The sequence below is a fragment of the Hyalella azteca genome, unplaced genomic scaffold, assembly GCF_000764305.2.
Source record: "Hyalella azteca isolate HAZT.00-mixed unplaced genomic scaffold, Hazt_2.0.2 contig12232, whole genome shotgun sequence".
Classification (NCBI taxonomy): domain Eukaryota; kingdom Metazoa; phylum Arthropoda; class Malacostraca; order Amphipoda; family Hyalellidae; genus Hyalella; species Hyalella azteca.
In genome coordinates this window covers 1-117208 of record NW_025942195.1, presented here as the reverse complement: position 1 = coordinate 117208, position 117208 = coordinate 1, and the positions used below count along the sequence as shown (strand labels likewise).

The 117208-nt window shown below is 39.8% G+C and overlaps 5 protein-coding genes across 7 annotated transcripts; 1 reads left to right on the top strand and 4 right to left on the bottom strand.

The window, feature by feature from the left end:
• Positions 1-2239: 2239 nt before the first annotated feature.
• On the top strand, positions 2240-8387 carry LOC108664318 (glyoxylate/hydroxypyruvate reductase A). The gene is made up of 9 exons (XM_018150889.2): positions 2240-2648; positions 2786-2886; positions 3530-3613; positions 3765-3887; positions 4137-4236; positions 4566-4662; positions 5080-5193; positions 6217-6373; positions 6839-8387. Exons 1-9 carry the CDS (start codon positions 2543-2545, stop codon positions 6968-6970), a joined length of 1014 nt encoding a protein of 337 aa, XP_018006378.1. The 5' UTR covers positions 2240-2542; the 3' UTR covers positions 6971-8387.
• A 6440-nt stretch (positions 8388-14827) lies between these two features.
• Positions 14828-46484, bottom strand: LOC108664317 (transcriptional regulator ERG homolog). Of its 3 annotated transcripts, none has more exons than XM_047883201.1 (7): positions 45304-46484; positions 42946-43002; positions 32745-32816; positions 18315-18362; positions 17395-17584; positions 16750-16967; positions 14828-16209 (listed from the first exon to the last, which is right to left on the bottom strand). In XM_047883201.1, exons 1-7 carry the CDS (start codon positions 45398-45400, stop codon positions 16058-16060), a joined length of 834 nt encoding a protein of 277 aa, XP_047739157.1. In that variant the 5' UTR covers positions 45401-46484; the 3' UTR covers positions 14828-16057. The 3 variants fall into 3 exon arrangements, with proteins under 3 accessions (XP_047739157.1, XP_047739158.1, XP_018006373.1); XM_047883202.1 differs by having other exon boundaries at positions 14828-16206; XM_018150884.2 differs by having other exon boundaries at positions 45316-46484.
• Positions 46485-48450: 1966 nt separating this feature from the next.
• LOC108664316 (putative protein TPRXL) lies at positions 48451-92889 on the bottom strand. Its single transcript, XM_018150883.1, has 3 exons — positions 92814-92889; positions 88749-89042; positions 48451-48866 (listed from the first exon to the last, which is right to left on the bottom strand). Exons 1-3 carry the CDS (start codon positions 92887-92889, stop codon positions 48451-48453), a joined length of 786 nt encoding a protein of 261 aa, XP_018006372.1.
• A 2861-nt stretch (positions 92890-95750) lies between these two features.
• LOC125178732 (SET domain-containing protein SmydA-8-like) lies at positions 95751-105102 on the bottom strand. Its single transcript, XM_047883200.1, has 11 exons — positions 104618-105102; positions 102906-102991; positions 101713-101859; positions 100755-101007; positions 100011-100119; positions 99475-99627; positions 98959-99173; positions 98392-98556; positions 97688-97817; positions 97198-97379; positions 95751-96376 (listed from the first exon to the last, which is right to left on the bottom strand). The coding sequence occupies exons 1-11, from the start codon at positions 104648-104650 to the stop codon at positions 96197-96199; spliced, it is 1653 nt and encodes a 550-aa protein (XP_047739156.1). The 5' UTR covers positions 104651-105102; the 3' UTR covers positions 95751-96196.
• Positions 105103-106869: 1767 nt separating this feature from the next.
• LOC108664314 (SET domain-containing protein SmydA-8) lies at positions 106870-113697 on the bottom strand. The gene is made up of 11 exons (XM_018150882.2): positions 113358-113697; positions 112803-112888; positions 112333-112476; positions 111918-112170; positions 111514-111631; positions 111065-111217; positions 110537-110757; positions 109841-110005; positions 109390-109519; positions 108739-108920; positions 106870-108202 (listed from the first exon to the last, which is right to left on the bottom strand). Exons 1-11 carry the CDS (start codon positions 113400-113402, stop codon positions 108041-108043), a joined length of 1659 nt encoding a protein of 552 aa, XP_018006371.2. The 5' UTR covers positions 113403-113697; the 3' UTR covers positions 106870-108040.
• Positions 113698-117208: the final 3511 nt, after the last annotated feature.

The window sequence follows — 117208 nt, the reverse complement described above, 5'->3', positions numbered from 1 at the left end:
GGAGGAGATATCCCTCAAAAAAGAAGAACTGCAGTAATTCGTCACCTTGGACAGTACCTGTTGGGATGCAACATGGTTAACAAACTTTGAAAAATTTCCAGTGTCTAATCCTTTTTGTACTTCCTTCCATACAACATCCACCGGCTGGTGAGAGGCCTTAGAGATTTACTTTGAAATCAGAGTGGCAATATAGTACAAGGAAACCCAGTTGTGCTCAGGCTGGGAGGTGTGATCTGTTCATACCCGAAGTCTTAAAAGCAATTAAAAAAAAAAAATAAGTCCATAGGTCAAACCTCACTCCAGAAGAAAGCGTTAGTTACTTTTGGATGGTTTGTAGTTACTTTTGGATGGTTTGCGGCGTAGGTAACTGTGTAAGCCCGGGGGCGGGGTCGCCTCGAGAGTGCTATCGTGCTAATGGTAATGGGCTGCTAATTTGCTGTCAGTGAATTTTTTTAAACTCTACTAATATGTGCATCTAACCCAGTCCCAGACTCCCAGTGGTTCCCAAAGTAGGTACCCACTACCCAAACTTTTTCAGGCTGGCGCCCCCTTTGGCTCCCTCCCTAGTGAATTTCTAGTGCCCCCCGGGCCCACAGACACACTGTGACATTTAAACATACCCCTCTTTCTTGAAATTTAGTACGCTGCAATTTAAAAAAATAAAGGTTAAACACAAATATGTATTTCACAAATAGAACCCCATTTAGTGAACCAATACGTTTTTCAACTGTTTCAGCTTTAGAAAAAACATCTCAGACAAATTTATGGCCGGACTTGCGGCCGGACTCCAAATTCAGTGTACATCAAATATCACATAATGCCAAAATTATCAGTAAAATCTGTTACCATAAAAGTAATAGTGATCTGGATTCTGGAACAAGAAGAGACACAAAAACATCAGGGAGAAGTGCATGAGTGATGAGAGAATGAATGGCAACACAAAATGCACAGAGCAAAATGACATTCTCTCACAATGCCAGTAATTTGCAGTAAAGTATCCTAGATACTAGCACAATTCATATGTATGATCTTGAATGATATTTTGGACTACGGTTCAACTACCTATATCATGGAATTGAAATTTGAAAATGAACTGGTTTATACAAATATAAAAAATTCACTATTGCTTTGCTGTACAGAATACAGATAGTGGCAATCCAGAAGCTTTTATACTAATCAGTTCATTTTAATTTTTCCATTTACTCAAGATTTAAACCATTATCTTGTGTATGATAATGATTGTAGCTTATCTATAATACTTAGCTTAGCTGGTCTACTTAGTACTTAATACTTATAGAACTCAAAATTTAACTCTAGAAAGAATAAAAAAATACTCTCTGCTTTGCCAAAATGATCAGCAGAAATTGCTCTGCAAAATTATCAATCACTTAAATAAAGCATTCCCATTGGAGGAAGGCACAATTACTGCCCTTCCATTGTACCATACTGGCAGGCTGCATACCCTGTTGTGGAAGTGGATGATGGCTCATGGCAGCTTGTTTCATATCACTCTTGCCAGTAACAGCCAGTTGCCAAAGCCTACTTGTTTAGCTGCACCTTAGAGCATTGTTTCTCCCCTGCCATGAGCGCAGATGTCTATGCCTCTGTGGGGTCACTGGGGGTGACTTTATTGATTGATAGGTACAACTGTACAAGTATATGCATGGACTTCACAGGGTGTTGAAGCATAAATTCCTGTTATCCATCAAAAGATTACTAGAGGCCACTCTCTCAAGCTTGCAAAGGGCAGATGTTGACTTGGCATGTGTAGCAAGTTCTTTTCACAGTAACTTAGTAAGTAATTAACTCCTGGAATAGTCTGCCAGTGTGTCATCGCAGCACCCTTGGTAAACAGCTTCAAGAGCAGGTTTGACAGTTTATGGAAGGACAGACTGGCCCTGTACAGCACTACAGCCTATCAGTCTATGTGCAATGAATATCCAAAAGCTTTGAGCAAATGCTGCAAGCCATGCGTGCACAGTGTTGGTAAAAGTTGTCAGAGTGGTTGAAGACAAGCTTCATCAAACTTACACAATTTGATCATCAGTAGATGGGATGAAGGTAGGGATGATAACTGAGCTAATGTGAGTTGTAATTTCTATCAGCTCATCCCTACTAGTGATGAAAAAATATAACTCAGTTCTCAACTTCTCACTGCAGTGAGTGATAGAGAGCACATTTTCTTGTAGACAAAAATGTGAAGTCACAGACGGACGGACGTACATGGCAAGCACAATAGCACCTTTTATTTCCATAAATGAGAAAATGTGCTAAAAACCCCAAAACAAACCCCTCTTCTGCTCTCCTTGCTGAACTGAAACGTCATTAATGGTTGATAGTTTGAGAAAAAAAATTTTTAATACATCTTTCTGTCAAGATAGGTAGTAACTTTGATATGCTTGCTATGCATATAAGTGAACTTGGCTAGTTAGTTGATTAGCTCAATTCCTAATCATTGGAAATCCCCTGCCTTCCTGCAACTTAGGCCACAGAATCAAATGTGTCAATTGCATTATTTGAGGAACTGCACTACCACTGCAGGATGACTTCAAAACCCAGAATTTTTGTGTTCTCAATAATTCCCAAGCTTGGAGATATTATTCAACAAATGCTCCCACAAGAAAATATTAAGATTGTAAAATTTCAAGGTAATTTATTTATAATTTCTCAGGGAAATTTTTTATTAAACAAATTTAAAACATTGAAAAAAATTATGATTTATTGTTTTCATATCTACAAGACTTGGTATGCATTTTGTTGTAATGTATTGATTTGCCTTTTACAGCTGAAATGAGCCAGAAGTACGGCCATGTCATTTCTGAAGAAGAAATTAATCAGCTAAAGGAGGCTGAAGTTTTATTAGCTGACAGCAATGCATTTGTACAGGTAGGTAAATGAAAATTCATAACATATTATATATAATTAAAAGTTATTGGCTTATAGACAAATAGACAAGTGTATATCATGTTAATAGTAATCCCAACTTCTTAGTTACGGTAATTCACTTGTAACACAAATTGTAGAATTTTAATGTAGAATATTGGAATAGTTGTCACTATTTGTGATGACTATTCTAAACTTCTTGTGTAATTTTTGTAATGAATGTGATTTCATAGAATGATAGCCAACATTGAAAGATTGGATTTGCCACAAAATAATGTTACAAGATAGGCTTAAGGACCATTCAAGTCAACTTGCATAGGCATAGCATCATAGCATTCCATTGCTTCCATTGGCCTTGCTTGTGGCAGAGTATCAAGTAGCTTTATTGCCAGTTGGTGGAAAACAGGGTGAAAGTTTGAAAATTGTACCATTCACCATTTGAGACAGAGTCAAGTGTCAGGCCCATATCTACAAAAAATATAAAATAGGTCCAAGTGTGCTGCAGAAATATCATGAAATCTAAGTGTGCTTAAGAACTATAGTTATAGATACAGTTTTTTAATTACCCCTGCTCTTGAAGCATTTGAATAGTATAAATTTTTCAGTCATCATGGTTGTTATCCATCTTTATAAGAAAATTCTTTAGTTTGCAGATAGATTGCCCCATTTGAAGTGGTTCCAAAGTACATGGGCTGGGGTTGAAGGCCTGATGCAACACTTCCAACACAAGGTACATCTTGCCAAGCCTAGTAGTTCCATCTTGATTTCTCATTAAGTTATTGGAAGCATTATGTACTTAATCTAAAGTCCTGCAATTTAGTCAGTCTCTAAACTTAAGATGAAACGAATTTTTTTTTTCATGAAAAGAGTGTCTTTTTCAGAAAGCCCCACCTTATTTCATGAGCCGCTTGGCCAGTGATTCATTCAGTCAGTTGATGAGTGAGTATGTCGTGGGACAGATCATAGCGCATGAGAGAGGCTGGGGAGAAGCTGCATCTAAGCAAGTGAGTACAAAATGTGAGAAATTTACCTATTTATTTCCTTATTTTTGTACCTTCCCTACAAACAGTTTTGAGCAATGTAGTATGGTGAAGATCAGATTTCTCTAGGAAATGAAGTTGATTAATTCATTATTCATAAAATTGAAAGGTATGCCTTTAATATGTATGCCTTTAATGTCTGAGATAATATATGAGATTTTTTATGAGAAATGTAAATATAAATATCTTGCCTCTTGACTATCTGATCTTCAGGCTAACTGTGTGTGGTACCACAGTGGACGGGTGGCAACTTACAGGAGCCTCAGAGATATAACTGTGGCTTTACTTGGTTTTGGACAAATTGGTCAGGAAAGTAAGCTGGTAATGTATTTTTGGAGTTAACCTTGTTTCAAAAAATTACTTTCTACCATTACCATTAAAACCTAAATATTTTGATCATGCCCTTCACCTACATCATCCATATGAAATAATTACATATCAGCTGCATGACAGATACATATTTACTGAATTTGCTTGAATTACTTGATTACATATCAGATTTCTGCTGCAGCTAAAATCACTGAGCTATCAACATTTTCTAAGAAGGTTGTTTTTCTGTTAAATCTGGATGAAATATTAAAGTGTTGCTCATCGTCTTGTGTTTGTTCTGTGTTTTTCATTGATAGTTGATACATTTTACAGTTGGACGAGCTTTGAAGAGCTTCAAGTGTCATGTGCTGGCGTACTCTCTCACGGCTCACTCTCCTACTGGACTGCATCAATGTGCGGATGCTCATTAGTGCGTTAAACAAAATTGACTGAAATGACATTGCTGATTAGTTAATATATTGTTACAACCCATGCCATGGGAGTTGAATCCATAGAGTTGTGTGCCTCAAAAAGTTTTAATTGTCCATGGATTATTATCAAAAGACAATGCCTGTTTAAGTTGTCATTAGTTTTTGGTTTGAAAATCACCTCTTTATTCTAATTATGTCCCTAGACTTATCTCTAGATTTACATCATGAAAATTTGATCTTTTCTTTTACAAAAATTTTATGAGAAATTGTTCAAAAGCCATATGGCAACTTGATTCATATCTGTGAACTCTTTGAACTCAATGAGCAAGATCTTTTACTTATATTTTGAAAACACGCTAAAAATGTAAATATAATAATTTTGAAGACAATGTACATTATGAGACTTGCATGGGCAGCCATGGTGACAGCCTTGCCACTGTTATGAGTGAAAGTGACTACATCGTCAGCTGCCTGCCTAGCACTCCTCTCACGGCTGGACTGCTCTCTGCAGCTATCCTGCAGCACGCCAAGTCAGTGCTATTGATGACTTGGGATTTGTATATCTCAGTGCACTGGAATGGAATTTGACATAATTCTACAATAAATAATTTTCAACTACTGTAAAATGCTTGAAGACTTCAACTAGCCTCACTTTTGTGCTGCTTTAGTTTATCTTTTAGGCAATTTCAAAATAGTTTTATTTTCATTGTCAAATATAATTTAATCTTCATTTCTGTTTTGCTTATAGCTTCATCATTTTTATAGATTCTTTGCCTAGGCTTTCTTTCATTCTCGTTCTTCATGTGGAAACTTTTGTAAACTTTTCAAGTTTACTTAATGTAAACTTTTCAAGTTTACTTAACATAAACTTTTCAAGTTTACTTAACGTAAACTTTTCAAGTTTAATTAACGTAAACTTTTCAAGTTTACTTAACGTAAACTTTTCAAGTTTACTTAACGTAAACTTTTCATGTTTACTGAACATAAACTTTTCAAGTTTACCTTTCTTATTGTGGTAGTTTGTCAAGTGAACTCAATACCGTTGGCATTAAGTTAAGGTGACTGAACTCCTCAGTTTTTCATGTCAAGGCTTTCATCTCTTACCTACATCTCAGAATCATTGATGCAAATCATTGAATTATCTTGCTATTGTATTTTTCGATTTTCAACATAGCAGTGACTTCTTCCTACTGTATTTATTCATTTAAAAGCGCCTTATGAAATTCTATTTCTGTTTTATTATGTTTTATTATTAGTAAGGGCTGAATATCTCCAAAATAGCTCCGCTCATTTCATTATTGTCTAAAGTTCTCAAGTTTAACCGCAAAAAGTGTGACCATGTTCATGTTTGTAGCGTCAAAATGTTGACGGTTGAATGTCACGGTATATTTAATTAATTATCAAATCAAAATGTCGTTTAATTATAAAGTCAAAATGTCGCAGCATATTTAATTATCATCATTATGATTGAAGTATATGAACTATAATCGTTATGGTTGAAGTGTATGAAATATCCTTGTTATTGTTAATCTATATTGAATTACTATCGCCAGGAATGGCAGTGTGTTGATCAACATTGGCCGCGGCAACGTGGTGTCTGAGGACGACTTACTCGCCGCGCTCGACGCCGGCCCTCTGGCGGGCGCTGTCCTCGACGTCTTCCAGGAGGAGCCTCTGCTGCCCTCGTCACTGCTCTGGACGCATCCTAAGGTCGAGTTCTTGGTCCTAATCGATAATTTTTTATCCTTACATTCGAAAAAAATGCAATGGGGGAAACCTAACTTCAGAATATCAGCATGTGGTGAAATTGAGTAATTCAACGTCTCGATAATCACCTGAAATGGGGAAATGAATTTTACAACGCATTAAGAGTCGCGTTTGCGTGGCAGTGCCAGTGTTTTAAGCTGACAACCTTTTTGCGTTATTGTGAAATATGTATTGATTGAGGCATCTTATAAACGCGGCAGTGATAACTAAATACTATAAAAGATTCAGCATAGATCTCTTTCTCTCGTTATAGAATCATTGTTTTAAGTGCCATGACTACTAACATCTTCACAAAAATTCCTGTGGTACTAAAATTCATGTCATATCTCAGTTTGGACAATATTTTTCTCTTGTTTTCCTTGATGTTGACGAGTTGGAAATAAGAACGTTGTTTGTTTAAATGCGCAGGTTGTGGTCACGCCGCACTGCGCAGGCGTGAGCCGAGCCAGCGATGTCGCCAAAGCGTTTGTCCAGAACTACGGACGCTTCGCCGCGGGTGAAAAGCCTCAGTTTCTGCTCGACTTTTATAGAGGATATTGAACTATACGCTGAGCTAATGACAGATGCTGGAGATGCATTGAATGTCTCAAGAAAGTTGTCGTTTAGTTCGTATTCATTAAATCATTATACCATCACTTCTGACTGAAGATTGGCAGAGCTGCAGTGGTGCAGTGGCGAGAGACTGAGAGTTCACTAAGAGACAAGTTCTTCAAGTCGCAAGTTGTCACTAAGACAAGTTCTGAGAATATCAGCTCATGGCCAACTTAGTTATTCGTGCAGTTCTGATTGATAAATGAGTACCTGGCTTGTCCAGGGTGTTAAATGCAAACCAAAATGGTTCTGGCGGGTCAGCGAGCCAACGATGGTCGTAGACCCATCCACTTTTTCAATACAGCTGACTATTTCAATACAGCCTTGACTACTGACGCCGGCCTTGACTGACGCCTTGAAAAACTGACCTATCACCCCCTCTCTAGTCGTCAGGACCAGTATGAGCAATTACAACGGCAACAACTGAAGATTAGCCTCACGCGTACTCAAGAGGAACCTGAAGTGATGACATGTTTTACACAAAAAAGAACGAACACCAAAGAAACTTCTGTCCAAATTCACGCGAGCGAATCTGAGATGATAGGTGAGCTAGAATTCAAAAAGAAGCTCACGAAGCAATTTAAGTGCTGCCGATCTTATGGGTCATATTATTTGACCGCCTGATCTCTGATGCTTTCGACGCTACACATCAACTTCTCGCTAGTTAAAATACATTATGGAAGTGCTTACCAACAAGAGATCTTAACGACTCTAAATGTGAGCTAATTTCATCATTAGAACGAAAACAAGTTCTAAGTGCTTCACCGTTTTCTGTGCCCTATGTTGGTGGCCACGAGACGAACAATGTGACGTTTGCACGAAAATTGCTGTTCAACTTACTGGGTCAAATAGGCGACGGTTTCTGAAGGGCTGTAGTAACTATGTTGCCACTTCTAGTCAATTCTAGATCCCCGAAAATTATCAGGAAATTGCCTTTCGTAATTATTCTTGTATTGCAGAAAGACCGAAGATGTTTTCATGGCTTAGTGCACTAATTTGAGAAGTCGATAATTCTTGTACACTTGGAAATGAAATGGCCAGAATAATTGAAACCGATTTGTAGACGTTATAATCATAATGTTGGAGTTCTTTATAATGAAGTCCTTTATTTCCCAGTTTTATGGAAGTAAACTTTTGGATATTTTTTTCGAGTTTATAGAGAAATTATCTTGAACTAAATCTTTTTGCTTCCGAAGCACACCCCATTTGCCGATTCTGTTGATTTTTTGTTTGAAAGCTTATTTACTGTAGTAGCGTGGGTGACAAGCATGCCAGACGATGTGATAAGAGAGCACTTGAAGTGTCTGTTTATGCGTTGTAAATAATGTTTTCATTATCAGGAATTTATATGAATGCTTTATGATGACACGAAGTTTTAATGATTCCTTAATATGCTGGACAAAATGAAACATTAAAAAGGGAAATGACTCCTGGGCGAAGAGTCTCAACCTCTCACTGTTCATTCATTTGATAAGCTTATTGCTCATATTATTCCTACTTAAAATTTCAATGAAAATCGTCGGTGTAGTATTACAGTGCAAATACTTGACGTAAGTCTACGGTATCTTCACCGCGCTGATGGGAAATTTATCTGTGGATTCTGCGGCCACCTGAAGGCCGTTCGTCTACAGCCGCCATGGAAGGCTCACCGACATGACGTTTTTTAATAAAGGTATCCGACTCCGCTGTCTTGGTGATAATGAACTTTTAACCCCCAAAAATTGGGAGAAAAAGCATTGCACTAATGTTATTTGAACTTTCAACGAGCTTCGTTTTTCTTTATTTCTAATTCCTACTTTTTTGTAGTGTAGATGAATCTAGATTGTTTAGGTAAATTGTGACGCTTTTACCCAGATAATTCTAACCTCTTATTGACGTGCAGCCAAAGCAACGGATAACGTGTGTTATGAATGACAATCAAACACGAGACCTGACAATATGATAGGGTAAGTTGGATCAGGCGGGGGTTACATAAGCTTAGTCTACTGTAGGCTAGGTTTGGTTAGCTAAAGTTGAGTTGGGTTTGTTTGAGCCGGAGGTCGCGCACATAAATGTGCTGCAAATTACAGAGTATGTCGGGTGAGGTTACACGGCAAGAAGCAAAATTTCATATTTGAAATAATAAAAACACTAAAGCGAATTGTCTGTTCAGTTAGTGAGATACGAGTGTATTTAGTTGCAAAAATAAGTTCTTGTTTATTTTCGACCTTGGCCAATGAAGTACAGTTCCAACAGATGAGATGAAATTGTTACAACACAAACTAATTTGAACATGAGTTATTTCCTCAATTCATTCGTAAGTTTTGATGCCGGGTTTAGTTGAATTTATGCCGAGTAATTATGTTATTGGAATATTACTGATATCAATCGGCATCACAACGTTCAAGTCCAGTGCTGCCGTCGTCGGTCTCTACATCTTGGCCGCACACACGATGACCGAGAAATAAGACATTTTTTTTTGAGAAAAATATTCTAGAAAAATGCTTCTAGCAAGCCTTTTGCAGATATCTTGAGATGGCCACATTTTGAAGATTCCTATCCTGCTTACGAATGCGCGTCTCTCAATAAATGTATACTGCTTACGTTCCTATTCTCTGTACATGCTGTATTTTCTAGGTCCTTAAGGCCTTTTCTCTTGCTATCTATCTCAGTTAGGCCTTCTGGCGCATACATTCGTTCATCTGGACTCTTATCGGATGCGTCCTGCCAGCAGCTTTGTCCCGAAGTGCCTTACCATCCAGTGCTGGACTCGCTTGTTAGTCACACTGTTACTGCAGGTCTCAGTTGTTAGTCCCACTGTTACCGCGGGTCTCAGTAGTGAGTTAGGTTGTAATGTGGGCTGGTGCGTGGCATCTCCCTCCTTGTCGCTAACGTGCCCATGGCGGATGTCTAATGTAAGCTACATACTTCTGTTACGAGTGCCTACGCTTCCGTGATGGTTTACCAGCTTATTGTTGTCTCTGAGGCGCTTCTTTTACGCCCGATTCTGTATGTTTATCATTTCAGTCTCCTACGTCATGTGCTGAATGCCGGTTAAAGTTATTATTTCCTATGTTGACACGGATGTGCGATGCGATCCATGCATAATTTGTATTCGTGGTAACGCTGATATTGTTACGGAAAACCAACACTTTTAATCGGCCTCCTACTTTGAGGCAAAAAATTCCCATTGTAACTTGCATTTTCTCAGAAATCTTAACGTTTTACCTCCCTATTATAAATAATTTAAAGCACATAATTCAAGCACTTCCTATTTCTTCCACCAGCGCACATTTTGTGCCATCTTTAAACGAGTTCTATGAACCGTGGTCTCTCCGCCTGCTTGCTCTCTCTCACTCCATCCACCGACTCTCTAACTCCCACCCATTATCGGTGGACCAGAAGAACCGATGACATCTCCGGAAAATCTCTCAAAGGAGCCGCTGGCTCGAAAGCTCTTACAACTCTTCCCATTGGCTCTTATATTTGCCCGCTTCAAAGATAAGCCACTTCCTATTGGCTCGACAAAGGATCATAGGTTCCCTCAGGCCCCCTCAGATAGCTGACCAAACTTGCCTTATCTTAAATGAGCTTCAGACTCAGACTCTTCTTCATTGAACTCGCAAATACTGCACTGAAACTTTTGTTGGATTAAAAAATTAACGTATGTCTTACAATGACTGTTCCGTGAGGTTCTCCGGTGAGTTTTTCGACCGACGTCAAGCGTGCAGCATATAATGGAATCGCTTACGCATTTTTTCAATGACTGTTGAATCAAAATTAATTTCGATTAATTCAACCCCACGATATTTCGAGACAGACTGCAGGTTTTTCGACAAACTCCGCGGCTTTTGCTCTCAATATTTAATTTACTAGGCATGAGAAATCTGGTGCACTACAACGACGCTCTCAGGATAACGAAACTGCATTCCTTTTTGAATGCCCAGAAAACAATTATCATGGAACTTACATTTCTTCTTTCAAGGTAAACAGTATTATTCAAGTATCTAACAAAATTACTCATAGTTTCCCTGCAAATAAATGTAGATATATTTTTTTTCCGAAACCAGAGATAACACAGCCACATTAATTAGCAGCACATGTAAGTATAAACACAAGAAACTGGTATCACAGCTTCAACAGCTGCTGCAGCAGAAGCAATTTCAGCTACCTTTGCTGCTCAACTGCCATTGCTGCAACAGAAGCAATTTCAACTGCCATTGCTGCTACAGAAGCAATTTCAACTGCCATTGCTGCAGCAGAAGCAATTTCAGCTACCTTTGCTGCTATAGAAGCAATTTCAACTGCCATTGCTGCAACAGAAGCAATTTCAACTGCCATTGCTGCAACAGAAGCAATTTCAGCTGCCTTTGCTGCTACAGAAGCAATTTCAACTGCCATCGCTGCAACAGAAGCAATTTCAACTGCCTTTGCTGCTACAGAGGCAGTTTCAAATGCCATTGCTGCAACAAAAGCAATTTCAACTGCCATAGCTGCAACAGCAGCAATTTCAACTGTCATAGCTGCAACAGTAGCAATTTCAACCGCCATTGCTGCAGCGAAAGCAATTTCAACTGCCATTGCTGCACCAGAAACAATTTCAACTGCCATTGCTGCAACAGAAGCGATTTCAACTGCTATTACTGCAACAGAAGAACAGCATTGCTGCAACAGCAGCAGTTGAAATTGCTGCAACAGCAGCAATTTCAACTGCCATTGCTGCAACAACAGTTATTTCAACTGCCATTGCTGCAACAGTAGCAATTTCAACTGCCATTGCTGCAACAACAGTAATTTCAACTGCCATTGCTGCAACAGAAGTAATTTCAACTGTAATTGCTGCTACAGTAGCAATTTCAAGTGCCATTGCTGCAACAGTAGCAATTTCAACTGCCATTGCTGCAACAGTATGTGCCATTGCTGCAACAGTAGCAATTTCAACTGTCATTGCTGCAACAGTAGCAATTTCAAGTGCCATTGCTGCAACAGTAGCAATTTCAACTGCCGTCCATGCAACAGGATAAACAAGAGCAGCAACTCCAAACGCTCAGCTAGAGGCAGAGTATATCAATATCGCCCTCCAAAATGATCCGCGCTTCCTGCTCTTCGATTGGTCCACTGAGCCGAGGTTTCTGAGCTGCCATTGGCTAATGGCTTGTAACATCTTTAATCAGCACATTTGCCATTAATGGTTCTAAATGAGCACAGTGTTCCTAGAGGCCTCTCATAACACACCTGTAGGCTAACAAGATTATTTGCTTTAATGGATTTTAAAAATTTTGATAGAGAAATTTTCTTGTGTGGAGACAAACTTTTTAATTTTTCGCAACAGCGAATATTATTCAGGCCAATCTAGTCACCAATTTCTTTATTCATTGCTCTTTGTCTATGTAAATGAATATTAATGGCCTCTGTTACATCACTCGTTACTGAGATAAATTCTTCTTCAAAGATATTTTTATTATTTTGCTGATCACAGGCTACTTTGTATTTGCCTTTATATATTTTTAAACGTTTGTATTAAGCCACGTGGCACAAAGTTTTCCACGGGCGATCCTGATAACAACGATACATGTAGGGAATATTTTATATGTACAACATGTCTCTTTATCTTAATACGAAATCTTTCAAAATCAATTAGATAACAATGGAGACAATGCTTGGAGCACTGAACATATTTTTAATTTAATGATAACTGGAAACATATCGTATATCAAAAGCTAATGTTAATATTCGATCCTTTTCCCTGCCGCTCGCCTATCATAAGTTGGACAACTCGCTGCTCTCCACAACCCGAATTATTTGACCAACGTCGCGATTGTTTTGCCCGCCAAGGCTTAGTGTCCGAGTCAATGGACTTAGTGATCACTTTTGCCATTGGCCTGTCGAAGGGGACAAAATTCCTAAAATTGTAAAAAGAAGGACGTGCTATTGGTGGCAGTACTGAGCCACTTGGCCAATCCCAAGCAGCCCGTGAAAGAGGCAAGTCAGTCTCTCATTGGATCAATAGCCGAAGCTTCCTGCCCTCGCTTTCCCCTCTCTTTCCACTACTTCTTTTTCTTCTATTTACTGTATAAACTCATTTTTTGGCGCTTGAAAAATGTTACGGATTTAAGTTTCCTAATATTTTATACCTAAATTTGTTGAAGTTTATGATCTTTAAGTTTGTAATCCTTATCTCCCGAATCATGACCTCAATCTCCTGAAGATATTTGTATTCATCATTAACAAGGATCTCTATTTTATGAGGCTGATGCACACAACGGCCTGCAGCATCAAACCTGCTCTCGTTGCCGAGTAGGAGTAAGGGAAAGGATCAGACGTGAGCAAATGTCTGTACAATGTTTATAGTAAAGGCTAACGTCAACTCAACAATGACCTTACAATTAAGGTAAAGAAGAACAACTCGCAGGTATTGCGTTGGTGAGTATATGACCAAGTCAACGTCAAATAAAAGGACTAGTTAGACTATTTACTAGAAAATGATTGGAATGGATATATTGAAAATGTTCATGATGGAATGTTCGTGCTTGCGTGAGAAATTGAAGCAGTTTTAATTCTTATAATAAAAATAGGAAAGAAGTTGTCAGCAAAAGTTTTGAAAAAAGAAACGCGTTTCAAATTTAAATCGAGGAATGGGTCGTTCATTCCCAATGAAAAGAAGTTTGAATCTCTTAAAACCCTTAAATCAATATTGTCGCGAGTGAACGTCTAGTTAGTCATTCAATGGCCTTCTGACTTTGTCAATATTTTTTACGCATAATAAATATGGTTATTCGAAGTCGCCTTTCTGCTTATTTGTGTGTTGAAAAATTGCATCCTAAAACAGTCGTTTCTTCTTGTTCAGAAGGCTTCTAGAAATAACAATAGGGTCACATACAAATGTTGCTGCAATGATAACATTTTAAATTGAACTTAGAATATCGGTAATGCCCTTAATTCACATTTTTTATTTTCAAAAGATAGCATGAATACCAGTTGCAACTTGTGGCTTGTATATTTTACAAAATGCGAACATATTTGAATTGTAGAAAAAAATTAAAATTCAATCAAGAAGGTGCAGCCAACGAGAACCAAGGAAAGAGACCAGGGATGTAGATGCAGACACTCGCGAACTGAGTGAAGAGACCAAAGAGAAGGTGCAGACATTCAAGTGCTGAAGGAAGAGATCAAGGAGAAGCTGCATGCACTCCGGAACTGAGGGAAGAGACCAAGGATGAAGATGCAGACACTCGGGAACTGAAAAAAATAAAACAAGGAAGTAGGTGCAGACACTCGAGAACTGAGGGAAGAGATAAAGGAAGAAGGTGCAGACACTAGGGGACTGAGGGAAAAGACAAAGGAAGAAGGTGCAGACACTAGGGGACTGAGGGAAGAGACAAAGGAAGAAGGTGCAGACACTAGGGGACTGAGGGAAGAGACAAAGGAAGAAGCTGCAGACATTCCGGAACTGAGGGAGGAGATCTATGCAGATTGTTGACTGCGATTGACGGTGCTTTATGAATGGTATTTGAATGACTTTATGGTAATGATGAGATTCATGAAACTTATAAGCAACGAAATTCCTCACTTAACTTATCGAATGAATGAAAACATAAATAATATCACATCAAATTGCTATCACAAATAAATATTTGCAATGTCTTCTGCAATGAAATAAGATAATCAGCATTGTTATCTTGCTGGATATATACATTTATACAAATTGTATTATATTTCTCATACCTTGATATTAAATTAATTCTCGTATTTGTTCTGCCTAAACAAACGATGTGTTGTCTCCTTAATTTCAAATTTGGTCGGGATTCTCGCCTTTAAAATTTATGAAGTGTACAAATCAATGTGAATTTATATGATTTAATTTTCAATAATAAACATTCCCATTAGGCGTTCGAATATGATCATTTGAAGCTAAGTATGTTTATTATTATCATTGTGCTTTAAATGAGAATCAATCAAAAGAATTACTTTTTCTATTAATCACGACAGTACGTATCATATTAATCTTGTTAGCTTGTTACGTTTTGAGAAGAAACTGAAATTGAGAGATCATTGCGAGGAGAAATTGAATTTCAACATAAAATTCATGATCGTTTGTTAGATTATTTCATGTTCTCGAGCGTTATATTACAAAACTACAAGAATACCTCGTTTCATTGTACAGTGACTAGCTTTCATTTCTCGCCTTGTAACTGATACGAAAGGTTTATCCTTAGCTTTACATGTTGCAAAATATACGTCGCCATTAGTATCATATGTACAGCAGTTGAGAGTCATCACAGATTCCACAACCGTTAAAGGGTTGAGTTTTTTTTCAGCCATAAATTTATTACGTCACCTAACAATTGGCTACGGAACTGATTGCGCGAAATATTCACCACTGTTCCGTAGTCGGTTGTATCTTCACTTTACACGTGATTAGCAGAAAAAATTATAATAACATGTCAATAAAATCCAAAAATAAGATTCACATAGTCTCCGAATATTTAGCAACTGTTTCATTGGAAACCCAAGCAATGAAAATGTCTGCACATATACAAATTTTCCATCTGATTTGAATTATCCGTTTATTATCCGGAGTCGTCTGTAGGTACATTAAATTTTGATACATTAATAAAAGGAATAAAATAATTCGATCTAATCGGAATGAGAGACGTCCGAAAACCAAAGAGTCAAACTTACGGTACATATTGACTTAGTTGCTCGCTCGTCAAGACTAAAGCATGACACATTAGTTCATAATTGATTAGTTTTCCAATTAGAATGAGTGTGCGTGGGTGAGGCAACCCACCACTCATCCAGTCAGTGAGGCTCTTCAACCAGGTTAGACACCCCGACGGCGCCCCCATGCTGCTGGAACGTCGACGGCCAGTCCGGAAGACCCGATTGAAGACCTGAACTCAGCACCGGTACGCCTGGGGGCGGCGGCCCCGATAAAGAGACGCTGGAGGCGTTGGGTGCTCCCGTAGGAGGAGAAGAGTGGTGGTGGTCGCGGGAGGTGGCGTGGCTTGTAGGACTTGAGGAACACCAGTTTGAATTGATGCCCAGTAGGCTCTGTCATGCGTAGTGTGGGTACGCCGAAGAGATGTGCGAAGTCATGTGGCTTGGATGGTGAGCCATGGTGTGGCCGGAGGCAGCAGCAATGTTCGTGTAAATGTTTGCCCCCGGATTACTCCAGTACGAGGATGGTGACGGGAAAATCGTGGCTGCTGGACATAATATCGCAAACGAGCTTTATTTTTTTCTACGTAAAGATCTAGATAAATTTCATTACTTCAATGGTTCATGGGTTGTGTCAAGGAAAAATTGTTCGTATAATAAATAAGCTTAATATAATTTTACATGTTCACGACTTTCTCATTTCGTAACAGGTTGGAAAAATATTTAATCTTGATAATTGATGACACTTGATGATGATTAGAGACAACGAAGCTCGAGATTATGAGTTGCTGTACAAATAAAGGTCAATATACCAAATATCTTTGACAGCAAAGCAGTTTTATCGTTCCAGTGTTTGTCTAACCTGAAACCCAAAACTCGCCTCATAATTTTTCCGTATTTTGATTCACTGTGAGCAATGATGTTGAAGCAAGAACGATGTCTTGCTAGTTATTCCTGATCACCGTCAAGTATCATCACCTCATTCTTGAACTTATTGCCAGTTATCTCGTCTATGGCATACATAGATATCCAGTTGTTAAAAACATTTAAAAAACGAGTGTTTGTTAACTAAAAGGTGTTGTACTCACAATATCCAGCTGCTGAAGACGGTATGGACGCGTGAGAACTCATGAAGTTGAGTTTGGTCGTGGGATGGTAAGAGGTCATGAACAAGTCGCTCTGGTACTTGTATGCCGTGGGGTCGGTGCCCGCCGGCTGTGTGGCGGCCGCCAGGCCTTGGAAGTCGAACTTGTAAGCGTACCTCTTGCCGTGTACTTTGGTCATAATGTTCTTATCGTAGTAGTATCTAGGGAGGAAATATGGGGTAATTAATCAGTACTGGATAGACAATGATCAATTGGGGAAATATTGTATATAGGCAGATAGAAAAAGATTCCGAAATAAGGAAGTGGCTACTAAAGAAGAAATTTGAAATTATTAGAATTATCTGAAAAAATAAAGAATGTTAGGGGGTCACATTCTCTCCTAAGTTTTAAATTTATTATGTAGATGTAGGTGAATAGTTTACATTTTAGGTGCACCATTGCCTTGTAAATAGCTTGCTGTTCGCCCAAGAGCTCCAGCTAGAGCGACTGCTGGACCTTCATTCACCTTCATTCCGCAAACGCAGCAGATTGACTGCTGACCCGTTACTAATTAATACGTTAACCATTAAAAGTCATCATTATTATAATATAATAACAGGCCGTCATCACATTATAATCATTATTCACCTTAGAGCTCTAGAGAGTTTGTCGTAGTTCATGTTTGGCTTGGACTTGCGCTCGCCCCAGCGCCGCGCCACCTCGTCAGGGTCCGTGAGTTTGAACTCGCCGTTGGTGCCCTCCCATGTGATGCAGTTTGCGTTGGTCGAGTCGGAGAGCAGCTCGAGCAGGAACTGCCACAGCTGGATCTGTCCTGAGCCTGGGGGTGAGGTAGAACATGATCGCGAACATGAACACGCGTGTTTATGGCGACGAACTTAATCACGAACATGAATATGAATGAGCTTGATTATAAACAAGACTGTCTATGAGCTTGATTATGAACAAGACTGTGAACATGACAACGAGCTTGACTATGAACATGAATACAGACTTGACTCGGAACATGACTACGAGCTCGACAATAAACATAATTATGAACTTGACATCGAACATGAATACGAACTTGACTTTGAACATGATGACGAGCTCGACTATGAAAATGACTATGAACATGACAGCGAACATGAATACGAATTCGATTATGAACATGACTGAACACAAATATCTGAGTTTAAAGTAATTAATGAGTGTTGGAGTCATGATGATTTTGATTTTTTCAATTTGATAAAATTAGCTGTTTGAGAGTTAAAAAAGAACGGTTATTATGTACTGTTAGTATATTTCTATAATTATTGCTTGAAATAATGTGTTTACTATAGGTTTTGTATTTACATATTTTCACAAACATAAGGACTGACGCAATGAGTTCGAGAAACTCATTGCGGCGTGAGTTTGTCGTAGTATAGGACGCTGTAGTAACATTCCACGTATTTATACTAGTGTTAATACACGAACAATTTATTATAATATGTGAACACTTTATTATTAGTAGTGTATTTGTGTCAAACAATGTTCGACGACGAAAAAAAATTGAACGTACGACGTACCTGAGCTCGCTAGTCTGCTGCTGGTCGGACCGAACATCTGATAAGGGTCTGGAACAATTTAAAGATAACAGCAATCAGTTATGGAAGCGCGGCAAATATTGTTTGGAAGTCAAAGTCAAGCTCTAATTAAAAACAAACAGAGAACAGGCTTATAATTTCGTCCAATTGCTTCAGCGCATAATTTAATTTCTTGACTGCTTGACTTTAGTGGGAATTTTTTCATGATTGAAAAAATAAATGAGTTAAATTAAACTTCACGGCGATGGAGTTAGGTAAAAGTTGCCCAAACTATTAAAAATGTCTTTGAATGAGTGGACCATGATTATATTGTATACAAAATTGATAACTGTTCCTTCATCTAAAATATTTGATACACACTTGTCCTACAATATTTTTCTTACTTGCATTATACATCGTCTCATGTTACAATGCACAAAACATGAAGTGTCGCCATGGCTACATCGCACGCTGTGGAAACTACAATGTGGCGATCGCTTGCTATTCTTTTTGACGTCGCTGGATCCAAAAGTGACTATTTTTTCGGTTTTGTCTCGCTGCACAATAAAGGACAGGATTTTGGCGACACTTTCTGGATCAAATTCAGCGTAAAATGGGCTCTTGCATTCATAGCGATCGGGCAGGACGAGATATGCTGGAGAGAGGACGCGTCGCAGGCGAATATTGTGTCTTCAGAAGGAGAGATATTGTTCTTTCTTTGACATCAAATCATGTACTTTATATAAAATACGTGAAATCATACAGAGCATAACCTCACATCAGCAGCATAAAGTTCTTTTTATAGTTCGTCACATGTAAATAAAAACTAAAAATAATTCATCGCAGTGTTATATGCAATTTTATAAATTGTGTTTCCTTTTTTTTACACCGTGCCTAAATGCCCTTGACATGTACGCGATCTCGAGGAGCAGAGTGAGCATAGGTAAGTTTAACTTACATGTGAAATACAATCTGACTGAATTGATTAGCAAGCAACAGGAAGGTTATTTTTGATTGAAATTCATATTTGCAATTTCTACTAGTAGTTATAAGTCAAGTCACTCATGCTGTCATATTTACATGGAGTTCAAAGTTTTTGAATCTAAACGTCCCCACCATTCCTGAGCAGCGATTGAAATGCCAACAGTACATCCGTACAAATCCAATAAAAATGTTAAGCAGACCCGTGGTTGAATTTTTGTGGTTGTATTTGAAATTCGTCTTCCTCCGCAGACCAGTGCCACGGGCTTGGTCTTGCTCAAACAACCTGCTCAGCGAGCTTTGAAAATGGCTTTTGCCGCGACGCCACTTCTCTCGCATGGCTGGGCTCAAGGCGCTGCTCAAACTCAGTTGTTGCCTTAAAAAACTTCCAATGGCAGTTCACCTCAACGACCTCTTCGCCTCAGCCTACAAGGGAGCTGCACGGGCGTGGAAGACTAAACGCGGTACGAGTCTTAGAAACCCATGTTCTGCGAAGCCTCGACGGGCAATAGAACACTAGTCATGCGTAGCATTCACGGGCCTTAGGAACCCGTGTTGTACGAACTTTCACTGACCTAAAAAACCCGGGTTTTGCGAAGCAACACGTATAGTCATCGTACGAGAAGAGAAACTACGCGAGCCTTCTAATGCGTGACGGCAGTGCTGCGCGAAACCTTTATATGACTTGAAGGTCAGATTTTGCTCGGTTCTTCGAATCGGGCTGAATGACCGAACTGTCCGGTAACTCGAGGCCTCAATTGGGACTGGAAGTCTATACTTCTGGAAACTCGTGGCCTGATCACAGGCCTGCAAGAAACACGTAACTTCAAATGAGCCTCAAGACGGTACTTCTGGAAACACGTGGTATCAAATGGGTTTGGAATACCGCAATGCTGGAAACACATGGCCTCTTCGGCGCATTAATGACGACCGGATGTTCTAGTTGCAACAATTTTGTCTTCGCATGAGGTAAGCCGCTGAAATTCATGAGAAATCGCTTGCGAAAATTGCATGGTCAGTGTATTTCGGAGGTAAGTTACTTCAGCAGGATCTTGTGTATTAAAGGAATTCTTCAAAAAATGTATGTACAATGCGTCGTCATTTGAGTTCGCGAGAGCAAGATCTAATCAAAGTTATGAAGGAAGTTTGAAGTCCAATACCCTGCATGGAGTTTCGTTTTGAGGCGCTCGGAAGTTTTATTATCTCTGGCAACTGCGAAGTAAAATGGTAGAGTCGATAAGAGACCACTTCTGTTGCCTGGAGGGGCACCTCAAAACACCGAACTTCAAACTTGCCTGTTTGCTTTCGTGGAAATTTCAAACGAGTTCGTGAAAAAAAGTGCTAAAAGACAAGCTCTTTTTGTGGCGGCGACGCGAGGAAAGACTGATTTTGCTCGAGTGAGGGCGATGAAGACTTTGATGTCTACGAGCTTCCAAGGCATCAATTGCAAAAGCAAATTGTAAATATAGAAAATCTGAAACTGAAGTTTAGCTTTGACGAAAAAATTAAATGGCAAGTGCAAGTTTTTGATGATTATAACAGAAATTTTTTGCCGTGTGAGAATTTAAATTAAAATTGTACTCGGAATCGGAAATTAGTTTAGCAGAAAAATTGACTGATAAGCAAGGAATGAGAGAAAAAAATAATAAGCTAGTTGAAAAGTTGGATAAGAATATGAAGTATTACGACAATAATTCAAAAACATCCATTTATGAAACATATGACACCCCAAACCAGCCAAGATTTTAGGCATTGAAACAAGTTTCGTCATTACAGTTTTCTTGAAAATTTTCTGTTTTAAGTATAAAACGATAGTATTCTTCATGAAACATATAATATAAAAGAACGGAAATTGACCTTAAGATGAACCCCAAAACCAGATTGAATACAATATCAGACATTTTATCATTACATGCTTTCAAATGTCTTTTACATTTATTTTTGCGTGTTGACGCCATGAATATGCGGCTAAGCGGGCATATATCCATGATACCTACCGTGTCGGGAATCCACCTGGACCTGACATTTGATTTTAGTGGTGGAAATTTGAGTCATACAAAACACGTCCTGGATAAAAAAGAGTGGAGCATATTATAATTTGCACTAAACTGTAATAACATTCCTGTTAAAAGAATAAAACTTAGTTTAGGGAGCTTGAGCTGAATAGTGATAAAATTTTGGGGTGTCGCAGAGCAAGGCTGGATACCCAACTTTAAATTTCAACTCCTTATGATGTAAATGGTTAATGCTTTGTAGAAAAGAAATGCTCCACAGCGTAAATGCGGTAATAATGATGAAATGCTCTAGAGAGCGTAAATGCGTTAGCAGTGAAAAAATGCGCCTGAGGGTAAATGCTTTAGTAGAAGAGAAATTCTCTAGAGCGTAAATACGTTAGCAGTGAAGAAATGCTCTAGGGCGTAAATGCTTTAGTTGTGGAGAAATGCTCAAGGCCAGAATTGTGTTAATGTAAAGCTGCGGAAACATTCTCCTTTGAGTTTCGACGTCTCAAAGTGGCTTGGAACTGCAGCTTCGCTGGAGACCTGCTCAAAGACGGAGGGATTCCTTGCAGACTATAGCTCATGATTTGCATGGTTGCTTGCGCGACGTGTACACAGCCAAAGGGAGCAGGAAGACGTCTTTTTTACGGCTCCGGTAAGTTCTTTCTGGCTCCTTCACCCGTGAGCGCGAGATGCTCGCCGCGTCAGAACCCTTCAAGCGAGCACAGAACCCTGACTGCCGCTTTGATATTTCGAAATTGTTCGCTTCTACCAGCCAGGTTTTAGGCATTGAGACAAGTTGCATCATTTTAGTTTGCTGGAAAATTTGCTGTTGAAAGTAGAAAACAATCGCATTTTTGATAAATTGAAATGTTGTTGTTTTTTAAAGATATTCTTTTTTATTAGAATATTTAAATATCGAATTGAACTCCACTTAGGTATATGAAGTCCAGTCTAATAACAGGGACTAATAAGTATTTGCATTATGTAAAGAATTGTGGAGGAGAATATATCATCTAATCCATAATTCAACTTCATTGGAATGATGCATACAGAAATGACCTTCCAAGAGCGGTAGCGACAATTTTTTTTGTGATCGTATGACTAAAACTTAACGCATACATTCTTTCTACTTTTGAATCGTAATTAAAATGAATAAGTTGAATTTGACCCCATTCGGTCTACCAGCCTCTGTTCAGATTACCGAATAATTTCAACCCGCTGGTACACCACCCAGTCGCTTCACTGCTCGTAAGGATCATCGAAATTCTTACACGTACGGAAAAAAGTATTTGAAGCTCGCATGCCTGCCCTGAATGTACAGCCCCGCAATATGAATGCTGGAGTCCCCCCGAGGCGGGGAGGAAGGGGCGAGTCCGACACGCGCCTGTTAATGCAGTCCGCCATCCGCAAGGAAAAGCGAAAAATAAAGCAACGAAACAACGCATGTTTAATGGAAGCTCCGTCTTATAATGCGCTCGCTTGGAAACAAAAGTGCGGTCTCCAGACGCGTGGCAACAAAGCTCTAAGAGTCCCTGAATGTCACTTGATCACGTGTCGCTGTTACTCGATTTATTTTAAAGGATTATATGATAGCCATACTATTATACAGATATTTTAATCGGATTGATCCTGACAACACATAAAGTTGCTTTTAGGTAATGTCATTGAATACGCTCTAGAATATTAGACACACTCGGCTTGGTTGTGAGGATGTCAGGCCGCAAGCAAAATTAGTATTTTTTTTTGCTTGCACTTCACAGCATTGCAGTGTGTTCCGAACAACCGAGATTGAAATATTATCATCAGCGAAAATCTAATATCCAAGCTGGGATTATAAGGGTAATGAGAATGATGAATTAAATTCAGACAAGTACAACATATGATTTGTACGCACGGTGCACAAATTCGTATGCTCTTACAATTGAAGGGATTACAAGTGAATATTCCACACTAAAGATCTCATTCTTTTGAGAAAATCTATGTAAGCTTGGTCGACTTAAGTCCTTACTTGACGAGACTTGCAGAGGCAGAGGCAGGCTGGCTGGCAGACTGAGCATTATTTTATTAGGTCCATGCATAGTTCAAGTGACGACGAATTGAAGAAGTAGGGGTAGGCATTCATTTTATTAAGTCTACTATTTTATGAGAGCGTAAGTGATGACGACTTACAGAGGTAGAGGGAGGTATGCCGGCGGAGAGACTGTCATTTTATTAAGTCTATGAAGAGTGAGCGCGAGTGTTGACAGCGGCAAGGAGAGAATTGGAGGCGCCGTGACATGGATGCCGTCAATAGGAAGTCGTGCAGCCTTTAGGCAAACACGTCGGCGGGGCTGAGAGCTCTGCATTATATCGAGTGCTGATGCTGCACTGGGCAAATGCATGAGCACGACGCCACGGAGTTGGAATGATGCGTAGACTTGCGCAATGCGCTCGAATCTATTGCGCTTGCAGCCGTTTTGACCAAAGACACACTAACGTTTGTCTTCGCTCCTTGAAATAATCTATATAAATTCTTGTAAATTCTTGCTACAACCTGGCTGCATTGACAGATCACATCAAGCAGAAGGACAATTAAAAAAACTGGAGGAAAAAGACACAAATGCCATTTCAAATGAAACTTATGGTGAGGTTAGGATAAAACAATAATCCAGCATCTTGAGCGCTGACGCATCAAGCCTCAGCTGTGATCGCATCAGGTTTTAAGCGTGATCCATGCCATATCCACCTAACAAGAGTAAGTATAACACTCCAGTTCCTAACATACTCTGGCGTAACACAACTAAATCAGTGACGAAAGAGCCAAGTTTGAGGTCGGGGTGGAAGACAGGAGAAGTGAGGAAGCCTAACCCTCGCGTACCGCCCCAGTCTGAGCGGCGGCCTAATGCACGCGGAGGCGTCGCCGGAAACTGGCAAATTGCCGCCGTAGACTAGGGAGAGCCAAGCAAAATATGAAGGCTTCAATTACAGAGAAAGCAATGAAAGGGGAGAATGAGGTAGGGTGATGATAGCTCTGATAACGAGCCTGATCAATGGGGCCTCGTGATCAACGCATGGACGCGTTCAATTGTACAGCATGAGTAAGCATTATTGTTCAACATAAGGAGAGCAAAGTGAACCAATGAATGTAAGGTTCATGAGAGTAAGATTAGAGATGGTTACGTACAATATTCATTTCAGAGCAATTTTTTCAAAACTTATGGGACTGAAAATAATATAATTTCCAAGCAGCAATAAAGGCGGTTCTTCCTTTCATAAAAAAAATCTGCCGGAAAATAAAATAATTGCATTTTTTCTAAAACTAACAATGAAAGTGACGAAAGAATTATAGCAAAATTTACGTTTCATACTTTCGTTGAATTTAAAATAAACCACTAGAGGTTCAGAACCTAAAAAATAACCAGAAATTTATGTTGATGTTTGACTTAAGCAAAGACTTAAAGACTTGTATAACGTCGGACGCGTTATACAAGCAATAAATTCTCCTTACCATACACGGGGCTAAGATTGGCCCTTATTTAGCGATTTGTTACAGTTTCTGCAGTTCCAAATATCATGAGCTATCATTCTATCAATTTTCATTGTATCTTACTGAGTAATCAAACTTAATAAAAATAAATTACAATCATATGGAGAACTCTCAATCACTTTGTAATATTTTCATGATTTGCGAAATGATTGGTCCAAAGTTGCCTTTATTTAGGGAAACTTTGTCCCATACTTTAAACCGTTGTATGTGAAACCTTCGTTTAATATTGGTTGGGTAATAATTATATGCGATAGAATTACCACCAAATATTGAATTTGTTTGTTAATTTATTCTCTCTTTAAAAAAATGAAAGAAAAAGGTAAGGAATGTTAACGAATAGAACAAACTTTTTTAATTGAAAAACATTGCATTGTAATTCATAAAGTCATTTTACATCTCGCACATATGTACTATTCTTATACATGGAGCTAGTTATTCATGAAAATATTTTGTCTTCTGACAAACTGCGTCTGTTGTAGGTCGAGCAATCTTGTTGGTCTGGCCAGCACCAAAACTTAAGCCTTTTTCCATGCATTAAATTTAACCCTTTCACAACAGACGGACTTCTCTATGCCGAGCTACTATAGGTACGAATAGCATTGGCGACGGTTAATGTATACGAGGTTAAAGGGTTGAGGTCCTTCCTCAGGTAAGCTGATATTTTTTGTAGGGTATTTCTGACCATTGTATTTAACAATCACTACCTTATGACATCAAAGTCTTCCTGTTTCAAGTAGAGTTATATTTCTTCGTCGTTATCATAGAACTGTGAACAGGTATGACTGTTTCTACCTATAATATTTCTCGCAGATCAGAAAAAGTTTCGCTTTTTCCTTCAAACTCTAATATCATCTCAATATTATCTTCATCTTGAGAAGATTTGCGCCATTTTTGTTTTCTTCTTTTAAATTTTTAGGATATTCACATGCTTTCTTTATGTGCTTTTGCCAAAGTAACCCCGATTCTGGGCGAAAGTTGTCCTTAAATTGTAAAATAATATTCTTTGGTAAATAACAAAGGTAACAGCGTTAATGAACCAACAATGCTTGGAATAATAGGATGTATAATAATACTATTGTACAATGACCTATGAATAACTTTTCAATAATTTGTATTCAGAAATAAAACTTTGGAGTTAACAACCTTTATTAAGATGAAGCAGCCAGCGGAGCCGTCTATCCCGTGATGCATAACTATTATTCGATAGTTCGTCACATTATAGCCTAAACACTGCAGCCCTGCAAATCTCTGAATTCGGGTCAATGTTACACTTAAAGGACCAATCTTACCCTAGCTGACGGTAAAAATTTAAATCATCTAATGAAGTTCGATTTGAATTTACTGAAGAAATGAATGTGCAAGAGGATCCGAAACGGAGACGGTAAATACATACAGATGCAAGCTAACTGATTAATTACATATACAGATGAATTACCTTCACATGACTTATCTACCGTGGGTAAACACCAAATGCAATTTTCCTCACCTCAGCTTCTGAAGAAGAGAATAATTTCGTTTATACGAAAAGCTGTAAATTATCCCGTTATCCTGAGAAATTTCACGCGGATTGGTGTAAATATCCTCAAATAATTCGGTACAGAAATTTATTATGGCGAGGCAAAGGCCATTAGATTTTGAGTCATATTGTTGTTTCAGGAAGCTCGTGAAGTTTTTATTAGAGTACAATAAATAAGAGAGACAGAAAGAGAAATATAAGGAAACTGCAAAAATGCGTCGGAAAATGTAGCTTTTGAATCTTTATTTGCAGCGCAAGTGAAAGTTTGCAGCGCCGACAGCAGTGGAAGAAATGCAGCGCTGCCACAGCCTGCAATATCCGCGCCTCGGGCCCGGGGGTGGGACTGTGGTGAGGGTTGTGGTGGTGTTGAGGGTGGTGAGTTGTGGTGGTGATGAGGGTGGTGAGTTGTGGTGGTATCGGGAGTAGTGAGTTGTGGTATCTCGAATTGTGAGTTGGGGCATCGGGAGTGGTGAGTAGTGAGTAGTAAGTGTAGTGGAGCGCCAAGATTTATGATAGCTGCAGGAGAGTGCTATGTTGGAATCAAGAATGAAAGTGGTGAATTTTGTGGTGGCTTTGATAGTGATGAGTACCGGGATGATTTTAAAGGTAATGAGTTTAAAGGGGCTAAGGTGTCAACTGGCTGACTATTTTATAAATGCCATTTTATACATAAAACTTTAAATAAAGTTATGTTGTAATTTTTATAAAAAGCCCAGCCGTGCAATAGCTTAAAGTGCAAATAATACCTTGACACTGTATATATCGTGATTGCAAAACTGAAATTTTTTAATGTATTTACGCTCGGTGTTTACAACGCAAAACAGACATAACATCCTACGCTTTAAAATATTTAATGTATATAAAGATCCAGAGTTCATCAAATAAGTAAAAAGTGGAGCTTGAATTTAATTTGAAGAATTTTCTGGAATATTGATTTATTTTTTGTGAAGTTACATCAAAATTTTATGTAGAAAAGATAAATATTTCAAGCCTGCTGAAAAATTACTAAGAGCGCGATCTCGCGTGTGACGTTGACGAGAAAGATCGCAATCATTTATGGCAGAAAAAACTCCGTCGCTGCTTGATAATTTTTTATTATTGTTTGCTAAGAAAATATTAGTAAGACCGTAGAAAATACAGGCGCAATCGGCACGCGCGTTCATATAAGAGAGGCGCACGTGGCAATGGGTTTTATAAACGTTACACCAGTGCAATTTTATCTCACTGCTAAAAGTTTTTATGCGAAAATTAGTACCATTATGTCATTTGTTTCAAGATAAAAATTTATTTCAAAGTAAATAAAAGATACCCGGGAACTTATAACCATAAGACCTTTATCCTGGTTGATGAGTAGGAAAATGAGTGTACACAAGAATTGAAGGAACATTTTTCGTGGAAATTCTGCGTTATATTATTATGAACATTTCACGTTTTAATCTTATGTACATTATTAGTTTAATAATCATCAACATTTTGAGTTTAATGTCATCATGAATATTTTATGTTCTGTCATCATAAACATTTGCGTTTAATCATACTGGCAATGATTCTAGTTCATTAATTCAGTCTGTATTTATTGTCATCAGCAACTATGTTAATTATGTTATCGAGCAACGTTATAGGAACGCCAAGCAGTTTTTCAAACGGATTCTTGTGCGCTGTTAACGCAAGTAATGAATTGTAGCGATACATTCATTCATGAACCATGCGTGATTAACGGCATTCTGAACGGCATGATCAATGGTATGGTCAAACTTCGAAATGACCTGTTCGCATCGGTGTTATTGCTACGGGAGCCGCGACAAGAAGCTGCAAAGATAGTGACATACTGTAAGAAAACACACAAATATTCATTGTTCGCAGCGCAATATTAGGTCTGGATGATCGCATTCGCCGGCCCCGATACTGCTTTTGCCGGCCCCGGCGCTGCCTTCTCGCCCCTTCATTTCCTGGCACGAGATAAGTAATCGAGTACGAGAAAGAAATAAACTGGAGACAACAAAATGCTTGCGTACAAAAATAAAGTATGAACTGCTCACGAGTAAGGAAGCCAATGTATAAAACGAAGTTAATAGAGCAAGTAAAGTATAATAAGAAATGAGAGCCGAAGAGTAACAGGCAATTACGCGCAACAAATAAGCAGACGTAAAGGGAGTAAAAGATGGGAATGGCACTGCATTGAAGACGGTGTTGAACACTTCACGAAGTCTCCTGCGTAACAGGCTTTCCTACTTTACTATATTAACGATTATCTTACATACTGACATTCAACTTCTTGCCTGCGTCACAAGATAGCCTACTTCACAATGTCGCCCACCTCACAATGTCGCCCACCTCACAATGTCGCCCACCTCACAATGTCGCCCACCTCACAATGTCGCCCACATCACAATGACTTCACAATGACGCCCACATCACAATGTCGCCCACCTCACAATGTCGCCCACCTCACAATGTCGCCCACCTCACAATGTCGCCCACCTCACAATGTCATCCTCCGCAGCCTGGAAATCGTCTCGTACAATCGTCCACTGCCGCCCAGGGCTTGTCGCCCTCGCCTCGCAGGGAAATGATCAATAATCGACTCATAAAAAATCTTCGAGTTCGAATAAAAGCGGAAATGAAGCTGGGCTTCTTCCCCATTGAAATTCGAAGATGAGGAGCGAGTGCCGCGGGGTCACTTGTGTGTGTGTGGGATTGTGGCTGCCGCAACTGCTCGCGGGATGTTTCTGGGCTTACATGCTTATACATCACTTCATTTATTGTTATCGAATTTATTGATGAATGATTACAGAGTTTGGCGAGTCGAGATACTCGAGCTATCGAGGTGAGTCACGCTACTCCAGCTGGAGTAGCTTGACTTACATGATAGCTGAAGTAGCTTGACTTACATGATAGCTGAAGTAGCTTGACTTACATGATAGCTGAAGTAGCTTGACTTGCATGATAGCTGGAGTAGCTTGACTTACCCTGATAGCTGAAGTAGCTTGACTTACCCTGATAGCTGAAGTAGCTTGACTTACCCTGATAGCTGAAGTAGCTTGACTTACCCTGATAGCTGAAGTAGCTTGACTTACCCTGATAGCTGGAGTAGCGTGACTTACCCTGATAGCTGGAGTAGCTTGACTTACCCTGATAGCTGGAGTAGCTTGACTTACCCTGATAGCTGGAGTAGCTTGACTTACTTTGAAATCCACTGGCCTGCTTATAGGGATCCTGCTTGTTTACGTATTGCTTATCTATGTATTGCTTACATATTGATTGCTTATTATATTTAATACTTTTTTATTTATAGGGATTTTCTTTGATGGCGAGTGATAATCCCGGCTAAGGCCGTATTTGTAATCACCAATAATCCTATTCACGCTCTGATAATTATGGCTTGGATTTAATATGATTCATTTTGAGTGTTCTGGCTTGGAAAATATCTATGTTTATTCTACTCGATCTTCTCTCTACCAGGCAAACCTAACCCAAAAATGTCGAGAACAGATTTGGAGATGTTGATTCCAGGGAAACCTGATCTTGATAACAAACCCTGTCTTTGGTTCCCTGGTTCAGTCATGATCACGGCCATGAGCTTTCAAGTAGCGCTCATGGCTGCCACGAGATCTTTGTTCATGTGGTGCGCTTAGCCACGTGCGCCAGTTCCTCGTAATTGATAGTTTGTTCTGGTCATGCCGGAATGTGTGAGCTGAGAGCAGTTCATGTTACCCATGACGGCCGGAACGGAGGGAGTGTGTCGGGCGCACGAGCGTTCCGTGGGAATGGCTCATCTAGCTTTCAAACTCACTCAAGATTGCCAACTGATGTTCTCCCTCAAGATTACTTATTGATGTATCTTTTCTCTAGCAAAATAACATGAAAGCGTAATAAACGGTATCGGTGCCAATAAAATTTGGTTTAACGGTCAGAAGGGATAGAGGTGAAAAAAATTTTAAAGAGAACAGGAACAATATTTGTGGTTTGATCGTCATTTTGGTATTTGTTGTTTGTACGATCTTTTGTTTCTGTAATAACAAAAAGGTACCCTACTATAAAGTTTAATTCTACCACTGTCAATATGGTAACAAAAATGAGACATTTGTTGGACAACGTCTGTCTTCAGCATTCAATTTCAGCTTTCATCCACACTTTATATCATATCAAAGTCTGTTCGGTATTTAAAACACAGCAGCGAAATTATAAAGGCAAGATGTCAAATATACCTCATACATCTTAACAAGACACACAATTATATCGTCAATTTTTTCGTGACTTATAGCTTTTTCGGAATCCATCATTACGAAACCTGTTCGTCAATCCCACCACGAAGCGAAGGTTCACAATCGGCGCATAGCGAACAATAATCCGCGTGGACGGAGGCGGCCGCTGATGACAGAGATCGCTATGAGGGCTGGTGGCCACCAGGGCTTTGATCCTCGGTGATCCTGTTACTGAGCAACAACGACGCGCAATTGCCCACCGATTGATATAATGAGCCCAACGAGACTGGTGAGGCTGGTGGGGCCCACACCCTAGCTTTTGAGCGACGTGGCCCCACAACGCGAGTCAATGGAAAACTCGTCACTGTAAATTTCTGAAAGTTGGGAATGGGAATTTTGTGTGTCTAGACTAGACATTTTTGTTTACGTCAACGTCGGTTCTGCAATGTGCGTTATGAATTAATGTACCAGCAGCACAATGAGAAGCGAATGGAGCCTGTGCGTTTGAGGGTCAAAAGCATAAAAAATTTACCACTGAAATATAATATATTGTTATTATAATTTAAGTGAGGTTGTTCAACCTCTGGTCTCATGTTACTCAATGTTACAATTCTGTATGATGTAACAGATTTGAAGGCTTTTAATATTATAAACTTTTATTAAAAATAAGATGAAGACATGAAACAGGTCATTGTTCAAAAGGACAATGCAGAGAGTTGAGTCGATTTGAAGGTCAAATGAACACAATGATTATTGCAGTAATTGAGTTTGGAAGGGCCATTGAAGGGCGACTTGTTTGCCAACTGTCACGCTCGCGTCAAGTGCACCAAAAAAGCTCCTTTCATTTGTTCGCTGCCAGGGACTACTTGTATTCACGGCTGCCAAATTGATATTTGAAATTATTTCTGAAGTTCTGCACCCTTCCTAACGCACAGCTGCAAATCATTTCACCCATTTCCTCGGTTAGATAAACGCGAGCTTCGCAACTCAACTTTCGCAGAGCTTCATTCTGGGATGCGGTGCGAACTTTTCACCAACCATTGCATAGTATTGAGACAAAGCGTATGATTAAGTATGTGAAATTGTTGCCGTAACGCCAACTTGCATAAATAAATTTATATATATATTTGTATATATGTAAGTACATCATAGCGATATTGTTTAAATTTAAATATTTGCAATTTGTTTCTATTGAATCAATAAATAGTTAAAGAGTTTAAGATTTATTTTCCTAGCACAACCTCTAGTGATTCGGGTAAACTCAACCATCGAGGAATTGTTTGCCGTTAAATGATTTTTGTGGCGCTGTGAACAAAAAAAATACTTTTAAAATCATGAAGCATTCAGAAAACTTTTTCCGTCAAATGCATTTTCAAAGCATAAATAATGAAAGCCTGTATTCAATGTAGAATAACTGAATAAATAGGCTAAGCTAAAACTTGCACTCTTTCAGGTAATTCACACACCATGGAAGTAAGCAGAATAAGCTAATAATACCCACTGTTAGGGAGTCAAATTTGAGGAAGTTGACCACAGAATCAAGGCCGAATCATTCGCATAATTCAATCCTGGAAATATGTTTCTTCCTGACTGTGATGGACGCTCGATCATGTTGATTACGAAAAACCATTATTTTTCTATCTCCCTCGTAAGTTAATTATCCTTTTCTTTTTATCGTCCTACTTTCCCCTATACTTCCTTCCCTCCCTTTACTTCCCCTCCCCCTAATGAGGGAAAGAGAGGCTCCAACGAGGGCAATCACGGCCAATGGGGCGACTCAGACGCTCAAGCTTTTGCCTGAAGTAATCGTCGGCGTCAGGAACTAGGAAGCCTAAAACCTGCTCCTCCGCGTGCAGACTTTGCTGGCGTCAGGAACTAGGAAGCCTGAAACCTGTTCCTCTACGTACAGACTTTGCTGGCGTCAGGAACTAGGAAGCCTGAAACCTGCTCCTCCGCGTGCAAACTTTGCTGATAATTAATAAATTAATGCAAATAAATCTGCGTGCATTCAGAATACATATTTTTACGCCGACTAGCCATTTGCATACCAAGTTATCAAAGTGACTCAAAAACGACGCAACGGTATATGTCAATATTCGGTGCAGCTGTAAGCACAATGACACACGTCACACGAATACGTAATTGAAAGGTAAGATGCTGAATATATACGTGAATCGCAGTAGGTAGTGGTAGGTGATTACTCACCAGGCTGTCGTAGGTGGGGGCTGTGGGCGTCGAGAGAAGACTTGGACATGGCGAGTCCATTGTGGCCGTAGCCTGTGAACGAGCAACAACATTATTTATTTAGTCATTCAAAAATTGCAAGAAAATTTCAATTACTATCCAGTACACGTTGCAAGAAAATTTGGATTAGGACGTCAGTTATGCGGCAAAATAGATCTAACTTCTGGAGCTGATCAGGGCAATGTAAAATTGAATGCCATATTTAGAGTATGCTTCATCCGACTAGCTACTGTTCTTTAATAGACTCAAAACTTTCAAGATTTTTCAAGTACAATTGATGTTGTACGAGTATTAAAGTCATGAGATCGTATTTGTGGTGGGCGAAATCTAAATATGGAGAAGGATAACATATAAATGTCGCATTATCATTAGTACCGCAAGCCCATGTCTAATGAACGCTTCGACTTACTTGAAAAATGTATCTCATAAATTTTATGAACATTTTCTGCGTAATTTCATTCGTTCTTTTCTAATTTAGGATAGACGGAATTATTTTTTGATCAACTTCAATTTCTGTTTCTTGAGTGCGTATATGTACAATCGAGTTGCTGAATACGATGCAGTGCAGCGCTTACACCAGGCGAGATCTTCAGCCGGTAATTATCGTATGAAGATTTTTCTAAGTCACGGACTTCGTTAAGACCCTGGGACGTACGTCTTGTGCAAATTAGTGCGGGGGAAGTTAGTACGACGACTGCTACACGAACTGCAGGCAGCGCTCCAGGCTGCGTAATGCTGCGACCAGCCTACAGTTCGGTGAACATCGCTTGCGGGAGGAACATTACTCGAGAATATTTGACGACAAGCGCACCATTGTTCCTAAATTTTATAAGAGTTAATGAATAGGCAATGAGTGAGAACTGAGCTTATGTAGCGCGTAAGATGAATGCGATTCTGTACATGATTTTTGAAGCAGAAGTTTTAAGGCCGAAATAGTTGCAAAAATTTTGCGCAGAATTATTACTTACTTATACCAAATAATTTTTTCACGTACTCAAATTCATTCACTGTCGCCCTTCATACATTTATATTGTGGATAAGTCTATCGATGTAGTAATGTTAGAGTCGGTCTATGATAGATTTAGGCCTGACTGACACTCGAGTTCAGTTCTGCATTGATCATTGAAACGCTCGCTATTCAGCGGCTGCGACGAGTGCATCTTGCGTTCCTGTTCTAGATAATTTCAGGCGCTTTGACTGCCAGCAAACTTTTAGAGCGGCAGTCTTCACACGCTGCTGACTCCTTACAAAAGCGTCTGCTCGACCGACGTCAAATTAGCGATCGTCAGAGAGCGACATCGGCCGAGCTCAGGCGCTCACTAAATCGAGCAGAAACGGAATCTCGAGACTAGAATATTTCTAATTTGGCGTGAGCTCTTCAGAGAAGTCTGATATCTTACAACCGATATTGTACTTGGTGAATTTTCTGGATTTGCAAATTCACGTTCATGAACACCGATATTATCAAAGCCCGAAATGACGTCAATGACGTCATGGTACAACATTAATTCACCGCATCTATATGCGCATTTTCATTCACCGCATTCATAGACAATTTAGTTCACCGCATACATAGACACATATATTATTAACCGCACCTATTGTACCATATTCATTCACCGCATACATGGTACCACGTTCATTTACCGCATCCATGCATGGGACTATATTTATATTCACCGTATCTATGGTGCCATATTCATTCACCGCATCCATGCATGGGACTATATTTATATTCACCGTATATATGGTGCCATATTCGTTCAACGCATTCATGCATGGGACTATATATTCACCGTATATATATATCCCTGGTACCACATTCATTCACCGCATACATTCACGGGACGATATTCATTCACCGCATCCATGATACCATATTCATTCGCCGCATCCATGATACCATATTCATTCACCGCATCCATGGGACTACATTTATTTCCACACTCAATGCCGCATTATAAGAAACTCCATTGTGGGATTTAGCGTCGAAATTCATCAGTTTCTTTTTTGGCTCGTAAGAAGTCGAGCCATTGTCGAGGTGCGCTCGGCTATGCGCTGACAAATGACAATCGTAACTTATGCTTCGACTGAGTATTCTGAATAGCTCGGACGTGGCGACGGAGACGGAACAACCAACGAGAAACTTGTGACAAATTTCATTTTTCATCGCGACTCATACGAGCCGGTAGATGTTGTGGTAGAAAAGATATTCCTCGTTGCTCATGCTCACTCCAGGAATAAAATCAGGTTGGAAAACACATGGAATTAAATTTTTAACCGATATTTTTGAAAAAATGCTAAAATTCGCATGTTCTGTCATCATATCATGGGTCATGGAATTATCATATCAATATTTGACTGCAAAGGGAATTCAGGTTCACTACTTAACTGGTCAAACAAAATGAATTAGAAGGTGTACAAACAAAAATGAATTGGAAGGCAGCAAGGAATTTTGAATCAGGTAACGAGCTTAGCGATAGGAGGATTCCACAGGTCCAGTCTAACACAGAGGGACTCAATAACTAAATCGTCGTATTTGCTTTTTAAGGGAGAATTCTTTGGAGTTCGGTCAGCGTGAAAGCCTTCCGGGCTGGTAAATGTGAAAGTCTTCTCCTTTTCAGCTGAGTAACTTGACACACTTTGAAGCGATTGCAAGGAGCGAACCTCATCGTGAAATACATGCTGACTGAATTAGGTGATTGCAAGGAATCTTCTTTTATAAGGTCAAGTCCCGCGAAGTGAGATGAGCAAACTTCTTCAGGAAAATTCTCGCTTTTTACAGCAAGGTGAGCAAGCCTGGAGGGTAGGTTGATTGCACCTTTCATTACATCAAAGTTATATTAAAACTCTTCTCTGGTGAAATGCAAGAGGCCATTTAAAAGAAAACATAACAAAAGTAAGTGGGTTTTTGAAGATTTTTTTTCAGAATATTTTGAAAACAATGTAACTTTGATTGACTGATATAAAGCCATCCTCTTGGCGTGGAGTTAATGGACTTGAGGTCCACACGTCTTCCCCTCTCTTGGTCGCAGGAGCCGCTCGGTCAACAGAGGCGGCGACTCGAGTCGCTTTTTTTGTCAGTTCTTCGGGCCTAAACTTCGACGATAGGTGCAATTTTCAGCACCTTGAAAAGAGTGAAGTTTTCTTCGAAAAAAATCTTTTAAAGATTCTATAAGATGCCCAATAAAAAAAAATCCGTGCTAGTGTTGCGAAATTACTAAAATGAATTATACAGGTTTTCATTACTTTATTACGTTTTTATTATTTCAATTCTAACTTATACTTGTCTTAGTCGAATTTTTAATGTCTAACTCAAATCCTTTTCTTCCTCCGATTATTAACAATAACTTGCCCACGTTTCCTATTGATGAACACTTTAGAACTATTATTTATTCTAAAGCCAATTAGCAGTTGGCATGTGTGCATCTTGGTATTGTGGAAAGATCACCTTCTTCGGCACCCAAACTTATGTTCACATGTATGCTTGTCCGTAAATTGATCACTTCAAGTCGCTATTTACTCCGTTCTCAAGCAGCTGATTTTCAATCTTTAAATACCTTATTTCAACTACTCGAACTGTTGCCCATGTTTTTCATCGGAATTTTTGATCTACAAACTTTTTATCGCAGCTCTTGCATTGGTTGACAATCAAGTATAAGCGAACTCCTCCTCCCCAGAAGAACTCGTGTCATTTTAGCCACCGAGACCAGGCAATTCTGCTGAATAATGCAGACCTCGAAGTTGCTCGACCTGCGCTTGTGGAATACAAAACGAAACACCGACGCCACGCCGAGATCGCGGGCGTGTTTGTCTCGTAACACGTCCAGCTCATATCAGGTACACTTTTCATTCTATTGTGGCGTGACATACAGCAACGGTACTTTGTTGTACGTGATGCGTTGCTACGTGACGTGAGAAGTTACGTGCGTTAAGACATACCTTGTGCTATGCAGCGGCGTTCGTTAAGGTACTAAATTACGGTAATCGTTGCGATAGAGAGTGGTGTTTATTAAGGTATGTTATTAAGGTATGTTACGGTACGTTACGATACACTTTGCGGTAGAGAGCGGTGGTTGTTAATGCATGTTACGGTACGTTTCGATACATTATGTATGTAACTGTGCGTTACGGAGCGGTGTTTGCTAAGGTAGGTTCCGGTACGTTCTCGCACACGTTGTTTCGTAGAGGGACGTTTTTTAGCGCATTTTCTCATTTATGGAAAAAATGCACTATTGTGCTCGCCTTGCCCGTCTGTCTGTCCGTCTGTCCGTCCGTCCGTCCTTGACCTCAAGTTTTCGTCGACGAGAAAATGCGCTCTCTGTCACTCACTGCAGTGAGTACTGATTTATATTTTTTATAATAATTTAGGGTACGTCACGAAACATGTTGCACGTCTGATCGACGTACGTATTGGTATGTTACGTTGCGTTACGATATCCACTGCATTACGGATCGACGTTTGTTAAGGTATGTTACGTTACATTACGGCATACGTTACATTTGTAAAGGTAGGTCGCGATGCCGATGTGGCATGGCAGGCCTAGGGCCCAAACTGGCAATCAATAGCGACGATTTGTATCGACCGCCGCAACCCAAAACTGGGCGGGACCGAAGCACGCGAGCCGGAATCTCAGCCGCTCTCTTAAAAGTCTGGCAGTTATTTATTTTGTCATTTATATTAGGTTCAGTCAGTATTTCAGTACTGTTTGGTATGAGGAAGTCTAATTTTAGCTCGTTGCTCTGTATTCTTCTGTCTGAATAATTTAGAAGCACGTCCGAAAAATGCAGGATACTCGCTTCCAAATACTTTTTTGAAGACGCAAAGAGATCATAAATTGAGATTTCAGAATATCAATTCTACAACAATATTAAATTTTAGCTAGAAAAATTCTGGAGATGGAAGATAAAATAGGTGAACGAAGCTTAGTTACTAATTGTCACTTAGCTCTGAACACAAATTATGTCCCCATTGTCATGGTTCCATATCTCTAATAGCTAAGATCGTATTATGGATTATATGTAAAATTTACATTGCGAAATAGCTGACCGTTGTTTATTTGAAAAAAAAAAATCATTCCTCTCTTGATCATAACAAAATTCAGCAAAGCCATCAAAATAAAAAAAAATCACTCAACTAAGATTCAATGTCAGATTTTTTTTTTGCTCTACGAAGTTTGTTTCCATTTTAGATCATGATAATTTCAAGAGAAAAATAAGCTTAAATTTCAGGATTTGGTGTGACTGTATAGATAGATTTATACATTCAAGGGACGTGAATGTATAAATCTTATACACAGTGAATATCCACATAGGCCAACTTACAAGAGACCACGCAGACCTGCCGTTATACCATCAAGTATTTTTACGGGGATTATTGCGCCGGATATGAGGAGCTCTGTTTTATCGGCAGCATGAAAACTTGTGATGGCGCGCCGCAGTTTTGGACAACGTCGGATCGAACTTATACTTTTCTGCCGTTCATCACAATATTATGATCATAATATTATGAAATTCCATGTAAAGTTTGCGACAGGAAATTAATTATAATGAACTTTATCATAAAGTGTTTCAGCAGCTTATACAATATTATTTTACTCATTTTCCATAAAAATTTTTATTATAATAAAAAATAAGTGGATTTGTAAATCAATCAACAAATGAAAAAAATTGTCAGAGTAGCTGAGAAAAAAACGCAATGCTCAAAGACGAGTGGTGTGGTCTCTTGTAGTGAAGAACTTCACTCACTAAAATTATTAGAAATATTTGTATAAAATATATTTATGAGATTTGGTGTGAGAATGAACACCGATAATCAATAATAAAATATAAATTTATTTCACGTGAATTACAACTTCAAGCAAACAACTTTTAATTTTGTCATTGAAAATAAGTCACGGGGAAAAATTATAGTGTCGCAAGCCAGACTCCCGAATTTTGATTCACTTATGACTCCAGCTTTTAATTCATTTTTATTTAATATTTTCTATTACTTTTTCAGACGAATTGTCATCGCGAGAATAAAATCGAGTGAGGATTTGTTATAATGAGAGTATGTTTTCTTTCCTTTCAGATGAAAATAAAAATACTTGGGGCCATATTGTTCTAATAGTGACACTCTTTCTAGCCCAACAAACGAGCAGAGGTGAAACGGAGCTCCAATACGCTCTATAAAACGTGTCTAACTGTATTAGGATCACCCACTTAATGAGACAAAGTGCATCGCTATTGGTACAATGTCTCATTCTTTACTCTCAGTGCATGAGTGTTCTCTATCCCTTGTGTGACAAGGGATAGAGAACAGGGGTATATCAGCTATCCATAGGTTGAATATCCACTATACATAGGGTGAATATCTACTATGTATAGGTTGAATATCCACTATACATAGGGTGAATATCCGCTATGTATAGGGCGAATATCCACTATGTATAGGGTGAATATCCACTATACATAGGGTGAATATCCACTATGCATAGGGTGACTATCCACTATGCATAGGGTGAATATCCAATATGCATAGGGTTACTATCCACTATGCATAGGGTTGAATATCCACTATACATAGGGTGAATATCCACTATACATAGGGTGAATATCCACTATGCATAGGGTGAATATCCACTATCCCTATTGCGGGTATCTGCCATCCAGGGAGTAGCCGAAGCTCATTAGCACTCCATGGGGCCGATGGAGTGTTACGCTTGATTTCGGTAACTAGGCTGATAATTTGTATTGTATTCCATTACTGCTACTTGTACGTACTGCATTATATTTTTAACAAATTTATAGTATATTACATTACTACGGATGTCTACTGTATCATCTTATTGCAGATTTTCAATGTTTCACCTTATTACTAATTTGTACTGCATTACCATTTCGCCAATTTATAATAATTAACACTACTACTGATTGGTAATGTATTACCTCTCAATCAATAATTGTTCTGCATTAACCCTTTCACCAGTTTGTAATACATCACCTTATTAGTACTTAGTAATGGTAGGTTGGTACGTAGCTACTACTATAGTAATATTGCTACTGTATTAGCTATATTGACATTAAACTTATTTGAAAAAACCTAAAAGCAAGTATGTAGCTATTTCTATATTTTATAAAGCTAAAAACCATCCTAATAATATGAATAATGGTTTTTACTGGTAAATAATTCCACAGAATTTAATCCCATTTACTAAACCCGTAATTTTCATCTATTTGATTTATATAAGGGTGATCTGAGCGTTGTGTCGTCAGCAACGCTGTTTAATGAGGGCTGAACACCCCTCGTTTAACCGCGACTAATGCGGACTCTTGATTTAAGGCAGCGCGACCCTCGGCATGACCAAACATCAAAAGCCAAAACGATGTTCCCTCAAGAGCGACCAAATCACGAGGTCTTCAGACGACCGTTCCAGGAGCGCCACTAAAAAGCCTCAACCAATGGAGCTTTAGTCACGGTATGCCACCGAAGGACATGATAGTCAGGGGATCTGCTGTAATCGATGGAATGTTATCACTCGAGCATTGAAATGACAAGTTAAAAGGTTCATATAGGAGGAGTCTTGTACAGTCACGTGATGCATGCCGCACAAATAAGAGACTTGTTTTGAGCAATTTAAACTTGTAAGCAATATATTTCTTCGGAGACATAACTACTTATACATTTTACGCCAAATCAATGCGTGAAAAGTACAAGTTTTATCGCGCAAAGAATCGAGGAACTTCATTTTATTATAGGCTATTTTTTTCTTTCTGTGAAGGTTATTCAATTTGAAATTTACTATGAGAAATGTGAAAGAGCATAAAAATTTTTCTCATAGTTTTATGTCAATTATTTTAGAAAATAGAAGAGGAATTCGGACCACTTTGTAAAATGGGCACGAACTCCTTAAGATATTGTTGTTTTAGGCTCTATTTCATATAAGGTAATGCCAAATTTACTTTCATTATTCGTTTTCACACACATCTTCTCATCTAAAATGCTATAAAAAGTAATTTCGGTAGTAAAATGCTATAGAAAATAATTTATATTTTCCGACGATACCCTGAACACCTAATTACAGAGGACCGTATTGTCTCATCAGACGTCTACATATAACAAGGTTGAGCAAAACCGCATCTTTCGGCCGCCCTAGGTTCGCCTGCTCGATATCACCGCTGCTCTCATCAGCGAACAAAAGCTCGTCTGGCAACAAGGCATCATTGCTGTCTTTGTGAGGGGAGATTCCTAAGAGTAGCCACCGAGGTGGCAAACGTCGTTACACGCCACACAAAGATATCGTTCTGATAGCCACACGCCTCACTCCTCAAGATCATCTGCGCTCCCTGGATATACCTTCACGCTACGCTGGAAAATCTCGATGGGTTCGTCTTGACGTTTAATGAGCTGGATTTGGTCTCGGCTGTCGCGGGGCGATAAGTAGACTTCTTCTTTCGTGATGGCTAATGAGACGCATTTTGCGTGAGTTGTCGCAATATGGCGAATTCTCTGTAGGCTTATTCCGAGTTAATATTTGAATTAATGGTAGGTGATTATTAGAATTGACTTGGGTCTACAATTAAACTGAAAAATAATATCAAATTTAAGCTCTTCAATGACTATAAAAGAAAGACAGAGGTTGACGTGCAAAATGACGTGGCGTTGGCGAGGTGTATAAACAATGTAATTTATTTTTTGTGCAAGACGTGAAAGCGATATAATTAGATAATTTAACGTATATAAATAAGCATTATATGTGAGTAATATGCACGAATTTATGGCTAATGACAAGGCTCAGAAGTGGATGAGGGAATACCAGAGAGGATTTCAGGCTCGCCGTCACGGTCGAGTCAGGCGTTCCCCTTTAAAGCCACTCATTGGTCTTCCCACACCCTTCCCCAACCCTCCTTACACACTCTTCCCCTTCCCTTTCCCTTTCCCTTCCCCCACTCACTTCCCTCCTTCCTTCTCTACTGCTTTATCCGCACTTCCTAATCATCATCGTGATTGATTATAGTTCTGTTATAAAATAAATACATTGATCCACTCGTGTCTGAAACTGACCAAATACTGTTACCCGCACCACAGCTTTGCACTGTCAACACAGCTTTTATTCCGTCCGTACAAATTCCGCGCACCACAGCTTTGCACTGTCACCACAGCTTTTATTCCGTTCGTCCGCATTCCTCACAACGCATAGAGAAGTAAATGAAATACGGAGACTTAACCCCGTCGAGTTGCTACAAAATTTATAAATCATCCAGTGCAATCTTTTCTTCGAAGTTTTCGATAAGAAATCTAATTCCCTTACATTTTAGCTTAGATAACCTGAAATATCAAGTAATACAGTTATTTAAAAATTTAATGTAGATCAGCATGGACCTTACTCATGAACTAAGCTCGAAAAATCTATTTGTTGTAAAAACGCTTCACTAAAAAACGGGATAATAAAAGCAAAAAGAAATTGATGTGATGAGTGAACATTTTAGTTTATTGTTATACTTGTTGTAAAAGAATTACACTGGAATAGTGGACTGCTATTGACTGGATCTCTAGAGACGTCGATTTAACGAATAAATTTTCGTTCATTCGATTCCTTTTGCTTCGAAATTTGAAATTATGAAGTTAACCACATTATAATTGAGGAACTAACTTCACAAGCTTCATATGAGTGCCGCTTTCACCTTGGAGAATACAGCGCCCAAATTTCATTGTTAATTACAAAAACATAAAACTTGCGTGTGAATGTCATTCAAATAAGAATAGAACTGAGGCAGGATACGAGCGTCCATCTATTAGCGACACTGTACTATCAAAACTTGCTTAAAGTACGTGTATCAGCTTATGCGCACGTAGCGGCATAGGTATACGTAGCGGCATAAGTGTACGTAGCGGCATAGAAATCTCCCGACGATCTCTTTCGATCTCCCGACGCCAGCAAGAAATTTGGTTCGACTCATTGAAAAAACGAACAAGAAGATTGTTAATAAATAGCGGCATAAGTATATGTAGCGGCATAAGTATAGGTAGCGGCATAAGTATAAGTAGCGGCATAAGTATACATAGCAGCCGTTTTCTCGTTAGTGATTGTTGGGTTTAGCTTGATGAGTCGGCAGTGTTTAACGGACTAAGTAAAAAACTCGTAAATATAATTGATAATTCTACATGGTGAGAACCAACCTTGTGACTGTGGTGCAGGCGACGCAGGCGACCCCCACGCAGACTTGTAACTCGGATCTGTTGAAAGGAATACGTGGCTCAGTGAACTCGTCTCAGTGAACTCGTCTGAGGGAACTCGTCTGAGTGAACAAGACATCGAAGTTTGCACAACGCTGTCACCATCGTCTGAGGGTCAATTAAGTGCAGCAATGATGACGATGTGTGAATTCCATATAGTATTAAGTTAAAAGCTAATACCTTACACAGATAGGGCAATATGGGGCAGCGCGCCCAACACTTTTTTTAAACTAAATTTTTGATAAAGTTTTAATTGATACGAGGTGGTTCTTTGTTTTATTTAAAGGTACAGCTAATGAGGAATGTATGATGTGGATTAGACGCCAATAGAGTTATTCAATTTTTAATGAAACACTATTTTGTAGAAAGTGTCAAAATGGGCCCATTGCCCCACCCCTGAGGCAATGGGCCCATGGCCTTGGGGCAAGGCGCCCACCCTTGGTCCCTTTACCACAATTGCATATTTTCTGTTTAAAAATGATAGAATAACACTTTACAGTTTAAAATAAGAAAAATGTGATAAAAAATATGACATTCATTCATTTATTAACAACTCAAAAAATCATATCCTTAACTTGAAAAAATATACTTTTGCCTAAAAATCTACCACTGACGTGAAGAAAAATATTTCATTGACATAAAAATATATATCCTTGACTTGAAAAATATATCCATGTGATAAAAAATTCGTCCTTGACATGAAAAAAATGTATCCTTGACTAGAAAATGTATCTATATACTAGGGACGAACGCATAAAAAGAGGGAGAGCATCTTTATACTTGAAGAACGAACCGATTTTGAAGTTATTCACCAATATCACCTGCAGATTTACATTCGGAAGATATTTATTGATTAAATCTTTCAATTCCCTAGCCATAGTCTCAGATGCTTTACCGAAGTAGGGAAAAGAACAATAAATCAGGTTCCTACTGTCACAATCGGAAACAACTTCATTATATTGCCTTGACATGAATTTCTTAATTTGACTATAAATCAGTTGCGATGGAAACCCATTTAAAGAAAAAATGCTGCGCAAAAACTATGCACACTGAATTTGAGTTTTTGCGCAGCATTTTTTCTTTAAATGGGTTTCCATCGCAACTGATTTATAGTCAAATTAAGAAATTCATGTCAAGGCAATATAATGAAGTTGTTTCCGATTGTGACAGTAGGAACTGACGATGGAGCTGGACTCCGAAACGTTTTCATTCTTAAGAAATGGTTAATATTCTGGCTGTTTTCTTTGCTTTTAAATTCCGAATTAATTTCATTTGTGGTAATAATATTGATGAAAATAAACTCTAAGTGCACATAATACAATAAAAACAAACAGATGAAATAAAAACCGACAGATGTAAGGAACACTATCACATGCAGTGGACACAAACTTATGCAATGAACACAAACAGCTGCAATGAACACTAACACATGTAAAGAATATAAACAGATGCAATGAACACAAAATGTTGCAGCACATTAACACGTAACTATAGAAGGATACATTTCCAACATATTCAAATATTAAGACCGCATCTATCATATCCACCGTATATTAGCACCATATCCACCATATTAGCCCTATGTCCAACGCATTAGCACCCCACATTCCTCTCATCATAAGCAAGTGACATGTGACCGAATAAATGTGATGCGCAAGTATATTCCTGTGGGGATTTTCCTTGAATGGATGATATTAACGCATGGCTTGAAAATATTGCATCAGTGGATAATATTGCATCAGTGGATAATATTGCATCAGTGGATAACATGACATCAGTGGATAATATTGCATTAGTGGATAATATTGCGTCAGTGGATAATATTGTGTCAGTGGATAATATTGCATCAGCGCGCAGTGTATAATGTAGCATAAGTGGTTAATATTGCAGTGGTTAAACAGTCATGTTGTTTTTTTAATCTATCTGGTATGATGGTAAAAATGAAGTTTGTCAAAGCGTATATTCGAGCTCAAGAAACAGGCACAGGTTAATACAAGATCGCATTAATGTGATAAGAGTTTAAATGATTTGAATGTAGGTAAACAACAAAACTTGCTGTATAGGCGGCCTTTCGACACTGCATGCAGCTCTGCCAAGATACGGAAAGCTATTAGCTAGCATGCATATTGCTAAAAAGCATTGCGCAGTGCTATTCTACTAAATAAATCAATTAATATACTGCACAGTAAATAAAATCACACAAAATTACAAGCAATAATTCAACTCAAGAGCAGCAATTCATTAATTATACTTGTCATTTAAACGTCACGACATATAAAATAAAGCAGCGCAGGTCACAACCTATGTAGTTACCGGTGAAGAGCATCGAGAAGTTGCTGAGCGGGCCCGTCCGAGGCAGGTAGTCCGGCGTCGACGCCTTCAGGTCTAGCATCGTCATGGTCGCGGTTACCAGGACGGTATCACTATTACCGAGGCGATGTCACTGTTACCGGGGCAATGTCTCTGCTACCGGGGCACTGTCACAAATAACGGGGTGATTTCACTTATACCGGGACAATGTCACTGTTAACGGGGCGATGTCACAAATAACGGGCGATAACACTGTTACCGGAACGATATCACGAATACAGGGAAGATATTACGGTTACCGGAACAACGCCAAGATCACTGATGCAATCTCACAGTTACCGGGGCGATGGCTTTCTGGTGCTAACGCCTAACGCGTACACTTGGCCGGGAAGTCTAGGGTCTGGATCACGCTTGTTACAACTGAATGCTAATCGATGTGGATGTCACGATAGAATGGGTAATATTGGTAGGTAGAAATACGTACGCTACTTTACGTGTATGAGTCCCGAAGAAAGCGTTAATATATGCATAAAAATCAATTTAAGAAATCCATGTGATGCAATCACGATCGGTAAACACATTTTTCTTGGAAAATTATCTTGAAGTGTCGCTAGACTTCTAATCTTACAGAGTCGGGCATTTTTTTCATAGTGAATCTCATCACAAAAGATTATTCCCTCAGGCACGACAAAAATGTATCAAATAAACAAGAGGTCATTGCTGAATTAATTTCATATGGAGGAAATATTCCAGCATTTAAGGTTTATCGAAAAGCAGTATTTTTCTGTCTTGTTCACTGAATATTTTTCTACAACAATCTAAGTGTTGGGCACATTTCTGCCTCGATACATTTCCAGTTCCATGATAAATTTCATTCAATATGCACAAACCATTTTAACTGAAGACTTGGGACCGAATAGTTCAAAATAACCTTTATTGCACCTGCTTCTCTGCACTGGAATGGCTGGAGGTTTGTTCAGCTCATTGTGCGCTCGTGGGTCTCCAAGAAATGAAAGCAAAATCAGGGACTGTGTCACTGGCAAGTCACTTGACGCGTCGTCACAAGGGAGAGGCGACCTACGAAGGCAATTGAATTTGAGAGGATACAGAAAGGATGCAGTACTCCCGGTTCGGATACGGGAAGGATATGAGGATAGACTGTGCGCGTTGTCCTGAGGTTGGCTGGAGAATGAGCACACTTCCGCCATGCTACTCCATATCAAGTTGCTGAGGGAATTTCGGTTGCAAGTTATACTATTTGAAGATAATTTCTTTGTGACCAAGAGACACAAAGCTCCATGTAAACCATAAATTCAAGTATCAAATCGATGCATACAGCATAAAACTTATAATATAATTCTTCGTAATTAATCAAAAATAGGCAATAAAAAGAGGAATAATCGTAGAGATGGCAATGCTTGAGGCAAGGCGACCGGACGGCGGGGCGGGAAAGGTCTTCCGTAGCCAATAGACGACAGGATTTGCGGTCCAGGGAGGGACTGCCACCCTCACTTTAGACTGGGCTCCTCTTACCCTCACCCTGCCATTTTGCACTCCGAACTTGCCCTTCTTTCTGCCGCTGAACTTTGCTAGAAACTTAACCGAGATCAAGTAATCAAAACGAAATGATGAATGAGATGAAGTAAAAGTCTCATTTTCTGAGTAAGAGTTCGATGAACTCCGAGGTATCGTAAGGCTGGCGCTGGGACAGTCATTGCTGCGGCGTAGCGGCGCTGGAGGGGTTCGAGACCGCGCGAGTATCTACGCTCTCAGTAAATCAGTGGTCGAGTTCCTTGGCTGCAGATACTTAAACTTCGGCGTTTTGAGGGGGCGATCAATGGGGGGAGGGAGTATGTCGCCCTCGAGGTCGGGGAGGAGAGGGAGAGACCGAACACTAAAATGAAAGGCGAGGGGATTTTGAGGGAAGAAGCAGGATCGCAAAAGAGGAGAATAATAATTAACTGATCAATGTTCTCATGCTGCAAATTTACGGTAAGATAGTCATAAATAAAGATGTTCGTCAGAATATATGAGCGTACTGAGAATTAATCGATGCTTTTTGCTCTTGATTCACAACGATTATATGTTTGAGGATTATTTAAGACATTTTGGAAAAATGTCATTGCAATTTTTTTAAATGCTTAGATAGATCAAATAAATTATATTCGCGAGTAAAGAAAGCGCTAAAGCTTAGTCTAAAAACTTGATTAGCCGATAAATATGAATAATAAAGAAGTTAAATTTTTACAAACAAAACGGTAAAAGCAGTGAACAAGAGAACGCACAGAAAACGAATATTTATACGAGGCTCTTGAATGAAATCCCATTCATCGTCAACGAAGCAGGTAAAGTGCAGGATATTATTGTCATCTTGAAGCACGAATGAATTGCCAGTTAAAACTTATTTATAAATTGAGAAATAATAATCGATCATTTTGACTACAGGACTGAATTTTGTGCTCTTTTATTATTTAGAAACGAAAACAGATCAATCAATGATACATGCAGACCGCATCATCAACTGACGGGCGAAACCTCGGCCATGCCTGTACTTGTTATTTTTAGCGCATTTTCTCATTTATGGAAAAAATGCACTATTTTATGCTCGCCATGTCTGTCCGTCCGTCTGTCTGCCTGTCTGTCCGTCTGTCCGTGACCTCAAGTTTTCGTCGACGAGAAAATGCGCTCTCTGTCACTCACTGCAGTGAGTATCAGGTGGCATAATTTAATCAGGTGGCATAATTTAATCAGGTGGCATAATTTAATCAGGTAGCATAATTTAATCAGGTGGCATAATTTAATCAGGTAGCATAATTTAATCAGGTGGCATAATTTAATCAGGTAGCATAATTTAATCAGGTGGCAATCCTTCAACTCGCATGAGTAAATTAGGTTGCAATATTTTGACGGCTTGATTTCATATGTCCAAAATGCGTCCAGAATCTAAATAACGCTTGTAGCTTTCTCTCACGGAAAATTACATTACCACAACATTAAAAATTAAATTTTGGGAAATGTCATCTCGTATCACCAAATCATTAACACGAAATTGAAAAATCACTTCCTTGGAAAATTGAGAATACTTTCGCTTATGCGATTCCTTTGGAATTTCGTGAGCTGGTGGCGCGAGGCGCGGCGTCACGGTCGACGCGTCTGCCCAGCCTCCCATGACGCGGACAAAAGGCGGCCACCCGCGCCACCCTGGGTGGTGGCAGCGCTGCCATCAAGGCGAGGGATGCCGAGGGAAGGACTGCTGAGGGAAGGAATTCCGAGGGAAGGACAGCCGAGGGAAGGACTGCTGAGGGAAGGACTGCTGAGGGAAGTACTGCCGAGGGAAGGACTGCTGAGGGAAGGACTGCTGAGGGAAAGACTGCTGAGGGAAGGACTGCTGAGGGAAGTACTGCCGAGGGAAGGACTGCCGAGGGAAGGACTGCTGAGGGAAGGACTGCCGAGGGAAGGACTGCTGAGGGTAGGACTGCTGAGGGAGGGAAGGACTGCCGAGGGAAGGACTGCTGAGGGAAGGACTGCCGAGGGAAGGACTGCCGAGGGAATGCCTGCCGAGGGAAAGACGGCCAAGGCAAGAACCAGCAAAATGAAGACTGACGAAGGAAAAATTTCGGAGGGCATAATTGCCGCGGTAGAATTTTACAGCTAAAAACTGTTAGGAAAAGAACTGTTGATGGAAGACTGTATAATGGGGAGAACTGCCCAGAACAAATACCTCTGAAGAAATAACTACAGTTCAATGTATCTTCTAGCGGAGGACTGCCGGTAGCAGATCTAAAGATTATCCCTCTGATCCCTCAGAACGCGTTAGTCCCTCTGTAGCTCGACAATTAGCATCAATTGTACTCTCCCCATTGAAAGCCGAGGCCGAACCAGCGTCGGCTAATCACCGTCCACCAGCGGCCACTCGCCATGTATCGGATCTTCTGGAATCACGTTTCCTGTAAATTTCTTGTGCATTTTGTGAGTGGAAAATATCTGTACGCGAAACGTGGAGATCGAGAAGGCCGAAACTCGAAAACTTAGTTTCACTAGAATGGATTATGAATTTGTCCTCGAATGATGCTGTTTTGTTTAATATTTAGTTTTATTAAGGGTTTGATTCATTGTATTATATCTATAGTATTTATTTTTCTTATCAATTTATAACGAGTATTAGACTGCATTCTTTGATCTAAACTTGAATGACGGCTGCTGGAAGAATATTTGTGTACGACGTAACTAAATTACGAGTTTAATTGTGGGCAATGCATAAATGTTTTCAACGCTCATGCGATAAAGTAAATTCCTAGATATTATAAAATTTCTGCAACTTTTCGTATTACTTGTCACATATCACGGAAAGAAGTGGTAATCACGGAGCGCATTCCCTTTATGTAATGTTCATCCATGGCTTCATGACAACGATAGAGAATGAATAGTTTAGACATGATATGAATGAGTAGTTTAGATCACCCTATTTAGAGTTAATGTAATAGAGCCTTGGAGCAGTCCTGCACAACTATGCCACCACTCATGCACTGCCATCAGGGTGTGGTTGTGCACTGCCATGCAGCAGTCTTGCACCACTCTGCCACCACTCTTGCACTGCCAGCAGAGTGTGGTAGTGCACTGCCATACAGCAGTCTTGCACCACTCTGCCACCACTCTTGCACTGCCATCAGGGTGTGGTTGTGCTGATATCGTGGGTGTGGCCCACAGATTCTGGCCATTCATTCCTACCATCAATAAAACCTTCGTCTCCCGCTCACTTCTCCGATCTCCGTGCTAGCTTAAATTGTCTTCTGTTATGTTAGTTCAACATTACGGTTAATTGCAGTTGAGAATAACAGTTATGTATTAAAGGTATTGGCAGTCATGAATGCCAGTCCTAAATTACAGTTATTGACAGACTAGTACGAGTCATTTATTGTAGTGTCAACTTCTCTTCAACGCTTGATGGACGTTACAATTAGTATCAGTCGTGATTATCAGTTAATCTTTGCAGTTACTGGCATTTATTGATGTCGGTAAGATTCACAGGCTATAACAGCATAGATAAATGATTTTTAAGTTCCTAACAAACTAAGTCAGCGGAAAGGCTTATTCTTCATGACGTATAGGAATATATTTTTTTTAAACCGGCGTCCAGTAAGGACATTATTTGCGGAGTTGACTGACTACAAATTAGCTGGACTGTCAGGCTAAAAACTTCGAGCAGTTCTGAGCAATTTTTCCTCGTCTGATATGAAGTCATTTCAATTTAAATTAGAGAGGATTTGATGCCGTTATAATTCGATGTCGAATGAATTTCGAATCGTGACGATTTGAAAACAATATAATTTAAATTCTCGTAAGAATTCGAAATAACTCGAATTTAATCATCAGTGCCTTGAGCTTCAACTTCCTGGTACATCAAAAGCCCTGTTTCCAGTTAATTTTTGAGATTAGGATGTAATAGGTAATACAATGCAATATAAATAATATCTATTATGATATAATATATTTGATAGTAATATGAATATAATAAGCTAATATACATAATATTAAATTCCCAAGAATTAAGTACAAGCAACTCTTATTACAACTTTGACATCGACAATAACGAGAAGAAACTTTTAGGGATTGATAAAATAATGGATTAATGAAATATTGAATTCATATCCAGTAACGAAAATCCACAAAATTAGCTCCATCTCTGTCGTTCTCTGCACTGTCTACCAGCTCCTGGCCACTCACACAAACACAGTGCTAAGGAGAGCTCATGGTGGCTGTATTATACACAATGCATTATTCATACAGCTTGACTCCTGATGAACCCAAACAGAGTCTTCTCCCCTGGCAGCGCCCAACCCTCGTTCATTTATAACTGCTTTTTGCCTCCCAGTCGCGCCGTCCAAAAGTCGATCGCTGAGCGTGTGAAAGAACGCGCTACCTCGCTGCCGCCGCTCGCTGAAATGCGCACGGCGGCCTACATGTGCCAAGTGCTGTGTGCTGTGGTGCTGTGGTGCTGAGGTGCTGTGGTGCTGTGGTGCTGTGGTGCTAAGGTGCTGTGGTGCTGTGGTGCTGTGGTGCTGTGGTGCTGTGTGCTGTGGTGCTGTGGTGCTGTGGTGCTGTGTGCTGTGATGTTGAGTGCTGTGGTGCCGTGTGTTGTGATGCTGAGGGCTGTGTTCTGTACGTGTTACTGTGTTTTGTGTTATTGTTTGCTGTGGTGCTGTGCCCCTGTGCTGTGGTGCTGTGTGTTGTGCCTCTGCGCTGCGGTACTGGGAATCTGTGCTGTGGTGCTGTGTCTGTGCACTCTGGTGCCATTCCACTGTGCTGTGCTGCTGGGCCTCTGCGCTGTGGTGCAGGATGAAGAAAAATAAACGTTAGAATATGTGAATAAGGATTTGATGAATGGAGTGCGGAGGTTCAACGTTAGCGCAGGGTCACAAGGATTACGGGGCGACCAGCCTATCGACTGCCTGGAGACGAAGAACAACGAAGGCGGCGCATCAGCGTGACCTTGGACGCCGACGTAATAAACCCTTCATAAAGTCATAAGGAAGATAGGGAGGTGATGAATGGAGTGGGGGAATGTAGGGGTAGTTTGAGGCAGTAATGTCTTGCCAAAAGCGCTGAGAGGAGGGGAGTTCACCCTTGCAACATTCAAGAGACAACTGGACAAGTGGTTGAGAAAGATCCCGGACTGTCCAGTAATGGGAAACTACCATCAGCAAGTGACAAGCAACAGCATCTTGCATCAGCGTGCCCAAAGGAGGGGCAGATAGACGGAACACGTCCAACGTTACATCCGACGACGACTCGGAGACGGAGGACGACAAAGGCGGCGCATCAGCGTGACCGGGGACTAGGAAGTCCCGAACTCATCATAAGGGAGGATGAATAGATTGTGGAGAGAAAAAGAGGTGATAATGGGGTGTGGGGAGGCAGAGAGTGATGATAAAGTGTGGGGAGGCAGGGGTGATGAATGAAGTGTGGGGAGGCAGGGGTGATGAATGAAGTGTGGGGAGGCAGAGGGTGATGAATGAAGTGTGGGGAGGCAGGGGTGATGAATGAATTTTGGGGAGGCAGAGGGTGATGAATGAAGTGTGGGAGGCAGAGGGTGATGAATGAAGTGTGGGGAGGCAGAGGGTGATGAATGAAGTGTGGGGAGGCAGGGGTGATGAATGAATTTTGGGGAGGCAGAGGGTGATGAATGAAGTGTGGGAGGCAGAGGGTGATGAATGAAGTGTGGGGAGGCAGAGGGTGATGAATGAAGTGTGGGGAGGCAGGGGTGATGAATGAATTTTGGGGAGGCAGAGGGTGATGAATGAAGTGTGGGAGGCAGAGGGTGATGAATGAAGTGTGGGGAGGCAGAGGGTGATGAATGAAGTGTGGGGAGGCAGGGGTGATGAATGAATTTTGGGGAGGCAGAGGGTGATGAATGAAGTGTGGGAGGCAGAGGGTGATGAATGAAGTGTGGGGAGGCAGAGGGTGATGAATGAAGTGTGGGGAGGCAGGGGTGATGAATGAATTTTGGGGAGGCAGAGGGTGATGAATGAAGTGTGGGAGGCAGAGGGTGATGAATGAAGTGTGGGGAGGCAGAGGGTGATGAATGAAGTGTGGGGAGGCAGGGGTGATGAATGAATTTTGGGGAGGCAGAGGGTGATGAATGAAGTGTGGGAGGCAGAGGGTGATGAATGAAGTGTGGGGAGGCAGAGGGTGATGAATGAAGTGTGGGGAGGCAGGGGTGATGAATGAATTTTGGGGAGGCAGAGGGTGATGAATGAAGTGTGGGAGGCAGAGGGTGATGAATGAAGTGTGGGGAGGCAGAGGGTGATGAATGAAGTGTGGGGAGGCAGGGGTGATGAATGAATTTTGGGGAGGCAGAGGGTGATGAATGAAGTGTGGGAGGCAGAGGGTGATGAATGAAGTGTGGGGAGGCAGAGGGTGATGAATGAAGTGTGGGGAGGCAGGGGTGATGAATGAATTTTGGGGAGGCAGAGGGTGATGAATGAAGTGTGGGAGGCAGAGGGTGATGAATGAAGTGTGGGGAGGCAGAGGGTGATGAATGAAGTGTGGGGAGGCAGGGGTGATGAATGAATTTTGGGGAGGCAGAGGGTGATGAATGAAGTGTGGGAGGCAGAGGGTGATGAATGAAGTGTGGGGAGGCAGAGGGTGATGAATGAAGTGTGGGGAGGCAGGGGTGATGAATGAATTTTGGGGAGGCAGAGGGTGATGAATGAAGTGTGGGAGGCAGAGGGTGATGAATGAAGTGTGGGGAGGCAGAGGGTGATGAATGAAGTGTGGGGAGGCAGGGGTGATGAATGAATTTTGGGGAGGCAGAGGGTGATGAATGAAGTGTGGGAGGNGGTATTGTACTGGTATTGTACTGGTATTGTACTGGTATTGTACTGGTATTGTACTGGTATTGTACTGGTACTGTACTGGTATTGTACTGGTATTGTACTGGTATTGAACTGGTATCTGCCGTTACGAATTACTTGGGCCCGACCATTAGGTGTTACCGGGATCTTGGTCGCCGCATATAACTGGTGTGCTGGCTACTACATTAAGGCTTCATTACTCCAAATACTTTATTGCAAACAAAAGCCTACTGCCTCACTGACGATTCAGTGAGGCCGTAGACGCTCTGAATCGCAGGCGCCTGTCCTCTGAAGTCATCCAAGTCACTCCTCCGATTGCTTACTTTTGTCCGAACAATTCGTGATCAGCGGCGCAGTGCAGCTTCTCACGCTGCGCCGCTGCCGCCCGTCGTTTACGGCAGAGGCTAACGATGAGAAAACTTCTCAATGGAGCGAAGGACGCGACGATAGTACGCATACCGGCGTACGGTGAGTGAGGGGGACATGTGGGGTATCAGAGGGGTGGGGGACATGCACATGACGCATCCGAGGGAAGAGACACGCTCATGACGTATCCGAGGGAAGAGACACGCTCATGACGTATCCGAGGGAAGAGACACGCTCATGACGTATCCGAGGGAAGAGACACGCTCATGACGTATCCGAGGGAAGAGACACGCTCATGACGTGTCCGACGGAAGAGATGCGCTCAGGATGTATACGAAGGAAGAATTAGGAACACCATGTGTCGTAGGGAAGAGACGCACACACACGACGTGTCCGAGGTTAGAGATAGGTTTACGGGCATCACGGAAAGGTTCTAGTGGCAGGAGGACATAATTCAGCCGATGGTAGAGGGTAAGCGAGGGTGTGTCAAGGCTCGAGGGCTATCATGAGTGATGGCACAATCATTGAGTCAGTGACACAAGCCACTGCCATACGCCACTTGTGTCGTGACACAAGCCTCCGACACACGCCACTTGTGTCATAACGTCCCAGGAATTTGCCCAGCCGATCAGCCATGGGAAATTTTCTGTGCTGTGAATACAAGGAATAGGCCTAGATTGCCCCACTGACTCATGACTTCGTTGAGTGTGATCAGTAAACTGTCGGTATGATGTGTTGATCCGAGGTCTGATGAGTGAATCCTAGGACTGATGGTGGATCAAATGTCTGGTAAATTCTTAGTTTAATTGGTAAGTCCGTTTATCCGCGATGGGTGAAGCACGGTTAGATGCCTGGAGCAGAAAATGGTTTAAGAAACATATATTGGAAACGCAAACCAAGGATGACATCGTTACCTGTGTCCTGACACGAGGAAGATCCGATAATGGACAAGCGAAGCCAAGTGGCTAAGCAGGTTTTTCTTGATAAATGCAGTGCATCTTTTGTCAAAGGTTTAAGCGGCTTTCTCGTAATATAAAAATGAACTAAATACGACCCATTGTAGAACTCCTGATCGATATCACATACTGCAATAACTTATTTAAATATGCAAACTTGGTGCCACACAACTTAAACTTTTAAGGAGTTAATTAGAAGTAATTTAAATTATTTAAGTCCATTTATATGGACTCAAATAGGTATAAAATATTTTACATTAAAATTTCTAGTTGATGCATGATTGATCGGTCTGTTTTGTTTTGGACAGGCTTGATCTATAGTCTAATGTCAGCCCCTGACTGATCTTCTCGATCTTCGAGGATAATCTAAACGCTCTTTCTTTTATCAAAAACTCATGAGATCTCATAACCTGCACGCACCGCAACCTGATCTCTGCGATCATGACATGACCCACGGATCCCACGATCTGCTGGCAACACTGACTTTTCTCGAATATCTAATGATCTACTCGTCCCATATTGCTCGATCTCGACAATTTTCATATGTTCACCGATCTCTCTCAAATGAACCGAAGAACTAAAGATCTTCAGCCAGAGATTCCGGAAGTCTATGATCATCAAATGGTTTGAAGATCTTGTGATCTACCGACCGCGTGGCCCCGCTTTATGATCCACCGAAGGCCAGGAGATCTCGCGATCTGCAGATCTTGCCCTAGGTCATCGAGCGGCGTCGGATGGGCGCGTTAATTGCTGCGGTCGCCGTCGTTTGCGCGACGACTTAATTCTGTCAACACGGCGGCGGCCGGTGGCCATTAGGCCGGACGATGGTCAATAATCGTTAAGGTGGCGGCCATACAGCAGCGCTTGTCTTAAGGTCATTAATGACGGCCACACAGCAGCGCTTGTCTTAAGGTCATTAATGACGGCCACACAGCAGCGCTTGTCTTAAGGTCATTAATGACGTCCACGCAGCAGCGCTTGTCTTAAGGTCATTAATGACCACACAGCAGCAGCGGCGGTCAAATGTCGATTGAGTTTCTATACAATTAGTTTACGAATCGTATTAATTCAGGCTCAGATATAATTACAATTTATGTAATTTGTCGTATTGTCTATTCCCGTTGTATAGCAAGCTACGCTTCATCCCACGATATAGCCCTATACCTTTCCTGCACGCCTCGATCTATGCCTATTGCTTCCCCTCTGAACATTCCCTTCATTCCTTCTTCTCAATTTGTGACCTTTTGCCATCTTCATCCACCAGTTATTGTCCATCTTTTCCCTCTCAATTCATGCCAGCATCTTTTGGTGAGGGCTCTCTTCCCTTCTCTCAACTTCCCTTACCCTCAGTCATTCGGTCGTCATTGCCCGTCGCTCGTCTTACGCCGGCCACGTGACCTGACGACGTTGCGCGCACGTCTTTTGTGCGTCACAGCCATCAGGTCTGACGTCAGTCGTGACTGTGATGAGCGTAGGGTCAGTCATGGCGGCTGTGGTCATCACAGGCTATCGTGACTGTGATGAGCGTAGGGTCAGTCATGGCGGCTGTGGTCATCACAGGCTATCGTGACTGTGATGAGTGTAGGGTCAGTCATGGCTGCTGTGGTCATCACAGGCTATCGTGACTGTGATGAGCGCAGGGTCAGTCATGGCGGCTGTGGTCATCACAGGCAGTCATGACTGTGATGTTTGAAGATTTAATTACAACTTTTATTGGCATTATTGCCAATTAATTGCGTCGAGTCCAACGAGGAAAGTATTAACAAATCTCGGCCCTAGAGATGCATATGCGAACAACAGTATAAGGAATCTTTACGTTAAATATCTATTTCTTAAATCATCTATTAATTAATCGTCGGTGAGAAGCTGCTCGATTATATTACTTTAATATTTTCAATTGAATTTTATAAGTCCTTTTTAATTTTGGTTAGGTATGAGTACAAACTTTACTTTAATCTTTGCAGAACCTTCAATATTCTTCACATTCACTGAATCTATCAAATCTAAAAATCGGAATAAAATGTTTATAAAAGATGATTCTAGGCTGCAGCAAAACTTGTGTTTATCTCTTTTATTCATGTAGTCTGGAAAGCTCTTTTAAAGTTCGAATCCTTTGTCACTTTGAGTTCGAATCATTTTAAAAAAAATTTCTTATTCCTTAATAATGATTCGGGCACAAATTGTGAAGCCATCAATAATGTTACACACATTTCGCTCAATTCATCTTTGTGCTCCAAGCCCTAAATTTAAAATAACGTTTGATTTTCTAATAATATAACTGCATGGTATGATGCTGCAGGTATAAATTTGATATAGTATGGGGAGCTCGACCAAGCACACCACAAAATCGCTGAAAAAATACCATACGAATTTACACACAATTTTGTCGCTTTCAGAAGCCCTTACTCTGTTTTCCTGCAGCGAACACAAAATTAAATTGAAGGATTGAGGGTTTGTCGCCATGGGGTTGGGGTGACAACAGCCTGTCAACTCCGGTGTAGGTCCCGCCTTACCAGTTAATCCTTGTGTCAACAGCGCTAATACGGCCTCTAATCCCCTCGAGTGTGTGAGGGGAGTCAAGGGCAACCCCATGGCGGGCTCATCGGTCTAGTTATATGCTTGGAGTGTCGTAGTGAAAATTTAAAACAATTTTATGATTACTAGGAATTTAAAAGCAAAGAAAACGCCAAGCTATTTCAGAATATCGATATCAAAAACGTTTCGGAGTGCAGCTCCATCATTTGCTCGACAAACTAAAAATGAATACAATCATTATTTATTTATTTTATTATTATTCATCCTTCCAAGAAAAGTATACTCGTTACGCATCGTATGTTCATCATGATGCATATGTATCACATGTAGGTAATTTATAGTCTTTGCCTACGAAATTGAACATTGAACAGAATCCGTTGCCAGAATGAACTGGAATTCTCGCTTGATAAATTGACACAAACAGAACAGGTAGTCGATCTTAGGTGGGTAAGTTGCTTACTTTGCTCGTGATTTTGTCCTGAAGTTTGCCAAATTGAATAAAAATGAATATTGGATGCGTATGCAATTAGAAAGATTTGTAGTTGATATAAAGCTACAAATAACTTAAACACACCACATTACCAAACATTCGAAGGAACAAGTTTCTATAATTCCGTTTAGGTTGACATCGTCATGTCGCATAGCTTTGGAGAGCTTCCATCTCATCAGTGGACACGGTTGAAATTTCTTAATCATGTATTTTTATTATATTTTAGCGCATTGACCCGGCGCTTAAGGTATTCATAATTACTGCAATATAGAAATTCCGTTATTCTGTTCTTCCTAAATTCTCTCATTCCGAAATCCATCGCCTCAAATTCGGCATTTACTACATAATTCCGACGCTAATGAACGTTATTCAAATTTAAGAATGCAGCCTGCTAATCAACATTTAGCCCCGAAATCCATTAAGCTTCTAGTTTAAACTTCAAAGCAAATTTAAATGTTTAACTTTTTAATGATAATTCAAAAATTAAAATCTTATTTTATATTCACATTTTGGCCTTTCTCCTCCCAGTATTTAAATCAAACCACGCGGAGTCAATTGTCAGGTCCATGAATGAGGTCTTGGCAAGGGAGGAATAAGTTTTAAGGATTATGTACTTGTTTGCCGAACAAGTATGTACATAAAGAATATAAGGAGTACTTAATTGTATTCCGTCAGAATCATTGGCAGTTTCATAAAATAAATACTACTGATTGATTTAAATATTCATATTTAAATCAATGTTTCCTTGTTTGAGCGCTGACAGATCTAGCCGGATTATTTACGATATTATCGAGTAGTGATATTTTATTACAAGTATGAGTATGCTAAGGCTTTGCGAGGAGAGCAGGGTTGGATAAAGATTGAAATTTGCTTTCTAAATTGGAGTAAAATATAATTTTAAATATACGCATATGCATTCTTTACATTTTACGAGGTTTGAGACAACGTATTTCAATAATTTGTTCTTGCCAACGTACGCCAGGCTGACTTGATGATGTGCAATACGAAACATTCCCTCGATGTTTAAGAACGCAAGGGCACAAACCAATGTCCTGATGCTAGCTTGCATCTACTCCTAACCTCAAACATATTGTCGCGAATGCTGTTTTTATGTATCCATTTTACGTTCAGTCTCATTATCGTGTCAATTAAATTAAATGAACATTATATTAATAGAACAACACTGTACGATACTTGAATATGTTCGGTTGTGTATGAGACACAATATGAGACACGTATGCGTGTATGTGTATATACATACTCACGCATGTGTTAGTGTACAAACTGTACATGTGTACTCACATACAAGAGAGTGACATGATCTGTTTCATTAAGCCATCACGGAGCCGGGAGCTGGCGGCTATTACAACACCAGGGCTCAACAGCAAACACGTCCATGACAGGTCGCTCGTCAACCCTTTTGTTGACGCGCCGTCTGGTGCTAATGCTGCGCCGTGCTGCGCTAATGCTGCGCCGTGGCCACTGCGCTAATGCTGCGCCGTGCTGCGCTAATGCTACGCCGTGCTGCGCTAATGCTGCGCCGTGCTGCTGCGCTAATGCTGCGCCGCAGCCACTGCGCTAATGCTGCGCCGCGGTCACTGCACTAATGCTACGCCGTGCTGCGCTAATGCTACGCCGTGCTGCGCTAATGCTGCGCCGCAGCCACTGCGCTAATGCTACGCCGGGGCCACTGCACTAATGCTACGCCGTGCTGCGCTAATGCTACGCCGTGCTGCGCTAATGCTGCGCCGCAGCCACTGCGCTAATGCTGCGCCGCAGCCACTGCGCTAATGCTGCGCCGCAGCCACTGCGCTAATGCTGCGCCGCGGTCACTGCGCTAATGCTGCGCCGTGGCCACTGCACTAATGCTGCGCCGTGCTGCGCTAATGCTGCGCCGCAGCCACTGCGCTAATGTTGCGCCGCGGCAACTGATCTCGCTTATTGGACTATTCTTCCACTCTGAGGCACCGAACATTTTGCTCTGATATCATATTTATGAGACTCTCTAATTGCATTGTAGAAGCGTGGCTCCATTGAAATGTACGTTCATCTCATTGCGAGACCTGCATGATTGGCCATACAATTGTATATTTGAGATCCAAGTATTATATATAAGATGTAAGAGGCCTTTTACTTTTGCGTCCGAGGCTATCAATTTGTATATATGCTATATGAAGCTGTTGACTTGCATAAGAGATTTCCGAGGCCAACAACTTACTTATAAAATGTGTTAATCCAATCGTTCTGTGTGAGGCCACCCACTCTCATATTCTAAGTGCATGTGATTCGTTACATCTGCACTCAACATCGCACAGGTAAAAGTTCTGTTTGAAAATACTGTAGACCCGCACGACAAACATTCGATAGGCACGCATCAGACAAGCGATATCGATGCTAGAGTGCTGTTATCAAGCACTGACGATATTTAATGATAATCGCAACATTTTTTACGTTCGATTCCACTTCCGTATTTTTATTGCATGCAAATAACGAGCCATGAAAAAGCTAGGATGATGAGCTGCGTGAAGATCAAAGAGGCTAATAACTGCGCAGGACCCTTTTAAATCTCAAGGATTATTTCAATTTTTTTTAATTGCGAAAAAATACTCGAACAGAAAAAAAACTCATTTTCCTGTCATCTAGAAACTCTTCTGCCAACCTTATCTCACACTTTTCTTTATCCAGGTTCAGTTCTTGCGCCTCGTGTGTTTTTTTCTCAGGAAATATATTTGCATTCTCGCTGGAAGTCTTTCTTCATGTAATCTTTCCTTCAGACGGCGACTCCTGAAGGAACAAAAGGCGTGTATGTTCCTGCCCGAGATATACGGTGGGTAGCTTCTATTGAAATGCTGCTCACAATCACAGCCATTCACGTGACAAACATGGCTCCTGCTTTATTAACGAATTTCAAATTGTGACGGGTAACCTGACAATACCTTCTGCCAATAAAATTTTAATATATTTCTAAATATCCTATAGAGAATTTTAGACTCCGCAAAAACAGAGGATGATCCGTGGCTTCACGCCCAATTAATTAATCGAAGAAAACATCTACATTACTACTAGATTTTCTTAACATGAAAGCACAATATTTAATGTGTCAATGTTGAAAAATATGTAATGTGTCAATATGTAATTGTCAATTCTCCTCGTTTACGGCATGAATTACCTGTATTCAAAGTTTTTTCTGCGTTCTAAAATATTATTCTCAGCGTTCCCAACGTACAGTGCACGATCTTGCAACAGTTCAAAGTTACCGCGACAAATTTTACGCGGCACCACAAACTACTATTTCAAAAAGCCATTTAACTCGATTGCTATCGCCCAAATTGTCAACAAAACTCCGACTATAAAACGGACTGCTATCGCAAAAGTTTTGCAGCGTCGACCAAATTGGAAAGGCGACTTCGAACGCGATAACCGCCTGAGCTTCTCATGTCCTCTGCATTCTGAACACGGGAGCCGCTGCTTTATTGCAACCCAAATATAAATTCGTATGAATAACTTTATACAAAAAAATTAATTTATTTATGACATATCTTATCAACTTTAATTAATAATCAAAGCCGATAACAACTTAGATACAGTGGAATAGAGAATAAATAGATAAAAATAGATACAGTGGCTAATAAGTTTAAAAAATAATCGCAAATGCATGGCAAACTTTAAAAGAACATTTCAGTTAAAAATTATACAGACAGGTAAACTAATACTCACTCCTTTAGGCATTTGTCTTTGTCTGGAATATGCGCCGCAGTTGTGTTACCAGCTCGTGCTCGGCTGATTCCTGCTATTCACTTTAAAACTTCTGCAGATCGTACTCTTTGAAGTGTCCAACTTGAATGGCCAGTCGAAAAATGTTAAGATTCTATGCAATCTTGAATTAAATGCTTCAGTGATGCTTTGAACATTTTTCGAAGAGATATTTCAAATCGAAAAAGAATCTCAAGCGATTTCTCACTATGTTTTGGTTTAACAGCTAATTTTACAGAAATTTTCCAATATCTCTTCGAGCGCTTATGAGCTTCATTTCGATGACGAATAGCTTTTAACATCACCAACACCATTCGGCAGTGCGGCGCTGTAAGCTTTTCAAATACCATTCGGTGTTGGAGCGCTAGAAGCTTTTATAATACCATATTCTAATACAGATGAGTTCCCGCTGATGTTTGAATTCTTAAAAATTTTAAACTCGTTTTTTTCTGTCCTACAAGCAAATGCAGAATCTCAATACTAAGACATGTATCAACCTGAACAAATTAACACTCCTTTTTTTTTCGTATATTCTCTTTGTTGCAGCCGTTTATCCTGTCTTCAGACCTACTCATTCGTTTCTTGATGTCTACTCACTCCTTTCGATCTTGAAGCTTACTTTTTCATTTCCTGAGACCTACTTTTTTCTTTATTAAGACATAGTTTTTCCTTTCCTGATACCTATTACCTACTCTTTTCTTTCTTGAGACCTACTATTTCATTCCCTGAGACCAGCTCAATCCTTTCTCGAGACCTACTCTTTTCTTTCCTCAGACCTACTGTATCCTATACCTAATGAGACCCACTATAGTATCCTATAATGAGACCTACCATTTCCTTTCCTGAGAATTAATCTGTCCTTTCTGGAGGCATGCGTTTTGTTTTCTTGAGACTCACGCTCTCCGTGCTTGGGGGCCGCTCACCTTCAATTTTCTTTAGTTTTCACGCGGGGGCCACTGAGGCATATGCAAACATGGCCCCGTTCTTAACCCTCTTTAGTTTTATTCTTATCTTCTTCTCTCACGATAACGCTAATTTCACCGTACACCTGTCGTCACTCGTCTTCGCCCACTCTAAGCTTTGGATCCAATAAAGATCTTTCTGTGAACACTCACTTTTCCCTGCGCTACCCTTCATGCTACAACACACATTCCCACTTACAATCTTCATGCTGCTCTAACGCTAACCTTTTTCATCACAAACCTTGCCAACCACACTCTTCTTCTCCCTCTTTAACCCCTGCGGCAACTCACGCCCTCTCTTCAATTCGCCCCTTCAAAGGCCCCTCTCGAGTGGCCCTTCACGGCTACTCGGCGTTTCCAAGACTCTTCAAAATTTCTGTTCATTTTGAAGCATTTGGGCGGTGAGCAACAAGTTTAAGACGGCCATAAAATCGACCCATTAACCTGCCTCTGGCCGTTGTTTGGAGCCTCTTTCAATGCGCCCAAGGATAAAATTGCGGCATTGTCGTGCCTAGAAAATATGCGAGGCACTTATTGGTAAAAAATAATGCCAGTGAGGCGCACTCTCGCTGGTCTCGTGCATGGAAGAAAATTGTGGTAGGGCAATCACAGCGATTTGGGGATTTTTTATCGTAGTTTTAAATGTCTCTAAAGTCTTGGACTTAAAGTGATTTGATTTTTAGATATAAGCGTTTAGTAAATAAATATACTAAAAACTTAATAGCAAAGAAAACTCCACAAAAATTCATAGTATCTTTAAAGAAAACGTATCGTTGAAGCTTGGTACCTGTTTTGAACTGTCTCACGACTAATAAGTATACTGTAGACAATTCTTATACGTTTGTGGACCGCTTAAAGGATTTTACCAACGTTCAGGACCTAACTATGGCCTCTTTTGATGTGGAAAATTTATTTACTAATGTGCCTCTTCATGAAACCATAGATATATGCCTGAAATCTTTGTTTAAGGATGTAAATGACCTCGTTATAGGTTTGAAACGTAATTTTTTTAAATCTCTTTTGGAATTATCTGTTTTAAACTCTTTTTTCATATTTGCTAACAAGTTGTACCGACAGATTGACGGTTTGGGCATGGGTCTTCCGCTCGGCCCAACCTTTGCGAATATTTTTATGTGTTTTCACGAGGTTTCCTGGCTGTCCAATTGCCCTCTTGATTTTAAGCCAATATTCTACAACAGATACGTTGATGACACTTTTTTACTTTTTAAGCATCCTTATCTGGTGTTTACCCAAATAAAGAAATTCATGTCCAAGCGGTACCATGAGGTTGCTCCCGAGCGCGACAATAGGGATGTTGTTTATTGCTCTCTTCCAAATTTCGGCCCTGCATCCGAAACTATGTCAAGAGAGCTAAAACTTTTGTTTTCTAAGTATTTCGCAAATGTTAATCTTCGTGTCATATTGGTCAACCATTTTAAAATCGGTTCTTTTTTTAGGTAAAAAGATACTCTCCCTGTGCATATGCGAGCGTCCCTAGTTTATAAATATAGTTGTGCACGATGTGCATCTGCGTACGTCGGAATGACGTATCGCAATCTTTATTCTCGGGTCGCAGAACATAGGGGCAGGAGTTGTAGAACTGGTAACTTACTGTCGCGCCCACCTCATTCGGCTGTGCGGGTTCACGCCGAGCAGTGCGATGTTCCAGTTTCTGGCAGTGACTTCAAAGTTTTAGCTTCCAGTTCCGGTGTTTCTGATTTGCGCATTTTAGAATCATTGTATATTTTTAAACATAGGCCTAGTTTGAATTTAGCTTTTAGCTCTTACCCGCTTGAAATTGTAAATAGGTAGGTTTTGCAGCTTAGGATTTTGGTTGTATTCTTGACTGTACTAATCATTGATTTATCTGTGTTCTAGAATTTTCTAACTGACGATGGAGCTGGACTCCGATACGTTTTCTTTAAAGATACTATGAATTTTTGTGGAGTTTTCTTTGCTATTAAGTTTTTAGTGAATTTGCGATTCAATGAATTTTTGTGGAGTTTTCTTTGCTATTAAGTTTTTAGTGAATTTGCGATTCAAGCAAACGAGTGATATTATTACGTAAATAAATATGTTGTCAATTAAGAATAAACCAGTTTTGGAATTGTAGGAATGTTTTAAATGTTTTAGAGAGTATTGGAAGAGATTGCGGATAGGACAATTTATCAGTAGGAACGTAATCTCGGAAGCAGCATCTTATGGTTCGTGAAGCTTGTCCTAGTAGACTGAAAACTAATCGCTGCCCGTTTGCCAAGCCTTGATCGTAAACAAGTGCTACAGTTCCCACGTTTGAAGAGTGTAATGTGATGTCTCGCGCAATAAAGTATTTTACTGTAACCGTGGTTTAATGAACACTGAACCCGCCATTGTACCTAAGACAACGGGATATATTTTACGGTTTCCACGTGACTGTGACAAGAAGTGTGCAGCATGAAGAATGTTTCTGTGAATTGAGCAGGCGCAGAATCCAATCACTTTGTTTGAAGTAGGCGGTGAAATTGAGAGCTAATACATGAACATATAATTATCATGGCTGCGTCACGCAGTTGCGGATCTATAAATGTAATAAATAATAAAGAATGTCTTAAGTTATTGGGACACTTCAATTGCCAGCAGCGCGTATAAGTACCGGGAGCCGTGATCAAAAAGTTGTTATCGATATAGTAATACCAATTTTACCGAATTGAAATCTTCAATCGTTTCAGATTAATGACACATGACGAGTAAGTTGCTGATTATACCATCATGTAGATTTAGCCTAACGCATCTATCGCAAGGAACACACGTACAAAATCGAGTTGGTGGCGAACCAAATACACTCCTTTTGTTCAGTAGAGCACAGTAGAGTGAATATTTCTATCGTGGTTTTCTACATGAACAATAGTATGCAAATGACTAAAGAATTTAAGGCGGTGTTCAAATTCACTCATTTTCATGAACGTCTTAGAAATTTCTTGAGAAATAAGCCGGTGTTAGATTAAAAAGCGGTCAATAGTCGAGGTGGGGTTGACCTGTCATTTTAGGCGCGTCTCGTGCAGGCCTTCTGTCATAAATGCGCGAGCCTGCGGCGCTCTAAAAGCTTTCTCTAAAGTCCTTTGTGTGCGGGCGAGGCCCTCAAACAACCTACAAACGCTGGCCAAACAAACGACCCTCAGCACCACATCGGCTCCGTCAACAACCAAATTGGTGTTAAGCGTCGACTTAAAACATCCTTATAACGCATCGATTGTGGCTGCTGGTGGTTGCCGGGGTGTTGCCAGGTGGTGCAGCACTTTTTGGGCAGAGGGCACGCGCTCGCTGGCAGGTGGTATACGCACGTATCTCAGCAGGTGGTACGCACGTATCTCAGCAGGTGGTACACACGTATCTCAGCAGGTGGTACACACGTATCTCAGCAGGTGGTACACACGTATCTCAGCAGGTGTCTCACCCTATGTTGATAAGGTGGAGGTGTAGTTGGATGTTATGGACCTGACCTAACAGACCAGTCGTGTTCACATTAGTGAGTGAGAAACAGATTACTTGTGATAAACTTTCTTCATAACGTTTAACCTGATAAATAAAATGAAAATAATAATTATATTTTGATAGTAGTACAATATGCGTAAGAAGTGCTCATTCGTTTACTTTTGAACGTAAAGTTATAGGTGCCGAACGAACAGCCGAACTTTGCAAACCTAATTTCGATAATGGCTTCAATGCAGGAGATTCCCTTGCATCTTGTCCATCATGGCCACGGTTCTCAGTGCCTTCAATTAAATTGATCAGACTAATCAGGCGCAGTTAGCAGTCACTAGTGCGTTACTAATGCAATCCTGCGATGCACATGGTGGCTAACTGAAGCCTTGTCTTCTCGAGTTTCTCGTAGATTGAAACATTCAAGTTGCTATTCATAAATTTAAAAGGGAATTAATTTTCAAGTTGGTTGGCAGTATGAGAACTTTTGGGAAAATTATAACACTGAACTTATAATAATTAATACACAAGTTCGAGATCTGTAAGAACTAAATTTAAAATCAAATGGCATTTAAATTGATTCTGATATGACAACTTTTGCGTGTTTTAAGAAGAAATATCTATTTTACAGTCCGCTGACACTCTGTTCCGAGAGATTCTACTTGCATCATTGCATGTAAGGGAATGTCCATTGGTTTTTCATGTCATATGTTATCCGTATTAAGTTCTACGTACTGGATCCATTGACAGCTTGACTTTCTTTATTTCTGACAGTCTTTGAGCACTGACTTTCGTAAACTTGCTGACAGTCAATGAAAAATTCATTGTTTCCTGCTCTTTCGGATGATTATGGATGTATTTATTTATTTATTTATGGATGTATTTATTTATTTATTTTTTAAATCAGTACAAACTCGTGCTTATTCTAGCACGCAACACGCTTGAAGAAAGCATGGACCAGTAGAGGTTTAGTAAAGGCAAATGTGTGTTATAAGTTATAACAGCCGACAACGTGAGAATCGGCGGGCTACAAAAATCTAACAGATATGAACATTGAAGGTTCTGTTTAAAAATTTTTTATTGGCGCGCGAATATTTCAAACGAAACTTTCAAAGATTAGATGATTTTAAGTTAGGTAAGATTTAATTTCTTTTAATACAAAAACAAAATGACGTAAAAATTTGTAATAAGTCATCGCCGTATAGCTAATAGCTAGTCATTTTCTGAATTTCAAGCAGATGCATTTATAATTAAATGAGTTGCGGTTGGGGCAGTTGCTCAGGCGAGCTCGGAGTGGCGATTCTGTGCAAAATGAACGCATCTTTTTTAAAGAATGTGCAATGTAATTAAAGTGACTAGTTCAACATATGGTAATTGCATAAAATCTCTTGACGTAACTTACAATAAACATATTATTCCGTAGTTAGTAAAACATCATGTTTTCTCCCAGCGTGATGTTTCAATTTCATCTCTGCATTTGTTATATTTTCAGAATTTTTGAACTCTTCGCGTCATTGCATTACATTACATGGAGCTATTTTCAAAACCAACGCTGTCCATTCATATATTTAATACAACATGAAATCTAAGTTTCGGTACCTTATATTTCTCCTTACTGCTAACAAAATTATTGATTCGTTGGTCTTCCTCTCACATGCATCGGAATTTTAATCGCTATTTTAGTTATCCCTGGAATTTGGTTTTCTTCATTCGTTTTCTTTTTGTCGCGGTAGGCCAGTCGGGCTTGTGGCGCCATCTAGTGACAACACACAACCTAACAAAACCTCCGTGTATATATAAGATTATTATTATTATTTGGTTCGCGCGACAATTGTATAGTATTTTTAAGTGTGGTCGTGAAGCTCTCAGTAGGTTTAGATACAAAAAATAAACGCAAGCTATTCGTTGATCTTGAATTGAATTAGTGGAAATATTACGTATATTGCATTTGAAATTTATGAGAATGGTTTGTGGTTTGAATATAAATACTTAATTGAATTAGGGAAATGATCTGCTTATGCTCGACCTTGCATCAATGCACATTTTCGTAGCACGGGTACTATTTATTATCGTATCAACAAAACAATGAATATTGTCTTATGACAGCTTTATTATTGCTACTAGCAAGAACGTCTACCGTGGTCTGTTTATATTGTTATATCATAAAATCATTTCGATCAGAAATACTGTTTCTAGAATTACTGCTCGTTCCTGGCGCGTGAAAGTATAACTGCAAAAATTTACCGATATAGTTTGAGTTGCATTGTAATGTCATTCTTAAAAACTCATTATTATTAAACCTCCGTCTATTGGTAAGGATTTATGTTTCATAGATACAATAAAGAAAACTGGTTTCGCTACTCTGTCGAAAAATTGGTCGGCTCTTTAATCTATTTTCACTCGATATTACTAGGTACTCGTATTCGTTATTCTTATCTCACTTCCTAGTTTATACGATTTCCCTTGTTGTTTCCCCTCGTTCATCATATTTCCCTCCAATTCTCCTTTATTTCACCCTATTTCCGCTTCGTTTCTCCGTCGTCAATCCAATTTCCGTCGCGTTTTCCATCGTTGGTTAGCCTCCACGTTACTTTCTCTTCCGATTATTCGATTCCTAGCGTGTTTTTGTCGGTAATTTTATTTTTCTGCTTTTCCATCGTTTGATCTATTTACTTCCCTAACGCTCCATACAGTTTATCAGATGTTCTCATCGTCTTATTTCGTTTATTAAATATATATCGCTCACACCTCTCTCAACTATTTTTTTCATGAACTTGCTTTCTACTTTAACTCGGCAGCCCCCGAACGCACTCCGAGTCCATTTTTCAAGAGGGTCACGGGTCCGGAGATGGCACTTCACCCAAACGCCGATTCTCACTCCGCCAAATTGAAAAAATCAGGCTTCTAAAAACGGTTCATACCTGCATGGCCCATGCCAAATTTTAGTTTCTTAACCTTTTTGCGGGCGAGAATATTAACATGAAAAAAATTCAAATATCCGTGACTATTATAAGAAAGCATCTTATACATACTCGTGCGTATTTCTCAACATTTTGAGTATTGAAGACTAATTAGCAGTTGAAGAATCTAGTAAATTCCGTCAATACAAAAAATTATATATTTTAACTTTTAACATTCAAAGTAAAGTCTAACTATATAAGTTTTATTTAATTATTTGTCAAGTTGTTGAAGTTAATCGAACAGATTTTGCAACTTCTGTCTTAAAAAAATGCGGTAAGAGCTTCAATTCCATTGTCTGAATAAAATCTTTCATTTAAATGCTCATATTTTAAGTCTTGGTCATAGTTGGGGGCGATGGCATGTATGGTACAATTGTCTGATGATTGATGAGTGGCAGAGGCATGTTTATGCAGCATCAAGCATTAATCGGGGCCGTTGTTAGTCTCTAATGCTGGAGGTTTTAAGAGAACATCTATGGTAACATGCTTACAAAAAGGTTATAGTTTGCTACGTCCAGGATAACTATTTCATTTAATTATAAGCTGTGAGCAAGGAAAAAACATTTGTCCGCTTTTTACCGTCAACATTTGCAATACTTTCTAATTCGTTGGTTTCTGGTCTTGAGTTCATTTGGTTTCTTGGGTTACATATACGTATGAGATACGAGTATACGGTTGAATGAGAGCTCAGTGTTTATTGAGGAGAATGACTGTCGATAATTCTATTTTGTTTCTTTCAATAAAAGTTTTTTACATATATACTACAGGTTTTTTTTAACTAATTTAAACTGAAATTTTGTGGGATTTACGTCATTTGTTCTCTTACTTAAAGCTAATTGCGATATCGTTAATGCAGAATCCGATCGCTATACTATTTTATTCGAAGCAAGCAAATAGACCCGCCAATCATTAAAAAATTAGCCATAACAATAACTTGTCTAATGAATAGGATTAATTAAGTTGCAACTATGTGTTAGTTCGTGAATTATTAGCGTGGGAGCCTGTGTTTTGAAGTCGTAATACATGACATCGTAAATACAGCATAGCATTACGACAACGAATAAAATGAAAGACGTTATCTAAATGACGATAGTTAAAATAATAATACTTTTTATAACACGACTGTACGATTTATCCATCATCATTCAGATCTAATTACCCACCAACATTCAAACAAACCAAACCATCCTCATTCAGAACAAACCACCCATCTTCATTCAAATATTTCGATCCATCATCGTTCCGAACTAACGACAAATTCTCATTCTGATTTTCCGAACCATCCTCATTCCGATCTAACGAATCATCCTCATTCAGAACTAACGACCCATCATCATTCTGAACTATAGCGACCCATTCTCATTCAGAACGAACGATCCAAACTCATTCAGATTTATCGACCCATCATAATTCAGTTACAATGACCCATCATGCATTCATTTCTAACGAAACATCTTTATTAAAGTTTAACGAACACCCATCATTAAGATTTGTAAGTACAGTTCCTATATCCCAGTAAGGCAAGCCCCATTCGAATGATAACTTGCAATCTCTCTCAGAATTTCTTAGGATCTAGCCCCGGGCGAAAAAATTCTTAGCAGTTTACCAATATTTTCATTTATTCAGCTAACGATTTTTTCCAGATTTCTGAAAAAGATTTTGCTCCAAAACTTTTGGTAAGCGATAACATGCGCTCAACGGCTGTCTAGATCCTCGGCAAAGTTGAGAAAAGTTGCGCAAACTTTAATGAAGTTCGATCGCTTAAAAAACTCGAGTCCTGAATTGCGGCAGCGCATGAAGCATGAACGCTTTCGAGGAAAGATCCATCTGAAGAAAATTTCAAAGATCTGGTTTCAAGCTTTCCCGCAACCAGTGACAGCTACGAAATTGTTGCGAAAATTGTAAAAGAACGCTAAAATTTAATTTCATGTAATAAGGATTCATGTACCTAGCCTTCTTGCTCGCTGACCACTTACGATTAATAACTGTACCTGGAAATGTGACTTGAATTATATTGGTATTCTGACTACCTGGATCTTCCGAAACCCGATGCAGACTGAAATTACAGCCACTCGTCAAGCTGTGCATGAAGCTACAGAGGTAAAGGGACTTCATGCATGTGGTGACACAGACACACACTATAGTCACGATGTTCTACAACGCCAGGCACTGGATCTCACACCAAGAATGCACTGCATGCGGCCATTTCCGCAGTAATCAACTGGCCGCTATCCCCCTCGCTATCTGCTTCTCGGGCCGATATTTTTAACCGCATGTGCCGCCCTTGAGCGTCGCACATCACGCCCATCGAAAAAGACGCATTTTTCTTCTAAAAGTCGTTGTGGAAGATGCGATGAGGTAGGTATATCATGTTCCTGATAACTGCGTGGTGCACGCATGGAAACAGTTACGGACCAACTTTAGGCTGCACTACACGTTACATATTAAGTACGTGAACCTTCAATTTGATCAACTTTATCTACATAAAATGACGAACGCTGCAAGATCGACGACAGTGTGGGAAGAATTCTGATAAAAAAAAAGAGTTTTATGAACACAATTCGTGAATTTAAAAAAAATAATATTAAAATTTGACAGGAATGCGATCGCATACATGGTGAATCAGTCAAATAAATCTTAATAACAGGATTTTTTATCTCCTATGAAGTATTTTTAATGTTAAATTACTAAAGTACGTGAAAGTAGCATAAATTAAATATGTTATTCAACATGGTGCTAATTGGTACTAACATGTAAGCGCTTGGGTGTAAGATCATGCCGCTTGCTGCCCTCTTGCTTAGATCTATTCTATTTTGATGGAAAATATTGTATTTTAACTATCAAACCAATGTCTTGCAAGGGACACAAAGTGTGTAGACATGACGCGATAATATTTTTATTAGGAATTATGTGATTTTTTGGATTTTCATATTTTCATGTCATTTTTCAATCGGACTGGGTAAGTCAAGGTTCTACAGGAAGAAAAATTTTGAGAGATCGTTTTGTTGTGGAAAGTTGGAGGGAAGCTTCGGGTTTGAGTTTCAAGCCTCAAAGCACAAACTTAGAAAAATATATAACTCAGTATATATACTCACTGCAGTGAGAGACAAAGAGCGCATTTTCTCGTCGACGAAGACTTGAAGTCACGGACGGACAGACGGACGGACGGACGGACATGGTGAGCACAATAGCGCCTTTTTTCCATAAATGAGAAAATACGCTAAAGAGGCAGAAACTCGACGTGTTGTCACCCAAAAGTGATTGTAAATTCTATTCAACTGTTTTTAGCGCATTTTCTCTTTTATGGAAAAAATGCACTATTGTGCTCGCCATGTCCGTCTGTCCATCCGTGACTTCAAGTGTTCGTCGACGAGGAAATGCGCATTCTGTCACTCACTGCAGTGAGTACTGAATTATATTTTTTTATGGACATTGGTGAAATATAGTGTTTTTTTAGTAAGATTAAACCTAAGCGAAGTTACAAATGATAAGCAAAATCATTGCGTCCCAGGCCCCGACAACATAACCGTCTCTTACATGCAGGCTGCTAAGAATCCATATTTTCCTTTTTTCCAAGCGTTTTTTCAGAGAGCTATTCCAAGATCCGCTGCAAATGACGCTCCTCTTACCTTAACTGCCCGGCGGATCCTTGAATAAGATCCTCAATGACTTCTATGAACAGAAAAATACTTCCATTAGCTACAAGACTTTTACTTAAGACAACCTCACGAGCTTCCGATGTTATGTCTGCACTCGGACTCTAGCAAGAAATTATTCCTTTGGTGAGTTCAACTCGGATTTCTGCTTTCAGGCTTCAAGTTTAAAAATTCCCTGGTCGTTTTAATGAGCCCATCACCTTCTCAATCGGCGCCAAGGATAGGCAATGAATATTTAGTGCATATATACGGAACGCTGGTTGCAAATTCTTGTTTTTAAACACGCACAATCAAATTATTTCATATTCCATTGCCTCTTTATTTCCTGTTCACACTTAGCTCATCGTAATACAATCGTTGACAACTACCTCTTCTCCAAAATATATTCGCACGTAGGGTATAACAAATTTTCTCCCATTGCTTATTTATTTTCTTCTAACGAATTTCTTATCTATCGAATAATCTCTTTTAATGCCAATAATATAATGAAAACTGTGCGTAATACTTTATCTTGAACTCCATTGAGTACAAGACTGGTCGATTCGCCGGCAATGTGCACGAGTCCAGCGGTCGGTCCATCAGGTGATAGTCGTCACGCGACGGCGCAGTGCTGCGTCGTGGAGAGCAGGCTGCTACTTGGACCATGTGTGCTGTCTCTTCTAACGGTGGGTCAATTTAGGTGATGAATTTATAAATAACAATGTTTTTGTCCAGTGAACTTTATCACCTCTTCTGTGGTCAAAATGCTGGGTTAGCGCATAGGCTTTGTAGTCAAAGTGGTACATGGGTTTGTAGTGACCGGCTCGTGTACTTCTTCAGAAGTTTGATCTAAGTGCAGATTTTTATATGAAAGATTACTTCAAAAGAGAAGCGTATAAGCAGTACAATTGGTCGAACATGTCTGTATTAGATACGTTTTTAGTGAAAGTGTTTAGTTTTACGGTTTGTACAGAAATTATATCCGTAGTGACGGATACTTTTAGTTACACAGCTTGTATTGGAGCAGTCATTAGCGCAGTGCTTGCCCTGAACTGTCTCAACTGAGAAGGGGCTGTTTGATAAAGGTCTTCTCCATGTGAGGAAAGCGTGTAGATTATGCCGCCCTATATAGTCATCTAGTTGAGGAGGGAACTTGTAGATTGTACATACCAATTCTTCTGAATGAAGATACGTGTAGATTTTGCAGACCTTGTCTTCTGGATGAAGATGCGTGTAGATTGTGCAGACCTTGTCTTTTGGATGAAGATACGTGTAGATTGTGCAGACCCTGTCTTTTGGATGAAGATACGTGTAGATTGTTTTCTATTCTATTCTATTCTATTCTATTCTATTCTATTCTATTCTATTCTATTCTATTCTATTCTATTCTATTCTATTCTATTCTATTCTATTCTATCTTTCTGGATGAGGATACGTGTAGACTGTGCAGACCTTGTCTTCTGGATGAGTCTACGCCAGCAATGGGCGGGAAATCCTTAACTGCCTAAGCGAAGACACCGATTCGCTGGCTGAGCAGGAGCCTTGCTTGTGATGTTTATTGCACGCGTCACATGCTGATTTGTGAGCACAAGATGAGCGTTGGTGCTGCAGCTTCAGCCATTTATTCTGACTTATTTCGTGACTAAATTGATAACAGCGTAAATGCATTCGTAGTTAATGCGTTCCTGTGAGGAAGTCCAAACAGTTGAATAATTAGAGATAATATATCTACATTAATATAACAGGACATTTTACGAGTTGAGGGACATTCTGACGGATATGGCACTCTCTTGGCCGAGTCTGGCCAGAATAAGGAACCGAGGATTTACTTGGAGCGACGATAAGTTATATTATGTGATTATTCTTTGGATGTTCTGCTGCTGCATCCTCCCTTATTCTGCTTCAAATTAGACGAGAAAAGCTCCAATGTACGAATAACTTCTTGATTTTTTTGGTATTTTTTTATGGCTTTAGTTGATACATTATTACTCCTCAATAGCCTTAAACATTTTGTCATTTTCAATTTCATCAACAATTATCACTGCATTCCTCCTTGTCCATCATATAATGAATCACACCTACCTTAGAAAACTTGCCGGTAAGCCAGCAATTTGAATGTGATTCGTTATTTATCTCATAACGATATATATTACCAATATTTAGTCCTCAGTGTAAAATGAGATATAATTGTTCATTTTTTGCCGCAAGTATTAACATTTAGCTTCCCTTGTTCCGTAAGCAGGTCAAGCAGTATGTGTCCATTTCACGACACTTCCTGTATGAAGCCTCGACTCATTGATTTGTCATAAGTTGAAACTGAAATTGACCAAAAAAACTTATTTTCTTTGCAAATTTAGTGTACGCTTTCTTATTAGACATCTACTCATTCCAAACCTTATTTATCCTGCACAACTCTCACTACTCATTAACCTTCTCCCTCATCTCCCCTATTTCCGTTCCCCTCACCCTCACCCCTGAGGGGACCGAGGGCGATCCAGGCGCACGATGCGATCGAACGCAACCCAAAGCGTCAACTTTGGAAAGTATTTTTTTTCTCGTTGATTGTGTCTGGCGCGCCTCCCTGCCTCGCTTACCGGAAGTGAACGTCTCTTCCTCAGCGCGGGGACTCATCCCTCCATCCCTCCCTCACATCCTCCATCCCTCCCTCACATCCCTCCCTCCATCCCTCACATCCCTCCATGACCCTCCCTCACACCCCTCCATCCCTCCCTCACATCCCTCCATGACCCTCCCTCACATCCCTCCATCGCTCCATGACCCTCCTTTACATCCCTCCATGTCCCTCCCTCACATCCCTCCATGTCCCTCCCTCACATCCCTCCATCCCTCCCTCACATCCCTCCATGACCTTCCCTTACATCCCTCCATGTCCCTCCCTCACATCCCTCCATGTTCCTCCCTCACATCCCTCCATCCCTCTATGCCCTCCCTCACATCCCTCCATGTCCCTCCCTCACATCCCTCCATGACCCTCCCTCACATCCCTCCATGTCCCTCCCTCGCATCCCTCCCTCACATCCCTCCATGACCCTCCCTCACATCCCTCAATCCCTCCCTCACATCCCTCCATGAACTTCCCTCACATCCCTCCATGACCCTCCTCACATCCCTCCATGTCCCTCCCTCACATCCCTCCATGACCTTCCCTCACATCCCTCCATGTCCCTCCCTCACATCCCTCCATGACCCTCCCTCACATCCCTCCATGACCCTCCTCACATCCCTCCCTCACATCCCTCCATGTCCCTCCCTCACATCCCTCCATGAACTTCCCCCACATCCCTCCATGACCTTCCCTCACATCGCTCCCTCACATCCCTCCATGTCCCTCCCTCACATCCCTCCATGTCCCTCCCTCACATCCCTCCATGAACTTCCCTCACATCCCTCCATGACCCACCCTCACATCCCTCCATGACCCACCCTCACATCCCTCCATGAACTTCCCTCACATCCCTCCATGACCCTCCCTCACATCCCTCCATGACCCTCCCTCACATTCCTCCATCCCTCCCTCACATCCTTCCATGACCCTCCCTCACATCCCTCCATGACCCTCCCTCACATCCCTCCATGTCCTTCCCTCACATCCCTCCATGACCCTCCCTCACATCCCTCCATGACCCTCCCTCACATCCCTTCATGTCCTTCCCTCACATCCCTCCATGTCGCTCCCTCATATCCATCCATCCCTCCCTCACATCCCTCCATGACCCTCCCTCACATCCCTCCTTCTCTTCCTCACATCCCTCCATGTCCCTCCCTCACATCCCTCCATCCCTCCCTCACATCCCTCCATGTCCCTCCCTCACATCCCTCCATGTCCCTTCCTAACATCCCTCCATGTCCCTCCCTCACATCCCTCCTTCCCTTCCTCACATCCCTCCATGTCCCTCCCTCACATCCCTCCATCAGTCCCTCACATCCCTCCATGTCCCTCCCTCACATCCCTCCATGACCTTCCTTATGACCTTATGACCTTATGATGAGTTTAGGACGTCGCAGTCCACGGTCACGCTGATGCGCCGCCTTCGTCGTCCTCCGTCTCCGAGTCGTCGTCGGATGTAACGTTGGACGTGTTCCGTCTATTAGCCCTCATTTGGGCACGCTGATGCATTCCCTCACATCCCTCCATGACCCTCCCTCACATCCCTCCATGACCTTCCCTCACATCCCTCCATGACCCTCCCTCACATCCCTCCATGACCTTCCCTCACATCCCTCCATGACCCTCCCTCTCATCCCTCCATGACCTTCCCTCACATCCCTCCATGACCCTCCCTCACATCCCTCCATGACCCTCCTTCACATCCCTCTATGACCCTTTTTCACATCCCTCCATCCCTCCCTCACATCCCTCCATGACCTTCCCTCACATCCCTCCATGACCTTCCCTCACATCCCTCCATGACCTTCCCTCACATCCCTCCATGACCCTCAACCACAGCCCCTCTTTTCACTCACACTCTCTCAGTATACCACAACTCTCTCACTATTTAGTTCATGACCTCCTTTCTCTTTCTCTCCTCTTCTCTGTAGCCATGGCCTTATATTTCTCTCTACCGCGGATTTCTTTCTTCGCCCCCCACCGTCGCGGTCACAGCGAAGAATCATGACAATTCAGAGGGTAAGCGAGGTATTCAAGGCCGAGAATTTTTTTAATGATAATGAATTGATAACAGTCGTCTGAAAAAACTTCATCAGTGACATGAACGCCACTGGTGTAAAAAGAAGGAATAGTGTAGGTGAGAATATTCAACACGTGATTTAAGTATAACAAAAGTATTTCAACATAAATTAGTTTAGGAACACTTCCAAATTTATATTATCTATTCAAATAACGAGTAAGAACACCAAATCAATTAGATTTTTTACATGCATTAAAATTAAATTTTGGTTGTACTCATTAAGTCTTTCCTTCTATGGCTTCTCTACCGTATACGTCATGCTCGTTATTAATGTGCTTGATAATTATTTCTACAGTTATCACGAAGAAAATGTATTCCAAATCCATTTGTCTACTAATCTGTACAGGCTTCATAATGTAGTTCAAGTAACCTGTGAGAGCATTAATATTTGCTCTTCCAAAAAATACATTTGTAGTTTGCAACCGCCTACAATAAGAGAGTCTTGCTACAAATCACAAGCAGATTATGGCCGCTGATTCTTCCCCCCAAAAAATGCTATTATTTTGTGCACGTCTGAGCGTCCGGAGGAAGCTCCTATAGTAACTGCTGGCGCGTCCCAGAGTCTAGGAGATGTTTGCTCTCCCTTGCGATGTAGCCGAAAGCTGCTCCAAATGTTCCATTGCACACAAATGGAGTGATAACGATCCTGCTGACGGCTCCCAGATGCTAAAAAACGATTGGCTGATCTGAGCACAAGGCGAGCAGAAGTAACGGCTTTCCAAGCAATGGGCAAGACTGTTTAGCTCCGCTTCGACGAGTGTCTTCCTACAGATCTATGGAGCTTGCAGCAGCTCGATGCTCGGCACAAAGACATCGTTTTTGCTCGTCCCGAAGTTGCGTTCCTGCCAGCTTGATTACTTTAAAGGCTTCTAATATATTTTCCTTCGTTTAATACCGGCAGGGACAAAGTTTTCATCCTCACAGCAATATTTTGCACTGATGGAGCAATATTGTAAAATGTATATTATAATTTTCCATCATTCATACCAGAGAATGTATAGTAATTTGTAAATTGAAGCTTCATTCTTTCAAAAATGGAGGAAGAAAAGGATAGCTTCGAAGTAATATAAAATGTTTGGAATTCTTGCCAAATGCTGTTGCCGATTGTGATCACAACGAGTCTTCCAGCGCAATTTCCTTCTGTTGAATTGATTTATCATCTCCATTTCCATCTGCACTGCAAGCACAGTTACTTCGTACAGATTAGCCCAGTTAATTCAAACTCAAATTTCTCACGTTGCTTGCCCGCATATATAATTAATATATTTCTCATCGCATACAATTACTATAAATAATTTAATTTGCTATTTTAGCTAAACTCGCTTAATTTACTTTTCATATATACAACGTTATCGCGCTACAACGAATCTAGAACCAATTATTCATTTCAGGTGGTTCAAAAGGTTCATTTTTGTCAAAATATTTACAAATCTAGCCTATCCATCTATTCCATATAATGTGAGAGTAATTTGTATATTATTTTCGGCATGAAACTGTTATCCGTAATCTGCTGCAAAACTCCGGGGTGACGGTGCATCATTTTCTATTGCTTCCTCAGCGCGTTAGAAGACGGAACCCTTTTATTCAGAAGAAAAACCTCTCATGCTGCAACCATCAAGTTCTTTGGCATCAAGTTGCGCCCATGCTAAATAATTCAGTAAATATACGTTCCTGAACTACAAACTATTTTTAACAATCTCAATGGCAGTTGATTTTTACCCTGTTTTTTTTTTTTTCTATCGATTGAGAGCCTGTGGAAATATATTCCCCAACTTATAGTTAATATTTTATTTTAGTTTGTTGTTGATATATTTTTCTCTTAAGTGCATTTGTAATCGTATATAGTTTAAATTATTCCAATGCTATAGATTGATTGAAACGTTTAAAGATTTTCACAAGAGGCCTACATGATTTATATTCTTGTTATAATGAGCATATATACTTTTTATCTACTTAAAAAATATCTCCGAAACAAATCTCTTCATTATCATCAAGCTGCGTTTACCTAATAAATTTAAGTGAATCTCTCTCTTAAGCACTTTACGGCCTGGATTTCTCCCGCCGTAGCAAGTATCGTAATTTTCCATATGGATGTTGACGGGGCGTCGTGGTGAGTAATGGAGAGGACCTCTGCTGCAGGGGCGCTGCCCTTTGTGTGAGCGCGACGGTGTGTGCTGGACTGATCACATCGCTCCCCTCCAACAGCCAACAAAAACGTCCTCTTTCGGCAATTTCGTTCAGCATATCTATGGGCAATATATGGCAATAACAGTTGCGTAATATCTGCTATATTATTTCATTTGGTATATTGTAAAACATCTTCCTATCATATAGGTAGGATTACCTGTTTAACTGCGGTATTTACAAGCTGACCTGTTCGCCGAAAAGTGTTATTTCGGTGTTGCGCTACTAGCTTATCATCATGCATTAGTTTATTATAACTAATAGTATTATAGTATTGACTTCATTATAAATTTTCAAAAGCCACGAAGAAAGCATGATGAAAAACGAAGTGGGGGCAATCCAGTTATGTTAAGAGTTTGTTATTATAAAGTTACGCGAAGTGTTCATAACAATATCCCCTGACCAAACCCTGCATGAGCTTCCCATGGAAGTGCGCACGCGGCAAGTGCGTCGAGGGCGGCCGCCACAATACAACGACACCGACCATCACCAGCATCCCTTACATGTGAGCTGACGAAGCTATTGTGTTGTGCTACAATACAGATACTCTACAATGCGCTGTCACCATACAGATACTCTACAGTGCGCTGTCACTATACAGATACTCTACAATGCGCTGTCACTATACAGATACTCTACAATGCGCTGTCACTATACAGCTACTCTATAATACACTGTCACTATGCAGATACTTTACAATAAACTGTCACTATACAGCTACTCTTTATATACAATGCGCTGCTTGCCTGTGCCTTCACTGTGGAATGCTGCCACGCTTCTCAGCGAATGACAATTAGCTGGTATTGTTGGAGAGCTGCTGCCTGGGACGCGATTAAATCTTTAGACGAGATGAGAAGATGAAGCTCGCGAATGAGTATTAGTTCAATATTTCCTGTTACTGATGAATCTTAATTTGTATTCGTGTGAAAACGCCTTTATATTTTCATCAAGAATGTGAGTTTGCAGGCCGCTGAATTTTGATACATATTTTTCATCAACTCATCGCAAGCCATCCATCATTAGCATGTTACGAGCTCTTACTTGTGATTTCGTTCGAGTCGTAGTTGCATCAGTAAATGTCGTACCAACTGCACCAATAAAAGCAACAAGCAGAACTGCATCAGCATACTCATTGTCAAAATTAATGTAAGGCATCAAACAGCAATATCAGTTATAGAATTATTTGCATTATCAACCCCCAAAAAATCTTACCGCAAACTAAAACCACATTAAAAAAATCAACAGCATTGGCAATAAAGAAACAGCTAGTATCAGCTAAATGCATCACTCGTCTCAACAGGTAATAGCGGCAATATTTCTTCATTTTACACCAACGTATTTTCCATCAGCATCAGCAAAACAATTAACCTAATGTATTTTAACGAGCTCCAACATGACTTCAACAGCCGGAACAACAGCACCAGTCGAACCGAAATCAGTAACAGCAACTATAAGGCGGCAACGTCAACAAGGAGCAGCACCTGCACTGAAACACAGCACTAATAAGAGCAGCACCAGCAGCAGCTAACAGCACCAGCAGCAGCTATCAGCACCAGCTGTCCCGGCAGCAGCTAGCAGCACTAGCAGCACCAGCAGCACTAGCAGCACCAGCAGCAGCTAACAGCACCAGCAGCAGCTATCAGCACCAGCTGTCCCGGCAGCAGCTAGCAGCACTAGCAGCACCAGCAGCAGCTAACAGCACCAGCAGCAGCTAACAGCACCAGCAGCAGCTATCAGCACCAGCAGCAGCTAACAGCACCACCAGCAGCTATCAGCACCAGCAGTCCCGGCAGCACCATCGACTGGTAGGCTGCTGTTCCTTCCGGTAAATTGAAGACGACTGACGCGGAGGGCGCGTGCACAAAAAGCTGGTCGAGACAATGGCGCTGCCTAATTTACTGCAGTCATCACTGCGCTCTCTACTTTATTCTTCCTGTTCTAATGTATGCGAGAAATATTTAATCCTTCAAAGAAATAATATTTACCGACAGCAAACTCGAATGTTATTACGGTGATAGTAAGTTCAGAGTCTACTGTAGAGTATTAAATTATTCAGGTATCCTGATCAGCATGTGTCTTCATCCACCTCGCTGAGACTAAACCCATGCACATAAGCGAGTAAATCTAAATTGTTTCTTCAAGAAAATATCTGTGTCAACTTTTACAAGCACAAAATTCACACAAATAAGTCATCGGGACTCACTTGTATCAGTGAGTGCATCTCTGCGTCCGCTTTTACGAGGCTCGCGCCGGAGCTTTGAAGACATTAAGACCACGCGACCGCTGATCTAAGGCAGTTAAGTGAAACACTGAACGTAGGGCTAAGCCGCCCTATACGCGCTTCCTCATGTCGAGGGAAGGCCAATTAATGAGTGAGGGTTCGAGGGGCTTGAGGGTTCTAGCATCCAGTCAATGCTGAGTGAAATAGACGTGTTGTTCTATCATCCAGTCAATGCTGAGTGAAATAGACGTGTTGTTCTATCATCCAGTCAATGCTGACTAGATCAATCGCATTACCAACAACAACTGGTATTTGAAAACTTACACAGTCGGTTTTGTAGTTAACCATAACTTGTTGTTATAATATGATTTGTTTGATTGCCTCAGGCGTACGGCCCTCAGTAAGCTTCTTTTACACACTCCACAAGCCATGACTCGGCACTGTATCCAGCTCTCGGTGCCGAAAGGATGTTTTATAATCCAAACTTTCGATTATTGCCAAACTTTTCTATACTGGCCGTTGGGTCAAAGTTGTATTGAATGTTTGAAGACAATATCGGTTAAAATTCTTGTTTAATCTTTACAATTAAGGCCCGCTTCTAATATTTATAAAAATGTTGCAGTCTTTTTTGCAAAAAAATTTTGCAGTCTTTATTCACAATTAAAGTCCCGTGCTTACAGTTCTGGTCTCATGCATGCAAATGAGATTACATATTCATAGATAAGGCTCTGTTTAAACAACTCAGGTCACTTGTTTACAACTTAGGACACGTGTAAGCAATTCAGGCCCCATGCATGCAAATCTGATCCCATGTTTGCTATCTAAGTCTCGTGGATAGTATTATGGTGACGTGTATACAATTTGCGGCTGGTGTATACAATTTAGGGTCCGTACTTTGAATTCAGAACGCCTGTTTACCATTCAAATCCCATGTTTGCCATTCAGTTCTGATATTTACTACTCACGTCCGGTGTTTATCATCCAGGTCCGGTGTTTACAATTCATGTCCGGTGTTTAAAATTCAGGACCGGTGTTTACCTTTCAGGACCGGTGTTTACAATTCAGGTCCGGTGTTTAAAATTCAGGACCGGTGTTTACCTTTCAGGTCTGATGTTTACAATTCAGGTCCGGTGTTTAAAATTCAGGACCGGTGTTTACCTTTCAGGTCTGATGTTTACAATTCAGGCCCGGTGTTTACAATTCAGGACCGGTGTTTTTAATTCAGGTCCTGGTTTACCATTCATATCCGGTGTTTACAATTCAGGTCCGGTGTTTACAATTCAGGACCGGTGTTTACCATTCAGGTCGGATGTTTACAATTCAGGACCGTTGTTTACCATACAGATCCGGTGTTTACAATTCAGATCCGGTGTTTACAACTCAGGTCCGGTGTTTACAACTCAGGTCCAGTGTTTATCATTCAGAATTCATCTCCTGTGTTAGCAATTCATGTGTACGGTTAAGTTTTAAAGCTGGCCTTGCCAATATCAAACTCGGTATCCGGAGTTACGATCACCGTAGCAGTTACATTACTTGCGTCTCTTAATACTGTTCATTCCAGAGTATGAAGCCAATGAAGTCTTACAGCCTCCCGAAAATTTTGTACGTAAAAATCATTTCGGAATTCTTATTTGAATGCTAATCATAATTTTGGTGAATTCGTGATTTACATTAGCTTCCAGTCTTAAAGCATCACGTTCTGCTTACCGCCTAAAAATCGTAGCAGAAAATTTCTCAAGCAAATAACTTTTTTAGTGGGATGTTTACACCCTCTGAAAAATATTTAATTTCGCCAGAATGCAATTTTTTGATTTGTTCATATGTATCCCAATAGCATACCTATATCATTGCCTTTCTCATTCAGCCATAAAAATATTTAAAACATAATAGCGATATAGAAGCTATCAATAAAAGAGATCAATAGTACGAGGTACCGCTACATCTTTCGTAGCTCGAATCTCTTTGAAGGCTAAGGCGGAATAATTGAGACACGAGGCTTCGTTCTTTGACGATACGCGGCTCCTCTATCTTCATTTCACATTTTTGCTTCGAAAGTTATGACTGGGAAAATTGAAAGAACCCATAATTCACTGTTGAAGTAGCTCTTAATTGTGCATTATTGGGAGTATTTATATAATGAATAAGGGCGAGTTATATCATGATAGCTCATCTCATTAATTTGATTTGTGGTATCTGTGAACTCAGAATTGATACGAGTTGATATACCTACAAATCATCAAAAAAGTATTAAGTCATAATAATTGTACTCAATAATAATACCGTATATAAGCAGGCTAACCGGCAATGTGCTCGAGACAGCTTCACTTGGTAACAGGTTGGCCCCGTCAATTGCCATGAAATCAGAGCGTTCGGTCCTTGGATCTCTTTACGGAGCATTCTTCCTTTCAACGCACATCAATCAAATAAGGTCGACCACGAGTTCCAAGATTTGATTCACTCAACTATTTTTAAATAAAAATATGAAGAACACGCGAAATTTTAGCGGCTTTATGAGGCATTCTTCAAATTCTAGAAACAACGCAGGAATGCAGACAGAAATTGCCGGAGCGCCCTGCTAATCAAATGAATCAATGTGATGGAGGTGTCTTAGATTTTAATCCATTGGTTGCTTGAACAATAGTTAAGTTGTAAATAAGTCAACTGTCTTCTGAGTTATAAGTATAGGCGGCATTATGTGTGCTGAAATGCATTTAGGACGTTTCATGATCTAGATCCGTTCCGGTTGCTGTTCAGCAACGTAGCCGTGATATAGTGATGATCTATATCATTTTTAGTCGCCGATGAGGTTTCAAGATATTTGTTCCCATGCATGGCGACTAATTTCCTAGTCAATAGTAAATTCGGAATGAGTGGATTTATGCGCTGATAATCTTCTCCATAAACTCAGTTCTTGATTATTCTTACTTACATTATGAGTCCGCTTAAATTGCAAGCTCACTAAGAATTTTCTTGCTTTTAAATTCTTAAGTATTCTTATATAATATATTTTCTGCCGAAACGGAAGCGCTTCGCTGGAAAGCCAATCGTTGATGATGCATGGTCGTGACTTGAATTATCTTGAGTCACATGATGTACAACACAAAACAACCATGTTTTAGCTTCATTATGATCATATAATTCGATGAAAGTCGTACATTTATCATCAGTTCTAAGGCCGTTATGCCGCCTATTTGTGCTCATTTCTTCTTGTGATATCGGAAGCAGGCTGCGTAACATGAAACTAATTTTGTGGTTTGTATCATTTTTGTCACTCCGACTCAGCGGCTGAGTTTCCAACTTGAGACAAGTGAACCTCCGACAAAAACCACCGCAGTCCTCGACAAAACCGCGTGTCTAATAAATAAGCCTAATGATCTAAGTTTCTATTCATCAAGCACTTAAAGTACCGCACCCCGGATTTTTTCTTGCCAAACTTGGGTGAGTTTTGAGTCTAAATGGAAGAAGAGGCCATTTTTATCATCATTTGAGGTGGGTTTTTGCGGGCCACGCGACCCTCGCTCGTATTTGGCTCTTGGCACGAGATCAAAAGCTCAGGCAGCGCGCGGGCGTCTCAAGCATCGTCCTCCGCGGCAGTTTCCGCAACGATGCTCCACTCTCGTGTACTGAGAAAAAATTGGCAACAAAATACCTGGATAAATGCACGCACTTGTACGTTTTTTTAGAAGCAGACGATAAAATTTATGGCATTGATGAAAATTTTCAATTCCTATTTTATTTCCTTTACACATATTGTCAATTACCTGCTTTCCAATAATAATTTCATACGCACAACGTAGCTCTCTAGTTTGTACATATGTTCGATTACATGCATTCCTCTTATGAAATGATCAATTGCTTTATCTTTCTTGTAGTTTTCGCAATTTTTCGTTCACATTTTAGAATTTTGAAAAAGAAAGATTACAAATTCAGAATTCATCGTATCAGAGGACTCATGCACTCCAACCAATGACAATAAGGCTGAAACATACTGTTGACTATTGAAAGCCCTTCTATTAGATTTTAACATTCCGAAACTTTTAAAGTTAGCATTTAATTGCAGAAATACGTGTCCGAGAATCACGTTTTTTGCGTTTAGACTTTTTAAAATTCTTTCTATTCGATTAGCTGGAAAATAATTGAGACAGTACTCACTGCAGTGAGTGACAGAGCGCGCATTTTCTCAGACAGACAGACGGACGGACGGAATGACGGACAGACGTACGGACATGACGAGCACAATAGCACCTTTTTTTCCATAAATGAGAAAATGCGCTAAAAATAAGAAAAAAATAAAAAATTGTGCAGAATCTGCATTCTGGCAATTTATTTAATAGGGTTTTAGAATGAAGAAGGTTTTGTAGTTATTAAACGCGATGGGATTATTTTGGAGATCGTTATCACATTGCATTATATTCTAGGTTCAAAATACAATAGGATATGCAGGTATAATTTGGTCAGGCTGGAAAACTTTGCGAAGACAGGTTTCAGGCTGAAAACTGTATGCTGCTGGAAATGAAATTTTCGAAGCTGTTCTTCGGAGAAGATAATATTTTTTATCAAAAAATTTTTTGCCTTAGAAAAATAATCGCTTAATTTAGCTCTTCTTTTATAAATAAATTTTCTGTACGAACGACATTCCTCATCGAGAATTTCATAAAAAAAATCTTTAATCATATCCTGCCAGAAACTTGGTAGCAGTTTCAACGAGAACTTATGGCGACATGCCATTAGAATCTGGTTTTGTCAACAATATTTAGACCGCTTGTATTTAATAATGCCTCTGACGCAGCTTGTTATTTCAAAAGCAAATATCATTTAGCAAATTAACATTGCCCAAAAACGCTAACTGGCTCTGAAGCAAGGCATGAGAGCTGGGCGACATCGAGTCGTGGGGTTGTTACTGAAGTAACGCTTTGCGGTCGAATATCTTTTAGTAACTCTCAGGTAACAAAAATGAGTGACTGGATTAACTCTCATGTCACACAAATGAGTGATACCAAGTAACCCACTAGTTACCAGAATGAGTGACGTGAGTTAATGTCATCATGAGTGATCTTTCATGGTAACCTGGCTAAGTATCAACAAATATTTTGATCTCAAAAAGTAATACAGTTTACCGTAGCAATCCTAACAATCATAACGGGTTTTTACAGGTTTATTTTAATGCAGGTTGCTTAAAAAATCCGGGCGTCTCGCAAGGATTCAAGGGTTCGTTGTTTCTTCACTAATAAAATAAGTATCAAATCATTCATTCATAATTTCAATTGTCGAAACCTATCATTTAATTGCAAGGGGCGACTCGCTGTACAACTTGAAATGCACGTTAAGTGTACGCTAAAATTACTACTACTTTTTCCTAAATTAGAAACTGTTATTTAAGTTTAAGTATTAAAATTATTGAACATTCCAGGGTGATACTAACACGTATTTCTTCATCTGCCTTAAGGAAAATATTAATATGACGTTTTCTGCCTAAAAATTCAAAGTGCTGCTGGGTCAGATATTTATCTAAAAATGAATTTGTTCCATAAATGCGGTTGATTTGTTTAGTAAATCGCAAGATATCTAAATTGTGTAAATACAGGACTGTTTTCCTTTCTATTCTACCTTTATTCTAGATATTTTTGATGTTGCAGTACGCGCGTTGCTAAAATGTAGTTACTAGACTAAAACATTACGTCAATTGATGCGCCCACGTACGCGATGGCGATTACAGAGATCACTAAACATCTATAATTATTTTCCACGCTGCTTTACGCTTATTATAATATAATAGTTCTAATGTTTTGCTAAGTTTCTTGTACACAATAGAAACAAAAATGTCTTGCGCCTAGAAGTTGAACAAGTTCTACCCAAGCCAATAATGACCAGACTCGAAGATTTCTAATCATTGTTCCTATTCACGAAGACCAAAGCAAGACATTCTATGGGAAATGAGTTGCAATAAAGTCGATATTTTATCAGTCGTTGAAATCACAAAAAGATTGGGAAGCGAACATAACGGAGAAACCCCCATAAAAAATTTCACCGCTTCTGCGACCACAAACAAAGATTCGGTATTCAAAGCTTCTGCTATTTTTTTATTCTTCGGCGCAGTTTGTCTTAGGGGAAAATTTTTGAAAGTGATTGCCTGGAACTTGTGAAGAGAATGGGCACATAAAGTGGTTCTCGTGACCGCAATAGGATTAATGGACGCCATAAAAACACTTTACGAGATTCCATTCACTGCCTCATCCAAAAATACCGGAATGATTCAAGTGAGGGAAACTTTAGGAATTTCTGCGGGAAAAATACCTCAGAGGTACCTTTCCAATGGCCCTTTTGGTAAACAACCTGAAAATGAGGGCGGGATTTGACCCCTGCACTAGCTTGTCACATCACTTGACCCTCATTTAACCCTCACTTGACTCTCGAAAGCTCTTGTCTAAACCAATCAAATGATAGTGTTTGACAGAAGGCTAAGCCTTTTGCAGCTCAGAACCAATAAGGAGCTAGCAATCCAAATTCCAGACTCCAGTCAGGCCAATACCGTGCCAGAATCCCAGTCATTTACCTCACTTCCCTCACCGCGCCGCGAGTCTCGACCAATCCCCTCGCGTGGATGCATCAGGAACAGACCAATGCGAGTTCACGAAAGGCTCGCCGAGGTCCGAGATTAATGAGTGTCTGCTATCAGATAAGATTGTCTGAAATTAATAGTAAACATGCCATTATATCGGCGCGCTGCAGCTCCATTATTGTTTCTGGCTCTTGAAACGTTTTGCCGGCGACTGCTTCTGGCGTACTGCAATGCTACTGCGTCGAGTGACGACTTCTTGCAAGCAACATATAACACCTACGTGGCAGTCAGACCTGCGTCGGTGGCAGTCAGACCTGCGTCGGTGCTAGTCAAACCTGCGTTGGTGGCAGTCAGACCTGCGTTGGTGGCAGTCAAACCTGCGTTGGTGGCAGTCAAACCTGCGTTGGTGGCAGTCAGACCTGCGTTGGTGGCTGCCAAACCTGCGTTGGTGGCAGTCAGACCTGCGTTGGTGGCTGCCAAACCTGCGTTGGTGGCAGTCAGACCTGCGGTGGTGGCAGTCAGACCTGCGCTGGTGGCAGTCAAACCTGCGCTGGTGGCAGTCAGACCTGCGGTGGTGGCAGTCAGACCTGCGGTGGTGGCAGTCAGACCAATAATATCATCTTAATGTTTCTCTGATAAAAAATAATTCTTCTCGCCATGAATACTGATTAACAAAATACTTGAAATATTATTTACATGAACATATCAGCATATGTGTTATAGACGTTCCCGTGAACTCTAACGCATAAAATTGAATCTTCCTGATCACGATTCGCGAAGAAAATTAAAAAAAGAAAAACTTGTCATCGATTTAATTTCTCAAATTTATTAATTAACATAATTAGAAATTTTTTAGAACACATCTTCTTCACGCTATTCTACTAAATGATTAGTTATCATTATTTAATTATATTATGCAGTGTCATGAAAATTCGCCAGAAAATATCTATACGAGAATCATAGGCAGCAAAACAAACAAATGTATGGTTGCAGCTCTGGGAAATGTATTGAACATAAGTACTGAAAGAACTTGCAATGAAGTATGCCTACCAAACGTCCACGTGTCTGAACACTAGAACAGTAAATTTATGAGCGAAGAAAGGGCCAAAAAGTTCATTATAATTCAATTGAAAACATTTCGTACATCAGAATTATCATCAGTTTGAACTTCATTGATGCAATTATAACCAACAAAAAGCATGATTAATTTAAATGGAGGAGATTAAAACACTAAATGACCTGATAAACTTTACAAATGATGTGAAGTATATTTGATTGACTATTTTGATTGGATAAAAACTATGTAATCCTTATTACAAATGGGTTTCAACTTGTATGGCACCAGAATGTAAATAAGTGCTATAGTAAAGTCATCATCAGAGTTGAAGGTTTTCATGAGAAGTTAACTCTACGGAAAGTCAACTCAGGGTTCGAGTTACTCGGACGCATGCTGAAGTCTGGTGACGCTTGCATTAGTTTATAAAAAAGGTCTTTAGAAATCTTGATACAGTGAATTTTCGCGACACAATAGCATTGGTTAGCTTTGAGAACGCAAGTTGTTGTGGAGAAGCTGAAGTGATTTTAAATCTACCGTCCGTTGAAAAGATCTGATCAAAAGGCCAGTCTAGTCAAGAAAAGTACAAGAATCGGCGACAGGCCTATCCAGGCCTATTCTTTAATGCCGAAGATACTATACTATTATACTATACTATACTAAGTGAGTGCACACTCCACGCTTCTCTTACGCGCATTTTCTCATTTATGAAAAAATGCACTATTGTGCTCGCCATGTCCGTCTGTCTGTCCGTCTGTCTGTCCGTCCGTGATTTCTAGTTTTCGTCGACGAGAATATGCGCTCTCTGTCAGTCACTGCAGTGAGTACTGAGTTATATTTTCTGCCCTATTGTTTAATTAAATAACTATATGCCAGCAATGATTTCTAACAAAGCTGTTGAAAATTTGAATCGATTTATTTCTCGAAAAGTTTTGTTCTTCGAAAAAAACTTTAGACCAGTTAAAAAAAAAACAAGTGAGTTATTCATACAAGATGGCTGTACGGTTTGTTTAACACCGTTGAACTTGGGTACTTAATTTGAATTGAACATTAAATTGGAATGTTTGACTGCTTTTAACTCATACTTCCGCTCCAGGAGGTCAAGTCAAGAATATAACGAGCTCAGTGATTGTTTTGGGGTGGGTTTTACAATATATACGGGACTAGCTAAAGTCCAGGGTTTGGTTATACACTATAAATGTGACTATGTATCCTGATCACTCGGTATCAGTAATACTCTGCTACACCTTCATTACCAACATGAGCACTGTGAAGGACTTCAAAAACATCTAACGAAGCTACTTATGGGAATACTGAGTAACGCATGTTACTCAGCGCTGACTGCGCATTACTATGCACACGCACGTTACTCAGCGCTGACTGCGCATTACTATGCACACCCACGTTACTCAGCGCTGACTGCGCATTACTATGCACATGAGGACGAACCGTGCATCCTGTAGCCGCTATGAGGCGTCCTGCTAATTATCCTTACAATAGAAGACCAGCTCCATGTCTCCTCCTCTGCAGGCGCTTTAGAAATCCCCTTCCATTTTATTAGGCCGAGCTTCCGAACGCCGCGTTTCATCTTCGTTAGGAGCAAAAATGTCATCTGAATTAAGGTTTTGGTCTCTAAAAATTCTGCATTAAATCCAAATTATGATTTCGGTTCCAAAGGCTACTTTTCCGTGTCTTAAAAATAAATAATCTTCATCAATAACGAACAATAGATCAACGATCCTGATAATAAGTTAAGCAAGATTATCTACACGCTTATCTCAAGGTCGTCTTTATTAAAAACCATCAGCTTAAACCAATAAAATCTTTAATGCGCTCGGGGGGGATTCTGATAAAGTATATAAAATATTGAAATTCGTAATCGTCGTTCATTTCCAGGTATGTCATAAGAAATTAAATTTTATTTGATGGCAGCGTCAGCGCATAACAAATTTTCCTGCAAAAAAATCAAATCAATTTTATAAAGTCTTTTAACAGGAATTAATCATAAAATAGATATTGCTTAAATATTTGTGCGGAAATTCAAACCATAAACGGTTTGCACATTTGTACACTAAATTGCATAGTTATTTAGAACTAGTGGACACCAGATCCACATTACAAAAAGTAACGTGATTCAACACTAGCATGGGCTCGATAAGGCAGCGTAACGCCTTTAACGTTTCCTGTTGTTCCGAAAAATTTGCCCTGTAAGCTCGCCATTGCCTGCAATGGCCTGCCATTTTTGGCGGCTGCGTCGGCATTTGCGTGGAATTTTAGAGCAGACGTCGCTGTGAAGCTTAACAATCACTTTCTTTAAATTCTAGCAGCTTATTTGACTGCCTGGTAATTGTGCCGACATATGAGATCAGGCATGTGACCTGGCATGTTGGTGAATCAAGCTATGCTATCAGCATGTGACCTGGCATGTTGGTGAATCAAGCTATGCTATCAGCATGTGACCTGGCATGTTGGTGAATCAAGCTATGCTATCAGTGCAAGTAAATGCAAGCAATCAAAGAACTTTTGTTAACAACTAACTAATTTACAGGATGATTTCAATTTAAATGGCCTTTATATTCGTACACTATTGTCAACTTAGTGTCACTTAAAACTATACTTAATCTTAATGAATTAAAATTTAACTTTATCTGCATGCCAATGTTCAATATTGAAAAAATTAAACACGCGACCTCAAAGTTGTGTACAAATTTGCCATCGAAAAAACAAAACACGCAATCTTAACTTTTGCATCGAAAAGATCGTCAGCTTCGAAAGTTTTCATACAACTGCGTTTTCTGGAGCCTCGGTATCGCTGTTTCTATTGCCGCGTTTGTGTGACCGCAATTGGAGTTTTTTCCGAGGCGTGAGGGCAAGAGGGTAGCGAAGGGGCACCTCGGCAGGTCCTCATTTCCGAATCACATTTTAACAAATGACTTCTCATGAAATACGGCGCCTGGGCCCATAAAGCTGAGCGCATCGTTCACTTTTATGCTCAGCTGTTGCGAGCCCCAAACGCAACTCCACTTCCAGTCTGCTCACTCCCAGTCCCGGCTCATACCACGGGACTGCGACTGGTTCACTTCCACTCCCAGTTCATACCGCGGGGCTGCGACTGGTTCACTCCCACTCCCAGCTCATACCGCGGGGCTGTGACTGGTTCACTCCCACTCCCAGCTCATACCGCGGGGCTGCGACTGGTTCACTCCCACTCCCAGCTCATACCGCGGGGCTGCGACTGGTTCACTCCCACTCCCAGCTCATACCATGGGACTGCGACTGGTTCACTTCCATTTCCAGCTCATACCATGGGACTGCGACTGGTTCACTTCCATTTCCAGCTCATACCAGGCAGCTAGAAGCCTGGAACCTATCTTTCTCATCTCTGTTATATTTTAGCGATCAAGAGTATAATTCGGTTAACTTATTATATTACTGAACAAAACAGATGAACAGTGAAGCAAGAAATAAATCCCCTCCTGCTACTATGTTTTAAATTGCTTGTATCAACCCTGGTTTGATTGTGGCAATCTTGCCTTCAATCGTGCGCTTGGTCAATGGACTTATGCTGTAAAAATTGAGTCATAATTATTGATATTCTATATGTATTTGACTGTCGCTAGAATCATTTAAATGTTAGTTCGAAAAAATTAGCATTTTTGTTGCCGAAGGAGCTGCATTGAAAAGTATTTTTGTAACATGACTTTTTTCATGTTAATGATTTTTCTCGTCCAAATTATTTATTGAAGCGTAGACGTTAAAAACTACATTTATTTCAATGTTGATCAAAGCCATATTCTCCTGTAATTAGGACACTTATTGCTTATAAATTAATAATATATTAATTTTTTTGCCAAAAACAAAACTTTCAGTACAAATGGAAATTTCACAACCTCAACGTTTCAGATGCCGTTCACTACTTTCCCCATAAGCCTAAGATGTTCATGTTTTCCCGAGTGTTGGGGAGCGAGTTTGTTGTTAAGCCCCATTCACATTCACATAGCCCATTCACATTCACGGAGCCCATTTGGTTTGGGACAAACAAGTCATTCCGTTTGGTAAGCGGCGAGGTTTCGTAGCATTTCGCTTCCACGACATTTCTTAGCAGCATAACTGCAGCTAACGGACCAGCGCTACATGACGCTCTGTGAGGCGCATACTGAATAACTCCAGGCTCCAATGCACACGAAATGAGTTCACGAAGATCCCTAGTTTTTGTAAAATTTGTCTCCTAACTTTGCATAAATAATACGCATAAAAAATATAACTCGGTACTCACTGCAATGAGTGACAGAGAGCGCATTTTCACGTCTTTCAAGTCGCCAAAAACGTGAAGTCAGACAGACGGACAGACGGACGGGAGGACGGTCATGGCGAGCACAATAGCGCCTTTTTTCCATAAATGATAAAATGCGCTAAGAAGAAATAAGAATACGCTCATTACTCGTATACACGAAACACAATATGCAAATCAGTCTTCTAATTTTTTCAAGACCTCTCACGGAATAAAATTTTCCCCAGAACTCTAGGCTCCTGTTACCATAATTTATTGGCTGGGAGGCAGGGACTGAACTTCGTGCCGAAGGTTAGACATTTCCAGTTACACATCTCCCTCACTCTATGCAGAGCGCTGCAGTTTCACTCGCTTGCTTCCAGAGATCATGGTGCTCTGAAACTGAACAGTGATGCTCCATCTGGCAATCATGATTTCGATGGTGTTGCCAGTATTAGTGCAGCACTATTTTAGTGCTTGATCTTGATTCTCACGCAATTATCTCTACTTTAATTGACAGCTCCGCGATGATCGTTTTCGGATCCCTAAATGTGCATTCCAAGCTCCTTTAAAATTTGATCTTGATTGGATAACAAATTCATAATTTCACAATTACTCACCCCGGCTTCTTATAACATCACTTTATTTTCATGTTATTCCTTTTGTATCTGAGCATTCACCATCATATGAAAGATGGAATATATGTTCAAATCCACAAAGTTATGTATGCGAACTAACGTATTACTGTAGTAAGCTGATATATATAACTGCGTATTATGACATCGAGACTCTCATGATTACTGACAAGCGTTCATGAGATTGCAGCAGAGTTGCTTATAAAAAGTCATGAATAGGTAGAGAATATAGGTAGAGAATATAGGTAGAGAATATAGGTAGAGAATATAGGCAGAGAATATAGGTAGAGAATATAGGCAGAGAATATAGGCAGAGAATATAGGCAGAGAATATAGGTAGAGAATATATATAGGTAGAGAATATAGGTAGAGAATATAGGTAGAGAATTGCCACCGGCCAGATAACAGACCAAGTGAATCATGAAAGGAAATGAGCATCATTCCTTAATTCACATTGGAATTAAAATTTATTAATTTCCTAAGTTAAAGCCAGGTTAGCCCGTCATTGACAGGGAAACACAATTCCTGAAATTCAATTATATTGTTCTTCTAAATTATCTCATGGAATCCATCACAAATCCCGTCATCGCGAATCCAGTTATTAATTTTTATAATTAACATTAATCTCTCCCATTAGTTTCTCAGCTTGAAATTCAATTTAAACATATTTTTATTTCGGTAAAAAATGTATACGTGAAGTTAATTATCATTTTTACATTTTCGACGCACTCTCATCAATTCACGCACGACTATAAATATAGTCTGGGATCCCGTCACGGTTAAGTATTGCGTAATATTGTGTATGCGCGGTCGAATGGCCCTAGTTCTTTCGAGGCACATGCCGTCAGGCATTCAAAATCGTACAAATCTATCTTAAATTGAATGAATGTAATCTACAATAATTTTTCTGTCTAGAAATGATATACTGGATTATTCTGTATTCGAATCATATTCCTACGCTGCTTTGGAAAATTATTGCTGAAATGTATATTTATTCAACAACATTCTAGCATCAATTATCGACCAAATCATTTTACCCCACTGATCCAAGCATGGAAATGTCTATTAAATATCTTCTTGGGTCTGTTGGGTCTTATTTTGCCTGCTTAGATATTTCCTACAATGTTTCAGACAGGCATTTAAATTTTACTAGGTATATGTCAAACAACCTAACTCAAATACAAAAGTACCCCCATAATAAGGGAAGTTCCAGTAGAAAATGTTTCATATGGGTAACCATTTTAAGTTCTAGAAAAGATATCTGTATGCCTTTGCTGTTTCTACTTCTAACTTTTTAAGTGTAATGTGTAAGGATAAGCAATCACACATTATTTCGATAAAGAGTAAAAAATCTATTATGCACCATTCTCGATTTAAAAAGAACTTTACACTGATAAATCATAATAATATTATTTATGTAAATTTAACTGCAGTTTTTTCCGAAGAAAATTTTCCTAAATAATTGAAGTATTCAGTATATATCAATTACTACTGGAAGACATTGACTAAGCCGTTGAGGCCCGAGTTAACTTTTCAAATATCCACTTTTCAGTTATTGATCTAATTATACATTTAATTTTGTGAAAGTCCCCAGCATTACTGTGCCACCAAGAATTGAAGATAAGAAATAATATCTGCATGGCATTAAATATTCAAAATAGAGGAAATATACGAAAGATCAATATTCTATTATAACAACCAAGTGCACACACAAAAAAACGGTACATTGTGGACTCCTCGAACTGAACTGGCCCCTTAATTTCCCGTCGATGTTTTTGAAACTCAGTAGCTCTCAACTTTCTTCAGCAACGCCTCCAAAGAAAGGTCCTCGATACAGCAGTCGCTGTCACTTTCTTCGTCATGGTTTATCTGATATCGAGATTCTGACAGAAAATTGTTCTCCGGTAGCTGCTTCACTGTGCAGATCCACTGTTCTAACTCTCCAGCAGACTGTCTTGCGATCTGTAACAAATTATTGCAATTTATGTTGAATATAAATCGGCTGCAAAATATGCTTTTTCATCACATAGCATATCGGTAGAAGAAGTGTATTCTTGTCATCTCGACAGTCACTAGGACACTACAAATATTTAATTTTTTAGGCTTTACAAAGTTTTGTTTAAAAATGTAAATGTCACTTATAAGTTAAGTTGATTTGGATCTCATAAAGGATGCGCAACAGTCGGTCACACGTGAGCCTTATGAAGTGACTATGTCGTTACTGCAAAGCGCATTCGCTTGTGAAATGTGTTTGAACTTTTTCATTGATTGTACGCGACGATAAGAATTTACAAGTAAAATGATTTCTTTGTTTTTTTATACATGATATGATTCCAAAGTACTTATTGGAAATGTTGTCCAGAATCAAAGCTGGATTTGGTCATGTAACATATGCTTACTTTGAAACGCATTTGAAATTTAAATAGCTAAAAAATCCTAAAAAATCGAATGATTACCATACAAATTATTTTATCCACATGCATTGAATTGAATAGAATTAAAAAATAATAATAGCTCGAAATGTTATCCTGCAGGTTCGTGTACGGATTTGAGGAATTCGCTAAATTGGCATAATTTAATATTCCTTCCTTTTTCTGCACGTAAAGAAATGAATTGCACGTAAAGAAAGAAATTAAGAGATTTATTATTATTAACATGAATTAGGTTCAGTGTCAATTAATGACCAAATAACTTCTAAAATGCTTCAACTTAAAGAGACTGATCCACTGGTACGTTGATAGCTAATCTCTTAACAGTGATGATAACCACAGGTGCCACCTCACCTGACAAAGCTGCCCCTCGTGAGTCGATGCAGGTTCAAACTGCAGACAATAGGATGTGTCACGCAGCAGCTGCAGCACGTCTTGCAGCTGCCGTACAAACTCCCGTCTCGTCAGATGCTGAAGCTGAAATTCCTTGTTTGCTTTCATGAGCAGCGGTGCGTGCAGCTCATACTTCGTGAGGCCTGAAAAATATTTTAGATTGTTAAATTAATATAATTTATAATGAGTAATCGAAATCTTTTGAAGCCACGCCGAATTTAGTGGTCTATAAAGGATTAAAACTTTACTTGAAATTTTCCAACAAGTTTACAAATATTTTTTGAATAAGTACACTTCTAGGTGAAATTAATTACAAATATACTATTGAAATCCTAGGCTTATGATAGATGAAAACTTATCCAACTTGAAACTGCCGAAATGAGAATACATCCATGTAGATAATATATCTGGAGAAAAGAATACAAGAGGCCGAAGTTGAACCATGGATTACCTCTGAGTCTGGAAATGCCAGGATCGATGACATCGATCACGGCCAGCACGTGGCGACAACACTCAATTTTCCGGTCCATTTGCTTGTTCGAGAGCTCACTTATGAGGTAGCCTGGGCTCCTGCCGTACAGCTGAACAGATTACACTTTATTCAGATTAACTTTTCAACAATAAATGGCGTTCTTTAGGGCTACAGAAATCGAGAAATTATAACATATTTAGAGCTAAACAAACAAGTGGTCGTTTGAGATGAAACAGATGAATAGGACCTGCACTATGTAAAGATCCTGAATCTATATAATAAACACATTCAATATTTATTAGTATGATTTATATGTACGTGCAACAAAAAAAATACTTATTTGTATTGCTAGGCTTGAAAATTTTCGTTTTTTGAAGGATTCAATCACCTATAGTTAATGGAAACCAAAAAGGTATTCTACAATAGATTAAAATTAAAAAGCATTGCTTTCCAGAATAGTTTAATGAAGTCCTTCACAAATCGGGAACATTTCATCCGTTAAAGTGCCTGTTAGGACAAACCCACTAAATATGTTGATATGGCGTCTAAATTTAAGCAATTCCCGATACAAGCCAGTTGTTGGCCTATGTGAGACATTATGTTAAAGTTAAACGAATAATGTTAAGAAGCTATTCAAGTAAAAAATGCATGCAGTACAGAAGGTTTTCTCCCATATATGGTACCTGCGATAAGCTGTGCTCGAGACCAATAAGATGAAAGTGATTTCGATGGAAGAGTTTTTCGTACTTGTTGAAGATGGCCTCCAGAGCGGCTGGATCACCCGTATCTGCGTCTTGCAGCTCATAGTAAACGCTGTTAGTGAGTCTGCTCACAACGCCTACAGGCACCTGCAAGAATACAGTTCACTTTATATCTTGTGTTCTTGTCTAGTCGGTAAGAATTTTTTTCAAAATCATTTAGTACAAAGTAGACCAGGTGGCATACAATCTGCCGTAGAAACTTCTCCACTGTCGATCATCCAACGGTATTCAAGTCAATGTTAGGTCGGTATTTCTTTTTTCTTAACTATTTCATGAAATTTGCGTTACTGCGTTCATCGTGACCTCAAGTGTGTAACTTTTTAGCTAAACTTGATGCCACTTTTTATTCTATGGTGGTCCAGAAGGGGTACATTTTTACCGCCTTTATACAGTGCAGCGGTGCAGCCACTGCACTGTATACCACACTCGGTGCACCTCGGTTACCTTTATACCACACTCGGTGCAGCGGTAGTCAGCCACTGCACGCACCTCATTACCACACTCGGTGCAGCGGTATGTGTTGTTGGGGTGCAGTGGGTCCTTACAAAGCACGGGGCCACCGCATTGGGTGCACCTCAAGGCGCTGAAGAAAGTCCCCAGTTCGGTGGGGTCGCTGCAGCGCCGACACACGCAGTCGAAAAACTTGCCGTAGCGCAGATGCTTGCGGCGCTCCGTCGTGCCGGATAACAAATGGGTATACGTCGCTAGAGCAAGAATATTCTATATTACTTCAAAGAACTGAGTTGTCCCATCCTGAACATGTTCTACAAAGAAATTTTCCTACCGCCAGAAAAAGATTTGAAAGGTATATTTGATGAAAATGATTTAAAACCAGAAGACACTTTCTATAACATGTTTACAGTTATAGAAATTAATCCAGGAAAAACGAAATCGAAATTTATGAAAACAGAGATCTTTTGTCTTAGTTCCCATATAATTCAAATGCTTAGGGAATTGTGTTCTCGAACAACTTGGATAGGAAAAAGTTGCTTTTCACAACCTCACCTGTAACTTGTTCGCCTTTCTTGATGGGTCTAGAAGTAACCATGATCATGGTCATGTCATCAGTGAAGGTGTGATGCGTGTTGGAGTAACAGTCGTGCGACATCATCGCACTCAGCGGGAACAATCCTCGTACGTTGCAAATATCTGGTGCACCTGCACGTGTCATTTGCATTTGTTTCGAATTTCAGACGATCATAAACACGGAACATAGTACGTCATTCATTCGAGATAAACTCTGTTGCTATGTCAATTCCAAGTTATCCAAGGTCAGGAGGATGGGAGAGTAGGGGAATCTCATAGTGGAAATACTTTATAATGAATCAAACACTTGATGTCAGCTAGAGTTACCCTAAAGATTTGACTTTTGTAAATAGTTTAAGCTTTACAAATCATATTGCAATACCGTCATATATTTTGTAACACACAATTTGTGTTTGGGCAAATACACAGAGTAATTCAGAACTATCAAATCCATGTTTTTATTTGATTGAATTTTAGATGCAATGGAGCTCCATATACCCTGCATCGCTGCTCACCCGCCTGGATCTCGTGACAGTTGACATCGAGGACGCCAGTCACGCTGTGGATGAGGTCGTCACTCACGCTCATCTTCAACTTCTTCACTAGAAACTCGCATACATTTTTCTGTGAATGACATCAGACAATCTTGACAATTTACTTTGTGAAGACACATAAAAATGTCAATTACAAATAGCCACATTCATAAATGAATAACCGTAATCCATTAATTATTAAGGGTCATCAAAACATGTATGTTCTGTCCCATTTGCTTTCTTCAAAAATATTAATTTAAAAAGTAAAGCTACAATGGTCAATAAAATTTATTCTTATAATAAGTTCTGACTAACTGCACGTAAAATGTGATTATTGTGTCGGTTCTATATCGGTTCTAGTATATAAGACAGAAGTGAGCTCTAGCTTTAGAAGCGAATTTACGTCAAACTTTTCTTAGACTCCACCAGATTCCATGCAAGATAGAACGGTTATTCAACTCCAGCTTAGCATATTACGACTAATTCTTCAGGCTAAAAGAGAAAACAGTTTATAGTGCTTCGATAATAAATGATAAATGCTTATCGGGCTTTAATTTACGTCTGTTTATACATGTATGGAGACACAACCTCACAAGAATCCTTGTTTTCGCTGCTATTGAAGCTCCTTGTAAGCCCACTCCATGTCGTTTTCTTTGCTTTTAAATTATTGGTGAACTTGCGAACTAAGTAGACTGATTATCTAATTACTAACTAAAGCACGTTTACCTGCTCAACGTTCCAGAGTTCGGACCCTCGTCTCGGTTCGTCGTGGGCCTCCATGGCCCTCAGAGTCTTCCACTTCTCAGGGCAAGTGTTCCTGAGCATGAGGCAGCGCAGAGGCAGGATGCTCTCGTACAAGGGATTTTCTTCGCCAAAATCCGCCAAGTTCAACTTGTAATTTGCGCTTACAAAAGCGGAGCACTCCAAATGATGCAAGCCTTTCAGCTCGCACTCGGTGCTGCAGAGCGGCCAACGGCATCTGTTGGACCCGATTCAAATGAAATGAATGTTTTAGCTATCATTATATTTTCAGGTATCATCCAATTGTCTTATTGACCAGTTAAATCAATCCTTTCTGATGATATTTCTTTGCATCAAACCACTTTCCCATTGGAAAATTACCCTGAATTTGCTAGACAAAAATCTCTGTAAAAAGTAACAGCACGTTGATTGAAAAATCTTTCTGGACTTCTTCTTGAAGAACTTCGTGTTAACGCTTCACAGCTCAAGCATGGTGGCTGGAAAGAATTTTGTTTGCCACATTTAAAGAAATTTATGATACTTGAAGTGGTTTATTATTAATATTCGACCAAATTTTATGATTACCAGCCATTCAACATTTCTTCCCAGAAAACCGTGCTTCAACCTCTGCTATACTATTGGACAAGCGTTTGCTACAACTCAGCTTTCATTCTTTTACGAAGATGGAAGCAATCGATCAGGAATTTGTTAAATTATGGCATTACATAGAATAAAAAAAGCGTCTAAACTAACAGCTGCACAACTCTTTGCCTCGCCAAGCCTTGTCATGTAATGCAAGATAGCACTGAAAACAAAATCAAAAATATATTACATGATCAAAAGTAGGAGCTTAAAATGAATTAATACACTTCATGGATGCCCCAGTCAACCTTAAGTAAATTGGATATCGACCGCATCACGAGTTTAGAAGTACGGCGCTGACTTGGAACATGGATGGTAGGCTTCCTGGTAGAGCTGGCTGTAGCAGCCGAGACAGAGCAGCGCGCTTATCTGCTTGGGGCCGTGGACAAGTGGATGGTCAGCGTACAGACGCTCCCCCTCCCCGATATCTTCTTTTGCAACGATGCATCTGCATCAGAATAGCTTTGTTATTGGCTCTAATAGCTTTATGACTTATTGCAAGCTTCGATTAAGAGCCTGACGAGAGTTAAGTGTGAGATGATGAGGTGAAAAATAAATTTTTGACACAGGTTCTTGTATATTTAGTGAGGTAGAAAAAGAAAATACAGAGAGAAGTTTAAGGCAAATAATGAATGGCTGAAAGGACGTTTATTTTGCGTGAAATAGACAAATATAACTGCATCATCGAAGGAAATGGTAACAAATGCATTCTGATTAAATTGAGACCTTTGAAACTCTCTTTAAATACAGTAGCAGGTCTAATGGCTACATAATAATTATAAAAGTAAAACAATTCTGAAGCCACATGTATTTTGACATGAATTATATTAGTAGTCAGCTTATGTTGTGAACACTCCAAATTTTTGACCGTAAAAGAAATTCATAGCCAATGACTACAATTACCGAAATTTGTTAATTTTCAATTTGAAACGCCATGCGAAATTACATCAACTGATGCAAGAACATTTTAAATGCTTCTGTCATCTGCCCTAAAACGAGAACATCTAGCCCTTTGTTTCCAGTTGCAGCTGTGGATGTTGATGAATTCTCGCTTTGACTTACAATTATGAGCATCCGGAAAGAGATGATATAAGTTTTATATCAACCCTCACTACGAGTAGTACACCTGACAAGACTCTCAGTAATATGACTGAGAAGACTATGAGATATACACTTGAAAAAAACTCTGATTAGTATACCTGACAAGACTATGAGGAGCATGCCTGACAAAACCATGACTAGGTGAGTACCTGCCAACACCTGACAAGACTATGAGTAGCATGCCTGACAAAACCTTGAACAGGTGAGTACCTGCCAACACCTGACAAGACTATGAGTAGCATGCCTGACAAAACCCTGAATAAGTGAGTACCTGCCAACACCTGACAAGACTATGAGGAGCATGCCTGACAAAACCTTGAATAGGAGAGTACCTGCCAACTCCTGACAAGACTATGAGTAGCATGCCTGGCAAAACCTTGAATAGGAGAGTACCTGCCAAAAGGTTCCTTGTACGCTATCTCCCACTTCTCGCTTCCGTATTTCGGAAGATGGGCGAGCGCGTGCGGAGGAATGACAGTCTGTTGATAGGAGAGCCGTATTACATGGTGTGTCGCTAAACTTACATCACGTAACAATATTTTGAATGCTTTACCAAGCTTACTCTAGTAGTACATGTGGATGATTATTCAATTTTATATGATTAAGTTCTTAAATACTTTCTTCTTCAAAGTTACAAAATATAGTTCCGGGTAAACATGCCCGTTTAATATGAATAGAAAATTAATTAAATGACTGAATAAAAATCATTAAAAATGTTAGAAATTATAGGTTTCTATATTTTTGGTAAACATGCCCGTTTAATATGAATAGAAAATTAATCAAATGGCAGAATTTAAATCATTAAAAATGGTAAAAATTACAAGTTTCTCTGTTTCTGGTCTCTTGATTGCAGAATATCTTCCTGCGGCAGACACTCACCTGGATATACTCGTACCATTCATGAAAGATCTTGTCGGTTATCTCGTTAGAATGCGACATTTTGCGGGCAGTTTTGCCGAGACTGTCTCAGCGAAAACAACTGTTATAAAAACACAAAGAAAAACAACACAAAATGAGACTGCAAACATTAACAAATGCATACGAGCTGGAGATGTGACAAGGAATGAGAGGCTATAAAACTACAATATTATTAGAATAAAAGGCATAACTGATTTTAAAATAGGGGAATAGTTTAAAGAATTCAGAACGAAATTTGCAAAATTTCAGGAGCATAATAAGTAAATATTTAAAGCTACACCGAATTCCATAAAAAAATTAAGCAATTCCTGAGAGCAACTAAGAATTTCTTTGAAGAGAGTGAAGAATATGGTTAAAACTTTGAAAACTCTTTAGTGAATTTGGAAAGTTCATCCATAAGATTTATGATTATTCCAATAACATGATACCCGGAGACGCCCACGAAAATGAATGATTTGAGAGGTTCCAAAAAAATATTCCTGGACTCAATATATTTTAAGATCGGGTAGCTATTAAATTCCGCTGTTGTTCAGAGAAGATCCTTTTGAGTTAATTCAGAATTACTCGTTCCAGGGATGATAAATCTTGGGAGTGGGCAACGTTTTAATATTTATTATCTGTAGGGTTAATTCAGACTAAATAAGTGCTAGCTGTAATAAATGAGAATACATCAACGTTTCACATTTCTATCTTAAGACACAGAGTGAAGTAAGAAAACGTACAAATCTAATAAAGTTAAAAAAATGGATGTTGGGTTGATGAAAAAAAATAATCTTGATTATTAAATGAAACTCTGACAACGAGTCATCGTGGAGAAATTAAATTCTAACCATGTGCAAACGATCATTATTAACATCGTGTTACAAAGCGGCATCGAAAATAACATTTTTTATTCACAACATCAATAGCTTCCCTTGTAGAACTTTTAAAACATCTAGGCACGGTAGCATACATTATATACAGAGACGCTGAACCCTTCACAACCTGAGCGGACAATTGCCCGCAGTTTCTTGGCCATTCCAACTTGCATTAAAATAAACCTGGTGGTGAAGGGTTATTACACAACCAAACTAAACATTGAATATAAAAATAGGGATGAGGGGAGGGAGGGCAAAACATAGGGGGATATTATAATGGGGAGAACTCGTCTATAAATAAGTTGGGTATAGTGGCGCTGTCATGTCTACCTTGTCTGTCTGGCTCCACGGCACCTCATCCATCGCTGGTATTTCCCTTGAATCTGTGAGAGGGGATGGCGAGAACAGTTGCAACATGAATTTTATTAATAATACCAAATTAAAAGATCGATGTGCAAAGAAATATAGTATGAAATAAGATGTATATATATGAGGGCCAACACAAAACAAATGCGGGACAGAGAAATATTTGACATCGACATAAATGTTACAATTTAGGTAGACCTCATAAAACAATATATAATTCCAACACACATTGATCAGTGAGGGACGAATTACCAGTAGGTGTCCATAAAATTTCTTCTATGGAAAGCAGCATCCCGAGAAAATTGTACTATTTTGGGGATTGTTTTATAGGAGGGGCGAGACAAGTAAAATGTCATGAATTTTACGGAATGCTGCATTGCGTGGAAGAAAGTTTACGTGCAAACTTGGGTGAACTTTGTAATTAATGTGAAAATTTTGTGTGTTGGGGAAGGGAAATTCATTTCTTTGAAAAAATTTTGTTATTTTATTATTTCTTGAAGTATGCTTTAATTAAAATTCTTAAACAACATTACACAAATTCATAATTTGATTGCGTAATCTGAGGAAAAACTTAACCAAAACTGTCGCTTTAACCTTCATAGATAATTTTCGAGACAATTTTTCTATTTCACTAAAAATCTGCTTAGCACACCGGATCTAAAAAAACTACTCTCAGTTATTTATAACCCATATCTTGTATTTAAGTTCATCCTCAATTTATGATAGGTTATGCTTACCACCTAAAATATTGCAAATTTTTCTTATGATCCTATGGTTCAAAATAAATTCCATCTTTGTGCCATCTTTTTCACATTTATATTACTGTTCCTAATTTAAGTAAAATTCGTCCCGACATCTATGACTGCTTCTGTTCTGAACTAAGCTCCATCCGACTCGTGAGAGGTAATGAGTGTAGTACGTGCGCCTACTGGTCTTGGCGTTAGGGTGCTATTTTTAGGCAGCACCCAAATGTATATTTGGATCCCTCGTGCGGCTCAAACATTGGCTATAACATCAACGGCCAATGACTTCTCATTTACAAACTTCGCTCATACAAAGCACTGTGCCTTTAAATAAAGAAACACGAAGACACCACACTTGAATTTTCGATTCAGTTGATAATAAAATCAACGCCAATCATAAAGATCTTTCTAGTATCAATTCAAGAGAGTCCATATAAATTTACAGAGCCCAGATAGTAGCATTAGGAATACTTTGAAATAATTTTTTTAATAACCACGGACACGTATATAATCAAGGATCCTGTCAACTTCCACTGACTATTATTGGGTATAGTTTGAAAACATTGGAAATCGGTAAAAAAATAAAAAAAAACTCTTAAAAAGTCTGGTCCTTTAATCCGCAGCCTCGGAGTGCCACCATCAGGTCACTGAGACCACATTCACTTCCTCTTGGCCACAACCCCTCGCGGCTGCAGAGCTTCTGAACTCCTTAACACCAGATCACTGACGCACATCGTCGCAATTAATTCCACCGGCAATCAGAAGTCAGGAGATGCTACAAAAATTACTGAAACTCCGCTAAATGCGTCGTTACTTTAGCACTTATAAACAGAAGTTGGCACTGAATTGTGCTTAAATTTCAAGGTCCCAAGAGCAGCTCGCAGGTGCGACACTACACCAGCCATGTCGCGTACTAACTCCGGCACCCGTGAGACGTCAGCGCTGTAGGGGGGAACGAGAACGCCTTCTTCTCGCGTGCCAACTATGTCAGCTGAACGTATTACTGCAGCCTATAACTTGCAAGCGTATATATACTGAGAAATCTGTTGCGTGTGTTTATTAACGCAATGATTCAGCCACGAGGATAAAATAGATGTAATTTTTTTCATCTCTGTTGTTCACGGTAGTTAAAGAAAGCCTATCAGAAAAAAAGATTTATGGATGAGATAAAGGTTAATTGTGCCAAGAACTACTATAAATGTTGTAGATAATATCTATGTTGCCGGCCTCAAACTTTCAGGAATTGTGTTGATGACGGCAGAATTGTAATCTTTTATTGAACACAAAATGACTGTACACTGTATACAGTGTAAAAAATGTCCCAGCATAAGTTATGCTTTCCTAATACAGTAGCCAAATTTGCATTGAAACTGCAAGTTAAGTCAGACGTCAGTTTAGCTTAAAATTACTTATCGACATTAGTTTCGTTCGAGGTTCACCTTTGAGCGTCGTTGGTTGAGAAAATGATACACATTTGGATTGGAATCTATATTTCATTTCGATCGTTATCACAATGCAACCTTACAACCATTATTTCTTCATAAAATATGTATTTAACCGTCAATGATGACATTTTATTAACTTGTATTTATAATCAAAATAGTCGTACACTTTATCATCAAAATAGTTGTACATTGTGATATTGAAGGTTCTGTGGAAAACTCTGGCATTTTAATTATTTCAATAACATATCAACCACGTGGTAATAAGGACATTAGGTGAATAACTTGTTAGGTGTTCAATTACACCAGCACCATGATATCTTTAACAATTTGTGTGCCAAATTTATAATTTAAGATCAGTCTTCCAGCCAGGGTATAGACTAGAGAATATATTATTTTCTAAGAAAGAGGAAAGCGCTTCACAGCCTTAAAGTAAAATGGAACACGAGCAACAAGTGCGATAATAATTCAGAATGCGCTCAGCCATTGAATAAGAATACAAAAGTGCAAAGCTAACTCCAAAATATACTCAAAAATAACAATTGAGAAAGCTGACTTAGCCAGCAAGCCAAGGGACTAATCACAAAAAGTATTATTGCTGCTGCAGCAATTTAGTTCCGGCTGCATGTGTAAGAATATCTCAATGTGGAAGGAATTGAAAGTTATGAACAGAAAAATGCGAGGTTTTGCGGCAGAATTATGCAGCTCACCAATAAATATTAATTGCTTTGTGGCGAGCAAGTTAGTAGAAAAGCTGGCAAAAATGTCCGTAGTACATTTGTCTTATAAGTAAAATTCTGAGTAAAGGAACCAGTAATCTTCGTAGAGTTTAATTTGAGGTTCCATGATCTAATAATTAATTCGAGGATCCAAGATTTTCAAATTAATCTCGTAGAGACTTTGAACATAGAATGTTGATCATTTTACATAGAAATAGTTAAGAATAAACCATTTAAGAACATCAGTCAATTTTCACTATCCTTGCAGTACATTTCCATCAATATTACTCAATCAACGCTGTAGAAAAATACACATGGAGTAAAGTTTCGGTCTAATTAAGATACTCTTTTTTTACAAGATCTGTATACAGCTGCGTTGTTGAATCCTGTCCTTCTTGACATCTTCGGTGTTAAATATATTATGTAAATAAGAATTCCCTTCCTATTTACCCTATTGAGCGTGATAGTCTAAGTTAAAAAAAATCAACTTCCTATTTTCCGGAGCAGATCTCCAAGCGTGAGATCTTGCTCCGAGAGTTTGGGCTGGTCAAAAGTGATGACCGGCGGTGGTAGAAACTTTTCTTCTGGCATCAACTTGACTTTTTCTCTCCACTTGAGCACTTCTGCTAGCGAGCGCTGCGCTATCTGTCATCCAAACATTACAATCTGAGCCGATCTTATGAAATGTAATTAAATTTATATGGAGTTTTTCAACCTAGTTCGCTATGGATGTATGTATTCATCAAACGTGTATATGATAGTAAATACATTAGACCTCGTGCATAACGGGAATGCTAAGATAGAAGGCAATTAACAGCATGATACCGCATCCTTTGGCATCAAAACGTTGGTTCTTGGTAACCTCAAATTGTAAGGCTGGCAATCTTGGTTGACTTTGTGCGCCCATATCATTTGAAAGGCCATGCAAAATAGTACGGAGGGCTTGATTTAAAAAGCTTTATTGTTATGAATTTTGTGCCAAAGGAAATTCAGTCGAAAATTTAAAAGAAGAAAAATAGTGTTCATTTTGGATCTCGGACTACGAAATCGTTTTAACAAAACCTTTTTATACCAGCAGAAATCCAGATTATTTCCAGACTTTGAAAAAAAATTTAATATACAACCTAAGTTTATATTGTTCGACTATTAACAAAGTAAAGTATATAAGGCAAAGATCTGACCGTATAAATTTTTCCCTCGAAGCAAGATGGCGCCTCGTGCTGCAGGCACATGCTGACGCTCTGGAGCAGCAGGAGCGGCTCGTGCAGCCTCTGCAGCACCTCCTGCCGCGTCAGCTGCCGCTGCACGAACGCCCTCTGCAGCAGCAGCAGCAGCGCCACCTGCAGCTCGTACTCCATTATGCCTGAACATAAATATTCGGAACACGATTCACAAATTAGTTACCAAATCGTCAATATCATGCCAGTTTTCGTTTTTTTATTCGAATTTGTATATCTAATTGAACATTTTCAAATAGAGATCCCCCCCCCAAAAAAAAAAGAATTATTAACAGGAATTCATATGTGAGCCTGCGAGCAGATTGTTAGGTAGAGCAGACTGTTGCTTGAAATAACTGGTCAATACTTACAGACGAGGCAAGAGACTTGTAATTAAATTGACTGGTCAAATTTAAAGACGAGACAGAAGACTGTTGTTTGATTAGTTTGAATCATATGTAATTCATATACCATATCATCATAATTAAAGGACGTCTGTTTATTGTAAAGCTTTACAGTGGAACTACAATCTGTGTGACTATGTGTGTTTGTGTGTGTGTTACACTGACCTCTGAGCCTCGATATTTCTGTTACGTTGACGTCGAGGACACTGACCTCTGAGCCTCGATATGCCAGGATCGAGCACGTCGAGCACCAGCAGCACGTCTCTGCAGCACTGCATCTTGCGGCCCAGCTGCCCAGCACTCAGATCCGTCATCTGAGTGCCCGCCACGCGACCGTACGTCTGGAGACAAAAACCTCGATCATTCACAGAAATGTGTGAGAAAATTGCGTTATATCTTGCTCAGGAAAATCATTTTAAAAACACTACTTCCGGGGACGCCATGAAAACGGACGGCATGTAGAAAAATAGGAAAAAGTTTCACGAAACTCATCGAAACCGACACTGTCTATGTAGCCTATTTAATATATAATCAACTATTTACACCTTAATATCCGGTTTTACCTATTATTTCTCAATATAATACCCCATTCCATTTAGCACTCTATGCGCAATTCTAACTAAGATAGATGAGCACGAGCACGTTATTACAAATGCACTAACTTGAGACAAACTACTTTTGAGTGCGATGATGTGGAAATGGTTCGGGTTAAGCAGGGATGAATATTTTTCTAGTAGCTGCTCTAATATTGTCGGATCATTTTCTCCGGCTAGCGCAATTTCGGCTCCAATGAGGCAAGTCAGACCATTCACTTCGCTGTTTGGTACCTGAGAAAACAAAGCGGTTTGTTTTATCACTCAAGATATGGTTTTAAATGGATAATAATATCACTTAATATAACTCAAGATATGGTTTTAGACAATCAAAATAACACGTTCTTCATCATCACGCAGTAACCAATTACGGTTTAGTGAAATTTCCAGTTCATTGTTTACCAAAGGATGCATTCGGCGGACTCGGTCCATATACTGTTACCACCTCCCAGCGGTCATCGCCGCCCCATACACAGCTTGTAAACGTCTGAGAGAACCTCAGTGCCGCTTGTGAAGTAGTGGTTGTATCGATGGGCAAATTTATCATCGATTTGGAGAACCAGTATTCAGCCCATGCACGCACCTCATTACCACACTCGGTGCTGCGGTAGTCAGCCACTGCACGCACCTCATTACCACACTCGGTGCAGCGGTATAGTCAGCCACTGCACGCACCTCATTACCACTCTCGGTGCAGCGGTAGTCAGCCACTGCACGCACCTCATTACCACACTCGGTGCAGTGGTAGTCAGCCACTGCACGCACCTCATTACCGCACTCGGTGCAGCGGTAGTCAGCTGTGTTGTTGGGGTGCAGTGGGTCCTTACAGAGCACGGGGCCACCGCATTGGGTGCACCTCAAGGCGCTGAAGTAAGTCCCCAGTTCGGTGGGGTCGCTGCAGCGCCGGCACACGCAGTCGAAGAACTTGCAGTAGCGCAGGTGCTTGCGGCGCTCCGTCGTGCCGGAAAGGAGTTGAGTATATATTCCTGAAATCAATGGTAACAAATAAAGTTATACAGGAAATTAAAATTTATCTAGTAGTCGCGGTAAAGTACAAATCCCGAGGAAAAGTTGCGTGAGTAAAATATGAGTGGCGCCATAGTAACTTGAAAATGACGACTAAAAAAGAGGAATTAGAAATAAGACATTCCGCATACAGTGGTATTTTTAACTTCCGTGCAATCACGAAGTAATTCCTGAATTACGTGAAACTATATAAAACAATAAGTTTATTTCGTAAACACACAACTTCAACGTGGTGTCCATGACATGTTCAAGTACGCATGAGCTGACCCGTAATTTGTTGTCCTTTGGCGATGTTCCTGGAGGCGACGACCACCATACTGTGGTCGTCCATGATGGTGTGCTGCGTGTTGCACGTACAGTCGTGAGACATCATCGCGCAGAGGGGGTACAGGCCCCGGACGCGTGACTCATCAGGAGCTCCTGCGGCAGGTAAGAGGTCGGGACATCACTTGACGCATAAGAGCTGAAGTAGGTGACAGAACATGAAGATATTACTTTAGTCAGTACAAGGATATTGAGATCCCACTCTAGTCAGTAAGCTGACATGAAGATTTACCCTAGACAGTAAAAGGACATGAAGATCTCACTCTAGTCAGTAAGCTGACATGACGATTTACTCTATATAGGCAGTAAAAGGANCCACACGCTGCATCACTCACCACACGCTGCATCACTCACCACACGCTGCATCACTCACCACACGCTGCATCACTCACCAGGAACATTAGAGCGCACTTCATGGCAGTTCACGTCGAGGATGCCACAGATTGTGTGCATGAGGGCGTCACTGTACTCAACTTTCGCTTGCTTCCTCAAAAAATCACATACGTTGATCTGCAGGACGGATTATACGATCATTTAATATCAGTATTCTTCTCTGCGCTACAATGAGGAATTTTTTCAAATAATATAGAATGTAAAATATATGAAACTATCGAAAATTAAAATCTAGAGCAACATACTGATAAGTCCCTTGGAGCAAGGATGCGTACAACACTCATTTGACACCAAAATTGATAACTATAGGTCAGATCCAAATCATAAGTAAAATGCATTACATCATCAAGTAACAGGATGGCAAGAACAAATATATTTGAACTATATGGATTTCAATGCCTACCTGTTCAATATCCCAGAAGTCAGATTTTTGCCTGATCTCATCGTGCGACTCCATCGCCTGCAGCGTACTCCATTTACTGGGGTCAGCTTCACGCAGCATCAAGCATCGCAGGGGCAAGATGCACTCATACACTGGATTTTTGTCGCCAAAATCAGCAAGATTTAATTTAAAATTGGCTTTGGAGAAGACCTTACACTCGTACGGATGGTAACCTTCAGTTTCACATTCGGGCCCGCAAAGAGTCCACGTGCATCTGAAATTATGAGTGTGGTAAGATTTCAGTAAGAATCTTCCTTATAAACAAAATAATAAAATTAAGGCGAAAATAACCATTTCAAAATAAAGTATAAAAGTGAATCTTTTATACTATATTCAGTTAAGTACAGTTAAGAAATAGAGAACTGAACCATCTCACTTGGAACAATCGTAATGTTCGTCTGTCAAGGTCTTGTAGCAGCCGAGACACAGCAGAGCAGAGGTTAGCTTGGGACCCGTTATGATGGGGTTGTCGCGGTAGATCACATCACCCATACTTAGGTTTGCAGTCGCTATTAGGCACCTAAATACGGCCAAAAACAATGGTGATCATATGGTATGGAAACAAACTACGTAGTCACCATTGTATAAGCACGAATTGGTTTCGACTTCGCTACACTTATAATTCCATACATCTAAGCTCCCATTTGTGAAAACAAGCAAAACTCCTCAATATACGCTTTGGACGATTCTTATCTGACAGTATTTAAATATGAAATTTCTGACCTGTTCATGAAAGCATACACCAAATTGTAACGAACGCTGAATGCACTACCAGGTAAATAAATTCTCAATGAACTTTTCCGCCAGATCTCTCCCTACCACCCCACTAACTACATGGACACCAACCTGCCGAAGGGCTCCTGGTACTCTAGGCGCCATCTTCTCTCCTCGCCAGACTGTAGTTCCTGCACGGCTCCTGGAGGAGCTTTGGTCTGCATAATAACAGGAGTTATGTCAGCAAAATGTGCGCAAATTTCTTATAATTTTGCGGTATCTGCAATTATTCTTTCTTTTCCGAAGCCACGATATCTTGAAAAATATTCGATACATCTTAATACAAAAATAACAGGTTAATACGTTCTGAATTTGGTATAGTCACAGAAAGTGGTGACATCAAATTTTCAATAATGTGATTGTTTACCTTAGAAGTACGAAAAATACTTACGGTAAAATCATTGCGGAAGCTTTTTATTTTCAAACATATGACCCGCCATTATCTCTAAAGTTTAGGTGCATACAAATTATTCGCTGCAAATACAGCTTAAAATATCTCATCCCAACATTATCAATAGCATGTAATTTTCTGATTTCTGAACTAGTATGTTTTCATTTAAGCCTTCTAATTATTTCACGCCGAAATTAGGGCTTGTGTGCACCGAGTTTCTGTTTGTTGGAACCTACCTTGTCGGGCAGCGCCGAGCCGCGGCCATCTCCTTCTTCCACCATCGCTCCTGTATGCGTTGCTAGCAACCTAGCTGCTTTCTCCTATTTAAACTTGACCGCAAACAGAAATTTCATAATCCTGCAAAAAGTATTCTGGATGGTTTGCTCTGAATTACTTTTGGGCTTTTAATTCATATTTTGATTTTTTAGAGCGTTCGGAGATATACTGTGTGTAGCATTTGTTATCAGGTTCGTTTCCATGCGAGGTTGATGTAGTACAGTATAGTGAAGTGTTCATTTATTACCTAAACAGTACGAGTACTTGTACTGTGTAATGGAGCAAAATGCCTGATTAACATGAAACTAGATTTTGAATGTCAAAATTAAATGCAAGCTAATTTATTGAATAGGCGCCAGAGCTGGTGAGCTTGTTGAATGCCACTAGGATTTTTCACATACTTCGAGTGCTGGGAAAATGCACATATCTTAACAAAACTCATAGATAGGCATTAACTCTTCTTTCTGTCGCAGCGACACTAATTAGGAGTGACGTACTCGTGTCATCGAGTATAACAATCATGAAAACGTATAAATTTTTAAAGCCTAAAATCAAGCCAGACAAAAATTTTACAAGTGATTTACACTCGACAGTAATTTTTCAACTTTGTATAAATTAAATAAGATAGTATAGAACGAAAACCTTATATAAATTTCGTCGGAGTAAAGACCTGAAGTTTGAAGAAATACTCTCATTTTATTTCTAATCAAACAAATGCTGTGAGAACAATAGTGACGAATCTTTTCATTTGAGAACAAATTCCAGAGTAGATATTCTGAAATTAGAATCACCGCAGCACGTATCACTTCTAGCCTAAAACTGAGAGAATCATCAAAAAAGATCTAGGAATGTTCGGTCATTGTACAAGCACGACAGAGCCCCTGCAATACTGAGCCCTCGCTAGCTCACTGAAGTTTGCGAGCTCACCGAAGATAGACCCAACAGCGAGCAACCTCAGCTTGACGTCGTGCCAAACGTTCCCTGCCGCAGCTCTTGCTGCTGGCGGGGGTGGCGTTCAAGCGACAAGCTTCGTATCGCATTGTTTTTAATTAAAATACCAATGCATATGGTAAATGTGGTACTTATGTAGCATGGTACATAACTACAGTAGCAAACATTTGTATGGTATACAGCTATAAGAGGGAATATTTGTGTCGTATTCAAACGCAGGCAGGAATATTTTAATGATGCGCATGCACATGTGGGAACATGTGATAGGCAAACAACCTCATGTGAAAGCATGAGGATAGTACACAACCGCATGCGGGAACATGTGGATGGAAAATAACCGTGAGTGGGAGCAATAGTAAACAAACGCATTACGGAACAAGTGAATGGTACTCAACCACATGTTGGAAAATTATAATAATACGCAGCTACATGCGGGAACGTTTGAATGGTATAGGGCTATATATCTAAACACGTAGATGGTACGCGACTACATGAACTTGTGATCATCACACAACCGCATGAAAGGAAAATATGAATGGTATAAAACTACATAACATGTTGGGACATATGCAATGCGAACATAGTATTTCATACGCTTGCCTGATGAAATGTAGGAGATATTTCTGAATCGAGATAATCTGCGAAGATTTATTTTAGTATTGACAACATTTCTCATATTTTGTGATCATGAATAAAAAAATGATTAATCTCATGTTCCATGTGAAAAAACCAAACCGGACGCTAGCGCCTTCATTAGTTCTATTTATGTAGTCAATCACGAAGCACTTGGACAGTTATGATTAAAAAAAGTAATATCCCATGTGATTTATGGGGTATTGCAGCTATTAAACACAACATCGTTATACCTCCAATATAAATTTCACACACGATGCGATTGCGCAATACACCAGATGCAAATTCAAAACTCTTCATACCCAGGTGAAATCTTAAATTTTTCATAAATACGAACTTTGCACTCAGCGCATCAAAGAAATGTGTTTAATATTAAAGTTCGATGGAAACTGAAAGTCCCGTATGGTGGAATGGAAATGCAACAACCTGCGGGTAAAAACAAGCGGGTAAACTAAAATAACGATGAACCTGAATAATGTTCTGCCCAGATCCAGGTGGGTCCATCACGTGTATTATTTGTATAACTGTTCTTGATCACAGTATTTGTTAAATTTGCTTCATGCCTCCATTTATTTTCCTACTTAGTTCCTCGTGAGGAAATTTTTTAGTGTTGAGGTAAATTTTCCATAAATTCATTGGTTCAAAATATGTCCAAAAACAATCACATTAGAGAAGTGTTCTGCCGGTGCAAACTTTCAGTATATTTTTTATATGGGTGATGGACTAATAGAAAATTAATATACCAAAAACAAAGGAAAAAAATAAACGAAAGATTGACAGAGGCCTTCGAATTCATCCGCTAAAGAGGAAAATAAAACATTGGCTACTAATGAGAACTCCAATTAATATCAATTTATTTCTCATACTACCATTACAATTTTTCCTTATAAATAAATAATGCTTACAAAAACATATTGCCCGAATAAATACGTCAATAAAATTTAGCTCAGAGTTGCCGGAAACCAACGAGCGGCTACCTTATGAAGCTCATACGTTCGCCGATGTACTTCAATTTAATGCTTTTTATACGAGTTTTCGGTAGCTCTTTCTCTGTATATATTATTATAAATTTCAAGTAATCCGTGTGATCTCAGCCATTAATTATGACGCTCTGTCTCACTGTGACGCAGGCGCTCTGTATATAGCAGAGCAGCGCACAGCTGCTGCGGCCTTGCCTTGCTATTAAAACTTGAACTGTATCAACTATAGGCGACGAACTCAACTATAGGCGACGAACTCAACTATAGGCGACGAACTCAACTATAGGCGACGAACTCAACTATAGGCGACGAACTCAACTATATATAGGCTGTCTCTTATACACATCTAGATGTGTATAAGAGACAGATTCATCACTCACTGAATCATATTACCGAACATTCATCACTCACTGAATCATATTACTAAACATTCATCACTCACTGAATCATATTACCGAGCATTCATCACTCACTGAATCATATTACCGAACATTCATCACTCACTGAATAATCTCCTTACGCGTCAGAAACGTCAGCTCTTCATACTCCTCCAAGACCTCTTCAGTGAGGCCTGAGCTGCCGTTGCCCATGTTCTCCTCCGCGTGTTTAATGAAGAGATGAAAGCGCCGCGTCACGCGCCTCTTAGTCACCAGACAACAGCTGTCCCTGCGCGTCAAAACTATGTGATGGTTTATGTACACAATAGTTTATTTAGAGTATGGCCGAATGTTTGTATAGAGTTTGGACGATAGTTAGCGAAGACGTCACATTACTGAGGTGGTTAAGGCAGCTCTAAGAGCTCATGAAGATTTTAAGTCGTTTAAACAACGCTGATATTCTTTTCGCGCTGTCTTTGTTTAGATGATTGACTAGCGTTTGACTAAAATTAAATATTTTGAAGGCAATGTTTTTGTTTTGGATACTGGGAAACTATTAAAATAATATTAATATTCATGTGTTCTCTAAGCTGTTACGTCGTACCATGACAACGATATGCTGAACATATTGATTAATCAAGCGTTAAGATATATGTCACTCATTAAACTAAACTTAAATCGCAACTCAATTGCCATTTCAATTTTAGTTGCCATTGACTTGAGTTATTCAGACAGGCTTGGTAACAAGCCATTGCTACAAGGTACCGTGTCATTGTTACGACGTACCGTGACATTGTTACGTCGTACCGTGACATTATTACGTCGTACCATGACATTGTTACGTCGTACCGTGACATTGTTACGTCGTAC

What these genes read in the sequence shown, in the direction of transcription:
- LOC125178732 (XM_047883200.1), bottom strand. Translation starts at nt 104,650, where the DNA reads ATGGATGAGGTGCCGTGGAGCCAGACAGACAAG. An exon ending in GCCTACCATCCATGTTCCAA is followed by an intron (nt 101,008 to 101,712) that starts GTCAGCGCCGTA and finishes CGGGTCCAACAG; the next exon opens with ATGCCGTTGGCCGCTCTGCA. An exon ending in GCACCGAGTGTGGTAATGAG is followed by an intron (nt 98,557 to 98,958) that starts GTGCGTGCAGTG and finishes GTATTCTTGCAG; the next exon opens with GTGCCTGTAGGCGTTGTGAG.
- LOC108664316 (XM_018150883.1), bottom strand. Translation starts at nt 92,889, where the DNA reads ATGAGAAAGATAGGTTCCAGGCTTCTAGCTGCCTGGTATGAGCTGGAA. An exon ending in GAACCAGTCGCAGTCCCATG is followed by an intron (nt 89,043 to 92,813) that starts GTATGAGCTGGA and finishes CCACCACCGCAG; the next exon opens with GTCTGACTGCCACCACCGCA. An exon ending in TCTGACTGCCACCGACGCAG is followed by an intron (nt 48,867 to 88,748) that starts GTCTGACTGCCA and finishes TTCCCTCGGCAG; the next exon opens with GCATTCCCTCGGCAGTCCTT.
- LOC108664317 (XM_047883201.1), bottom strand. Translation starts at nt 45,400, where the DNA reads ATGACGATGCTAGACCTGAAGGCGTCGACGCCGGACTACCTGCCTCGG. An exon ending in CCCCCACCTACGACAGCCTG is followed by an intron (nt 18,363 to 32,744) that starts GTGAGTAATCAC and finishes AAATTGTTCCAG; the next exon opens with ACCCTTATCAGATGTTCGGT. An exon ending in AAACTCTCTAGAGCTCTAAG is followed by an intron (nt 16,968 to 17,394) that starts GTGAATAATGAT and finishes TTTCCTCCCTAG; the next exon opens with ATACTACTACGATAAGAACA.
- LOC108664314 (XM_018150882.2), bottom strand. Translation starts at nt 113,402, where the DNA reads ATGGTGGAAGAAGGAGATGGCCGCGGCTCGGCGCTGCCCGACAAG. An exon ending in AGTGCGCTCTAATGTTCCTG is followed by an intron (nt 111,218 to 111,513) that starts GTGAGTGATGCA and finishes TACCTGCCGCAG; the next exon opens with GAGCTCCTGATGAGTCACGC. An exon ending in TCAAAAGTAGTTTGTCTCAA is followed by an intron (nt 109,520 to 109,840) that starts GTTAGTGCATTT and finishes TTTTGTCTCCAG; the next exon opens with ACGTACGGTCGCGTGGCGGG.
- LOC108664318 (XM_018150889.2), top strand. Translation starts at nt 2,543, where the DNA reads ATGACTTCAAAACCCAGAATTTTTGTGTTCTCAATAATTCCCAAGCTT. An exon ending in TAAGATTGTAAAATTTCAAG is followed by an intron (nt 2,649 to 2,785) that starts GTAATTTATTTA and finishes TGCCTTTTACAG; the next exon opens with CTGAAATGAGCCAGAAGTAC. An exon ending in ACAGCAATGCATTTGTACAG is followed by an intron (nt 2,887 to 3,529) that starts GTAGGTAAATGA and finishes AAAATTCTTTAG; the next exon opens with TTTGCAGATAGATTGCCCCA.